Consider the following 122,167-nt stretch of genomic DNA (forward strand, 5'->3'; position numbering starts at 1 on the left):
TGCACCAACACGCCCTTCAATGGCATTATTAACGGCCAACGGATTTCAAACAGAACGGTAAAATTGTCTCTCAAGAAATTGGGCATTCTTCTATAAGTTTTTACCACGACCAAAACCCCAGCCATTTTATTTTATTTTTATTTTATTTATTTGGGAAAACAAACAGTCTTACATTGTATAGTAGGTATTGTAAGTATATATATAAAATTATGTTAGTTAAACATAAGACCCACAGCGTTATCCACAGATAGGTAAACAGTATAAAATATATGCGTGCGTTGTGTAGACGCCGACACGACAACTGTTACGCAGTACTGTATAGGTACATGTAAAGTGCTAAACTCGACACGTGCCGACGACTACACACTACTTACTACTAACATGCAACGTGTCGTACAGTATTTTTTTAAACATAGGCTTGGAATAACTAAATATATCAATATCAGAAAACATACTATTAAAGTTATTGACCAGTCTGCGTAAAGGGACGCGCTCGCCAGCGTTCGTGCGGCAAGTGCCGGGCACGAACAGCTGGCGGACGCGCACCTCACGTCGATGTACTGTTCTAGGTACTAGATAGGCAATTTGGCTAGTTAAGTCAATACAGTCAAAGAAATTGTGACTTAAACCGTACAGAATCATGGCTCCAAAGACTGTTCGCCTAGATTTTAGTGTGGGCAAGTTGTATCTCGATAGTAATTGATCATATGAGAGATATGCGCGGAAGCATCTGTAGTGCACGGCTCGAAGAAACTTTCGTTGAACCCTCTCAATGCTATCTGTATATTTATTATAGAAAGGATCCCAGACAGTGACGGCATACTCCAGTTGAGGGCGTATTAGACCTTTATATAAGTAGAGGTATGTGGAGGTACTTTTAAAATCCGTACACGCCCTTAGCACGAAGCCGCACATCTGTACAGCCTTATTTATTATTTTTCCTATGTGGAGATCAAGGTGAAGTTTTGTGTCAAGAGTAACTCCAAGGTCCCGCAGGGTATCAACTTTCTTAAGAGGAGTATTGCATAAAGCGTACTTAAATAATGGTTTTTCGTTTTTTTTGTGAAAGTTATTGTGTTACATTTGGATATATTTAAGTGCAGCTTATTATCAATACAGTAATTACTAAAGCGATCTAAATCAGCTTGGAATAGATGACAGTCATTAACATTTTGAATTGGTCTGTAAGCTTTAAGGTCATCGGCATATAAGAGGAATTTTGAATTTTGAAAACATTGATTAATATCATTAATAAACAGTATAAATAAGAGCGGACCCAGTATTGATCCCTGCGGGACGCCTGAAGTCACTGGTAGTAAGTCAGACTGATAACCGTTGATCACGACTCGTTGACTCCTTTTGTCAATATAGGACGCGAACCAGCGCAACAAATTACCACGGATACCATTGTAGGCGATTTTTTTGAGAAGTAGCTCGTGGTCTACCTTGTCGAAGGCTTTACGGAAGTCTGTGTAGACTGCATCCACTGCGGTTCCTTTGTCCATATTTTTAAATAAATCACCAGTGAAAATCATGAGGTTTGTGACTGTCGACCTTCGTTTTACGAAACCGTGTTGTTCTTGGAGTATGGAATTATGAAGGTGTGGGTAAATTTCGTTATGGACCAACCTTTCGAAAACCTTCGACAAGATAGACAGTAGAGAGATAGGTCGGTATTTGAAACCGATACCACAACTATCCTGAATCCACTAGCAACGCTATACCATCATTGGCGGACACATTAGTCCAGCAGCGGAAAAAGCAGAAAGTACAGCGATATTTTGCTTCAGTGACACCTTTTCAACGAGGCAAAGGTTCCCTGTCCCCCTTGTAGAAATGACTACTCCTGTCTTTGGCCAAATACTTACCTACGAAAGCACGTTTCAACAGCATCATAAATATTTTAGTTGAATCCTCAACAAAGTCATTGAAATCCCGTTCGTCAAGGCATCCATCTTTGTATCCTGAAAAACTAAACCCCAATATCTGATTCGGTCATACAAGGGCTAGCCTCAATGACGCTTTCAGCTGCACTGAAAGTCTTTGGGTGGGGTTTCAGCAATAATGAAAACCATCTGTCTCTGGTCCTACATCCCTGAAAGGACCGGCGAGAAAGGGCCTACTTTTCCGGCGGGGAATTTATGTTTTCCCAGGCCGACAATACAATGATTCGCCACGATTCCTCCTCATCAGTTGATACCGAATATGGAAAAGAACCGCTTTAGCGCTTGGATTCGCTACTTTATATTTAAGAAAATCTTGTTTCTGGCACCATGAATGCTTCATGGGCCTGTCCCACTGATCCTGGCTTATTCCGGACAAACAAAATCGCCCTTTCTATGACTTATCTGAAGGTACTATATTGGGGCTTCTTAATCTCCTCCCTGAAAGCTGTAAATTTAAAATGCGTGTTCACTATGTACATGTGTGTTTATTCTTTTGTTTTAAGTATTTAATAAAAATGCATAAACATGTGTTTTTAATAAATAAGTAAATGGTTGATTATTAGGACAAAATATCATTTAAATTATACATTAAGCTGATGAATTAATTTAATGAACTTTTCAGTTAAGAAACCTTGAGCAAAAGTGATGTGTCACACATTAAAAGAGACCAGAGGATCGGTACTATTACATGAAGTAATCAAATAAATAAATAATAATAAGATTTAATGATGATTCAATTTTTAAACCATTTTAAATTGGTGGTCAGTTACTGGCATTGAGTGTGGTCAGTTACTAGGTTTTAGTGGTCAGTTACTGGGAAAATCACTACTTTTTTTTTGAAAAAATATATAAAAAAGTGAGTAGCTTCTACATGTTTGCTATTTACTCACGAATATAGCTCTGTTATTCTAGTTTTTAAATCAAAAATCGGATTTAATATGCGATAAGAATTGAGCCCGCTACAGACAAATTACTGGAACAACTCCCTTAAGGTGGTCAGTTACTGGGTGTTTTGCCTACTGCAGCTACATTTTTATAGTGGATACAAGAGATGTATTGCCTTCGAAGGGATTATAGAAGAGGGTATGGTCTTTAGCCATATCATTTCTTATCTTTTATTAATATCTAATAAATAATTATTGAAAAATTATTACTCAGAACATATTTTCCAAAAAGAAATAAAAAATGTGTAAAATAAATAGTATAGGAATTTAAAAGACAGTAGCACAATCAAATTTCTATTGGTTTATTAGAATATTTAGTTCTTGTACTGTATAAATAATGGCTTCAGAAAGGTCGTATAAAGCTTATTTACAATATGTATTAAGTTAATGTACCTACTTGAAAGTAGTTTGTGCTACATTATTATAGTTCTAAAAAATTATAATGTCTTATGAAAAAAACCCATAGGTACATTTACTAATATGATACCACTAAAACATTTATTTCCAACAATCAAATATAGTTATTTATGTATGTATAATTAATACTTCATACCAGATAGGTTCATTATGAAAACAAAAAAATATATACCTACTTACATGTCATAACGTGGCTATAAAAGTTTTTTTTAAATTATGGATATTGAATAAGGTTTTAAGGAACATTCAAACTAGACTTTTTCATGATTTAGGTAATTGGAAAGTGTAATTTCACTAGTAATATATTATTGAGATAAAAAAATTAAGGTAGGTACAGCTCAAAAAAGAGTATACTACATTGTTTTTTTTTCAAAAACCTAACTACAGTACTTCACTTTTGTCTTTCATTTTGTTTTGATATAACGTAGCGTAATTATTTGTTTTACATGTATTTATTCTATCAATTATGTTTAATTCAGAGTTGACTAGATATTTATACTGCAACGATTATCACAAATATTCCTACAGTAATTTACATAATTAATTCAAACAGTTTAGTCAAAAGAAATTCCACAAAAGTTTCTACGAACATACACATAATTTTTCATGATTATACTTAACATGGTTTTTTAAACAAAATAATTAACAATACAAATTAGGCCAGAAATTACAGACACTAACGAATAATTGACTAGGTCTTATTAAGTTATCCAACACTGAAAACCTTCGGCAGGGCTCATGGCTCAAAGATTTACAGCATGTTGGGAAATTGTTTATACTAATTACAATTTATATTGTATACGAGTAGTACTAATACGTAAGTATGCCTTTGGCCTACTTATCGTAGGTTAGATCCTAAATATGTATTACATTATGTTCTTAAATAGCGTCCTTACAGGAGATCTTTCTAATTATTATTTTTTCGCTAGAAATTCAAAGAGACTTCCGACACATTTATCTTAATACACCTTAACATTATATACATGATCTAACATTTTTATTGTCAGTTCTGAACTTTATAAATAGGTATCTAAAAGATCAGTTTACACATTTAAAAATATACAATCTGCCAACTATACATACACTAACAACTATTTACATCAACAATTATTGTTACAAGATGTAATTATTTGAGAAGGGCTCACCACTATACACCATCAATCTAAAGGTACTTGAATAGTCCTTTCTATACCCCTACACATCAAAAGCTTAAATACTTCATAGTACGCTAACTTGTATTGTCTTATCATTAACAACATCTCAATTCAGATTAAGTAAAGGTTTATTTGTGCAGTTTTACGCTCTCTTAAACCCTACGTATCTCACCGACCCCTACGTAATGTGGAAATCCCCCCGTAACAACCTCGTGAAGGTTTTCTTGAACTGCTGGTTGGCTAACGCGTAGCAAAACGGGTTAATAGGGCTATTTGCATAACACAAAAAGTATGAAAACATGTACAGATGTTTGTTGATGCACGGAGGGTCTGTACAGAACCCCTCCACTAATGCTAAAATATGATATGGAGTCCAGCACACGACGAATGCTCCTAAAATAAAAGATATGGTTCGGAACGCCTTTCTCGCTCTATTTTCAGACTTTGACTTTTGCCGCCCGATGCTGGGAAACAATCCATCACGTTTCGAACGCTTTACTTTCAACTTTTTTCCTATATTTTTCACAAACTCTTTCTTTGAATCACCACGACCTGACCCAGTTACGGCCGTGCTGGAAACGTCGCTGTTCTCAATTGCTGGACTTATGGCAGGATTGAGTTTTAATTGCGACGTTTTGGTTTCAATAGGCTTTGATCCTTGTGACTCATTGTTATTGGAAGACGAGGTTACTAATGTGATGACTGGTTTCGGACGCTCCCCGATAGTGAGGCTCACCTCTGTGTTCACCTTCACAGTGGCCGGTGGAGAAAATGTGTTCTTTGGAATAACTACTTGCGCTTCGGCTGTTGCTCGTATGAGGGCAGCTTGTAACAGTGAATTAGTAGCAGCTGCATTTCCTGAATTAGAAGCCGGAGGAGATCCCAGCTCATCAGTAGCTGTTGGAAAGGTGATCGATGAAGGGGGACTCTCTATCGTAGGTGACGGAACAATAACGGAGCTTTCATCCATAAATCTTAGATCAGCACCATCCAAGCCCACAAGGACATCATAAGTTGTGCCATCCCCTCGCATTAAACGTAATTTTCTTGCCCGTGTTGATTCCGATTGAGAAGGAGGACTTTCAGACACTGGTGGACTAGCTCGGAACTCCGATGGTGGGGGAATAATGCGTTGAGCTATCGTTGTTTGGACTTGCTCGGAGGGTGTCGCTATGCCTGACGACGTTGGAGACGTAACGCAAGTTTGAGACATCGGTACAGTTGATTGAGACAATTGGCTCTCGGGGTTATCAGTGTCTAGAAGACTCTTTTCAGATATTTGTGAGAGAGAGAGCTTCGGTTTATCAGGTTCGGGATTGGGGGTCGTAGCAGCAGATTTCATATCTGATGGCTTCATCAACATACCACCATTCATACGCATATTGTTCAGTAACTGCAAGGCACCGGTTTGCATAACTAAGTTTGCTACAGACGGACGTTTTTTAGTATTGGGCTGATTTGTACTTTCTTCATCAGAGTCAAAAGCCGGGCTGCTAGACCGTTCCGCCTCAATTTGATCTTCTTTCTTATCTCCATCTGATTCTATCGTAGTTGAAGTCCCGGTAACGGTGGCACTACTTTTATGGGCAGACGATTTCTGACTGGAGTTCGAATCGGTCGATCCTCCAAGATTTAATAGTGGAGCGGCTAAAGATCCTTTAGATGTAGAGTCTTTACGGATACTTTCAGATACTTTCATTTGGTCCTCACTAGTGATAGTGGCTTTAGATAGCCCCGAGACGCCGGCGGCGCGGCCCGCCATGCCCGACATCACGCCGGCGCTCAAAGCGACCATAGACTGCATTTTTCTTTGTTTCGCCTCACTTTTCTTTTGCATATCATAAGCAGTTTTAAATATTCCCGCATACAGAACTATCAACACGAACAATGTCGTCCAGTAATATCCGATAATTAAAGCTGTATTAAAAATGGGATCTTTCAAAAATTGCACAGCACACTCACCCTCTTGTAAATCTCTGTATCCGACGAAGTGTTCCCATCCAAATATGGTTGTGAAAAACAGTAGAGCCGGCACTATCCATGTGACGGTGACCATCCAGATAACTCTATTCTTGGTTCTCCAAGCTCTGTATCGTGCTGCTATTTTGACGCTACAAAACCGGTCAACAGTGATCAGCAGAACCGTGTATTGGGACACTAGGCACACCGTGTAGTCGACTGATAGCCACAGGTCACACAAAAGAGGCCCTAAATGCCAATAGCCTTTCAAAACGTAGTCCGTGTAAAATGGCATCGATAGAGTACCTGTGGACAATGGAAGAGGGTTTTTATGCGCGCTCGTTTTCACAATTACATCTACATGGCTGCATTGTTTTGTTTTGCTGCTCAGTGGAGGGGTACTCGGGCAAACCATTTTAATCGAAGCGGGTGTTTACATTCAGCGCAAACAGCACACTGTAATGGATTAGCAAGTATATTCGACTATGTACTGTGTTGAATGCAAACATTGCTTAGTTCAAAATTGCAATGGCTTACCTTTAAAGCAAGAAATCATCTGATTTGGTTTGATGATTTAACTAATTACTATTCCAAATTTCAACTACTATTCGTTTAATATTATGAAATTTATTCTATGGGCTTATTGTGATACCAGGTTCGCTCAGCCAGAGTTAGAAATTTTAAACGGTTAAATATTTCTTCACCTTTGCAGAAATGCATTAAGGGTCAGCAAGGGGTAATCGAGGGTTGGCATTGTCATAGAATTATGTAGTAAACGATGCTCTACAACCTTGAAAAAAATCACACAGGTAGCCGAAGAGTCTAGCTAGGTGCTGAATGATTCGAATTCAAGTAAATGCGTATGGATAACTGTAAATAAAATTCAGAATATCACGAAAGACCAGAAAATCACACTCCCGTATTGTAACAACTGTGTCGTAATTATCGAGAATTTTCATATGATTTTTATCATATTATAAAGTTAAAGGCTTGGACTAGGCGCTAAATACCTTGTTTTTTAATAAACACACACTTATTTTGTGTAAATTAATCCCAAACTTGAGTAATTTTTTTCCCTCAAATCTTCATACAAATATCTATGGCGGCTTTCTGTGTTATAAAATCATAAACACAAGTGTCGTTTGACTCAGTTGGCCGCTGGCCTCCAAAGAAGGGTCACGTCGGTTTAGGCAGCACTGACAGCTCGCGATCTTATCGTGTACAGATACAAAATCACTGCACATTGGTTGTCATTGCACTTTTTTAACTTTTATGACACCAACATAATTTGATTTGAAATTGAGGAAGCATAATTCTTACACTATATTCAATACATTAAATTAAATTAGATAGTGTGCAATATTCTCGTGACATTACAGTCTCGTAAAGGTCTGATGAGGAGCAGGAATATAGCGAATGGATCTAAGTGATGACAATACGCACGAACATTAGGTTAGGGATCAAAAATATAGTCTCTTGGTGCTGGTTGAGGTATGGTCTCGTGAGGATCTGATGAGGGCAGTAACACGGTGGTGGCTCAATTTTATTTCAAAGATGTTAATAGCTAAAAGCATCGAGTTTGGGCTATTAACCCTTAATTCACTTCCTGAGTCCCTGGGACTCACATCAAAATTTCAAAATTCAATAATTGTAACGTTTGAGCGGCTAGTTTCCCCCCCGTCTCAGTACCTTCCTGAAGGGTCATGGGCTCTGCGGTAGCGAAAGGACGTGCGCTGGCGATGCGTATTTAGTGAGTTATTGCGTCGAGTGAGTCCCAAGTGAATTATGCTATATTTATTTTATTAAATTCAATTATCGAATGTTGCTTATTTGTCGTTATTATTGATATAAATCATATTTTTTTATATGCTTATAAGATATATTTTTATGGATTGGCAAAATGAATCGAAAACAAGTTAATATTAATGAATCTAAGGGCACGCCCGCACAGAACTTTTGCTCTACGAGTTTTGGAAATTAACAAAAAAAAACCTTTTTCATAGAAACTTTGTTGGACATGTGACTTTTTACCATGGAAAACGAATATTTTTTTTCGCGAATTTGCAAATCTCGTAGAACAAAAGTTGTTCAGAATGACCCCTTGAGTCATCCCCTTTTGGCTTAGTATAGCCCTTTTGCGACACTATGTATTTACTTTGCTTTGTCGTCGGGGTTCAGTTGGCTGGAGGATGCCCGAAACTTATTATAGAATCTACACTTTAATACTTGTAGTTACCTTTCTACAAGTAAATACCACATTTGTTTGAGAAAGCTAATCGGATTCCGAGTATAGAGTAAAGTGGCACCCTTATTAATTTCTACTCTTTCCTGGTGCCTACCAGTGTAAGTAAGAATTATACTTACTTACCCTAAAATCACCCAAAATGTACTTGAACATAATTGTCAATAAAGTTGGCGAGTAAAAGTTTATCGACCCACTGTGCAAACTTACATGTGTGCGTGTCACTGCGTGTGCTGTGTGAAGAGCATTGAAAACCCAAAATTGGCGCGGCACGTCACCCTGTACGGGCCCTTTGAAAAATACAGTCACCATAAGAGATACGCATGCCTTCACATACTGACTGTATAGTAGCCTGCATAGAAATATAACTCCTTTTAGAGTGACATTGCTAGGTCGCGTTTCTTTGCAGCCGTACATAATACCTTACCAATAAGCAGGTCGGTGGCGGCGAGCGAGGCGATGAAGTAGTTGCTGGGCTGGTGGATGGTGCGGTCCACGAGGAAGGCGAGCAGCACCAGCACGTTGCCGCTCACCGTCAGCAGGATCACCAGCGCCAGCAGCGTCGCCACGATCACTGCCAGCCAGAGCGGGAACGGCACGGGAGCCCAATGTATACCATCGCTCTTCATCATCATCATAAGCCTATAGCAGTCCACTGCTATAAAGCACGCCACTGGATGTGATCTATAGCTTTCCGCATCCAATCATAACCAGGCACCTTTGGCAAGTAGACCAGCGTAGACCAGCGTAGTCCAAGCTTAGGATTGAGGATATGCACAAAGGTTCCAATCGAGAGAGCCAGACAATAGAGCAGATGGAACTTTGTCATTGCACGTTCGTATATCTCACGCTATCTAGCGCTCTTCCTCATCATCATTAGCCTATAGCAGTCCACTGCTATAAAGCACGCCGCTGGATGCGATCTATAGCTTTCCGCATTCAATCATAACCAGCTACCTTTTGCAAGTCGTCACCCCATCTAGCCGGAGGGCGTCCCACACATCGCTCTTACGGCGACAGAAAATATCGTGAGGAAACCTGCAGTATCTAGATTTAGCATATCTAGATATGTTAACGGAGCAGCGTGGTCCAAGCTAAGGAAGGCATTTTAAACCTTGAGGATATGCGCAAAAGTTCCAGAGAGAGCCAGGTGCAGGTAATTTTACCCCCACAGAGAATAGAATAGCATCGTCTCTTTTGCTACCCTTACATATCTTACCAATAAGCAGGTCGGTGGCAGCAAGAGAGGCGATGAAGTAGTTGCTGGGCTGGCGGATGGTGCGGTCCACGAGGAAGGCGAGCAGCACCAGCACGTTGCCGCTCACCGTCAGCAGGATCACCAGCGCCAGCAGCGTCGCCACGATCACTGCCAGCCAGAGCGGGAACGGCACGGGATCCCAATGTATACCATCGCTCTTCCTCATCATCATCAGCCTATAGCAGGCCACTGGATGCGATCTATAGCTATCCGCATCCAATCATAACCAACCTTTCGCAAGTCGTCACCCCATCTACCCGGAGGGCGTCCCACACATTGCTCTTACGGTGAAGGAAAACTAGATACGTGAACTCACCAACCCGCAGTGGATCAGTAGCGAAAATTGGTCCAAGCTTACGAAAGCAGTTGAGACCTTGGGGATATGCTATATACTGTGTAAAGATTCCAGTCAAAAGAGCCAGATGCAGGTACTTAATTACTTACCCCCACAGAGAAACGTATAGAATAGAGCAGGTGGAACCTTATCATTGCTCGTGAGCGTATCTCACCTATAAGCAGGTCGGTGGCAGCGAGCGAGGCGATGAAGTAGTTGCTGGGCTGGCGGATGGTGCGGTCCACGAGGAAGGCGAGCAGCACCAGCACGTTGCCGCACACCGTCAGCAGGATCACCAGCGCCAGCAGCGTCGCCACGATCACTGCTAGCCAGAGCGGGAACGGCACGGGATCCCAATGTATGCCATGGCTCTTCATCATCATCAGCCTATAGCAGTCCACTGCTATAAAGCACGCCACTGAATGCGATCTATAGCTTTCCGCATCCAATCATAACCAACCTTTCGCAAGTCGTGACCCCATCTAGCCGGAGGGCGTCCCACACCAGCGTAGTTCAAGCTAAGAAACGTAGTTTTGACCTTGCACAAAGGTTCCAATCGAAATCCAGGTGCAGATGCTTTTACCCACACAGAGAATTGACCTTGGGGATATGCACAAAGGTTCCAGAGAGAGCCAGAGAATAGAGCAGATGGAACTTTGTCATAACACGTTCGTGTATCTCACCTATAAGCAGGTCGGTGGCGGCGAGCGAGGCGATGAAGTAGTTGCTGGGCTGGCGGATGGTGCGGTCCACGAGGAAGGCGAGCAGCACCAGCACGTTGCCGCTCACCGTCAGCAGGATCACCAGCGCCAGCAGCGTCGCCACGATCACTGCTAGCCAGAGCGGGAACGGGGGCAGCACGGGATCCTGGTACAAGGTAATGGTGTTTATGTTTAACCATTTTATCAGGCGCGCTGGTCGTTGAAACCAAAACCACATAAATAAGTACTTACATAAATTTAAATATACATACAATATTGAGGTTTATATCTCATCGATAGTATCTGTTTTCCATCAATAAGAAAGAAAGAAAGAAAGAAAGAAAGAAATAGTTTATTCGCCTTCAAGAATACACAACATGGAAAATCAAATAACAATACAAATTAGGTAGGTACACAGCTTATACATTAAATAAATAAACAATATTTTATGGTTGCCAATCTCCATGTCGTGCACAGTGATAGCGAAATGGTTCAGACTCAGCATGTGCTACATATATAAGTGTGTATATATATATATATAGCGCTGATAATTCTGCCAGAACCAGTTCTTAAAGGGTACCTATGTGGCGTATACATATGTTATAAGTAGGTCTATTCTAAGTGCATGCTCCATAATTAGCATATAACATTTTATTAATTTTAACGGATCTTTAAATACGTTGTAAAAAATATATAGGAAGAAAGAATAAATGTGTCTGTTAAACTGTGAAATAAATGGTATATAGTATATAACAGTGCATAAACAAATGCTTACTCATATGTACATAACTATGCTTGTGAGTACTCTGTTATTTATGTATAGTTGTAAGGCCAGCTGAAAGACAGGAAATATGTAATGTATAATGAAATGTGTGTGTGTGTGTGTGTGTGTGTGTGTGAGTGTGTGTGTGTGTTTGTGTGTATGTGTGTGTGCGTGTGTGTGTGTGTGTGTGTGATATATATAACTGCTTATTACTGATTTTGTTTTTGCCTATTTAGTAAAAACATTTTATACCGACTCCTAAATGATGAGACGGATTTGAGATCACGGATTGGTGGCGGAAGATTATTGTAAATCTTGCTAGCTAAGTATTTAAAACTACGTCGGTATGAAGCTGACTTATGAGCGGGGGTAAGCATCAGATAATTGGAACCTCTAGTATTGAAAGAATGGTGATTGCGTGACCAATCGATTTTTTTGTACAAGTAATCCGGAGTCTGATACTTTACAATACCAAATAGCATTGTAGCAAGATGCAACCTCTGCCTAGCAGCTATCTTAAGTAAATTTGATTTATTCAGGAACGGTGTTACATGTGCACGTGGACGAATACAGAAACAGAAGCGGGCGCAGGCGTTCTGAACTCGTTGCAACAATTTTAAAGTTTTCTTAAGTAGGCAGGGACCATAAACCGTGTCAGCATAGTTCAGCTTAGAGAGGACCAGTGACTCACAAAGCTGTATACGCAGTTCCTCATTTATGTATGGTCTTATTCTGTACAAAACCCTAAGTCTAAAAAAGCAGTTTCTTACCACATCCAAAACGTGTTTCTCAAAAGTCAGACCGCTGTCAAAAACCAGACCAAGATTACGCGCCTCAGTAACCTGTTCAATAGACCCTCCATCCATTACTATTGTGGGATTATTAGCTTTTGTTGCTAAAACTTGTTGCCTAGAACCTGAAGTGTGTATGTAACCTACGTATCTTAGTGTGTGTATTACTCATAGCCTAAGCTCTATGTCTATCCTTATTTGGACACTTAATAAACGTCACTCGTTGAATTCGGTTGTTTCACTGATATCCTAAAGGGCCCCACTTCATGGCGACCTTGCCGAAAGTAAAATATAAAAATAAAGTCAAAAGTGAACTATAGTGAATTTTACGTAAACTCTTCGAACTTTAACCATGGGGAAGACAATGTCCAAGGAGGAAATTATCATCGCACAAAATGCAGCTGGCGGAGGAAATAGTGCGTCAATCGAACAAATTAAACTACACCTAAGTGCCATGACCATCATATTCACGGTCATCATGTGCGTGTTGCTGCTTGCTGGATGCTACTTTCTGCTGAAAATGTACAAAAAATGCCACGTCCAATGGATCCAGAGAGAGATGAACGCTCATGCTATGCAGCATTGGGCCCCCCCGCGCCGTCGTGACGAGAAAATAGAAGTGTAAAAGTGTTAGTGAAATGCGTTTATAAAAAGTGCTAATTAAAAAATACACTAGACTTTATTACGCGATAATTAAAATCGGCTATAATCAGTGCTCGAACTCATCCGAACATAATACGCCGCGACGTATAAGGAAAGTTTACGAATTCCCGAGCTCGCCCGACGCTCGACATGTCTTGTATGGACGAGGACAATTCTAGTAAATTGTGTCTTAACTGCTAATTATGTTATGTTTATGCCTTAATATTTAATTCATTTAATATGTTACAAAGGTTATGGAAGATTTAAAGGTATACTATGAGAAATTAGTGGATATACGAAAATATTTAATTAAAAAAGGTCAAAGTAGGTACAAAGGTAATGTGATTGAAAATAAATTAGGAGAATCGAGACAAATAATATTAGAGTGTGAATCTATTTTAAAGAGGCTTGAAAAACAATTAAAATCTAATGATTTTATTCTAGTTACTAGAACCTATGATAAAATTAATTCTTTATTTCAGGAAATATTAAACTTATGTAATTTTACAGATAAAACTACCAAAATGGATTTTGACATTAAAACGGCGTGTAGTTTGTTGCCAGTTATGGATGGTTCAGAGAGTACCACAAAGCGGTTAGTAGACGGAGTCGAGATGTATGCTGACATGTTGGACGACAGTGGTAAGCTCTTACTTATTACTTTTGTGTTAAAAAGTAGACTATCCGAAAATGCCAAGTTGCGATTAAATTCAAATTATTCTTCGTGAAAGAACTGATAAAGGATTTAAAACATCGTCTTTTTAGACAAAAATCATTCACTGCTATTCAGACTCAGTTGCTAAGAACTAAACAAGGTTCTAAGTCTATTGAAGAGTATGGCTCGGAGTTGGAGAAACTTTTCACGGACTTGACTATTACACAAGCCGAAGGTGACACTACAAAATACGCTTTTCTTAAACCATTGAATGAGAAGCAGGCCATTAAACAGTTTTTGGATGGACTACGAAATCCCAGGCTCAGTACAATAATAACTGCGAGGAACTACGCGAACTTAGCTGATGCTATCAAGCTGCAAAAGAGGAGGAAATGACTTCGTCATCTTCAATAAATACAGGTGAGGTTATGCAGTTTGCGAGGTCTACAGGCTACTACAATCATGGACGCGGTCGAGGCGAAAGTGTTAGTAGAGGTCAAGGTCAAGGTCGTGGCCGTGGTTTTCGGACGTTCTACAACAATAATAGGTACAATAATTCTCACCGACCTGATTTTAACAGTAACAGTTATGGGTCATTTAATAAACCGAAATTCAATGAACGATTTCAAAGAGGGAATAATTATCGTGGACGTTTTCAACGTCCTCAAAATATTTATCACGTGAATGGAAATGAAGAAGAACCCAGTCAATCAACTGAAGAAAATCAATCGACAAATAATTTTTTTCGTGCCTAATTATGTACTTACTTGTTTTGGTAATGGTAAATTTGTACAATTTTCGCTAAATTCAAATAATTATTTTTGGCTTTTAGATACCGGTGCATCTTTATCTGTTATAAAATTTGAAGCTTTACCAATTTCTATTCCAATTCATTTTGAAGAAGTGGTAGTAAACGGTGTTGGCGGACAAATTATTTCAAAAGGATACGTTAATTTGAGATTGAATTATGAATCAAACAAAAGTTTTATTCACAAATTTTATGTTTTCGAGAACTTACCTATCAAAGCGGATGGCATATTGGGATTAGATTTCCTTACAAAATTTGAATGTAATATTGATTTGGACAATAATAACTTGATTTTAAAACATGAATTCGAACCACCGAGCGAAATTAAAATATTTGATGAACCATTCTATCAGAACAATACTTTAAAAATCCCACCCCGTAGTGAATCAATACATTTCATTAAATTAAAAACAAAACTGAAAGATGATAGTGTTATAATAGCAGATGAACTAAAAGAAGATGTTTTCTTAGCTAGTTCAATAATAAGCCCAGGAAAATATACCATTCCAGTTAAAATACTAAATGTAAGTGACAATGAAATATCTTTACCTGCGTTTGAACCAAACATTTACTCATTATCAGATTATGAAATATGCCAATTTACTAAAACTAAATCAAAGGTAAACAGAGCTGAACAATTAAAAAATCTTTTAAAACTTGAACATTTAAATAATGAAGAACGTAATTCGATAGTATCAATCTGTAATAAATACTCTGACATTTTCTATGTACCAGGAGATACATTAACAACTACCAATGTATGTGAACAGAAAATTACTTTAAAACCCAATTCTATTCCAGTATATACTAAACCTTACAGACTACCTCAAACCTTAAAACCAGAAATTAAAAAACAGATACAAGATATGATTAAAAACGATATAATTGAAGAAGCACAGAGCGAGTGGTCTAGTCCTATTTTGCTGGTACCCAAGAAAAGTAATAACAATGATAAAAAGTGGCGTTTGGTAATTGATTTCAGAAAGCTCAATGAAAAAATTGTTGATGATAAATACCCACTACCCAATATCACAGAAATTCTAGATTCATTGACAGGGGCAGTATATTTCACTCATCTTGATCTTTATCAAGGTTATTATCAAGTAAATTTGAATAAAGACAGTAGACCACTAACAGCTTTTACTACAGACACCGGACAGTATCAATTAAAGCGTATGCCACAAGGATTAAAGACAAGTCCAAATTTTTTCAGTAAAGTTATATCTATTTCTATGTCAGGATTGAATTTTGAGAAATGTTTCGTCTACCTAGATGATCTTATAGTATTTGGGAGGAATCTAGACTCTCATAATAAAAACCTAATAGATGTGTTCGAACGATTAAGAAAAGTTAATTTTAAATTAAGTCCCGAAAAATGACAATTTATGAAAAAAGAAATTCTATACCTAGGCCATGTGGTAACTAAAGATGGTGTACTGCCAGACCCCGAAAAAGTTGCTATTTTACAAAAATACCCAAGACCCCAAAATACCGATGAAGTTAGAAGATTCACAGCTTTTTGCAATTATTATAGGAAATTTATTAAATCTTTTTCAGAAATAACCGTTCCATTAAATCAATTGTGTAGAAAAAATGTACCATTCATTTGGACGAACGAGTGTGAATCAGCATTTCAGTATTTAAAAAAGTGTTTGACTACTCCACCAATATTGCAGTACCCAAATTTTGATGCCGACAATGAATTCATAATTCAAACCGATGCATCTGGCATTGCTGTAGGCGCAGTTTTGTGCAATAATGATTTAAAACCTGTAGCTTACGCAAGTAGACCATTAAACAAAGCCGAACGCCAATACCCAACTGTTGAAAAAGAGTTAGTTGCCATCGTTTGGGCTATTAAATATTTTAAACCATATATTTTTGGAAGAGAATTTACTATTTTGACTGACCACAAGCCCTTGGTATACTTGTTTGGCATGAAAGACCCGTCTACTCGTTTGATGAAATTTCGACTTTTGTTAGAGGAGTTTAATTTTAAAGTTGTATACATTAAAGGTAATGAAAATGTAGTAGCAGACGCTTTGTCAAGAATAGTTGTGACATCTGATGAATTAAAAAGAATGAATGAACAATTTGTGAATGTGATGACGAGAGGACAGAAAAAGAGACTAGAACAACAGTTGATAGAAAGTAAAAAGTCAGGAGAAAATTCAGGAGATATAGATTTGCCTACTGACAAGTGGCCTGATCAACCACGAGTCGTAGACATACTAAAGAAACCGTATGATTCAGTAGAGATGATTTTTATGAAAGAAGAAGAATTACAAAAGTTAAGAAATAAAAATGAAATAAGAGAAGAGTATGAATGTTTTTCAATAATTGAGAAAAAGGGAGCTCTTTGTATCAATCTTAATTTCAAGGCATGTTTCTCACGAGCTGAGTTTGTGCAAAAATTAAGTTGGTATTGTGAACAAGTCGACATTAAAGAAATATGCATAGTAAAAACTAAAGATAATGTAGAATTTGTTAAAGATTTATGTAATGAAATAAAATTAAGAGAAAAGTGGTCCGGACCACGAATTTGCATTATTAGAGGTGTTACGAGTATAACACAAGAAAATGAGAGGAACTTTATTCTTAATGATTACCATTTACTCCCAACAAGTGGACATGCAGGAGTGAGGAGAATGGTTAATAACATAAAACGACGATACTATTGGCCAAACATTGATAAAGACGTTCAGGAATATGTAAAGAAATGTTCGAAATGCCAGTTAATGAAACATTCTCGACATACAAAACAACCAATGGAAGTGACTAGCACAGCCAGTTCGGCTTTTGAAAAGATATTTTTAGATTTAGTGGGCCCGTTAGATAAGGATATAGATGATAACTGTTATATTTTAAGTATTCAGTGCGAATTAAGTAAATTTGTACTTGCTTATCCACTTAAAAATAAGGAAACGGTAACGGTTGCTAGGACCTTCGTAAACAATTTCATTTTAATCTTTGGTATTCAGAAAATCATAGCCACCGACAGAGGAACAGAGTTTGTGTCATCTACAATGAATGAGGTAAGTAACCTACTTGGTATTCAAAAACTTACATCCACTTCATACCATCACCAGTCAATTGGAGCACTCGAAAACGCACACAAACATCTAGGCTCATTTTTGAGAATTCAGTGTGAGAAGCACCATGACTCTTGGAGCTATTGGCTACCTTATTGGTGTTTTGGTTTTAACAACACCGTTCATACTGCAACAAAATATACGCCATACGAACTTGTTTTCGGAAAACCTAGTAATATTCCTAGTAGAGTTATAGATGATAATAATACTGTATCACCTTTATATAACCATGATGATTATGCATTAAACCTTAAGTACTGTCTTCAAACAGCATGTAAAGACGCTCGAAATAATTTAGTTTTAAGTAAAGAAAAACAAAAACAATATTATGATAAGACAACAAATCCAATAGAATATGAAAAAGACTCATTAATTTTGGTTAAAAATGAAACAGGTAGAAAACTACATCCATTGTATGAAGGTCCATATATTGTAATAGAAGATTTGGGTTGTAATGTAAAGATTCAAAAGAACAATAAATATGAAATAGTACACAAAAATAGAACAAAAATGTTTAACTCATAATTAATTTTAAGAATAATCATTATGTAATCATTATGTCTTGGGGGGCTTGTCGCTCACGTCCGTAGGTACAAACCCTAGTTACCCGACACGTGCCCCCTGGGTGGTGCTAACGAGTGACAACGCCGAATGTCGGGCGGCGGTAAATCGACCCGACCTCCTCTCCTAGCAGAGGCGGCGATCTCCCGCCGTAAAAAAGGAGAATCACCAACACGCCTGCCAAGCGCGGTGATTATGGCAAAAACACCTCCTAATGATGGAAAAACCAAAGCCCCGGCCCCCAGTCCCCGGCAGCCCCGCTATCCCGGACTCCGGTAGCGGTCACGGTAACGGCGGGGCAGGGGGTGCGAAGAATCTCCGGCAGAGAGTCGGCTACCAGCCCAACCGACCCTTGCACCTGGCAACATATAACGCACGGACACTGAGGGAAGACGTGAAGATAGAGGAGCTGGAAGAGGAAATCAGCAAGTTAAAATGGGACATTATAGGGTTATCCGAAGTCCGACGAGAGGGAGAGGATACGGAAATTCTCCAGTCCGGAAACTTGCTGTACCACCGGGAGGGCGACCAACTGTCCCAAGGGGGTGTCGGGTTCATCGTCAACAAGTCCTTCGTCAACAACATCGTTGAAATCGGAAGTGTGTCGACACGGGTTGCGTACCTCATCCTGAGAATATCTAAACGATACTCAATGAAGGTCATACAGGTTTACGCACCCACATCTAAGCACACCGATGATGAGGTCGAACTTGCGTATGAAGACGTATCGTCTGCCCTGCGTAAGTTCACTACTCATTTCACGGTGGTGATGGGAGACTTTAACGCGAAACTCGGAAAACAAGAAGGCGGCGAGACGAAAGTGGGGTCACATGGATTTGGAGTCAGGAACCATCGTGGGCAAATGCTGGCTGACTTCTTGGAGAAGGAGGGCCTCTATATGATGAACTCCTTCTACAAGAAGAAGCCACAAAGGAAGTGGACGTGGATTAGCCCCGATGGGAAGACTAAAAACGAGATCGACTTCATATTGACGGATAAGAAGCACATATTCAATGATGTCTCAGTGATCAGTAGGGTTAAGACCGGCAGCGATCACCGACTCGTAAGAGGCACTTTGAATATAAACTGCAAAATAGAACGCTCCCGTCTAATGAAGTCCACGCTCCGTCCTACTCCTGCTCAAATTCAAGATCCCGAAAGCTTTCAGTCTGAGCTTTGCGACCGCCTGATATGTTTAGAGAATTGCGTTACAGTTGACGATTTAAATAATAGGTTTGTGGAAACTGTCCAAGAGGTAGGATCGAAATATTTTTCGTCCCGAACCAACCGAGGACCTCAAAAACTCTCAGATGGGACTCTGAGTCTCATAAGAGAACGGAGAGAAATGAGGTTGCAGTCTTCAGTTGATATGGTCGAATACAGACGTCTAAACAGACAGATCGCCAAAGCAAGACGTTGCGATATGAGACGCTACAATTGCAAGCGCATTCAAGACGCAATTGAGCAAAACAAGGGCTCCAAAGTCTTTGCTAGAAATCGATCTGTTCGACAGACTCTGTTGACCCAACTGAAGACCGACAGTGGCAACACCGTTTCATCGGTGCCCGAAATTCTGGGAGAAATTGAGAGATTCTACGGACAGTTATACACCACAACACAAAACCCTATTACCAGCGGTGCTCACGACAGCCGAGCGCCACTCACCCGACACTATACCGAAGATATTCCGGACGTCAGTCTAGACGAGATTAGTATAGCTCTCAAACAGCTAAAAAACAACAAAGCTCCGGGAGATGATGGAATAACGACAGAACTTCTGAAAGCCGGCGGTAGACCGATTTTAATAGCACTTCGGAGGCTGTTTAATTCCGTCATACTCGAAGGCACAGGCCCGGAGGCATGGAGCAGAAGTGTAGTGACTTTGTTCTTCAAGAAAGGCAACAAAGCCCTATTGAAGAATTATAGACCCATTGCACTTCTGAGCCATGTGTACAAGCTGTTTTCGAGAGTTATTACGAATCGTCTCGAGCAAAGACTCGACGACTTCCAGCCACCCGAACAAGCCGGGTTCCGAAAAGGCTATAGTACCATAGATCATATACCAAATAAACGATTTGATTTGAATATACACACGCTTCGGCAGGTTATACAGAAGACCGAGGAGTATAATCTACCTTTATGTCTAGCGTTTGTGGACTATGAGAAAGCCTTTGATTCTATTGAGCTCTGGGCGATGCTTCAATCCCTTCAGCGGTGCCATATAGACTATCGCTATATCGAGGTGTTGAGATGTATGTACAATGCTGCCACAATGTCAGTTCGATTACACGAACATAGCACAAAACCGATCCAGTTGCAAAGGGGCGTGAGACAGGGAGATGTTATTTCTCCGAAACTGTTCACCTGTGCGCTGGAAGATGTTTTTAAGCTTGTAGAGTGGAAAAGACTGGGCATTAACGTCAATGGCGAATATATCTCTCATCTACGATTTGCTGATGACATAGTTATTATGGCGGAAACGCTGGAGGAGTTGGGCGAAATGCTCACAGACCTCAATGATGCCTCTAAACAAGTTGGGCTGAAAATGAACATGGACAAGACAAAGGTCATGTCGAACGAACATGTTTCATCATCGCCCGTAACTGTAGGAGGTGTCACCATCGAAGTTGTCGATCAGTATCCCTACCTAGGACAAGTGATCCGATTAGGTAAATCCAACTTCGATAAAGAGGTAGCTCGTAGAATCCAACTCGGATGGGCAGCGTTCGGGAAATTACGACACATCTTCGCCGAAAACATACCTCAGTGTCTGAAAACAAAAGTTTTCAATCAGTGCGTGTTGCCAGTGATCACTTACGGAGCCGAGACGTGGTGCTTCACCAAAGGGCTTATCCACAAGCTCAGAGTTGCTCAGCGTGCTATGGAAAGGGCTATGTTAGGCGTGTCCCTGCGAGATAGGATTCGCAATGAAGAAATCCGCAGGAGAACTAAAGTTACCGACATAGCCAAAAGGATTAGCACGCTGAAGTGGCAATGGGCTGGCCACGTAGCCCGCAGAGCCGACGACCGCTGGAGTAGAAAGGTTCTGGAGTGGAGACCCCGTGTCGGCAAACGGCGTGTCGGTCGCCCCCCAACCCGTTGGTCTGATGTTCTGCGGAAGGTAGCGGGAAGCCGCTGGATGCAGATGGCGGGTGACCGTTTGGGGTGGCGATCGTTAGGAGAGGCCTATGTCCAACAGTGGACTACAGAAGGCTGAGAGAGAGAATCATTATGTAATCATTTAGGGAAAAAAAAAACAAAAAAAAGTAATCATGTAACCTATAATATACTTTTTTTTTCTTTCACCCCCGGAGGTGAAGTGTGTATGTAACCTACGTATCTTAGTGTGTGTATTACTCATAGCCTAAGCTCTATGTCTATCCTTATTTGGACACTTAATAAACGTCACTCGTTGAATTCGGTTGTTTCACTGATATCCTAAAGGGCCCCACTTCAAGTTCAAGTTCAATTACCATAAATTTAGATTTAGTAGGATTAAGTTTCAGTGAATTTCTCTTAGACCACACTGCAGTACGCTCTAAGTCCTGGTTAATAAAACAACATGTTTTTGCAACGTCAGAGGGGCTACCCGCCAGGTAAATCTGAAGGTCGTCAGCATACAGATGGTAATTACAGTGCTGTATTTCAGTAGTGATATCACTGATGTATATAACGAATAGAAGTGGCCCCAAGATGGATCCTTGTGGCACACCTCTGGTCACTGGATACTTTGCTGACAAGCTTGTAGTACCATCACTTCTCCTCAGCTTGACTATTTGTGTACGTTGGTCCAGATAGCTATAAAACCATTTTACTACTTTAGAGTCACAACCATAATATGATAGTTTAGCAAGAAGCAGCGAGACATTAACGGTGTCAAAGGCACGAGAAAAATCCAATAGAGTTAGAAGTCGTAAGATCAAACTGTTTGATTTTATAATTTTTATATTGAGGTTTTAATAACTTAATAAAGACACACATTGATACGAGTAGTACGGTGGTTCTGATGCGACTGGTCTGATTTGGCACTGTCGGAGGGCAAGATCTTCTTCAGGACGCTGCCGCTGAGCCAGCGAAGTTAGCGAGCGACTTTTAGTGTTGAATATCAGGGTTTTTTAACGAACCAAAATGATAATCGGTTCTGCCGTTTACGCTACGACAGACTCTCGGACAGATACTTAGACACGTAGACACGTTAAACTTATAAAACCCCTATTTTTACGTCGGGGGTAAAAAAGGAATATCGTTGTTGTCCTGGTTTACTTTTGAATGGCTATAGGGCGCATGTGCGAACGCACTAAACGATGCGGTGTGACAAAACGCGCCAACATTTGCGAATTCACACGCTCGTATAATTGAATAACAAGCTAAACAAACCTCCATGCTAACATATGCAGTATGCACACAGTGATAGCATATTGCAGCACATAACTGTTTACCGTGAATGGTATTAAGGTCCGTAATCCCCGAGGATGTAGCTAGGTATCAGTATTAGTATCTTGATTCATTGAATAGGAAGAGATTAAATTTATCATAAGTAAGGATAGGTACATGAGTCTTTAGGCTAGCCACTCCGATCATTTATAAATTATCGAAACCTAGGCCCCCAATGGTCCCCATTCATAGAATTTAGCGAGTATAATCATATTTTGTAAAGATATAAAACTATACTTATAACGTAACAGATCCAATTATTTAAGTTTCACACTAAAGTTTTATATCGAGCGATCATTGTCAAAGTTAAAGCGCAATTTTCTTTTCCTTTTACGATTTCTTTTAACCTGAGGCGATATTACACAATAAAGCGAGAGAATCCCCGACTTATAATGTAAGGTTTCGGCATTTCAGCCCCAATAGCGGGCTTTCAACTTTTATCTTTCAAATCAGGATTTTATTGAGTTTATGATCTTATGATCGTATGTTGTAAAAATGTCAGGTAGGCATGTTGTGTTGGCCGTTTCGAGTAAAAACGTAATTGCCGAATGCCATCCTGTGCGGACATCAAAATAACGGATTGCGTATAAAACCGATAAAATGACGCACACAACGCACTAATGAAATAAAAGCTCTCAAAATAAATCCGTGGCAAAGTGTTACATTTAAAACAAAAAATATGTGAAAGAGTGATGATATTATACTCGTTTAATCAATATCGATAATTAAGTCTAACAATAATTCGGAGCAAGTTTGTAATAGGTAGCTACTGTTCGTTTGGTTTCCAAGAATCTTTTGGAGTTGTATTTGGCGCTAAGTAAACTAAATTTTAATTTCCTTTCAGATATCTGAGTGGAAGACTAAATAATAATAGTTACACATTCAGATTCAGATATTAAACACTTCAGTTTTTAATATAGGTTACTACCAAGAGGGTTAAGGGTTAAGTATACCAAGGAACCAGAAAGACTTATGGTAACTTCGAAACCATTTCAATTCTCTCTTTAGGTACTTAGTAATTATATCCATTTAAAACTTTACCTCCGTACCTACGGCCTTCAAAGCTATTGAAGAAACGAACCTATCACACTACCAATCACTTTCTTGGCCCAAAGGTTAACTGGTAGAGAATGCTACTAATTATTACATTAGGTATAAGTTTGCCTTTGTAATTATTTATTTTTAATTAAAAATAACAATAATAAACAAACAAAAGCTCACCATTTCTCCGTCGACCGTGAACATGTTCTCCAGTGTGGTGTTGATGTAGTAGACCTCCGTGTAGTTGGTGCCGTTGGGTGCCGTGTAGCCGCACTCCTGGTAGCCGCCTGAAGGGGTCAGGCACGTGCGCTGCTTCATCTTTTGTAACTTCCTGTAAAGATTTTGGATGTGAAAGAGAAGGTGATGAAATCCTTCATATAACTAAGGCTAGAAGGGCCTGGGAAATCAAGCCCGAATCCATACCAAATCCAAAACCAGCTTCCTAACAAAACTATGAAATGGGTGTTAAACTATAAATACATGTTTATATACTACCTGAGTTTTCAATGAATAAGGGGGTTTCGCTACACGCATACTATGGTTCAATTGCAATATTTATGAGAATATTTTTATGCATAATATTTCTACGTTCGATATTAAATTTAAAAGGATATAAACAGTATACTTTTCGAACAAAAAACTTACCATTGAGTAATAAAACTGGTGCCGATGGTGTAAATAGGAGTGGTTCTGTTCAAATCATCCCCGATGGTAGACGCAGTCGAGTTAACTTCCATAGTGGTATATCGAAGGCGATGAATTATTGTCTCTGTTGGGCTTGACCTGCCATGTGATCGAAGAAAGATCACGTCAACATAACGTGAGGGCCGGAGGAGATGTTAATTTGAGCTGTGGACAAAAAAAAATTGTAAGAAAATCTGTACAAAATAGATCTGTACCATCGAAGAAATCTATGTTGACCCGGTTTAAAAATTGTATCCCGTGTGAAACTTATTTTGCCTGCCATTCTAAGCTTTATGGTAAACCATTGTGCGATTCGTCGATAGTACATTATTATAATTTATTGCTAAGAAGGTTTTGCTATTTATTTCTTGTTAACAATTCGGGTATGAACACTTCTTTAATAAGTTTTGCTCAGGCGGGATTAGACCTCAGGGCTGTAGCCACGAAAACAAGCTTTTATTATACGCCTATTAACGGCTATAATATAATTGTTCCAGTCCCATTCCGGGAAAAGTTTAGAGTTCTATTTGCGGCTGTGGTTCTGTTATTTAATATTCACCTTGTAGCCCGAATTCTACAGGAAAATAAACAACGAAAAATTGTACTCCTAATGATATGGCTCTCTGTTTTTGACACAAAGAACAAAATGATTAACTGTGAAAGGAATTGCTAACAAAATGGTGAATTTCACTAAAAGCCGAGAAATTTCCTAACGAAAAGCAGCCTTTTTGAAGGAAACTTGATAAGTTGCTTTGATAAAATTTACAAAAAATATGTAGCATTGACCTTGGGTAAATACCGACATGACAGGGTAAAAGTTTCCATTAGGTTATTGTTAGGTTTTAAAAAGACAGAGGCAAATTTCATAAAACTATTGATTAACTAGGAAGTATTAAATTGATTCATATTTCAAAAAAAAAACTTGTTATTTGTTTCTGGATCTACTATTATGGTCATTATGATTATCGTACCCCAAAAAAATATGGTTCACCTCATTTGTGACTATGAATCTATTCTATTCTATCTTTGTCTAGTGTCTTGTTAAGAGTCCCTTGAATATCACGTCTCAAAGGCTCAAGTCCTCCATCAAAATGCTTTGAGCCGCTGCTATTCAGCCCACAAACTGTCACCTCGAATGAATGGATGTCTATTCACCGTTAGAGAACTAAAATGGAGAGGCCATAGACACTGTAAACATTCATTAAAGTTGCTGAAATGACAATTTGTGGAGACGCGCAGCATTGTATAGTGCCACAAACTTATCTGTTCCGGTGAGAGCGAACTGAATTGGTCCATATAATCTATGTCAATATGAAATTCATTAGTACAGTAAGTAATGAGGTATGGACCAATTTAGTTCGCTCTCACCGGAACAGATAAGTTTGTGGCACTATACGCCGAACTAACCTAGCTTTTACTGTTGACGTAAACTATAGGTTTATAAATAAGACGTTGATGAATTTCAGTTTGACCGAACGATTCCAATTTAAACTATTGATAACATGGACCAACACAATGTTTTTGTAATTATATGACATAATATTATGAATTAAAAGTCCTTAAAATCTGCCTATATTTTTTAAATTAAAGGAAAAAAGTATCGGTGACATCGGACAGACAGGGTCATTAGCGTACTTACATGAAAAGCTCATGAAAAGCAACATCATTATAATAAAAGTGATGTTTTTACAAAATATTTTATGACCGCTACTAACCGATCGTTGGGTTTTCCAACACGTTATCAGCAACATAGATGTCTATCTGACAAGAATAGAATAGAAATAGAATAGAATATTGCTTTATTGAACACCACATAAATCAGACATACAAAAAACATACTTATACATAGACTAGAACTAATGTATAATAGGCGGCCTTATCGCTGAGAGCGATCTCTTACAGGCAACCTTATATTATTATATAGCGGAAACAAAGTGACAAATTAGAGAGCGGTGTACCAACAATAACAAAATAATGTTATAACTAACTATATACCTACTTATAATAGCCTAATATAAACTTATAATGATTTAATACATACCATAAACAATACATACCATACATATACATATATATGTACATAAATAACTAGATATATAATTAAATACCATAATTATACTATACAAATTATAAAAGACATATAGACACGGACTACAATGACAGATAATAATTTTTTGACTAGTATTTTAAAGGTATGCGGCGGCGATTTAGCGCTACGTACAGTTAGTGGCAGGGAGTTCCACAGCTCAATTGCCCGAACCGTAAAGGCAAGTCGCTGTAAAAAATTGAAGGACAGTTTTTTCACTCTCAAGCTGAACTGAACTCTTTTTAGAGTTAGGTAAGTACGTCATACTATGAAGCATTAACACATTAATGCTCCAGATAGAGTAGAAGAGAAGCATAAGCTTCAATCATAGAACAACGCGAAAACGGGATGGCTTCAAAAATATACAAAAAAGCTACTCAAAGTCAAATATGTTCCCGTCAAAGAAATATAAACGAAATATTCATCGAAATCATCATCTTATAGCACTGGCATAAATAAAGGGATAAAAAATACAATCTTCTCCACTTTATGAATACCGGCTTATCCAAAATAGCGGAAAACTTATCTAAATGGGCAAAGGAGAAATTGTATGAATAAGATACGAGTATATATACGGGTATCTAGCTACAAAAAAGTATTTAACACGGACTTGTCAACAGTGCAGCAATTTTATTTGATTGTTAAATATACGTGCTGCAAAAATAAGTACTCACTTTAAAATTCAATAGCTGTATGAATACCTACATAACATCCGCTTATAAAAAACTATTAAACAATTTCATTCATATTAGGTATTATGTTAAAACAAAAAAATAATAGTTGGTGTGTCTGAGGTAAAAGAGGCATTGTAACAATTAGGGGTTAAATAAGTAGACAATTCTAAACTACTTTGACAAATAAACTTTTGAAAAATACCGATGTTTTTTTTAACATTTCTGTACTAATTTGCTGAAAACGTCAAATTCATAGAATTGACTCTAGACTTAAACTAAACTAGGTACTCCGTGTTAAATTTGTTGATTTTTTTCAATAATTATGCATGTGATACCTTTAAATGCGTGTAAAAGAATAGGTGCTGCAAGGCGCTATCTGCCGGAAGTGGCCGGCGGAGACCGGAAGTACCGACGCCGCCATTTTGCCGCAGCTGCCTCACTCCCGCGTCACTGCTGGATCATCTGTGAATAAACATTTAAGTTTAGAATATTCATGACATTTACCAAATCAAATTGAAACCTACTTAGTGCCAATTTCTCCATGGTCGGTCGCATCTAACCGACAGGGATTGATTTATAAATTAAACGTCATCTCCATATAAAATTCATGACAGATGTATCAAAAGTTAACCACTATTCCCTGGTTATGCTCTAACCGAGAATGGAGAAATTGGCACTTATTCTGATAATTAGATACCGATATTATGTAAGTATTTCATTTTGATTGCTTTATTATTATAATTGATGAAACTCAGTCACCGGAACTTACCATAAAATCGTGAAAAAGGAGAACATGTCTCAAAAAAGTATACCTACTGCGAGCAATGAAAAACTTCACACAATATTTTATGTTTTAAGTTGGTAATATTCTGATGCGCTGTTAAATATTATACTTCAATACGGCAGACGGCGTCATCAAGCTAGCGTTTTCAGCATAGGAGTAATTTGGTGCTATTTCACTGGATGTTTTAATTGCTCGCGAGTGTACAGACCTATCCTAACTAATATTATAAATGCGAAAGTAACTGTGTAACTACTGAACGGATTTGAATGAAATTTGGTATACATATGGTCTAGACCCTGAGAAAGAACATAGTCTACTTTTTATCTCGGAATTCCCACGGGAAAACTTTTAAAGGTGAAGCGAAGCTCGCGGGAACAGCTAGTGTAGTTATAATTGTAAATGACGGAGCGTCATTGACGTAGCGCTAACGCAACGCACAACGCTCGACGCTCGTGTGGAATCACTCTAAGGTGGACATCCGGGTGATTAACATTAACACTAACCGAAGCGAGGGTTTCCATTTCCTTGAACTTTAGTTCTCAGGCATGGAGCATGGAGGACGGAGATCCACAACAGGCTTCGCTTCAGTGCACATTGTGAATCACAGTCACTGAATGTCTTTAGTGACAAACATAGAACAACGCGGACTCGGGTGTACCCTCGTGACAAAGCTTGTTGTGGGTTTATTGTAAGATGTATTCGGAATAATACTGCCCATTGGGTATTTTGGTGTTCCGGTGTGCGTGACTTATACAGACGTGTTACGCTTTTGTAATTAATTTCTGATTTATTAGGCACATTAAAGTAATATAAAATAATGATTTCAAATGGAAGGACGTTTGCGTTTAAATTTAAGAATGTTAGGTAAGTAGGTACTTGGCTCTCTGAGTCTCAATTTTGCCATAATTTGCTACAACAAATTTATACTATTCATGGTTTTGATAGGCGCTAAGTAAATGGCAAATAAGAAGCAGATTTTTTTTACATAAATAAATAAATAAAAATAAATAGCTAGATAATAAGCATAGATCGTTATAGATTAAAAAGGAAGGATGCCTGCAAATTAGATTTGGTAGTGTGAGACGCTGCGGTTGCGCTGACATCAATTATGCTTATCTTTAACACCATTAACAGCGCTGGATGTCATACATAAGTTCTGTTTAACCTGACGGTCTCAGTTGTGAAACCATCAGATATTACTTGTAAATTAGTGGTCTCAGAATATGTAGGTACCTATGATATTATCAGTCATTATTAGATAAATGTAAGATAAAGATCAAAATTATTTATTACGTAATGAATAAAATTAACATAGGAATTAAACGGTGGTAAATACATTATCAAAACTGATATGATATTCTATTCTATATTTTATACTTCTCCATAGTGAAACGTAACGTGACCAACAAAGTTTCTATGGAGAAAGTTATTTAGTATTCACGAATTTTCAAAACGTTCTTCTTCACGCCTTTTCAACTTACTTAACCGCTTTTGTTACATTTGTAATCCCAATAAAACAATTCTTTCATTCTTCACACTTGACATCATGGTGGAAAAAGTCGTTTTACTTACCTTGGTTAAATCACGCAAACCTATCGATTGCGAGTAGTCATCTGTGGCGACCTGTCGAGATTTTATATTACTTTGCACTTAGTACTCATGAGTAACTCACTTAGAATTAACGTTTTTCTTCCTTTAGGTTTCAGTTGTATGAATTTCATTGCATCACAATATGCAATCTTGAAACTGTAGCAGTCAGACTGTTGTTTTTTTGCACAAGTTACATTTATATTTGAAAATATCGCTGCCTTCGATTATTCTTCAGTAAATAAATCCAGTAGTTACAAGACAAGGTATAAATCTAGACATGACGGCCATTTGTTGGAGAACTTTACTCACTGGAATAAAATTTATCGCTTGGCTCAAAAGGGTAGCTCAGGAAAAAACAGTAAGGGTCACGGTGATGTATCAACATTCCGTCATCCTTTAGTGAGATAGCGCACGCAACCTCTGCTCAGAAGATGCGACGGAACTATTACCGAGTCACTTTACGACAACGACCATGATGATGTCGACACTGATCTGAAGACAGAAACTTTAATTTTAGTGCTGTCAAACCCTTAAAAACTATTTGTGATTCGGTGTTGCGGTTTGCTATGGCTCACGAAATGAACTTTTGAAATCACCGATATTTTTGACTGGGTGTTGCAAAAGTGTTTACTTATATTAGATAAACTTTACATGTATAATTCAGGTGACTTTTTAATTACTTAATTGGAATATTATTTAGAAATCCCAATGGTAAATACTTCTTGTGAAAGTAGTACAAAACAAGTTGTTCAGAAGGAGCCCCTGAGGCTAACCCCCATTAGGCTTATGTAAGACTGTTGCAAAACGTTGTATGCCCTAATACATACTTAGTGTCAATTCTCAAAGCAACATTACTTAAGGCTAGATTCCTCGTCTCGAGTTTCACACGCAAAGTAAACAAAGTAACCTTTATTCACTCTATCGTCTAACTTACCCTTTTCTATCTGTTTGAAAATAGCGTGAGTAATTCAACGCAGTGAGAGCTCCGATACACCCGCCACTGCTAGTCTCAAAATAAACCTTGAAGGTCATTCAGTACCTTTAGCTTTTACATGCTTATCTAGATAGGACCTTGTGTCAGTAAATGTATACTAGGTTTCCATACTATGTTTATGCGGGGAAGTGTGCCGGCTGGGATGATAGGGGCTTAGCGTTTATGATCCGTGTAAGCTGTTTTTGCTCGAGGGGTTTCGTAACAAGATTTTATAGCTTTAACCCTCTTTAGGCATGATAGAGTGATCCGATGATTTATGCAGGATTGATGCAAGGATTTGAGCTTCATTCCGATCAGATTGTCGCGGTGTTTTTTAAGAAATTTATAAAAAATACTAGCTGTTCCCGCGCGCTTCGCTTCGCCTTAAAAAGTTTTCCCGTGGGAATTCCGGGATAAAAAGTAGCCTATGTTCTGTCCCAGGGTCTAGTCCGTATGTATACCAAATTTCATTCAAATCCGTTCAGTAGTTTTGGCGTGAAAGAGTAACAGACAGACAGACAGACAGACAGACAGACAGACAGACAGACACAGTTACTTTCGCATTTATAATATTAGTTAGGATGATAAAACCCTTCTTACTAACAAATTAAAGCATACAATTAATACCTAGTTAGTAACTTTTTATTGTATATTTATTTCAGAAATAGCATTATGCTGGTCTAGTTTATTCGTGCAATTAAAAAGTAAAGGCTAGATCATTTTTTTTTTCAAATACACATTATGTGATACTGATACCTGATAAATGGGCCACCCTCTGTGTGCGCAATTATCCGAAAGCAGCCGGATCGGAAACAGGACGTTAAATATTGGACCACTTTCTGAATCTGAATTCGAATCAGGAAGCCAGACAAATAAGCAATGCAAATACACGCAAACACGGCCGCACTAGGGGCGAATTTTATAAGTGACTAGCTGTTCCCGCGAGCTTTGCTTCGCTTTATAAAGTTTTCCCGTGGGAATTCCGGGATAAAAAGTAGCCTATGTTATTTCTCAGGGTCTAGACCATATGTATACCAAAAGAGGATGGGCAAAAATATATGGGAGCTGGGACCACCCTCCAATAGCAATAAGACTAACATCGTTGGATAGGTCTTGTCAATAGGAATAACTTTTGCTTTGACAGCTTTGTTGTCACAGTTGTCCGTTCAGAGATATTCGACTTATAAGTTCCGATAGTCGTCAGTTCATCGTACTGCTATTGGAGGCTGGACCACCCTCCAATAGAATTAAGACTAACATCGTTGGATAGGTCTTGTCAATAGGAATAACTTTTGCTATGACAGCTTTGTTGTCACAGTTGTCCGTTCAGAGATATTTGACTTATAAGTTCCAATACTCGTCAGTTCATCTTACTGCTAATGGAGGCTGGACCACCCTCCAATAGCAATAAGACTAATGTCGTTGGATAGGTCTTGTCAATAGGAATAACTTTTGCTTTGACAGCTTTGTTGTCACAGTTGTCCGTTCAGAGATATTTGACTTATAAGTTCCGATAGTCGTCAGTTCATCTTACTGCTATTGGAGGATGGTCCACCCTCCAATAGCAGTAAGACTAACGTCGTTGGATAGGTCTTGTTAATAGGAATAACTTTTGCTTTGACAGCTTTGTTGTCACAGTTGTCCGTTCAGAGATTTATGACATATAAGTTCCGATAGGATAAAATGTAGTTTTAAAATTAATGGTGGAGGAGTGTTGTGTTTGTGGTCATCGTATATGGTGACCTCTTTGTTAAGTGACAGTTCACCTGTCACGCTTATTAAGAAAATGGCAGCTAACAAGCAATTGTATTATTAATTACCGCCAACCCGCAATGTATTTTTGCAGTAAGATGAACTGACGACTATCGGAACTTATAAGTCAAATATCTCTGAACGGACAACTGTGACAACAAAGCTGTCAAAGCAAAAGTTAATCCTAGTGACAAGACATATCCAACGACATTAGTCTTACTGCTATTGGAGGGTGGTCCAGCCTCCAATAGCAGTAAGATGAACTGACGAGTATCGGAACTTATAAGTCAAATATCTCTGAACGGACAACTGTGACAACAAAGCTGTCATAGCAAAAGTTATTCCTATTGACAAGACCTATCCAACGATGTTAGTCTTAATGCTATTGGAGGGTGGTCCCAATCTGCCCATTGTCATTTAATTTAAATCTGTTCAGTGGTTTTGGCGTGAAAGAGTAACAGACAGACAGACAGACACAGTTACTTTCGCATTTATAATATTATATAGTTAGGATTAGGATAGTTAGTATTAGGATGAACCAGATGACAGGTTATAATATCGTTTGATTCCCATCTATTTATAACTTATCTGCGAATGGAAGTAGCTGTTATCAATTGAATAACCTTGTTCAACTGTGAGTTAGTCAATACTACAGTACAATACATTTTTAAAAGTACAGGCTTACAATACAAAAATGAAAATGGTCAATTTGTTATGATTGGTTATCTTTAACATAAGTCTTGCTTACATTAAGCTGGCCTTTGCTCGATCATTCATAAAATTCCAGCCTGTAGATGCTCGCATTTTTGCCTAGCAGTCGGAAATTGCATATGTGTACGCTGAACGTGGTACATATATTCTACCAATACAGGCGCAGTAGCCCGAAGCTATGCCAGGCTTTCAGAGTGGAAAGGCTGGTATGCATCAGAGATATAAAAAGAAGCTAGCTTTGTTACATATTTCTTCATCTTACACACCGAATGTTGCATGGAGTAGAGTGGCTAAAGCGCCAAAGGTCATGAATGGTCGTCTCAGATTGTTGTCAGACCTTATAGGTGTAGAGTATTAAAAAGGATGTAAGCCAAAAGGGGGTGACTCAGGGGGTCATTCTAAACAAATTTTATTTAAGAATTCTCTTAAGAATTTGCGTAGAGATTTATAGTTAGGAAAACACATACTAGGTTTGTATTTACAACCCCACTACTAGGTTTGCGTTTATAAAACAAACATACGCAGATACGTGAAACGGATTAGGATTTGGACAGGTTCGTTTTTCAATATTTTTCTATGTAAAAACAATACAAAGACAGCTAGCTGCAATACGTACACTCAGAAGTGAAAAAATTAAAATAAGAGACCAGTGCACGCACACACTATTTACCTGCGTATTGTTTATCTAAGACCTGCGTAATTTAATTATACCCTGAACATAGAACTCAATCATAATCACAACCCTGTCTGTACCTCAACCATGAGTTAAGCAGTCGTTACATCCATATAAAGCTAATATAAAGTTTATTTTGGGCAAGCGCCAATGGGTAATTACATATTCAGGCTTAGATTAACATTATACAAACACGATGGAGAATCAGTGCAAAAGAAAAGTATCGACAAATAACACCCCACTTATATATACTGACTTATTGTATTTCGGTGGGAAGATTTGTGACTTTATTCATAGCGTTACGATGGTTGTCATCAGATTGAACTTACAACGGTTTGACAGCAAACAAATTGCCGTCAGTTTTTTGCTTTGTTTTTGTATCTGACACACCATCTACGTATATTGTTAATCTAAGGGATCAGGCTACTGCTTTCCTACTGCTACTGTAGCGGTATTGTGGGGCAGAAATCGATGCCGTGTCGGCGGCAAACAGGCACGGGCATTGTAGCCGCTCAGCCTATCTTGTTTCTATATAGCTCGCATTGTGCCGGCTTCAAGTCATTCACTGAATGAGTTGTCAGACGCAGCACAACTAAATAGGGGGAACAGGTGGGGGTGTTTTATAGGAATATGAGAGAAAATTTATAATAATTTGTGATTTGAGTTGATCTAACTTAAATCTGGTATATGTAAGTGATGATCTCGTTGAAAGGATACATCACATAATTTCCAATTTTCAGTATGGAATGTCGATGTCGGGTACATTTACCGCCGTGTAACGATAAAATTCACCTTATATTATACTTTTACTATCGGTATTTTCAAAAATATTGTTTTTTTTGTTATCGGTTTATCGTGGTATTACTTAACAGTAAGTATATCTATAGCTACTTATGTATCGGGTTGGTAGAGTCTAGAGATAAATTATTATATCGCTGTTTAAATTTACGCTTGTGGAGGGTGGAGGGAGTCTGATTTCAGCAAAGCAAACATAATAATAATATTATTATTATTAGTATAAGCATGTAAGTACATTATTATCTCTATGTACGTACCATAAAATTACTGTTGGTTGTTCCATAATTAGTTGGGATATAAGTAGTGCATATTATAGTCTGCATTACTACTATTACCTACACAGTTGGTTTAATTATGTTTTTGTTATTATGCTAATTATTTAACTCAGTTTAATTATGTTTTTTTAATAACATATTTGTAAAAAAAAAAATGATACTGTTAATCATCAAATCAATGATTTTTTTATACTGTGTTTACAAAAAATACAGCACCCCTTCTCGTCCGCACATCGACTAATGAAATCAGAATATCTAGGTAGGTTATTTACATTTGTAGTAAGTACCGAGGTACTCCACCGTTCTGTTATTCAGGTCCAACAGTTACCAAACTTAGTTTACTCAAAGGAATTCGTACGACATCTAAATAAAATATTCCGTATGTGGTTTGTTTCAGGAAGGCTCTCACTGAAAGGACGAACTGTAACTGAATTTACACCCCGAGTTGAGAACACTTGAAGAAACAACCTAATTCAATATAAAGTTAAAGTTAGAATAAGTTTAAAAAAAAAAAAGTTTTTTCTTGTTGTTGCTGGATGAGGAATGCCTAGACGGAGTATTGTATCCCTCGACTTAGTTTAGGTTACTTATTAGGTTGAACTAAAAATGGTTTGACAGTAAACAAAATGCAAACGGTTTTTTGTTTTGATTTTGTATGTGATCACACCATCTTGTTCGTATATTGTTAAATCAATGCTTATACAGGGTGTTGCAAAAAGGGTATACCAAGCCGAAACCTACAACACCTTGTAACACCCTGTATACTTCCGGCATACCCTCGACACCGGGCAGTCAGCCACTGAAAACTAATCGGACAAACCATATTCCACTAGCGTGTTAACCACCGACGAAGAAGAAGATGCCAAAGAGACTCTTGTTATTATGAAATTCATCTATAGTGCCACAAACTTATCTGTTCCGGTGAGAGCTCACGAAAATGACTAATATTTCTAAAATCTATAAGATAAACTTAAAGCCTGTAGTGGTAATAATAGATCAATTTAGTTTGCTCTCACCACTCACACTGTACGTAATAGAAACTTAGAAACCAGCTGAATCAATAAGTCTTATGTCTAAGTCATATTTCATTAAATTGTAGAATAATTTTCCAATATCAACTGAATCCTCCTAATTCCGAAGTCAGAATATTGAATAATTGATTCGAAGTTCATTAGAATATGAGAAAATTATTGCTGACAATATTATTTGGTTCTGCGTGATCATGAATTCACCTTTGAATTGATGTTGATGTTATTAGATTTTATCTGTGCTGCCACAAAAAACTGTAAACACTGTTTAACGAGTGTTTAAAATGAAATTTGACAGATTTTGTAGGCGTTTGACAGCGCTAAACACCTGTTAAAAACTGTCTAAGTTTTTGTGGTAAGGCCCTATGAATTTAGAGTTTTTTTGCTAAATCAGAAAAGCCTGTATCATTTTAATTATTTTCTCTATTACAGAGGTTTTATTAAAACAATAAAATAAAAATACATTTAAAAATCTAGTTTTGTTAGCGAAAATGTAAAATGTATTAATTACTAGCTTTTCCCGCGAGCTTAGCTTCGCCTTAAAAAGTTTTCCCGTAGGAATTCCGGGATAAAAAGTAGCTTATGTTCTTTGTCAGGGTCTAGACCATATGTATACCAAATTTCATTCAAATCCGTTCAGTAGTTTTGGCGTGAAAGAGTAACAGACAGACAGACAGACACAGTTACTTTCGCATTTATAATATTAGTTAGGATTAGGATTAGTTAGGATTATGATAGATGGTAATGATAATGGTACGGAAAACTTCTTGTGCGAGTCCAACTCATTAAACCTCATAACGTTCCATATTTTCATGAAGTACAAGTTAATTATCTACAATCCTACATAATATGTTGCATGTATGTAATAGTAATTTTGGGGTTGCCCATCTGAGACTGTCCTCAAAATGATGGCTTAATAAGATCGCCCCTCTCGGTTATTCTCAGCAGCTGTGTATCAGTTATATTAAATAATAATAAAGAAATGAAACAAATATTTTGAACGCTCGGAGCGTACACGTTAGGAAAACACATAGAGTCATCTAGAAATACACTGCCGGGCAATGAAATAGTTCCACCCACAAAATGCCGACAAACACCTTAATATCTCCTAAGATATATCCACAAAATGGAATGGCCAGCAATGGGCCCCGATTTGAATCCCATTGAGCGTGCTTGGGACGAGCTTGACAGACCTGATAGAGACGAGATCCACCTCCAATTACACTTCGTGGCTTGAAAGACGCGCTCATCAAACAATGGGAGAATATTCCTCAGCATATGCTAAAGAATCTGGTATTCAGCATGCCCAATCGCGTCGAAGCTTTATGGAGGAAACATCAAGTACTGAGTTATCAAAATACCACGTTTACACCTAATAAACGCATAATTAGAGATTTTGTTTTACTTGCCTAATGCCCCCTTTTTTAAATTTATATTTTTATTACAGTATTTAAGTTTTTTCATGGCAATATTCTGATTCGCAATTAAATATTCTCCAATATTGCAGAAGGCGTAATTAAGCTAGCATTTTCCGTTTAGGAGTAATTTAGTGTTATATCAGTGGAACTATTTCATTGCCAGACAGTGTACATAATAGTTTAGTTATGGTAGGGATATTGTGAGTAGCTAATAGTAAGGAACAATTATTATCTTAAGGACAGTGTTGCACCACCTATTGATAAAAATCATTACGTCATTGAATGCATTATTATTATTAAATTTTTTATTGCACATAATAAATTTGTACATAGGTGAACTTAATCCTAATGGCATTCTCTTCCAGTTAACCTTGGGTGTTGTGGAGAAAGTGATAGGTAGTGCGATAGACTAAGAGGACAAAGATAATTTGTTAAAATACCTATAAACACTAGAATATACTTACTAATAAAGTAATAATATGCATGTATGTATGGCTTCACGTAAATATTGATACCTAAATTATGAATGTACCTACCTATACTTAATATTAAACCTAACTCACGCCAATTACCTGTCTGTCAGACACACACACACAATATTGAATTCAATAACTCCTAACATTCATTAATACATTTTATGCAGCGCACAGAATAATTTGTGAACTTTATATCCGATTCCACTTAATATCGAATAATTAATTAGTATCGCTCCATGCTGAATTGCAAATACGGTTTCATCGATTGTCAATTAATCATTTAAATATGAGACGGCGCTGATTGTGGACGCATAACATGAATAAGAGATGTTGTCATCCATCTAGAAATATAAAAGATCGTATAGGTACCTTTAATAAAAAAGCGATGACTATGATGTCAAATTAAGATAAGAGCTCAGTGGTAGAAGTGTTGTTCTATTTGTAGCATTGACAAAAGAATAAAGAGAGGACCTGGCATAAAAATCGGTACTTAAAAATATATCATCGTCTCTTTTTAACTTATTGGTGTTATCCTACGTAAAAAAAGGACAACAGTAGTTTTGTCTTTGCCTAAAATTACAACATTGCGACCGGTCGCCATGTTGATTGACATCCAAACACAAGGTACTTCAGCTGTCAAACAATTTGTTTGTTTACGGGTACACTACATAAATCCGAATTACTTTTTTACGAATATGAAAATAACGATTTTTAAAATGACGAATTTCATAGTTCCGAATAATTCACAATCCCGAATTTCAAGTTTCCGAATAACGAAAATTACGAATAGTCAATAAACGAAATTTCAAACAACATATTTATTAAAATCACGAAAGTCAATTTTCCGAATATTATTATTTCGATGTTTTAAAAGTACGACCTTTTATTATAATGAATTGTTAAAATTACGAATCCCGAAGTTTTAATATTCCGAAAATACAAATTCCCGAATGTATCTTAGTTAACAAGAAATAGTTATTAAGAACAGTGTGTTTATTAACACCATAATCCGTATACAATTTAACAATATTTTTTAAGCTATATTATGTGAAACGCTCCGCTCCGCTTCGCTGCGCTCCGCTTTGTTTTTCGATATCTATGTGCACCTAACACGCTCCTCCTCGCTTTGCTCGTCGTCGCACCTATCTTTAGATTTAGGTCCTAAGGTTTTTAAGGTTAAACACCATAAAATTCCGAGCAATTGTTTTGCTCTATATTTGAAACGCTCCGCTCCGCTTCGCTGCGCTCCGCTTTGTTTTTCGATATCTATGTGCACCTAACACGCTCCTCCTCGCTTTGCTCGTCGTCGCACCTATCTTTAGGTTTTGGGTCTAAGGTTTTTAAGACGTTTACGGTTTTTTTGTCAAAATCACGAATTATCACATTTTCGATCGGGATTTGAATTTTTCGTGATTATAATAAATCGGTATTTTATTTTTCGTATGCTTGAGTAATCGTATTTTTTAACGTTCGTGTATTTGACAATCGTAATAACAAATCTTCGTGATTATAATATTCGAAATTGTAATTTACGTGATTTTTAGAATTCGGCATTTTAAAAAATCGGTATTGCAATATTTCGTTAATTACATATTCGGTGTTTTCAAATTCGGAAAAAGGTTTTTCGGAATATTTGGGTGTTCCCGTTTGTTTACATTTTTCAAGAAAAAAGCCGCCATTTTAATTGACACCAAAGTTTAGGTAGGCGCATTTTTTTCGTGGATATGCCATGTCCTCTCTTTATTCCTTTGTCAATGATTTGTAGAGTCATTTCTTTTACACTGACACTCCATCTAGTTTGTAATACAATATCGTTGTGTGCAGTGTTCCGTACAATACAAAGTTATTTCCATTTTATCCCTGCGCTCCCGATACACATAGGTTACACCAATAAATTATTGGGCCTCTGTATTATCGCCACAACCGATCCATTTCCGTTCCCTTTCGAATGAGATACGTGGCTGTGACCCGAATCTACAAAGCAATGGCTGGAGGTAAACCCAATAGAGATACAGATTGTCTTATCGGAAGTACGCTCAGAGTGAAGTTGGGACTTGAAGATTGAATTTACTTGCAGAAAATTCAATAGTTATTGCTGTAGTAGGAGACTATTTGTAGTATAACATATACTTATTATATCTACTACGCCCTGGTTATTTAATGTACCTGAAATTGAATGAATAATATATATTATATTATTTTCTTTTAGTAGTATTATAAACGGGCATGGTACTATATTAATGTACTTAAAGTACATAACACCAAATTATATTATTAATCTAATCTAATCTACAGAAACAGATTGATGATCAATCTTAAGGATTTTGATACGGATAAAGGAAAATTAAAACAGGTCATTAGTAAGTTACACATTTAACGAATTTATGATACCTAAGTAATAGTAAACCAGTTGTGGATTGTTTGGAAGAAAAGTTGTATAAGCCCCGCCCCTTCCGGATTACAAAACATTTGTTTTTGCATCATTCAGTATAATGATCTAATTGATGATTGTCTGTGATTCTAATGCCTATTTGCACGAAGGGACTAATGTCGACCTTTACTCTATTTCTGTCCGTATATTTTAATAGTCAGTATAGGGTCTACGGTCTACCTATATAGCCTATATAGGAAACGATAGAAGACAATAAGGAAAAATCGCCGCGAGTAATAAACACAACTCTGGAAACAGGGTTTAAAAAAATTGTGATGTTTGGATAATTTTTTGGCATATTTGTATAGTTTCTGAAAGAGCATACTTTCAAGGTAATAAAATAAATTTGGACGAATAACAAACATTTTTTGTTTTATTGATCTAGTCTCGATACTTTTTACACAGAGTAGTAAGTATGCATATTGTATACTGGGCGATTGGAATGTGTTACTGAGCGTTTTTGTTTTCATTTTAAAAATGGTGCGGTAGATAATCAAAAATATTGATGGATGTATAATTTTGAAATAACCAAGTTCATTGAAAATCATATTTGGCCTTTATTTGAATCACGTTCATATTCCCTATTACGCCCATCGGTTCCCCGACAGATATAAGCAGGGCTGAAAAGCCTGGAAATAACTCGTTCGTAAACCATATTCACCGCAGCTTTGATTTCTGTCACAACTCCATTTGAAATTGGTAAACACATGCAATATACATTACGTACAACATACAGTCAGCCAAAGATATATGTGCCACGCAAACAGTTTGATCCTGAGACTCATAGGCGGATGATATCTTCTTCTTGGCGTCCTATGACCCCCCACTGGAGTAAAGGGCAGACACAACGGTTCTCCATCTCTGTCTGTTTACGGCAGCGAGCTTCACCTCGGACCACATCATCTCCTCGTCCTGCATCTCCGCGTCGATTGAACGGCGCCAGGTTTGTTTAGGGCGGCCTCGCTTTCGCTTGCCTTGCGGATTCCAGTCAAGAGCCTGTCTTGGAATGTGATTTTGGTCTCTACGCAGGGTAAGGCCGATCCAACTCCATTTGCGCTAAGCTGTTTAGGCGGATGATATATGAATCGAATATTCTATTCTATTCTATTCTATTCTGTGTGGGGGTATAAGTACCTGCACCTGGCTCTCTCGAGTGAAACCTTTGTGCATATCCCCAAGGTCTAATTTAAAATTGCCTTCCTAAGCCTGGGCCATTTCCCACCACGCTGGTCCACTGCGGGTTGGTGGGTTCACATATTTAGATGTGCTAAATCTAGATATGCAGGATTCCTCACGATGTTTTCCTTCACCATAAGAGCGATGGTATTCATTGTACTTAAGTTAAAAAAACTCATTTGTAGATGTCATCGCCGGGATTCGAACCCGTATCTCTTGCGTGAGAAGCGGGTGCTTGCCCAACTGAGCTACCACCGCTCGAATCGAATATTATTTCGATACACTTAAACAATCTCCATAGGTAAAAAATTGTCCATCTCACATATCACCCGTCAGTCGATCATTAAATTAAAGTGGGCTGGGCCAAAGTAGTTATTTTGCTGATATATAAGTCAATGTTTTGCTGACTGTACATGGGTAGTATATTAAGCATAGGTTCGTGCGTAGATTGCTGTGACTGAAATAGGATTAGCCGCCGTATAATGGATTCAGGGGCAGAAACATAATCACACTTGAACCACTATGTGCTCGTATAACGAACTCGAGATGAGTGTCTGCATGGAGAGTGCGACTCTTTACCCCGATCGAGTAGTGAGGAGTTTACGCGAATTGATATTGCAATGATCGTGCCTAGGTACTAGTTATTATATTAAAACTTGTAATTGGCTCTCTGTTGTCTATTATTTATGCGTGTTTTTGTCAAAATAGCCGTAAGTTTTCCATTTGAAATAAAATAAAATAAATAACGAATTATTCTGTGATTGCGCGGGAGAGTTACGACCTAGCGGTATACATTATATGCACTAGCTCCGAGACATACAAATTTGAGTCGATTTTCACTGCTCGATCGGTTAAGAAAAACCTACACTTGGCCCTCTGGCTATGCGCGAGCATTCGTCGGATGTTCCAACTGGAGTTAGGCAGATATAATTATGTATGTCCTGAAAAGTGGTTTACGTGTTATTAACAGCGTGAAATGAGCAATACTTAACTTTTAAAGAAGATTAACAAATTATATTTTTTTCATTTAACTCCAACAATTGTATACCAAATTAGGCTCCAGTCTAATAATCACCAGTGAATATTTAGCACAGCTTGATAAAAAGCGTTAACTTGCGAAAGTCTTCCAGTAAAGGCATATTTGCTTCGGATGATAAAAGTAGCAGTGAAAAGGAAATTCCGAATAACACCTAACACATTATCCCCATCGTGAGCGTACTGTGTTTTGTATTTCTTACAAGTAAATAATGTACTGGGTAAGTCGGCTCTGTAATACACACATAATACAATAGGAAATTAAGCAACAATACAAAAGATATTGGAAAGTGTACCGTAGGTATATATTTTTCTTTGTTCGTATATTTTTCTCATTAGAGTAAGTGATTACTAGGTCTACTATCTACGACTCGTGCGTGGAATGTTTGTATGTGTGTGTTTGTGTATCTGTGTGTTTGTGTATGTGTTTGTGTACTTTGTGAAGCATCTCTTTTATTTCTATATTGAAATTCCTTCACGGGTCGCCGGTATGTGAATAAAAAATCATATGATTTTATGCCCAGTAAAGTGAGGAATTATTTGACCATCTTGTGAATTCCTAACGTTCGCAAATTTTGAGAACCATTTCAAGTAAGTAATTTAAAAACACACACTTTTCACTTCACCTTTTGCCAGTAACAGTTACCGTAGCAGCCACACTACACTGTATATTGGTCTTTAGACTAATAGAACTATGTAAATCCATAGCGAAACATTATTTTATCATTTCAAAACTCTACCTCGGAATGATCTGAGCAAAACTCGAAATTTTTCAGGCAAAATACTCAAAGCGCAACCGCAAAGGTAGAGCTATAGCGAGCCGGGAAAACTTACCGTAAGCCTAAATATGACGAAGTGCTTCACTTAAATGCTAAGCTAAACAGAGACCGTTATAAAACCGCAGGCTCTAGGCGTGTACGCAGTTGCGGCGTCTACGGCAAACTTTGTATTCTCCAAGTTGGATGTTAGGATGGCGTGGTGGGATTAAAATGGACGGGTTAGCTAGTTTTTTTTGGCCTTAAACAAATGAGAAAGAGAAAGTTACAATCATAGAAATACTTTTAAAAAACATAGGTACATACAGACAAATTGAGAACCTTCTCCTTTTTTTGGAAGTCGGTTAAAATCCAATGACGCATTTTTATGTTTATACTTAATGTCTTTTCTTACTATATACTTGCGCCCATCTTATTCCAAGTATACGATATTCATTAATATTGTCATGCTTAACTCGGTACTAAACGGACTTAAGTGCGATAAGGACCGTTAGTTCAATCAAACAAAGTTCCAGTGCTTAGTTCCAACCGAGGTTCAAGCTAATATTGACTTTATCATAACTTCGGGCATCGCCTCATCTGTTTCGTCGTAGTTAAAGCTGGATTGATAATAATACTCGGCAAGCTATCAATGTTTCAACGACTGACACGCAATTTTCTATTACGCTTATTCGCCAATATTAACGTCAAGTATAATTATTTTGTCCGTTTCGGAGGCTGGATGGGGTACGCCGTTCATTTGATTATAAGTAATATGTAATTTAAATTATCATTTTCACTAAACTACAGACGATTTGGCAACATGCAACACTTTAACAACGCAAAAGGGGCCAAATTTTAAATCTTCAATAATTAATTGTCCTGCGACGTTGTTGTTACGTATCATTCAAATTGACTGTTGATGAACCGTTCAGAATCTTTCAATAATTTATGTTGTGTCTGAGATTATAAAACTGACTTTAGACTGTGAAAACGCCACGTAACGTAAATTATACCCCCTGGTAGTTTTACATACAATATTTGATTTATTTGTATGTATACCTACATCATTATAAGTTGTAATTAGCCTATTGTAATGTGCTTTAAGAATTTTTTGTGCAATAAATATTATATAATAATTATTAAACGGTTGTTTCTTATTAATAGCCTTGAAGAAAAGTTAGTGTCCTGGCCAAACTTTTTGTTTGTACAAGCGAACTCAACAGGCTTTCAAACTTTAAACTTTTGTTCTACAATCTGCTTAAAAAGTTTTGACATTGTTTAAAAACGTATAATTATTACTATTGAAATTTTAAAGAATAGAATAGAAGTGAGAGTGAGAATAGAGTGGAACTAATATTATCATTTGAAGAGATTACAATAATTTTATTAAACAAGGAAACAGTAAGTTTGCTGTGGTCGCAAATTTATGAAGCCATAATCCAAGTATTATAAGTATATAATAAATTATATATGTTTATCATGTCTTAAAAATGTATATGGGTATGGGAACAGTGGGGTTAAACATGGCCTATTATTAATGGCTTAAAGTGTCCGTATGTATTAAAAAAAATCTAATTAGGATTAATTAAACGCTGTTTAGGTGTGAAAAAATACACATGATTTGTTACTGTTAAAAAAAACTAATTAGAGTACTTTCTCTATATATTGGTCGTTGTGGTCTTACGAAATCTAACGATAGTAGGTATACCCTTTTCGCGACACGCTGAATACGTATGTACCTGTCCACTTTATACATGTATACTTACCTTAATGACATTCAGAGCGATCATTATCACAGTTCAGTTTTGTTATTATAAACACGCAATGTATGATTTTATGAATTTCTAAAACTGCATATAAAATTCATGATTATAAATTAAATGTATTAAGTACAACTTTAAAAAATAATATATCAATTTGCGGTTCTTCATGGGGTACGCTTTTTTTAAGAGAGCAGAAACGATGATGGTGATTATTAAATAAATAAACAGATCTTCTATCTCATTAACTAGGTACCTACTTATCTGGTATTTAACTAGGTAGTTGAAACAACGAACTCACCTCATAACAGCAAAACGGCAAAGTTCCAATGCGAAAAAACATAGTTTAAACTTAAATCTTCCAAAAAAAAGGCTGGCCACTAACAAAAGTTACTTTTTCATCCGCTCCATAACTCCGAATTCGAGCGTTCGAAATACAAATTTACGTGCGAATGTAGGTTAGAGAGTGCGGAGCGCCGAGCGGGGCGGGCGGAAACGACGAGGCGGGCGCGATTACTGGCACTGGGCGGCGTAGCCGTGCTACGAGCTACGGTGCTACGAGCTGCTACGAACTGCTACGCCGCTACAGCCTACGATCTTCGTGCTACGCGCAACAGGCCTAAAATGTGCCGTTTTATTGCCGTTTTATTGTTGGCAAATATTTTGTTTGTTTTCTATTAGATTTATGGCAACTTTTCATGATGAATTTGATCCACAATCCAGACGACTCTTTTATAATTGTTTATCAAGATTTATTAACTGCAATTGGGCATTCATATTTTATGAGGCCGTTATTACACTCACGTTCAATGAATCAGATGAAACTTTTTCATTGCTCGTAAGTGTATATATTCCATATCTGTATGCCTTCCACAATTTCTTCGTAGTTTCAACGTGACAAAGTGATGACTAAAATTGTAATTTCTTATACGTAATAATTATAACACCGGATTTTTTCGCTGTACTGTAACAAAATATATTATTTACATCACGACCGTTTATATTGTTTTTAATATCATTGGAATGAATAAATAGAACCTTCAAGAATATTTTCCTAAATAGCTTGGTAACATAATACCCCTTTGTAAAACTTTCTCCACAGAAGTAGGTAAGAGGTAATTAAATCGTCGTGCACCGATGGACGCGGGTGGGATATTTTTACACAGGTAGGAAATGTTGTGTTGGAGCACTAGTACCTATAGGCTTTATGTCAGATTTTTACCTACTTGGAATGAAATCAACTATTGCTAGGAAATTAAGATGCACGATAAACGTCGTCAATGAAATCCTTAAAATAAGACTTGAGTGCATACAAAAGTTAAGTTGTCTCTTTTAGTTTAGGTTGTTAATTAGTTTTAGAGTTTAGTATTTTAATTTAATGTTTGTTTAAATAAAATATACCGAATAAAGTTAAGTACTTCACAATGATTTCAAAAGGAAGGATGCGCCCATCAGAACATTTAATACCAACGTACATCGTACAGGTCGAATAATCGTTTAACAGTACAGCGAGCCAACAATCTGTATTTAGCTATAAAAATACAATGCATCTATACAATACTATTCAAGCTTATCAAATATCGGTATAATACATAACAATTATAATTTTAATACCTTTTTAAGCTGCTGGAAACATTACAACAAATTGCGTTTTGGCTCCAAATATGTAACCACTAAAACGCTACAAAAACTGCCTGCATCCTCCCCGTGGATGTGTTTACATCTTAATGTCTTCAAGGTTCAATTCAGCCCGGCACTTGTTGGCGATCCCGTTGATATTAGTTTGTATCGCGCTGTCGGCTGCACGCGACTAGAATACTTACTTTGATACAAACTTTGATTGGAAGCCTCAGCCGCTCGATGTCCAACATTGATGGCCCTTTTAAAAGTAAAGCCTCACAAATGAGGTCGATCTACGACTTCGCCTTGTTGCTTGCGGTAAATATAAATATCTATTTTTTTCAGTTTAATTTATATTTACGTACTACCAACGTGTTTTAAAATAAACCTATCACTATCACTTAGAATCAATGTCATTTAATTCATATCACACATACTTACTACAAGCGAGTCACCCGCTTTTCGTTGTACGTTTTCACTGATGTGATAGAAGGTCTCAACTCGTATCGCCGTTTTTGGAATAGGTATATACAATGTATGACCACATCTAGAGACCTAGATGTGCAGGTTTCCTCACAATGTTTTCCTTCACCGTAAGAGCACGTAGAATAAATTTTATGTAAATTTCTTAATGTTTTTTTTTTATTTAATTTAATCCATTATTGCACTAATGTTAGTGTACAAAGAGTGGACTTAATGCTATAAGCATTTTCTACCAATCACCCACAGGAGGTGCAAGGGACGGTAATTTATTGGTACATGCTATATAGGATTTCATAAATATACTTAGAATATAGGTCGCATTAGCATTGGTCCTTCACATATCCGACCCTAGGGGACATCGTCGGAGCCACATCTGGCCCGGGGCTAGAAAAACTGCAACTTGTTCAATATCACTTTGTTAACACCACAATCCGCTTTTTATACCCATAGGCATAAAAAGTACGATTGCAGCTGAAAATAAAGAATCCTGTATAAACAACATTTTCTGAATAAATTATATGACATATGGTTGCGAGGATTAGTGGCTATGGCTATGGTTGGTAGCACGACTCTAGGACAGGTATTTTTTGTGCTAGGTGACCGTCTATCCAAAGTAGCTCAAATATTTATAAAGAAAATAAAATGAATTGGTCAGCACACCATTTACACTTAATTGACGTTTCTGATATAGGTACTTACTCGTAACAAATATGTAAATAAAACAATTATGCAATGTTATGTTAGTGTTCCTCTAAAGAATAAAGTTCCAATTATAAAGAAAGTTTTTAGACTAACATTGCTAAAATGAAATAGAATCAACATTTACTTATTTTTTCAGACGCTGGCCTGTGACATCGTTGCAAAATGAGACAAACGACAGTAAAAGTGTAAGTGTATATTATACTGTTTTCTTTATAGAAATTATAATGACTGCTGGTACCTACCTAATTTTGGGTAGACATAGTTTTTTTTCTAGACTATTCAAACTCTAGAATCAAGGGATACCTAAAGGCCAATTATAGATGGAACAGCTGATGAAACTCGCCACATTGATACTATATTAAGATATTTTTGAAAAGTCATTATGTATCACCGAATAAATTCTTATCGTAAGATTAATTGTTTGATGCATTACAATAGATAACGATAACAGCAATATGATTAGGAGTATTCGAATACGTATTATATTCACCTTAGGATTAAACAATCATTAAATTAGGATCAAAAGCAAAATTATCAAATGATAAAATGGATTTAGATTAAAAATTTCATTTTAATGTAGTTAAGATTTTAATTTTATTCAGTTGTGTGAGTGGTGTTTTGTGGAGTGACGGTGCTGTTTTAGGATAATAAATAGAGGATAAATAATAATAGGTAAATAAATAATTATATTATAACTATACGGTAAATAAAAGGTGAACATTCGAAGTATCAAAAAATAGTACACTAATTTAAAGTTTGTTACATTAAAAACAAAACAACCATAACATGGTTATTTCATTAACATAAAGCATCTTTGTCATCATTATCATAGTTACTATATTCTGTAACTATATCATACTACTAAAAAGCAAGACACAAACAAAACAGGTGTCAAATACCTGATCGAAACATGTTTTTGGTAATAAAGTATTTTTTATATCGTCAATATCTTCATCTTCGCACACGAATTCACAACACTCAATATCTCCGTCTTTGATATGATAAGGGCCACGTGATGTGGAATTCTTTAGATAAATGAGAACGAATGTACTATGGATATGTGAAGATAGTATAGATAACTCTTATGATAGTAGGTATGTACCTACGACTGCTATATGCTACAATAAGTTTAAAGAGCAAGTTTTTTGGCATCGACACAAAATAATTTATTTTGTTTGTTTTTTTGTAACTTTTATCTTAGTATTCTTAGTATGCTTTCGTATGATATTAAATAAATTTCATCAGGGAAAGTTTACTCACTGTTTCCAATGATGGAAACCGTTTTTATTCATGCCAACTTTTCAAATTATTACTTTTTAATTGTTCCATTCGTCATAGTTATATAAAAAAAACAATAACGTTCTTATTCCAATACAATTTATACATTTTAATCATTGTTATTCCAGAGATGCGTTTACTTATCTGCCTGACTCTGTTGGGCTTAGTCTGCGGGAACCCCGTGCAACTGACAGACAACAGCATCGCCCTACAAAACACGTATGACAACTACGTTCTGCCAGGGGAGTCATTCCCGACCTTCTACGATGTCCAACTTTTCTTTGACCCTGAATACGAAGCGTCCTTTAATGGCACAGTAGCAATAAGAGTCGTGCCGAGAATTGCTACACAAGAGATTGTCCTGCACGCTATGGAAATGGAGATACTGTCTATCCGTGCTTACTCAGACTTGCCAAGTGATGAGAATAAAAATTTGTTCTCAAGCTACACTTTGGCTACTGATGACACGCATCTTCTGAAGATTCAGTTCACTAGAGTTCTTGATGCACTGCAGCCAATCACAGTTGAGATCTCGTACTCGGCTCAGTACGCGCCCAACATGTTCGGAGTCTACGTGTCCAGATATGTGGAGAATGGAGCTACTGTGTAAGTTTAAATACAATTTAAATATAAAATGAAATCATATATAGGAATATATAATATATATAATAATATATATATACTATACTATTTCATACGAAATTAGTTGGCAGCGAATAATTCCGCCAATATGCGTTACGTAATTTTTTGGGTAACTCCTAATATCAATGACTCAGTAACTCATTACACACTCTTGATCAATCATAATAAAATAATTGTTTGATCAGACATTAACACCGCACTTCATTAGAGGCCATTCACTGAAAATTTCACTTAAACGTACTTACACGACACTGTCAATCGACTTTAAAGACGTGTGTGGTTGAAAGTACCACCATGCGCCATGTTAAAATTGCAGGTCTGTAGCGTGGGATGAAATAAAACAATGTATTCCCGAATAAATTGTAAATTGAATCGCATCTTGCTAAGAACTAACTGACTCTAGTATCAATACAAGAGTACATAGGTTGTAGGTATACATACATACATACATGATCCTCATCCTTGTCCTAATCCTAACTAATATTATAAATGCGAAAGTAACTGTGTCTGTCTGTCTGTCTGTCTGTTACTCTTTCACGTCAAAACTATTGAACGGATTTGAATGAAATTTGGTATACACATGGTCTAGACCGTGAGAAAGAACATAGGCTACTTTTTATCCCGGAATTCCCGCGGGAAAACTTTCTAAGGCGAAGTGAAGCTCGCGGGAACAGCTAGTAGACTTCATAATTAAAGTTACTTACTTACTACACCCCAGGTCGCTGGTGACATCCCAGCTGCAGCCCACGTTCGCTCGCCGCGCGTTCCCGTGCTACGACGAGCCGGTCCTGAAGGCAGTCTTCCGCACCACCATCTACGCGCCGCCGGCGTACAACGTGGTCGAGACCAACATGCCTTTGAGGACCGATAGTTTGAAGTAGGTAGCTAGCTCGGCCTTTAGGGTGCCGCTACACGGATTCTTTATCGTTGTAGATGGCCTGGTTAAATGCCAAAACTGTCTGGACTACTTTTCCAAATTGCTGTGCATTTAAAATTAAATCATATTAAAGCATAAGTATTTCAACATAATATAGAACGTAGAGTGATAACTGATAACACAATATAAAATTTAAAAAAGTACAAGCAAACCGTCGCCGCTGAATTTAAACGCTACGTTGGACTTTTCGGGGTCTGTTTCTTAACAGAAAAATAAAGCTACCGTTGGAAGAAGCTCATGTCTAGCAGTGAACGATAAAGATCGTTCTGGATGGACCTCAAAATATAGGGCTTTCCTTGTAAAAATATCGGGGAAACATTAATTAGCAGGATGATTATGATGATGGGAATAATCTCATATTAAATGAGAGCAACGTGTGTTATGCATATCTTATCTCTCACTTTTAAACGATAGTTCCTTTACATTGATTTTACGAGAATGTAATGCCTCGTGCAGCCCTGCCTGGCATTCTTGTGTACTAGACACTAGTACTATTGTGCATGATTGCCTGAGCGTAAGAGTGTCCGAGACACAATTCAGTTTTATTGTGTCCGATTTCCGTGGATGCCGGATTTTATCAATGAACAGTTGAACATGCATCTTGCAACATTTTTAATGCCAATCATGCCTCTTATAAAAAGAAAACTAGCAAGAGGAGAAAAGAGTTATATCTGTCTATGTACCGCCTTGTATAGAGACAAAACCAAATGGAATACATTTTCGCAGTAACTTGAGAACATGTTCGAAGCCTTCAGTTTCTAAAGATTACTACACGCTGGAACCATGCACCATAATTACCATCATTTGTCTTTATTTCCTCTCCAGGTCCGACCGGCCAGGCTTCGCCAAGCACGAGTTCCAGGACACCCTGGTGATGTCCAGCTACCTGCTGGCCTACCTGGTCTCCAAGTTCGACTACATCTCCAATGAAAACAACCCCACCTACGACAAATCCATGAAAGTGTTCTCGAGACCAGGGACCCAGAACACGGCAGAGTTTGCTTTAGACTTCGGACAGAAGAACATGGTAGAACTGGAGAAGTATACTGAGTTTCCTTACGCCTTCCCGAAGATCGACAAAGTGGCGGTGCCAGACTTCGCCGCTGGTGCCATGGAGAACTGGGGACTGGTTATTTACAGGTAACCTTAACTGATAGATCTGTCATTAACTTACTGTTAAACTACGAGGCGATTCTATAATAAGGATATCAACGACGAATTTCAATATTTTCAATCTGAAACCATTTTTGACTTTGATATACTTACATAGACGAAATTCACAAATTAGCCTTCGGTTCTTCCTTACAGAATCGCGTAAGTGTGATACTTAGTAAACAACACACAAACCTTATAAACAAAAACGCGCATTCACAAAGCGATATTTATCTAGAACAGAGTGTATCGGGTTACAGCCTTCACTTGCAAGATAGTGCCTGAAAGCCTTTGTGCCTCGTCACAAAACAATATTTTAAACTACATATCTACTTAGTTCCTTTTACAAGAGGGCCGACTATTCAGTGTAATGCTATATGAATTTTCATCAGTGGTCAGCACAAATAAGTACTTACAAATAAAAGTTTATTTGTGATATTCGGAATTAAAAATTATACTTAACTGATAAATAAAAGTTATAAACCATGATAATTATAGGTACAACATACGTATTATATACCTTTCAAATAACTTTAAACATCTATTTTAGTGTACCCACTTTAAAACTATATATTGTTACCGGAAAGAAGGGATATGAGAGATCTAAAAGTTTCTAGAAAAACTATGCTACTGTTAAACTCACTCTTCAAGTAAGCTATTACTAAGCTTTCAATTTAATCTCTTACGATGTACAAGTCAGAATTGAATTTGTTGCCCTGAGATAAATATATACTTTTAAATATCCCTTCTAAAATACCCGTTCTAAGCCACACCAGTCTGTTGTTCTCTCTTATCAGGCTTACTATTAACTCCCTGTAATTTATATTATTTAACACGGTTGTCTTCCAAAACTCTCACAAGGAATACCTTTATAGTTTGAATGCAGTTGACACGACTGCAATAGGACTGAAAAACCAAACGCTAACCAAAAGTACACGACTGCACGCCGACTGCAACTGAATTGCAGTCGTGTCAACAACTGCATTCAAACTGCACCTGAACTGCCATTTGCACTAGGATTGCAGTTGAAATGCGGTCCGTCTGTCTAGACCCTAACTAGTATGGTCGTTTATAGATATTAACAATCCATAAGCAGCGTCGCTCGCTTGTCAAATCTGACGCAACTTTTATGCCTCTGACAGATGTTTAACAAGCGAGGGACGATGTTTATGGATTTTTAACTGCTATTGTGTCGGTGGTTGGTACGGTAGCAGATGTTGAATACAAATATCGACGCTGGAAAGGAGACAATTACCAAACGCAATTTTTGGCAGTATGAGTTATAATTATACATACATGTTTAACACTCGTCTATACATTCTCCCTCAGAGAAATAGCGCTGCTAGTGCAAGAAGGCGTGACGACAACCTCCACCCTGCAGGGCATCGGCCGGATCATCTCGCACGAGAACACGCACCAGTGGTTCGGCAACGAGGTGGGGCCCGACTCCTGGACCTACACCTGGCTGAACGAGGGCTTCGCTAACTTCTTCGAGAGCTTCGCTACTGACCTTGTGAGTATTGAAATTAATGGGATGATTAGGTGAATATAGCATGAAAAAATTAAAAAAACTGAGAGCTATGGAGCGGGCTATGTTAGGAATTTCGCTTAGATACCGTATTCCCAACGTGGTGAACCGCCAAAAGACTAAAGTGTTCGACGTCGGTATGGCCGAACTGAAATTGTACTCCAATTTCAGTTCAGGCAGGAAACTGGGCTAGTCGAGAGGCCGATAGGTGGACAAAGGCGGTCACAGCATGGTGGTCTAACGACTGACGAAGAGCTGTTGGCAGACCACCTGTTTTATGATCCGTTCGTAATGTGGTGCTGTACATGAACATGCATATTTATGCTCACGTGTGAATGAGTAGTGAGTACCGTGCTCTAGAATCATTCAGCATACATCTTCACTATCTTTTCCTTAACCATAAGAGCACTTTCTATAATAATCCTAAACGGTAAAATATTGGTTTTGCGGGAATTGAGTAAAACTGCAATGTGTAATAAATAAATACCTAATAATAACAATCATTCCAGGTGCTCCCAGAATGGCGGATGATGGACCAGTTCGTCATCAACATGCAGAACGTGTTCCAGTCGGACGCTGTGCTCTCCGTCAACCCGATGACGTTTGAAGTGCGCACCCCGTCGCAGATCCTCGGCACCTTCAACTCTGTCGCTTATCAGAAGTGTAAGTGGGCTTGCAGTTTATATCTAGGCTTTAGGGTGTCAATAGAATTTGCCAAATGCAACCTAATTACTTCGCAAATGTTACTTCGTTTTGACTTCGCGATAGGGCCCCAGAGCAGTGACACGTTGTCGTCAGTAGCAAATTGGCTGCTTTATTATTGTAATTAATAATCTTGGAGCTTTGTATGTCTTTAGCTGCGTACAGACCGGGCCAACGAACGCCCAACGAACGCCAACGGTTATCCCAACGATGGATATTTATCATACAAAAACAGGGCAGTAACGAAGGTCAACGAAACCCGTTCGTTGGCGTTCGTTGGGCCGGTCTGTACGCAGCTTTTGCTAAACACGGCTTTCCACTTCTTGTATTGGGGGACCTACTTTTTAGGTTAACTGTCAATGCTCGTGATAAAAACTGAAAAGCATTAACCAAGAATGTATTTATCGGATGTGTATTTCGTTATCAATAACTAATGCCAGCTTCTCAGCGAGATAATAAATGAAAAATTTGTTTCGTTTCCGATATTTGCAAATTCCGCCTCTATTATAATTCATCCATAACCTCATAAACTAAAATAAACTGACAATAAATATCCTGAGAAAATGGCAAATTTTAATATGGTAAGTAGTTAATTGATGTTTCATTCATTTTAACCTTGTTTCAACATTGTTCTAAACACAAATGTATCTGTCAATCCTGCCTCTTAAATTAAGATTTTTATGTTTTTTTTTTTCAGCTGGGTCAGTTATTCGCATGATGCAGCACTTCTTAACGCCAGAAATCTTCCGAAAGAGTCTTGCTTTATACATTTCCAGAATGTAAGTATTATTTTTTTATAAACCACGGTCATTACAATATTATTACGAGTATCAATACTTTAAAACATTTATATTTTATTTATATGATAATGTTTATAAATCTCTTTTTGCTTCCATGCATCAGGATAACAGTAAGTAAACTCTCAAACCATATAATTATTTCAAAGCATGCATAAGCAACCATTCAATTACCAATCACAACGCCAGGTCTCGCAAAGCCGCCAAGCCAACTGACCTGTTCGAAGCGATCCAAGAAGTAGTGGACGCGTCAGACCACAGCATCCGCTGGCGTCTGTCCATCATCATGAACCGGTGGACCCAGCAGGGGGGATTCCCCGTAGTCACCGTCAGGCGGTCAGCGCCCTCCGCACAGTCATTTGTTATCACTCAGGTATGGTATTCAGGATATTTATCTAGGGGTTGTTTTTAGATTTCACCTTAGAGACCTGGAGAACCTTACGATTACAATAAATTCTTTGTTAGCATTCAGCATTGCGATTCCAAAGCTAATTGTCAAAACTCGATTCTGAATCCGGAGTGAGTTTTCAAATTGGCATTCTATAATTTTCGTAGACACATCGAATGCACACTAGCGAATCCTTACAAGGTTGGAAGTGATTAGAACTAAAGCAATGTCGAGATTTTGACAAATAATGTATGATTGTTATTATAATAATTCACCAATAATCATTACTGTTCGAACGTGAAGTGAAAGGTGAAGGTAGAATGAAGATTGAAGTGAGATGCGAAGTGAAGTCTGATTTTACAGAATCGCAATGCAGTCCTATGTTGCCAAAATTAAAACGCTGTTAATACCATTTTATCTTTAACTTTCCAATTATTATGAGGGTAATAGTAGACTATAAAGACTCCTTCCACACCATTATTTCACGATTACTGCTTTTGTTTCTGAACTACAAACTAAACCTTTCCCTCTCTCCACCAGCGGCGCTTCCTCACAGACAGCACCCAAGAGTCCAACACGGTGTGGAACGTGCCTCTCAACTGGGTGCTCAGCACTGACGTGAACTTCAACGACACGCGCCCCATGGCCTGGTTGCCGCCCCAGCTCGCGGCCGAGGCGGTCCAGGTCCCTGGGCTCCAGAACGCCGAGTGGTTCATTGTCAATAAGCAACAGACTGGTATGGAGTTCTTTTGTTTTTACATCTTCACTAGACGCTCGTTTAAGTGTGAATTGGTCAAAACGTTATTATTAGATAAAATTATTCATGATATTGTTAAGAGCACAATTTGTTTAACATATAGAGTTAGACTACGGCCAAATAATGAAACTAACTTCCATTTTTTATACTTTTACTGACAATTATTGACAGCCATGATAGGCTGTCAATAATTGTCATCATTGGCCACAGCATCTGTTAAAGATGATTATAGTGCCACAAACTTATCTGTTCCGGTGAGAGCGAACTAAATTGGTCCATATAATCTATGTCAATATGAAATTCATTAGTACAGTAAGTAATGAGGTATGGACCAATTTAGTTCGCTCTCACCGGAACAGATAAGTTTGTGGCACTATATTGTGGTTTATGGGTTGCCAGCCAACAGTATCCAATTTCACACTTTAACGTCAATGTTCCTTGACAAGCCTTAAATTTATCCAAATACTTTATCCCTCAGGTTACTACCGTGTAAACTACGACCCTGAAAACTGGAGGGCTCTGGCTAAGGTCCTGAATGACACGCATGAGATCATCCACCTACTGAACCGGGCTCAGCTCATCGACGACTCATTCAACCTGGCCAGAAACGGACGTCTTGTAAGTACATACAAACAAACACACTAGGGTACCTGTAAAAAGTACAGGCCGTGGGCCTCCTCAAAGCTCCATTCTCCGAGGACTTAGGTACAGTGGCATGGACATAAACCTAACACTTCGTAGAGTATAATATTGCTACTGAGACGGTTCACTTCAGGTTTCTTAGCAGTTCACTGTACTTACAGATTTCTCCAAAATCATCAATATATGGTTAAGTTGTACAATAGCTAAGGTCGACGCTAAAGGCCGATTCTGGAGGGATATATGTTTGTTAAAGGAATATTATGGCATTAAAAAAACACCATTATTCATTTTAGATAAAAGGAACATATAATAATAAAGACGATAATCATTAACATAAAGTGAAACATTATAAATAAATTATTTATATATACCTACCTTATGTATACCTATAAATGAGTAACGAAATACAAAAATACAGTTTTGAATAATCTATTCCATCACTCTAGTATTCTCTAGGCACAAGTTTCCTCTTGCCTTGAATGGGGAATGAGTCTCAAGCATTACAGTTTATGCATACAGATTAACTTTCTTTTTGCTAGCAAAATATAAAAAGGCCTTTTATCTAAAAACGTTGTTCTTAAATAACAAAAACATTTATTACGAAACCATGCTAAGGACCTATTTTAACTACCTACACCACAAATAGAAAACTTATTAAAATCTTAAAAGGTTTAGGTAACTTTCATTTGATATTATGAACAAATGTACCTACGGTAAATAATTTTAAATCTAATCAGTCCTACGATCTATCAGAAATATTGAGGCAGTATCTTTTAGACCTTTTTGATACGATAAGACAATGCAAAGTTATAACTTGGTACGTTTTTATTCTGTAGCATCGACCTAAGATAGTGAGAACCCAATTTTCTGCTCAATCGATCAAGTCTACTGAGATGGGGTATTGATAGCTACTGGATAAGTTCCCTGGGGTGTGCATATTTATTTTAATACGTAGGTACCTACTGAAACTTCTTAGGCTCAAACAATAGCATTTGCAAGTAAATTAATGGTCCTGCGTCAAATGCTATAAAACACCATTTATTTTTTGCAGCATTTACCAGTTTCCTGTGAGTAAAATATCTTTAACAACCAGTAAAGTATTGTACACATATTCTATTCTATTCTCTGTGGGGGTGTAAGTACCTGCACCTGGCTCTCTCGAGTGGAACCTTTGTGCATATCCCTAAGGTCTAAACTGCCTTCCTAAGCTTGGACCATTTCCCACCACGCTGGTCCACTGCGGGTTGGTGGGTTCACATATCTAGATGTGCTAAATCTAGATATGCAGGTTTCCTCACGATGTTTTCCTTAACCGTAAGAGCGATGGTATACATTGTACTTAAGTTAAAAGAACTCATTGCTACATGTCAGTGCCGGGATTCGAACCCGCATCTCTTTGCGTGAGAAGCGGGCGCTTACCCGACTGAGCTACCACCGCTCCTATTGTACACATAGTTGCATTACACATATACACATATTTTCACGTAGTACATAGTTTCACATAGGCACTTTACCTATTTATGCATGCATAGTATATTCCTAGCCATCAGGTAACCGTACGTAACTAATATCTACAGCCATAGAAATTATTATTGTCTGAACCATATTTTTTACAATACATAATTAGCCAGTAATCTAGATTCTACAATGTGTTGCAAAAGTTCATTCTGAAAATCTGCTCCGTATAGTAAATAATTGTGTGACCTAAAAAAAAACTAAAATCCCTGAGTAACGCCCTTTTGGGTTACCATACGACTTTTGCAACACCAATACTCTTTTTCCAATGCACTTTACTTGTTCTGTTTGTCTCCAGGACTACAGCTTGGCCTTCGACCTGTCCCAGTACCTGGTACAGGAGCGCGACTACATCCCGTGGGCCGCCGCCAACGCCGCCTTCAACTATCTCAACTCCGTGCTGAGCGGCTCTTCTGTACATCCCCTGTTCCAGGTAAATGATGCTGTAAATTATAATGGGATGAAAGGAGACTCTTTCATTGACGTTTGCAACAGCTGTATATACATTATATAGGTCCTCATGGTACGCCCTATGCTTTCTCGGCAGTCAGTATCTGACTGGCATAGAACAACGCAGACTCGCTAACGGAAAATCAACTTCAATACATTTCAAACTCTAGAGCAAATGCAATTCAGTTTTTTTTTCAGTTTATGAAGAAAGTGAAGATGACTGCGGAAAATGGCGTCATAAGATAATGTAATGAGGTCCAAAAGTGAAAGTTATTGATACTCAGTGAATAGTTCCATCGTCTGTCTATATATAACGACGACGTTCGACGACCGAATGGCGTAGTGGTTAGTGACCTGACTACTGAGCCGATGGTCCCGGGTTCGATTCCCGGCTGGGGCAGATATTTGTTTAAAGACAGATATTTGTACTCGGGTCTTGGGTGTTGATATTTATATTTAGTATCTATCTATCTATGTATTTGTGTAGATATATCAGCGGTCCGACACCCATAACACAGGTTCTGCCTAGCTTGGGGTCGGATGGCCGTGTGTGAGATGTCCCCACATATTTATTTATTTATTTATAACTAATGCTCGAGTTACCAGAAATCTTTATCACTTTGAATTATTATTGACGGAAGAATCTCTATTCTGTAGGAATACCTTCTCTTCCTCACCGCGCCGCTTTACCAGAGGCTTGGCTTCAACGCCGCCACCGGCGAAGAGCATGTCACTCCCTTCCATCGCAACATCATCCTGAACATCAACTGTCTCCACGGCAATGAGGACTGCGTCAGTACCGCCGAAAATCTGCTGCAGAACTTCAGAGACAACCCAAGTAAGATTTGCTTAACTACGGCGAAGCATAAAGCTGAGGCCAAACCTGCGCGACCAAAGTGACTGCGAAGCGGGAGCGTCTATCGCGCGACGATTGGCCTCAGCTTAAAGGAGGGTTTTGATGTTTTGATAACCTTATCTAATGACAGTTATTCGGGATCGTAGGTATATTGGAATATATTATATTATGTAGGTATACGTATATTTATGTAAGTATACGTATTACGCATCGTAATCTTTTTTATGAGGATGTGACTCAAATAATCGTATCATTTTTGTCTTAATCTTTGCCTAACATATTATCTTTTCTTGTGTTTCATCTACAATATCTACATCCTTATAAACAAGATGAATCATTTGATTTTACATTAGTAAGAATTATTTAAAGTAAGATAATTTTGAACACAATTTAGAGCAGGTAATGATGTACAATGATGATCTTTAATTTACACTTGATGGCAATAAATTATTTGATTTGATTTGGTATATTATGTACACTAAGATCGGTTTATAATTTTGTTCCAGCTCAAACTCTGAACCCGGATATCCAGACCACGGTGTTCTGTTCTGGTCTGCGCGGCGGAGACGTGGATAACTTCAACTTCCTGTGGGCGCGGTACACCGCCACACAGGACTCCAGTGAACAGTCCATTTTGCTGAACGCTCTGGGATGCACGTCTAATGCCGATAGGAGGGACTTGTAAGTAGAACATTATTTATTTATTTATTTGTTTTATTGCACAATATACAGAAGTAATAAGAACTATTTGTAAGTTAATTAGTCGTTGGGTTTATCGTAGTGACCACGTGATGCGCTGCTTTGTAGGTAAGAATATGCAAACTGTATCCTTTGCGTAGAACATCCAATCAGTGTTGACGTAATACGAGTGATGTTGTTTGTTATATTCAGCTGCCTAGATATCTGCATCGCTGTACAAAATGATAATATGCGTTATACATTCGCGAACAATGAAAAAGTTCCAGCGTCAATGGCAGGTGAAAGATTTTCATTGCTCGCGGGTGTAATAAAAGTCTAAAAGTATGAATAATCCCTTTTCTGAGTGATGATTTAACCTTTTAGTACCATCCTAAATTTTATGGTTTAAACACCAACGTATTTCTTTTTCAGCTTATTCAGCCAAGTTATTGCATCAGATTCCCAAGTGAGAGAACAGGACAGACATTCAGTTCTCGTGTCTGCCATCAACTCAGGCCCCGACAACATGAACGCAGCTTTGGACTTCGTCTTAGAGAACTTCGCTAATATACAACCAAAGTAAGTGTAACCAGAGAAAAGTAAAAAGCTGCTTCAATAAAAAGCTAAAAAGTTACCAACAGCTAACATCTCACATGTATTTTATAAAACATTTCAGAACTTAACAATCACTCCTTTATGAGTCTTAACGCTCATCCAGATGACCCTATTTTGAATCAGTTCATTATAAATGATTATTATATGAATAAAATTTTGTGTTTTTCAGCGTACAAGGCTTAACCGGCACTACGAACATCCTCAATGCCTTTGCAAGAACACTCACTACTCAGGAGCATGCCAACAAGGTAAAATTATTTAATATTTATTCTATAATATATAATATAACAAAACTCAGCACCGAAACTCATCATGGTTGAATACATAATTACCTTTTTTATTCGAGTGCTTTATTTCTTTACCAATGAATGTTCCTTTGTTTAGATCGATGAATTCTCAAACAAATACGCCAACGTGTTCACGGCGGGAGAGATGGCTTCAGTGGCGGCCATCAAAGAGAACATCGCCGCTTCCATCACGTGGAACTCTCAAAACGCTGCTACGGTCGAGGCCTGGCTGCGAAAGAACTTCGGTACTGATGGAGCAAGCACTGTCAGTGCCTCCATTACCATTATCATTTCCGCTATGGTCGCTATTTACAATATTCTCTAAGTCATAGATATCATTTTTATTCTAAGAATACTTAAGATGAAAACTATTTATTTGAACATCTGGTGCCTGATGAGCTACTCTTTGTTATAATTTGTTTTAAAAACAGATATAAGCTCAAATTATATCAATATTTTGAATCAAAGAACTAGAATTAAGCATAAAAATGGTTAAGTAAAATAAGATCTTACTTAAAAATATAATATATTTTTAATACTTTCTTTGTATTTTATTTGATAGTGATAGAATTTATTTAAGCAGATACATAATAATAATAATAATATTAAATAAACTAATAATAGAAAACTTATATTTAACTAGATGTTCTTCTTCTTTCGGTGCCATATCCTAGCGGATGTCGGCGATCATCATGCAAAATAATTTTCTATTTTGTGCCATTCTTTTGAGTAACTAGATGTAAATATTTACAAATGTTGGTGGCGCTCTTCTGTTGCACCCCACCTAAAGGTACCCATAATGCTGGCTGCGTTGATAGTTATAAAATTTGCCTACAAATATATATTTTTAAAATCTTCATTTACCTACTTATTATAGTCTTATGGGCCATACCCAATAATACACATACCACAGCTAAGTCTAAGAGAAGATAACTCACACAGGTCTTAGGTGTGTTTCTTGATTATGTCACTCAACGTTATCTACACCACTCTATTACAACAATAACTATCATTTTCTTCAAGGATTATATAGACTCAAAATTTAAAATTCATTAATTGGATCGTATATGGCTCAAGGGCTCAAGGAATCTCCCTGGCTACAGAACCTGGTAATGCAATTAGCATTATAAGAACTGTCTATTTGAATATATTTGATTGATAAGTATGTAATCGTTAATTTGAAATATAGGATACAATATACAGCAATACTACAAAAAAGGTCTCAAAATCTAATCGTTTATTTAAAATGCAGGAAAGATAGTACTTTCATAAGGGCAAGGTGTGATTTTTTTATGATGTATTGACTCATAATGCATTTACAATGTTTTTTTGTTGTAACCGAATATTGCAAATATTCAATAGTCATAGAGAAAAATGCAAGGAAGATGATAAAATTCAAACTTTATAAGATAGCGATAAGAAATTATTGGGAAATTACGAAGATGTGAGAAGACAAATAAAGTGAAAATCCTTATCTCGTCTTTATCAATATTTGACACTATCAGCATCTTCAAAACTGGCAGATATTGATACCTTCAAAGAGACGATCTACATTTTCAGTCTTTTCTAAGTTTGACGTGAAGTAGTGAGTGGTGTCCGCATGACTCGTGCCAAGTAGAAATAGTCACCACCAGCTATTTAACATCTTGAAAAATGGCTCGGAAAAAACTTAAATGGAAGTTTCCATTCTTACTGTACCTATTACTACTAAGTGTGTTTGTCAAATCATTACCAGTGAACCGAAAAGTGCAAGAAATACCCGTGGTAACAACTACAGACTCTTTTATTCATGAAAATTCACATTATCCAAAAGTAGGTGATCTGACTAACGATAATCATTTTGTTGAAAAAGAGACTGTTCAATTGATAGAGGCCGAAATAAAGAAATCTGAAGTGGTTTCAAATAAAAATGTAACTCAAAATATTCAAAAGAACACAACAAAAGCCGTTTCTTCTCTTCAGCGTATAAATTTAAGGCCAGGTTTGACTGTTAAAAGCTATGACATATTGCTTACTATAAACGGTGACAGCTTTGATGGTTTAGCATTAATCCAAGTGGATGTATTAGATGGTACAAGAGACATTCCTATTATATTCCACGTTGAAGATTTAACAGTGAGCCAAGTGGAGTACGGAGCTTTCAACCCCACAGGAGTTGGTTTTTTTGTTGACGATGGGAAACTGGAAATAATTACCGATTCGAATAGAGCTTCATACACATTTCGCATAACTTACAGCGGAAAGTTACAGGAAAATGGTTTCGGACTCTACCGTGGGCGGTACAATGGCGAGTAAGTATATTTTCATAATAATTTTGAATCGCATCTATCTGCTGTTGGGGGACTAATTTTCAAACAAGAGTTGCCAAATTGTCATTTACTTTGAGACCTTGATGTGTACACGTCACTTATTGACTTGTGATCTACAAGTAGTAAACGCATTAGTTCTATGTTTAATATACATAATATTATTATACGCGTATGTGTGATATTATAAATTAAAAAATACAGTGTGTATTTTAAGAACGAAACACCTTACATGCTTCTTCGATCTGCCTGAATAGTCATCACATAGTCTATGTTTAGGTTTTTACACCAGCGGGGGTTTCGCGCATAGCGATAAAGTATGTATAGCGCTACTAAGGGCCGGCTCTCACTGCCGGCACGGCATGGCATGGCACGGAAGTTTGTGCAGTGGCATCCCGCGGCGCGCTGCGTCATCCCGCGGCATTCCGTGGCATGCCGTGGCAAAGCCATCTGACATCCATCAGATTTGCATAAGTTTCAAACTTATTTCAACTAACTAGCAATCATAATTCCTCGATCCCAAAGTGGCGCTTAAGCCTCGCGGGATGCAATGGCGCGCCGCGGCATGCTGCAGCATCCTGCGACACGTCGCGGCATCGTGGCATCGAAATAAAGGAACTTGAATTCTATACTGGTTGAAATAAGATTCAAAATAACTTGATTAGTAATAAAAACCTCTGCCCTGCCATGCCATGCCGTGCCGGCAGTGGGCGCCGGCCCTAATACTCCCATTTATTTCATCTTCGAGAATGAACTGAAAGTGAGTGCTACTTATACTTATACTCTGCCGCTATCGCCTGTCATCGGTAAAGGGCCCGGGTTTTAAAGAAACGGGTGGTACAAAAAAGCATAACCAATATTTAATTTTAAAAAAACTAAATTATGCCAACAGTTGCTAATATAATTAAGTAGGTATACTTGACCTTGTAGAAATACTTAATCGTTTCCGCACCATACAAATTATTAGAAACAAGTTCGATAGCGATGCTGATCCGAGCGCAGCGGATTGGAGCGGAGCGTTATGCCGTTTAGTGAAAATTGAGGCTAATTCAGATAATATTTTCAAAATTGAAGCTACTTTGATATGGATAATGGATATACAATTATACATGTACATGTACTCGAGTGCACCTTTATGTTATTTTAATAAAATCTTTCATCGCTCTTACAATACCTACCTACTTATTTCCTCCAAAATTAATCAATAGCTTAAATTTTGTAAGTCCTAAAATCCTGAACGAGTTTTTTTTATAAAATTGTATCTATTCATAGGTGCTACTGAATTATATGTAGGCATATATCTTACTAAAAATGATTGATTTCAGCGTATATTATGCAATGAATCTGCACCCAAGTAATGCAAGAAGGGTATTCCCATGTATAGACGAGCCCGACGTGGAGGTTCCTACAATACAATTTACCATCGACAATTTACCAACGACGAATGTCAAGGGAAGCTCACAGGTCGAAATCGTAGAGTAAGTTTCTTTAAAACTTTTTTAATAAGTAACCTACCTTTAATAAGTACACTCGCGAGCAATGAAAAAGTTCCAGTGAAATAGCACTAAGCAATATTGAGGTACATTTACCAGTCCATCATAATATTATAAAATAAAAAGGAAAAATTCTATGTTTAAAAAAAAATAGGGACGTTTGGTCGGTATTTTGTCGGTAGATCCTTTTCATTGCTCACGAGTGTATAATAATACTTAGTATTGTACAATTTTCATAGACATGACGCCCACTTTCCTACCAACATTATAGAAAAAGCAAACTAGAGTTCGTTTATTGTCTTTTTGTAAAAAAATGACCTTAATGAGGAAATAACCTTAAACATTTTGATAAAAAAAACATAAATATTGTATAAACCTAATAATTTACTTTTCTTTTAGTCGGAAAGCAACCTTCAATACGGTGTTAGGAGCACACCACCGTCTAGGAATGGTAGCACACAACTTCCAAAATGTTAACAATCCAATCCCAAACAATATTCTTCAACTATACTCTCGAGTTACTGGTCAAGATGCTGAGGCTTCCCAAATTTTGTCATTTGTTTTCCCACAAATGGAAGAGTGGACAGGAAAACCGTTTGCATCCATCCAAGACGGTCAGAACGAAGCGGCAGCCGTCATCGCCATGCCAGACGTAGTCAACACCTGGCACGTTTTGTCGACGATATGTATTTGGTTAGTAGACTATTGCATTAAACCTACCTGCTTAAATTTTACTTGTACCTATCTATCATTTGATATTTTTTACTATTTTAGGGAGCCATACATAATGATGCCACTACGACATGGCGTAACACAACGAAGTAAAGCGTTAATTGAAATTTCCAAAGGTGTTGCTAATCAATGGTTTGGTTATGTCATATACCCTAATAATTGGCAATTCGCGTGGGTCAACATCGGGCTCTCAACAAGAACGGCTTATGAAATGGCCAGACTAGTAAGTAAATCTTGAAATTTTAATATAAAATGTAAGAATCCACACCTACCTTTTTAATAATTCAAATAATAGATACTTTCAAGGTAAATATGTAGAGCTTCGACCATTCAAATAGTCGAAGGTAGGTATATAGGAGCTTCACTTAAATCATTCCAACCTTAGAAACTACAAGTTAAGTCATAATTTTACTTTTTATTTTTATGTACTAATACCACCTCACCGCTAGGCGCCCCATTACATAATCTCATTTTTTCATGGCGTGACTTATCCCGTATCCGCCATTAAAAATATCAAAATTAAACTCATTTTAGTTCCAAGGAGAACCGGCTCCAGATACGGACACGACAAACATCGATGTTAATACCCTGTTCGTTACTGAAATCATCCAAGAGGGATTATACCGTGACGCGTACACCAGCGCTCTCCCTCTTGAAAAAGGAGAGAATATATTTGATGAAGCCGACATAAGAGATGCAGTTTATGGTATAGCTCAATATAAAGCCCCAGCAATACTGCATATGCTGAGTAACGCAATGGGCAATCCTAAAGAGGAGGGTGTTAGTAGCTACATTCAAGCAGCATCAAGGATACTATTGAACCAAAGGTAAGATATACTTATTAGGTACTGGGTACTTATTAAAAAAAAATATATAGGTAGAACAAGATGAAGAAAGTGATAATTTACATGCTCACAATACACAAAAACATAACTAAGTACCTACCTATACTTATTTAATGTTCAAACTGAATTTCTTTATCTTAGTGACAATACCTTCTCGAAAATATTTTTTTAGATTTCTACTTAGTAACAAGAATGCTTTCTAATTTATCCCTATTACTAACCTATACCTACACCTACCTTTTTCATATATTTGTAAAAAAGGTGGAATCTGATACAACCTAAATTAAATTGCATTTTACCAACTAACTTTCATTATCTTGCTTCCTAAAGTGGTTCCCTGTCACCAGATCCCTTCAATCCTACACTTCTTCCAACCTCTACGACGCTCTGTCCGAGGTGCCCGGGGACAACGTGCTGGTCAACGACGTGGGGGACTTCCTCGAGCCGTGGACCCGAAGCGCACACTACCCCGTCATCAGCGTCACCATGTGGAGTAGCTCCGTGTCTTTGAACCAGGTTAGCATGTGATTTTTTACCCGAACGCCAAAGGAGGAGGGTAATGTTTTCTGCTTTCTGTATAAGTGGCCCAGTGGGGTTACCACCACCTAACATTAGCCATTAACCATCCTTAAGCAGCGTCGCTCGCCTTTCAAACATCCGTCAGATTCATGGAAGTAATAAGTACTTACGTACAACAGTACCTACTTATTACTTCCATGGTCAGATCATACAGGTTGTTTATTGCGATTGTATGTTTGCTAGTATTTATGTAACCGTGGCCAGTTTGTTTAGAAATTAAGAAAATCAATGTACCTATAATTATTATTTCTGTTATAAAGTTTATGAGGAACCGAATTATAAAATGTCACTCCAGAAGGGCTAGCACACGGCGCATTTAAGACATGCCAAAAGTTTTGCATCGCGCTCACTCACATCACGCAGCCTCAAGAGCTCGCTCTTGAGGCTGCGCGACAGAGGGAACGCTTTTTGTGCACCCCTGAATTTCAGTGTAATTTCCTTCAATACATTGAAATTTATATCTACACATTCAAACATTTAATTACAGGAAACATTCGGGTTTGGTTCGGTACCTACGATGACATACCCGATTCCGATATCATACACGACCAGTATAACGCCCAACTTCAACAACATCCAACCACAGTTTGATATTGAAAACACACGAACAATCAGCGTCACACTTGATGAAGATGACTGGATAATACTTAATATCCAAGGACAAGGTAACCAATAAATTTTATTAGAAACACAAATAGTAAATCTAGAATACTCCAGATAATCATATAATTATGTAGATATAGATCACAATATCACTGTACATACAATAAAATGTATTGTGCTTTCAGGTTATTACAGAGTAAACTATAACAATGATTTAATGGATCGAATTCTGGAAGCCTTACAAGATCCCGAAAGAAGAGAGGTCATACATCCACTCAACAGGGCCACTGTAAGTTTCATTTTTTTATTACTTGTAAACATTTAAAACTCTTTTTATATATAACTAGCTGTGCCCGCGAGCTACGCTTCGCCTTAAAAATCCCGTGAGAATTCCGGGATAAAAAGTAGCAAATGTTCTTTCTCAGGGTCTAGACCATATGTATACCAAATTTCATTCAAATCCGTTCAGTAGTTTTGGCGTGAAAGAGTAACAGACAGACAGACACAGTTACTTTCGCATTTATAATATTAGTTAGGATATATTTTCTTCTTTGTCGTATGATCATATTGCAGATTTAAATTCAGTGTCAGCTTTTTATCATCATCATCACGATAAGTTGAAATCTTTTGAGTAAGTACCTTCTATACCTCACGGCTATCACGACATAGCATCACAATAAATGAATATTATCGTTTTAGCTTGTAGATGATACGCTGAATCTAGCGCGATCAGGCAGAGTGGTTTATGACACAGCTCTGCAACTAGTGCTGTCGATGGAACATGAGACCAGCTATGCTCCGTGGAGAGCTTACGTCAGAAATATGAAATTCCTTTGGTGGAGACTTGAGGCACACGTAATGTTTGATGATGATCGTCCTGATGATATTTACCAGGTAAGTTGAATTCGAATTGTCTACTCACATAATTTTTCTATGAAATCTGTTTGCCTAGTTCATTGTAATAAAAACATGATTAAATCCCTTTGTACAGAGAATGCTGAGAAGAACCCTGGTAGCGTTTGAAAGAGAGATAGGCTTTAGTCCAGAGCCTCTGATTATCGAAGATGCGATGACGTCAATGACTCGAGGCCTGGTCATGGATCACGCGTGCAAAGCTGGCTACCAGCCGTGCATCGCCGCTGCGGTCGACTGGTTCTACGATCCCAGTGCTCCTGAACCAGAAGTGTAAGCTGTATAATAGTATGCTTAATAAGGGGTTGTTTCACAATTTCTGGATTATGGCTACCTGTGGGTAAAAGACATGTTGTCTTTCTCTGTAATTATATTTTAGACAGTGACAGCATGTCTTTTATCATTGTAAAACAGCCCTTTTTTGTTTATCCTGAAAGTAGGGCAAACAATAACGATTTTGATGTTTTTTAAGTCGTTCGTGTACTTTGAAATAATATGACATTTATGTTCTATCTATTTTTATTTTTTTTAGGAACCCTAACATCCCGTTCGATATTCGGCCAGCAGTTTACTGTACCATGATGAGGGAAGGTGACGATCAAGCCAGGAATACTCTCACTAGGGCCTTATTGGCAGAAAATATTCATTACGAACGCCTGGTCATCATCAAGTCCCTCGCCTGTACACGCGACGAAGGTTTTTTGTTGAAGTAAGACACATGGGTTTTTAGTGCTCATTTCTTTATTTATTTAAATATTGTGTACCGTCTTCTTATTCTGTCCCACTACTCCCTCGAGAAGCCAGGCGCTTCCATCCTTCTCTGTCGATCTGGCATCGGTTTGAGCTACGACCACGATGGCAATATAGTGACGTTAATCTACTTCGGTAACGGATCCGTGCACCGTAGACTGCTGAAGTGACGTAATTTTACGTCACATTAACATTAATTAGAGACGGTTCCTGCGCATTAGCAATTTACGCGGCTTACAAATCTCTATATTTTTGTTAATACGTATATTATTACACTTACTAAATCCGGTTTACAGTGTCCTGCGCTCGAACATCATCGATGGCTACGAGCTGGGAGTGGAAGAGCGAGTGGAGTTCTTCAAGGCCGTGATAGAGTCCAGCATCATGAACGCGGAACTAGCACTCCGGTTCATCAGGGACAACACCATCTTAATAAGAAACACGTGAGTTTTGAACTGCAATAAAGATTACCTAAATGATTATTGAAATCGCAGCAGGAAAACGATTTCAATTATAATAGTCATACTCAGAACTGAAAGACTGAAGTTAGTAATGAGCTTGCAACTTACCATGGGCACTTGAGTACTTATTGAAAGTTTATAAACGTGAGAGGTTCAAATATCTAAACTTATTAATAAGTAAGAAAGATGGGTAAATAGCTTTCAAATTAAATTAAAGGCAAATTAACAGTGTGTAATTCTTATTGCAGATACGGTGGAACCGTCAAGCTCATGGAAATTATTTACCACCTCGCAGAGCACGCGTTCGATGAAGGCTTCACTGATAATGTAAGTATAATTTAGAAAATCACCATTGTTACAGTTGTATCATAGTGGCGCTACAGTAGCAAAAGCATCTTAGGATAAGATATCGATATATTTTTTTTATTATACACGCGTTTTTACGCAAGCTTCGTGTCGACTTATAGACGAACCTATAATCAAAAGTTTATCCGTGGGAATCCTGGTATAAAAAACACATGTTTAAAGAATAATAACATAATACTATCAACGATACCAAATTTTTCTTCTAGTTACGTAACTGGATCAACGACAGAAACGTAGACCTCGGAGAGGTGGAAGGCTTCGCCGCGAGAGCCCTGAAACTTGCCGAAGACAACACGGCGTGGGCCAACGCCAACCTGGACATCGTCTACGAGTGGATTGACGAGAACGATGCCCACACCATCGTCGTCTCGGCGACTTTGTTGATTGTTTCACTTATGGTCACAATCTTCAATTACTAGCAGAGGGTTTAGTTTGGAAACGTAGCTTGTTAAGTTTTGTATTATTTTAAATATTTTTTCATATAATCTAAAGTAGGTAGTAATTAAGCATTAGTTAACTTTATGGTACTTAGAATTAACCATTCACTAATAGAACTTGAATCGGTGATGATTTTCTGTCCTTTGTTAGACAGAAAACTATTTTTTTTAAACTTGAATTCGGAGTTTGTTTAAAAATATGTTGTGTAAGTAGGTATAGTTGTCAGTTTAGAAAAGGATGGTAATTTTGGAGACTTCTTATTATCGTAAAAGATAATATTGACTGTTTCGGAAAGAAGTTATTTGGTCACGTTACATTACATGAAATGTAATGACAATGTTGGATTAATAAATTTATATACTTATACTATATTATAATTACAAAGGTATTTTAATATTTTATGCCAATATAGATAAAGGCATGAATGTTTTAGACATAGTTTAGTAAACATCGAATTTGTATACGTAATTCTTAGAAAGTTATGTACTAGTATAAACTATTTTAATCATAGTTATAGTGAGGGTATAATTACCTAGCACTAGTTTTAGTATATTCACATAATAATTATCTTATAATGTTAATTAAGTAGAAAAAAGTAAATATTTTACTCAACAAAATTGCACGATGAAAATGTATAAATATAAATTTAATGATGTAGGTAAGTAGGTACTTTTTAATCATTGTAAGTAATATTTAAGTTTTAACATTTAATAGTAAGCATAATATAGTATATTACTCCTATGTTAATCGTATTTGATAAGTTTTTTTACTTTACATTTTCACTCATAGGCTTTAAATTAAAACATTTATAAGGGGTAGGTATTGTGGTATATTTAGTTTTAAATAAATGTCGTATATATGAAGCAAACGCGTCCTCTTGCTTTATATATACCTACATTTGACATAAGTACATGAATATAGTAATTATTAATTATTTTAAATACTTATTTAAATTAACTTACGTTACCTTATATGAGGTGATTGTGTTATATCTTGTATCACTTTAGAATTAATAGAAATAGCTATCGAAGAGAGCTTGTGTAAAATAAAATCAATAAATATTAATTGTTATATGTACCTACATATTACAATTCTAATTAAATATTATCGTAAGCAATGTGTCTTCGAATTTAATCAATATTACCTAATGAAACAATAAGTAATATAGGTACCTATACTACCTATACAAAGTTTATGACTAGAACATGTGAACTTATGCGTTTGTAAGGCATTAGTATGACATTATTTATTTTATTACCAATTGATAAAGGCTATTAAAGCAAATGCTGACATTATGGCAGCATCACTCCATCTGTGTATGCTATTGGAAGATGATGCTTTTTCTCTGGGCACGGGTTTTATTGCCTGTAAAAGTAAAAAATAAATATTATGTAGCTCGAACCATAAATAAGATGGGTAAACCCTCCCCCTTCTAGCGAAGTAGGTAGACCTACTTTTCACCAGTGTAATGTTATGTTAGAACCAATGAAATAGACAGCGAGCCTCTTACAATATTGCAGGAATAAGATACCTACCAAATATGACTTTGAAAAAACGTATGTATCGTTCTGAAGCCGACCTCGTCAAATAATTTAGCAATCCTAACTAATCGTAATTCTAACTACTAATATTATAAATGCGAAAGTTTGTCTGTCTGTCTGTCTGTTACTCTTTCACGCCAAAACTACTGAACAGATTTGAATGAAATATAAGGCTCTTGTTTTTCATTATTGGATATCACTTTGGTATTGTGTACGTACCGTTACAGGAGTGAAAGTGGTGACTGTAGACGACTCGATGAGTGGCATCAGACGCAACCTCTCTACAGGCAACCTGTAGAAGAATCGGACCTCTTCTTTCCTGATAAAAATAAGAAAATAACATTGAAACCCGTAGATTTATGAAAACTTAAAATTAAAAATTAAAATACTAAGTAGTGTCTAGATAGGTAGATGTATATGATGGAAAAATAAGTCGGGCATTGGAGCAAAACTTAAATCTTCAAGTTAGCTCATTTTACTTAAAGGAGACATTTTTAAAAAGTAAGCTTATTTTTCCAACCTATATAAAATTCCTTACAAACTCACTTTCAGCTGAGGCAAAAAATCATTAAAACATTTTTACAATAAAAACCTCCGGTAGGAAATGGGAATAATTTAGTCCCGCACGGAAGTACTCTTGAACAGTTCGTAAGACAAAAGCGAGTAATGTCGAGGACACTCACGCCAGTCGCTCGGCTGTATTGAAGTCCTCTCGTTCAAAGCTATTCACAGTTTTAATAGAGTCATATCCGTCGCTGCGGTTGAGGAGAGTGAAGTAACAGATTTGTCGCAGGTCCGGGTCGTATCTGGTGACAGAAGGAAGCTTACAGTGTTTGGAAATTATACTAATAATAGGTATATCTACTTTTAATTAGGTAGTTTGATGCTTCGTTATTTATGTGAAAGGATTACTAAGGGCCAGTTTTTTGATCCATAGTTAACTCAACCATTGGTCAAAAATGGCGACCATTAGTTAAAAATCACTCAAATTTGTATGCAGCTGTCATGCTTGACAAGTGACTTGACTAATGGTTAAAGTTGACCACGGATCAAAAAACTGGCCATAAGGGCCAGTTTTTTGATCCTTAGTTAACTCAACCATTGGTCAAAAATGGCTACCATTAGTTAAAAACCAACAAAAATTGTATGCAGCTGTCATGTTTGACAAGTGACTTGACTAATGGTTAAAGTTGACCACGGATCTAGTTAACTCAACCATTGGTCAAAAATGGCTACCATTGGTTAAAAACCAACGAAATTCGTATGCAGATGTCATGCTTGACACGTGATTTGACTAATGGTTAAAGTTGACTACGGATCAAAAAACTGGGCCTAAGACGATAATACGTACACCCAATACGCTCTTTCAGCTTGTGCTATTTCAACTCAATATGTAGAGGTTGTTGGTGAAATTATAAACCCATACATAGACTTCAGCATACAGCATTAGCAATTTTTGACGCTTTTATCTTTTTATTTTATTATATAGCCTATAGCCTATTTTTCTGTGTAATGCACAAGTGAATACTCAAGTTTATCAGCACCCTTGCACTAATACTAACTTATACATATTTTTCTAAAACTCAACTTAATATTACACAACTTACAAAGACCGAGTAACTTGGTGCAGAGCGGGCTCCAAGTCTCTCAGACAGGGCGCATGGCCGATAGAGCAAGCGAAGGTGATGATGCGAGTCCTGAACATTCTAATGCGGTCGTCCCTGTCTATGTCGTTGTAGACTCGACGGTACACGTTGGATATAACCTCGCGCAGTAGCATCTGTAATTATTGGAATTGTTTAAGCAACTAAGCTTCCACCTTTCGGTAACGCAACGGACGCATCGCATTCAGTGTTCTTTGTACTTATATAAATTCACATAATAAGTGCGTCCACTTCATTGACTTTGCTGACGTCGTTTCTCTATACATTTATGAAAATTCGTACGATACGTTCGATACCCATAGGTGGACGGTTACAAATTCATACATAGATAAACTTATCAGGTTATTAGCAAATTAATAGACTGCTGGTGTTGGTGTTGGTACAAATTCAGGCCTAAGTGATCCTAAAATATGTGTGAAAACTTTTAATTGGCTATGTATTATTAATCGAAATTTCTTATGTATAATATTTAGCTGTAAGTTTTCCTATGAATAAATAAATAAATAAATAAATAAATTCGAAGTGCACTTCCGGTAAACGATATTCGACAGGCCTAATTGGCCGGCCGACACTTGATCGTCATTGGACTACAAAACTACAAATTCACTTTCGCTGAGTACGGTTACTATAGTCACAGACAGGGTGGTATAACATGCCCAAAGCTCTTTAATCTCTATATGGATGAACTTATCGGCGAACTCAGCAGTATGCATGCAGGATGTTATGTTGACGGCAAAAGCTGCAACAATTTCAGTTATGCAGACGACATGGTGCTGCTGAGTCCGTCGACAGGTGGGTTAGTGAAGCTACTTGGAGCCTGTGAACAGTACGTGGAAAAACATGGTCTCAAGTACAATGTAACAAAAAGTGAGATAATGATTTTTAAAACTGAAAATAAGTTACCTCAGGAGATACCGTCTTTTTTATTATGTAAAAATGAACTGAATCGCGTAACTAGATTTAAGTACCTTGGGCACATTGTGACAGATGACCTTAAGGATGATGAGGACATTGAGCGGGAGCGTAGGGCGTTGGCAGTCCGTGCCAATATGCTGGCCCGCAGGTTTGCACGCTGTACAAGAGAGGTAAAGGTCACCCTATTTAGGGCATATTGCCAATCTTTTTACACGTGTAGCCTGTGGGTCAACTACACGCAAAGGGCTATCAATTCCCTGCGTCCAGTACAATAACGCCTTTAGGATGTTGCTGGGGCTGCCGCGACACTGTAGTGCGTCGGGCATGTTCGCGGAGGCGCGCGTGGACGGCTTCCATGCCATTGTGAGAAAAAGGACGGCCTCATTGCTGAGCAGAGTGCGCGGCAGCACCAACAACATCCTAGCAGTCATCGCGGGGCGGCTCGATGGCCCAATACTGAAGCACTGGGTAAGTGTCATTATTGGTACACTTACAGTATGTGGGAAGTCGAGTCGTCCCATAGCTACGTTACCCTGACATGCTATATTGTTTTATTCGGATCAATTGTATTTAATATTCTATTTTTTATCAATTTAATTTATATTTTACACAATTTATCCTTATTATTTATTAATGTGACATTGTTTATTTATTTATTTTTATTTTGTTTTAAATATGGTTAAATAGGATTGAACCGATATAAATTAATATACCTACTGTATGAATTATACTAATTGTGATTTATTGTGATGTAATTTTAATTTAATTTATTTACTTATTGATTTATTGTGATCTAATTTTAATTTTATTTTTAATTTGATTGACATTGCATGTACATTGATCTTGTTATCTGAAAATAAATGTATTATTATTATTATTATTATTATAGTGAATTGCTGTCTGAACTAGGATGAATAAAGTAATAGTCATCAGTCATCACGATATTATGAAATACAATCATTCGATCATAAAAGAGTTGAGTAAAATATTTAGTTATTAGGTAACTATGTACTGATTTTAATTACTCCAATAATATTATCGTTATTCTACCCTATACAGGGTCTATAACTGTATATCCTATTTTACTGTACCTTCCATTCATTGTACAGCTGTTTTGTTATTTTCCGAACAGCTCCATCTATCTTTAGCATTTGGAACCCGCTGAGCGCTGCGTCCCACACCACGTAACTGTCTTCATGCTCAAGACTACTGACGATCTCCATGGCAAGCTCATAAGTTATGTCTCCTGACATATAGAGGGCGAAAGCGTCGTTTAATATCTGCGAAAAATAATAGTTTCTGATCTTGATCCAAATTATTAATTTCGTTTTCAAAGTAAAGAAAATATTCACTAATACCTGCGTGAAATTCTCTCTCAATATTTCCCCATACTCCTCAAATAATTTTACTCTACATTTTTGGTATGTAGGCGAACAGTCTGGTGTAATAAATTTAGTACACTTACTTGAGCCCTATTTAAAGCGTTAATTCTATATCTCTCTGGACTATTCAGGGTGTTCACTATCATTTTCCACGTAACATTATCGTAGTTAACTCTGTAGTATCCTGAAAAAACGTAACTTTGCAATTAGGTATGAAACCAAGCACATTATTTAATCCCGATCACCTTATCTCAGAAAGATAAGTACTAAAAACTAATTAATTTGCAATGTCAATTTTGTTTGCACCATAATATCATTGCTCTTGAATGCACTTAGTAAAATAAGTCTGACTAAGATCCCACGTTGGGAGCGCATCGTACCAAAATAGTTTACTGCCTCATACGTTACGGTAAACGTTACCAAGGACTTGGCAGGAGCCATATTACAGAGTTTTACAACATGTGCAACAATAATTTTCCCGTCAAATTACCGTGACATTCAGAGTATTTGTTCAATAGAAAGAGCAATATTACAACACCCTATATGACTAATTTACATAGAGCTAAATAAATATAAGATAGATTCTTATTACTCTGATGTATTGAATGAGATACTATATCTAATAGTTCTAGTCCGTTTCAGACTAATTTCTTCTAATTGATATTCTAACATTAAATAATATATCTTCTTAAGTAGTACTGTAACATCTTACCTGAAGCATTTCTGTTTAGAATGATCCAGCCATCGTTTAAATTTTCTTTGAACGTGTAGCCACTGTCCGCGATAGTGAACTTTGGTTGAAAGCAGTTGAAACAGTTTTCCGTATACTGGGTGAAGTACGATATGGGTATGAGGTATTTATGATGCCCCCTCGTTACATTGCTGAATGTGAATTGTTTCTGAAAATGGGAAATAATGTTTTAGTGACCAAGACTCTCAGCGGGGACTAGGAAAGAGAATTGCCTCAGCTCAACTTGCTGGCCACCGACAGAGAAGGTCTATCCTGGTGTCAGCCCCAGACTCCTCGAAGTAGTAACGGGAGTGAAGAGAAGAGAAAGAAGACTCTCAAAGCCTCTAAAATATAATAAGTACATCTATCACTGACCATAGCAGATGAGTAGGGTTTATCATCAGCGCGAAGGATTAGTCCGTCAGCGTATGGGACTAGGCAGCTATAAAGTAAATAGATACGCCATACGTTACTTGGAGATGGTCGTATCGTACACCCTCCAACCTATACATACCTGTTCTAAATAAACAATATCTTGCGTGTCTTGGTTCCTGTACACAGTAGCCTTCACGACGGGATATCCCGGCTGTCGCAACCAGGAGCTGAGCACATCAGACACCGTATAACCCTTGAAGAACTCGCACTCTACCGTCTCAGATTGAAGAAAACTTGTGAAATCTTCTACAGAGACAAATTTGCCTCTTCTGAAAACACAAGTGGATAATTATTGTCGCATCGAAGTAAACAGAAGACTAAAATATTGTGAAACTATAATCATAATCTGATTTTAAATTCAAATTGTCAGTAATAAATCTTCTTCAAACCATATTAGTAGTTTATGTGTAGATTGTGTAGTGGGTGAACTGACACTAAACTTTATCGCAAGTTTTATATAAATTAACATTTTAATAACAAAAAAAAACAACCATACAAGCACCCACGCCTTGTACTCTCTTGCGGGGTAGGCAGAGGTGCATTGCTGCACCCACTTTTCTCCAGAGTGTTATGTTAGTCCCAATGTAATAGGGGGCGGGCCTATTGCCATTTTACGGGCACATCCAAGACCCGAGAACAAATATCTGTGTTTAAACAAATATCTGCCCCAGCCGAGAATCGAACCCGGGACCATCGGCTCACTAGTCAGGGTCACTAACTCGGTCGTCAACATTTTTAATAGTTACCTCGTATTCAAATAGTTCACTAAAGCTCTGTGAAACTTATCTGATCCCAACCAATTCTCGACCATCCATATTAAAGCTGCAGTTTTGTATGACACCAGTGGGTGATATCTGGAAGGAATGTTTATAGCGAGCGTCCTGTTGAAGGACTCCAGGTTTGGAGTTTCTGGTCTCCAGTCCAGCATCATGGCTTTGTTCCGAGTTTGCAATCCGTACACACTCATGTCCCAGAATGATCTCCCTGACTGCGAAAAGTATTATTCAATAGCTATTCAACCAAAATCTATGAAACAGCTTTCACGATTTCAAAGAGATTTTTTTCGGAAAAATCACTTATGAATTTCTAGCTTGTATACGGGCTGCTCCAGAAGTGGTTAACTAAGCCGAAAGGAGTGAACCTGTAAATCTACGACTTTTGGAAATTGACGAAAAAATATATAGTTTCCCATAGTAGTATAAAAGTCATGTGATCAATACTGATCAGCAAAGATTATAAGGAGGAGCAAATATTATTCTACTGTAGTATGAATTTAGTTAGTCAGAAGTAAGTCGTTTGATGTCTTTAGGTATGGGTTTGACTGCAATTCTCACCTGAGATAGAAAGTAATATCCAAAATAACTAGCCATGCCTTCTTTGAACCACTCTTGTTTCCAACGTGTTCGCTCTACTTCACCAGGATTTCCAAGCCATATTCGACTTAACTGCTGTGTCAATAGATACGACATTTGTTCTTTTTGCATAATGCTTGTGTATTGAGGAATGTTCGACAGTTTATGTTCCCTAGAAAAATACAAAGCAAAGTGAATTTCAATGAATATTGTAATAGACCTGCCTCAAGGTTTCATTATTCATCTGTTCTATTTAAGTTTCGACGCTTATTAAAACATTGGCATACCCACTCCATGTGGAAAATATCATAACAATTCTAACGCGATCATGATAATTTAGATATTTGTATTGTTGCTAGAACCATTAAAAAGTTTAATACATACCCGACAGTTAAAAGATTCCAGCTTCCTGCTTCATAGGTTTCAATTGTCTTGGGCATAGCAACAATATTTATTGGACCATTAACCAAAGGTCTATTGCCTGATGAATACTCTTGAATCACATCCAATACGGATTGACCAAATTTGAGAATGAACATGTGTTTTGCGAGATGAGTACTAGGGGCCCAAAGAGTTAAGGTGTCATTTGTGAGCCTAGATGATACAGACTTGCTAGCGAAGTCTGAATGGTGGAAACCAACTTGATGCACTGCCACTTGAGGTGATGGAATGTACTGAATGGCAGTTTGATAGTCCTTTTGGCTGAAAAAAATATCATAGAATAATAACTTGGTTCACACGGCAACATCTTTCTCATGATAACATAGCTTATATACCATCTAACAATTTCTCCATTCACATATTCCCTAATTGACACGATTCCCACTGATGATCAGCCAACAGTCTAACACTAAAGATCTTTAACATAATAGATTTAAGAGTTATAATCGATGAGATTCACACAGAGTGTGCAGATAAAAGCGCAAACAAACCATAAAAGGTATAAACAGCATTACACACCATATGCTAGGGAAAGCGGATAGATATATATAGTCTAGACCTAAAAGTGAAGGGAAAGTCATGTTAATTGAGCAGTACAGATTATCTCGTGAGTGTTTTTTGTCCCGCTAAGAGAACATAATTATAGAAGCGATCGATTACTAATTTGATGAGATGGGCTTGCAGAGAAAACCAGTACTTATGGACATATCTAAAGGTAAATACCAATATTGATGGTGATGATAGAAGAATATAAAATACTAAGTAATACATAAACAGTTACACAAATCATAAATAATTTCACAAATTAAATAAATAGCAAAATCAGCAGCCTTATTACTAAAAGTAATACCATACTGAAAACCACATAAGTAGGAAAAATAAACAGATGCAAAAGGAAATACTGACAAAATAGAGTCTGACTGACAAAATTTTAAGTACCTGTGCCGCTGTAGTTCCTCGGCTACAGTGAGGCTGGTGTCACAAAGCTGGTCATCAGCCGTGTTGGGAAGAAGCACCTTGAATCTGAAGACAGCTTCGAACTGAGGATTCTGGAAGCAGGGGAAGAAGTACTTGGCTCTGTCGGGCGAGAGACGGGTGGCGATCATTGATCTGAAAAACAAAAGAAATTATAAGATTACCTATCAGCGAACACTGGTGTTATTTTAAAGATTCATAGAACAACATAGTTGTTCAAAATTACGAGTTGGTTTACCTCCTTTTGACAAACAATAACTACCACTTCTTCAATAACAAGTACAAGTCTAATTCAAAAGTGTAGTTCCTATTTTGCAGGCCAGTGTATTTCACTGACCTAGATATAGGTAAGTACCAAAATCTTCTTGTTATATACCAAACAAACAAAATTAGCTGCATTGTCGTCCAAATCTTGCATGCATGCACGCAGGTCGAATGTTACATCGTGGTCTCTTACCACACCTATGGAGATCTTATACGATTTCAATGGGACAAATACAGAGCTATATTTGGAGTTAGCGATAAAAAGTGGAGCCGTCGAGACATGGCCGGGTACTTCCTAATTGAGTATGCAATAGTAGGTACGTATTTCCTGTAGCACTCATAGTAAAAACAGTTTGTACGTTTACGAGTCGATGAGACCATTGATAATTGTCCTCATTTGGAAACTTCTCAGAGAGTTTAAACTTATTTAAAAATAAATTATATAGGTAATATAAGTTTATCCACAATCATGTTTCCAAATAAAATATCGAAATTCACTTTTGATTAGGTACATTCAGAAAAAAACACCTGTCAAACAAAAAAACTCTAAATTCTACATATTATATTAACTTGTATCGCAGCTACGCGCCTAAACTTTATCCGGGTTTAACAAAATAGCAATTTGGCAGTGCAAAAAGTCTTTTATCATTAATGAATTATTAATTTTTGTGTGTAATGGCGCATGTGCCCATTTGTCAAGTCAATCAAAGATACAATTCTGATCAAATAGGAGTACCCCGGCTCACTGATCCATGTTCAACAATAGGCTAGTGAAGGCCAGAACTATACGCTACGTATAAAGTGACCCCATTTGGGTTTAGCTAGAGGAGCGGAACATCTACAGGGTGGCCATTTAAACGGAGAGTGGAGGGAGATTTTGAAAAATAAAACAATTGTGAATGGTGTTCGTTAAAACATTTTTTTTATACGTAACAAAACGGTCAATTGAAAGAAAACTTAAATGCTAAGTTCTTTTTGACTTCAAGGTTCGGTCTGGTCAAGTCTGGTGTCGCGATTTCATTAACGAGCAATAAAATATTTTATTGAAAATTTTATAATTTATGTTTAAAATTGTGATAGGTAGCTATTGCTTATAATTAATAGTTGAACCCTACAGGGTTGTAGGGTTGTAGTTGCAGCCCTAAAGGGTTTAAAAAAAACTTGAAAATTGATCTTGTGAAGATGGACATTTTCCTTTGCATAATATACAAAAATATCACATAACAGAACTTCGTAGGTGGTCCGTCTAGGATCATAGATGTTGCGTAGGTCTCGGGGTCATCTACAAAGCCATATTAGTAATTTTATTGTCTAATGTCTATGTAATTTTTCATATATTAGCAGTGTCCGGTCATAAATTTCCCTTTTAGGGATTTGCTAATTAAAGTCTTAAGTCGTGATCATGAAGGTACTTACACGCAGTTTGTTGAGTATTCAAACTTATCAAGCATCAAAGTAAATACAATACAATACACTTACATTGAACCAATCAAAAAAAATACAAAAACAAAAACAGAACCAATAGGCTTTATTGCTTATAGCAATCTCTACCAGATAACCTTTGGATGGAATCCTATATTAAAAAATCGTCAGGCGCCAACTTAAGAATTTATCTTACTTTAATAACGTTAAGTAAAAGGCGGCAAGGGCTAACATCAGTAAGTAGTATGATTACACTATAGTATGACCTATATACCTTGACTCCACTAACCACATAATCACATAATTGAATCGATATCATTGAATTACAAATCGAAGAAACAGGGCAGTTAAATGGCTATTAAACAATCTGCTAATAAGCACATGCCCTCCCACATAATATTTACTTCTTTATTATATAGAAGGTCACTTTAGCAGAACAACGAAGTTTCCGGGCGCTGCACGGCACTGCTAAGTCCTGCACTAACCATGCCATGATTAATTGCATGATAGCCCTATTTTGTTTGTTTTTTGTTTTGGTAGAGTAACCTGTGTGCATGGACACCTTTTATGTTGTTATGTGCGTGTTTGTGTATGTGTCAGTTTGTGACCGAGTGACCACAGATCATTGATCAAGGCCTTGTATTGTAAGTTTGTAACTGATCACTATAATCCATATTCCATACTATGAATGCGTAAGTATGTTTGTTTCCATCAAATCAAATCACTATGGTAAGTACTTATAGTTATAATACGTGTAAAGTTACTGAAATTTCCACGAGCTATTTCCAAAGCTTTTTTAAGGTATTTTTCTTTTCACATTTATGAAGTAGAGAGTACCTAACAACCACTGGAATACGTAAAGTGTATAATATTGAGCTTTTACTGGCTTGAGCTTTTAAGGCGCGTTTTTCCAACATTATGAAGTTTTCAATATCGATAAACTTTAAAATGTAGATATAATTATTTATCATAGGCAGTCAAACACAATGTGTTTAAATCGTCACATTAGTACAATTAATGAACTTACTTTTGACGCCCAGCTTCCTCATATTTCACAAAAAATATTCCATCGTCAACTTCATCGCTCTTTAAAAACTTCCTGAAGAACATCTTTATGTAATACTGGGTATTCCTCTCACTGTATGGTTCCAGTTCTTCTCTCAAGTACAAATACAGCTTGCCCATTCTCCGGTCATATTCGTATGGACGGACACTGCTTATTATATTAACTTCGTTCTTAAACACTTTCACAGATTCTCTATGAATTTCCAAGTCCTTCGCGTCTAACTCGATCATTTGCACTTGACGAGCGTTAGCAATAACCGTTATCGTTATATCACAGTCTAAGTACGATATCCCATCTCTCAAAATATGCGGAATCAACTTTAACTCATACTGCACTGGGTACACCGTGTAATTGAGGCATTCTTCCTCATTAATATAATAAGCACTGGCTGAATTTAAAAGAAACAGAAAAGTAAAAAGTTGCGGAATCATTTTTGAATTTCGAATCTCGGCCGCAACCGACGACCGTCCGCGTCGCGAACAAACACAATTTTCGCGTTCGACTCAATTCCCGAGCAGAGGTGGAAAAGCTTGGCGCCATTTTAACCCACCACTCTACGTTGGACTGTGTCGGTCGTTTGTTTACTTTCTTATCTCTGCAATGTTATGGGCTTAAGCAAGAACCTATGAAGGGCCAGGTAGGTTGGTTGACATCACGGCTCGTCAACTTCGAACGGATATAATGGGGCGTCCGGAATTTCGAGTGGACAGTATTTTGCTGACTCATTTGGATTTATTACGCAAACAAACAATAGTTTAAGTTTCGTTATATTTGACTTAAAGTTTACCTACAGATTGTGTAAAGATGTAAAGTGTCTAGTCGTGCCTAAGCATTAACTTTTTTTGTCAAAGAGAACTTTCTCACCTACCTTTGGCATTTATTTTTCTATGTGCTTAACCTACACAGTCTTGGTAAAATACTTACTTGTAGGTTACTGCAGACTGGTGTTATTAGGTGAAATGTAGACACAAGAGAATTTTTCTGAACAACCTTTTTTACAGAACATTTATCAATTTCATCATAATGTTTAGTACCTACATTGATGCAACAATACACTTTGAACATTCAGTACTTACCTACCTTATGTATATAAAATATCAATGTCCTCCTAGCCGAATTTCGACTACGGCGGCCAATCTCAATTGAGATCAGCCAACTACGCAGGAGTAGATTATAGTGCCCAAGTGTGTGCGCAGTACACAGGAGCACTCTCTGTTCCATCACTCTCATAACCCAATGGGACGGATTGACCGACACGACTGGAGAGAGCTAGGCGCAGGACCGACTGCTTTACATGCCCATCCGACAGCATGGATCGTTTCACTGTTTCGGACAACAGGTGATCAGCCTTCTATGTCCTAACTAAACTTAGAACCACAATTTAGAAACACAAATTGATGGTCCCACCCGGGAATCGAACCCGGGACCTCAGGGTCATGAAGCGAAGCTTCTACCACTAGACCACAGAGGCAGTATAAAATATCAAAATCAAGTCCCAAATACCTGTTCTGGAGTTACCTTTTTCACGATATGGCACCATTATACGTAAAGATAAATACCACTATACTTATTTTCGTTAAATATAGCGATGTGATTGGTGAGGCGTCTATTAAACGAGTATATCTACGTCGATAAAGACGCTATGCCGCGGGAGCTGGTCACACAGATAGGAATAAATCACGCTAAGCTCAGCATAATTACCATCTTGATATAGAAGAATTGAGACCACAGTGCACGCGGCTGCGTAGGTTTTAAAAACTCATTGTTCGCTACAAAATGCTAAGTGTATCCGCCCACTTCATGTTATAATAGAAATAATACGCATTACCGTTATCTGGGCTATTTACTTTATTTATGTACGATTGTACGTAACGTTAGGTCACTAATGATTTAATTAGTAAAATCGGCACTCATTTTTTAGTAATACTCTTTAATTAGTAAAACCCCATAAACGATGACGGCATCATCGTTTATGGGGTTGGTAAGAAGAGGTGCATTGGACTGCCTAGTTGCCAAGTTTCCGGCAAAATTGGAGCTATCATTGTACCATAAATTTTATCCATAATATCCTCTCCGTAGAGTAAGTAGATAGCTGCTATAAAAAAAATAACAAAAAAAATTATAAAGGAGCATTAAGTATACTAGGTGTGTTTTGTAAATTGGTACATTAGGTATTATCTATAGACTAGAAAGTCAAAGACTCAAGGCCAATGTTGCAATTTTAGATTTTTCTCATTTGGCATAATTCCAATAGCAAGTGATCATAGAGATACATTCATGTAATTGTAGGTGAATAATATGCCTACAAATTGATTATGATTTGGGTTATACAATCAAATAAATAAATTACGTATGATCCTGATGGAATATTTATGGCATTGATAACCCGTGAAATATTCAAAATGAAACGAAATGAAGTTAATGTATTCAAAATTTACCTACTTAACAAATAAAAATTTGCATAAAGTATCTAAAATGGACGCTAGATACGCCACCATAGTCGTAATAATTAATTAACAGTTCGCATCATTGAGGTCACCTTGCCATACAGACTAATAGCAGAAATTAACCCTTGAGTGGTGTTGTCAAACATGGAGGATGATAATAGATGTTTGTGGAACGCTGAGCGTTGTTTGACATGACCTGGGTCATTTGGGCCAAGGCAATTAGTTGGGTAAGGCCGGTACTTGATAATTACACGATGACGCCCTGATTTTCAGCAGTGATTATGATAATTTTATTACACCTGTGTTATCCTCATAATGTGTATTTTTATCATTTATAAATTAGGTATGTCTGTTGTAAACAACCTTACTGTGACCCTTTTTCTTGTCGTTAAATTTTTCTGCAAGTTACAATATAATATTGTAATGTTTAATTCAATTACTTCATTATTATTATTCCTTATGGGTGTAGGTACCCAATCAGGCCCAAAAAAGGAATAAAAACCTCATAATGTACCTACCTCTATATATTATTGTATAGGTAGAGAAATGACAACGGATGTTAAGGTTTTAGTTTAGGATTTTTTAAAAATAGATTTAATGATCTATTAAATTTAGTGGCTACAGTCTGTGCCACCACTGAAGTCCGATAGCAGCGGCGCTATACCCAACGAACACACGTACCTACAGTCCAATTATAAAGTTCTGAAAACGGAAGTGGATTATAACTAATTATTATAGACCGTATTTAATCGATCTATTAGGTATATTTATACTATTGTACTGTAGTATTATTTTTTATTTAGCTACACCCGAGTCCGCGTTGCTCTATGGGCTGCACTCATAGAACAAAAGAAGAACTAAGGGTGGATTCGTCCAAACTTCCTTTACACGAGAATAACTATACCGGAATAAAATTTATACGCGAGTAAATATCTGGGATAAGTACATTTGCATTCTACCAAGTTATACCATGATTAATTGAATGAACGAGGAACGAAACTGTAATGCAACTAAAATAAAAATACCTGCGTTTCAAAGCATGCAATAGAAATGACATGCCAACTTAGTTTGAATGGATTATTATAGGATAAAATTGTTTATGTTTTAATATTTTATTCACTGTTGTTATTCTGAGAATTTGCCTTTTAACGTACTTTTGTTTATGTTTTGACAGATGTGTTTATATGTCATTATGACGGTTTTCTAATCAGCTGATGTGCTGCCGCCATTACAAAATTACTCTCGGATAAGCTCGTTACACGGTCAATTTTGGCGGTATAACATTTTACTCTTGGGATAAGCTACTTATCTTGGTTTCAGGTTTGGTAGAATGCAAAATCTGCTTACTCGCGAGTAACTGGTAGTTTACTCGCGAGTAAAAAGTTACTCGTCGTTGGTCGAATCCGCCCTAAATGTGAAATAGTATGGAGAGGTTAGTTTTAGTTCCCGATTTTGCCGTAAGACTTCAGTGGTGGCTCGGACTCTACATTTCTAGACGCGTTGTCTGTGGGTGAGGTATGTCAATAGTGTAAAGTAAATAAACGTTTTGTGATGCGGATGTGGATGAAATGTTTTACGAGTTGTTATAAAATAATGTCCTTTCGAGTAAGTTATTGCGGTACGTCTAAACCTGTTATAACTTTCAAAGCTTACATACCAGACATCCAATTTTTATTGTGCCTGTATGTAACGCTGAGATTTTTTGTTACTGTAATGCTGTGTAGTATGATGATCAATAACAAAACATAGGTACATGCATGCATACCGGTCAAAATCATAACCCTCCTTTCGCTTCGCCGTAGTCGGGTAAAATAAATAATTAGGTCACTTTGACTGAACTCATGGTATTTTTCAAATAAAATATTTTCTTTCATATTTGGTGCTCTTTATCTGTAAGTCATTTTTTAAGAAAAGTAGGGCCACTTGCTGAAACATATTAAATCTAGATTTAGTGTCAAATCTCGATTTAAGAAACGTCAGTCTAAGGGCCACTTGCAGAAACATATTAAATCTAGAATTAGTGTCAAATCTCGATTTAAGAAACGTCAGTCCATATAAAATTTGACATTAAATCGAGATTTAACACTAAATCTAGAATTAATATGTTTCTGCAAGTGGCCCTTAGAGAGATTTAACACTAAATCTAGATTTAATATGTTGGTGCAAGTGGCCCGTAGTCTCTTTAGCTTTACAAGAAGCAAAGTTTCCAAGAGTTTAAATTCTACTTACGCATTTTATGATTCTATCGTAGGATAATTTTTTGGCAAGCTAGAGAACCCCACCTGGAGCCCTTTCCTGTCGTGTGTTGACTCCATTTGGGTGGCGCCGTCCCGTCTGTAATTAGGTGAATTGGTTCTCGTATCACACCATAATATATGCTCCACCATGTTGTTGTAAGTGATTGAGGTAGAGTGAGAGAGATGCATGAGTTTGTTGACTATTTTAACTCTTTCACAAATATTTTGACTGTTTTAACTTGTAAAAATACTGAATAGGTACTCTAATTCTATATATGCGGGTTTATACTATGTATAATTTTGTGTACGTACATAGCACTTTGTACATAAACGCCAAATAAATATGTTCGGAAATTAAATACCTACCTTATGTTGTTATAGTTTTGATAAAAATATGTAGCTGTATATTTATTTATCTAACACTAATAACAATGAATGCATACATACTCATAAAGTCAAGCTAATCCAAATAAACACAACAAAGGAAAAATCAAACAACACACACCTGCATTCGTATGTCATAAACCTCAGTAAATACATAAGACCTAGGTAAGCACCTAGGTTGCGAAGAAATGATTACAGGATCATTGCAGTAAAACTTTCTTTATTTTAAATAGTACTTATCTAATACTAAAAATACACATAGGTTTGATAATACGAGTAATTGATGATATTAAATTAAATTAACATTCGCGTGTATCAGTCAATTCTTACACTTTAAGAATTTCTATTCTAAAACAGTAGTGGAGTGGGATCTCTCATTTGCTCGTATACATACTTATTACTTTATTAATTACTAATGCTTAACCGTTATTTTAAATAATATTTGTATAATATAACATAATGGTTGCAATAAATTCAATCAATAAAACTCGGGTATAACCAAGTAGAAGAACTGTCTAAGAGTAGAACATAAGGAAACAGGACAGGATCACCAGCAACGAAGGTGTCAATTTAGCTGATGCATTCTTCAGTAGCTTCATGATGTCGCTCCGGTGGTCCTTGGCCCAGACGGTGGCTCCCTTGGCCGAGGTCAGGGAGGTGCGGCCCGACTGCACCACATCAGCACTGCACAGTGTGCATCCACTCAACCAGGAGTCGAACTGGAAATGAAGGATTTTTTACGATAACAGAGTCAACTCTACATACTGGTGGAAGTGACTTATCTGGATGAAAATTTGTGCTCAAGCAAGTCACCTCGATCTATAAACAGTTAGATAAATATTGAACAGCTGATCATACGGTACAGATAAAGTAGAAAAGAAAAATGTTTTTCAGGTTCATACTCACTTCGTTAAATTGAGCGTCAGTGTGTAGGGCGCTCGCGACGGCATTCACCACAGTTGACATGGACGGGTATCTGCAAGAATCGAAATAAGTATTCAAAACTTCTGGTTAATTAATACTCAATCTATACTCTGGTTAATTAAAACGTATGCACCTTATTTCTGCTTTAAAACTGTGTAAGGATTCCAGGCATTTTTGTATTAATAATAATAAAACTACCGTATTTGTGTAGAGTTCAGTTTGTAAATACTTACACATTGCTCAACAGAGTATAGTTGCTCTTTAAATATGATAAAACTAATGCAGCGTTGTCATGATCCGAGAGGATGCTGCTCAGAGGATTGTTCACATCCTGCGACCGAATGGGAGAGTCTGTCTTGGTGATCGATGCCATGTATCTGTAAACATAAAATGTTAATTACTATACTTTTTGGTGTAACTCTTACATCAATATCTGCTAACTCTTCGGTGCCAATGTATCTGGTGCCCAAATTGTTCATACCAGAAAATGAAGCATACCATACAGAATAATGTGTTTCTTTTTTCAAAAACTGACACTTCCTACAAAGTTCCAAAATACTTCATCGGTGGTCAAAAATCAATTATAAATTATTGTGGGATCCAAGTTTTACTTACTCTTTCAACTTGCTTTCGACCTTCGTACAACCGAGAGTGCCTTGAATGATCAGTGCTTCGTTGGCAACGTTTGTGCTCAACATTTTGCTCCATAAAAAGTCAAAATCAGCGGCGTTGCCGTATCTCAAACCATTGCAGTATGACACTCGCCGAAGACTTGGTGAGATTCTGGTAAATTATAAGAAATCCAGTATGTAATTTAATATTAATCCACTTCAATAACAAAAGAGCTTTTTTTTAAAATGACTTTTACCTCGTTCCACTTGTTTTGAGACTCTGAAATTTAGTCACAGCAGCGTCAATACACCCCTGGTGTCCGAGCTTGCAAGCAAACTCTAAGACCTGCATTCTATTTCTGATCGTCAAATAATCATCCTGGCTCTTTTCAACATATCCCAACGTGTTAATTATATTGTCCATAATATCGAGTATGTATTTCTGTAAGAAATATTAACATTAATTAATTTCATAATATGATAATGTATACGTAGAAAGGTAAATGGATGAGAAAGTATTTTTTCTTACATCAATATCTGCTAAGTCTTCAGTGCCAATGTATCTGTTCCGCAAACTGTTCATACCCGAAATGGCAGCAACCCATACGGAATAGTGTGTTTCTTTTTTCAAAAATGCTAACACGTCGTACAAAGTTCCAAAAGATACTTCATCGGCAGTCAAAAACGCAAATAAATCGTTGACAACCTATAACAATTTCATCATTATGAATGGTTGGTACCTATAGAGCTTCCACTATGTTATTGCATTTTTGACGTTTCCTTATTTCAGGTAACTAAAGTTGGATTTCGAAAGTCAAAAAACCAATAATATAATGGACAGAGTACCTATAGTTGTTATATTAAAAAGCAAGAACAATAAGGTCAGAAAAGCATTATTACCTTGGCTCTGTTCAAGTAGTGAATGTTGGTTCTGTCATCCGAATTCAAAGCTTCGCCAATATGGCTCCATATGTGTGCATCGTAGTTAACTCGGTAAAATCCTTAAAAATATTACAATATACAATATAATGTAGGTTAAACTGCATGCCGATCATACATACATTTTTAGTACTTCATAAAAAACTGTATCTGTACTGAAGTTATTGACCTATTAGATAGTTTTTTGTATAATATATAGGTAGTTTAAGTTGTAACATAGTGTATTATTTATTATTAGGCTTAAGTTATTATATGCAGTAATTGTACATTTTTAGTAAATAATTATATAATAAAAATTAGCATTAATACAACCTATTAGATATTTATAATAATAAAATAAAGAACTTTAGGTAATTAAGGTCCCTACCTGTTTCCTGGATGTTGAACATGATCCAGCCATGATCTTTGACGGCCGGTTCGTTAAAGACGTGAACTCCATCGGTCATTATAAAAGCTGGTTTGGTGTTAGCAAAATTGGAAGCACTTTTCGTTGTATAGGTTATCGGAATTGGGTAAAGCTCATTAGTCTTGATGGAGGAGTTTGTGTAGAATCGACTCTGAAATAATAATTGTGTTAATAAAATCACCTAGGTACTAGTTTATATTCTTTGATAGTTTACACTACAGCTGTCTATAGCAAAAATATGTTTGAAGATAAAAAATAAATAAACAAGATTTTACGGATCAATTTAAAACACCTGAATAACAAAAAGATTTTTATTTACTTATTGCATTTAAAACTCGGCATGTCATAATTACCTGCCTCAAAGTGATGTTACCAGTGTCACTGTCGACTGACACAACGACCACTGGGTGTCCTGCCTGCGACACCCAGGACCCCATGACGCCAGAAACCGTAGCCCCGGGGTAGTTGGCCAGAGAACCCGCGCTGTTAGCTGCCTGCTGCAAGGCTGCGTACATAAGGTTCGGATAGCCCACACTGAATTCACTAAAATTTCAAACAAACTAAGATTATTATCAGTCCAATTATGATGAATTGGAATTACTCATCAATTCAATGATTATAAAACCAGAGCATGCCCATTTTGTTAAATAAAAATGTTCAAAATTGATATATTACTTACTTAGTCACTAAATATGAGTTTAGGCCATTAGCAAAAGCCGTGTTACCAAGGAGATGGTGCATCATCCTGATAACAGAACCAGCTTTCTGGTACGAAATAGTACCAAAATGGTTACTAATTTCAGATGGAGAGTTGACATTTTCGTTAGAAATAGGAACAGCTGATGGGGTTTCATCTGCTGAGTATGCAGAGTATACTGAGCCTGTTACCAAAATGTCGCCCGATCCAAGTGTAGAGTCGATCTGAAAAATTAATAATCAATTTCATGTTATCCATTGGACGAGCTCTGACGGTGTATTACTCGGTGTAGACGATACGGCTCGCGACCTATCACGTGAGTACAGAATGTACAGCAAAAAGCGGGTCACTCATTTGCGAGTCACCTTTAACTACTCATTTGGGGATTACAGTCGTGAAAATAATCTCATTACAATGTTTAATGTATTTAAATTCATGTAAGTACCTGGGCCACAATATAATCCTGGAAATAATTAGCGAAGCCCTCATTCAGCCAGGTATCACTCCACCAATGGCAAGTAACCAAGTCTCCGAACCACATATGAGTGGTTTCATGCGCAATAATTTGAGCAACTCCATATTTGTAATTTGGTGATGATTCTTCGGGCACGTATAAAAGGGATCCTTCTCTGCAAGTGAAAATGTTACAATATCTTTATTGCCCATTTCATATTTTTAACGCCCGACGTAAAAAGAAGGCTGTTATACATATATCCATATCTATATATTTACAATAAGTAATAATAACGCTTGTTACCTGTACTTAACCAAACCCCAATTTTCCATAGCACCAGCTCTAAAATCGGGAAGCGCAATATGGTCCAATTTTAAGTAATTATCTTTTGAAAAATAGTCAATATTGAAATATGTGCTGAGAGCTTGTTCCACTTTTTTAGCCATTTCGAACGCGTATTCACTTTGATTGTAAGCTTCAGGTCTAGTGTAAACTCCAATAATTTTTGTTCCTTCCGTCGTTCTGTGATCTGTGAATTCTGATACCAAGAATGCTACTAGGTAAGTAGACATTATTGGGGTGGGATAAAATACATTCCTGTTGTATCCATTGGGCCTGAAATAGGAAAGTTTTAGTTGTAGTATGTGGTAACACATGAAGGTATCATTCTGTTTTTATTACTTATGAGTTATGTTTATGTATGGCTTAAGTACTTACTGAAGGGTGCTAGATTTCAGTTTCATATTGGCCATTGATGGACTGTAGTTTTCTGGACTGTCAATAGTGAGAACAAAGACGGCCTTGTATTCTGGCTCGTCAAAGCAGGGGAATACTTTTCTGGCGTGAGTAGGTTCCATTTGAGTAGCGCCAAGCCATCTGAGAGGAAAATATTATGCTTATAGAAAATATTCTTAATCATTATGGTGATGTGGTTTTATTATTCGTATAAGTACTTCTGACAATAGAAACAGATAACTTATAAGTACCTACTTAGTGAGTATCGATTGATACGCTTTATCTATAGTTATATTCATACATCTACAAAATGACAGTACTTACCTATTTAAAATTTTGAGTGACTTATCATTATCATTTATGATAACCTTTTCTTATGAAATATTGAAGTGGGATTAAGTATGTCGGTACATGATATTAAACAGATGTATATTGAAAATCTTGTTTGTTTTGCTTTGAATTTGGTACTAAAGTGAATGAATATAATAAATATTATATATATTTGACTTACTTTTTGACTCCATTTTCGTAGTAATAACTTCTGTAGAAGCCATTGAGATCATCTCTTATAGGGCCACTGTACGATATATCAATAGTATAAGTGACATTAGGCTCAAGCGTCGTTTCCAAATTAATATCAACAAAAGAGTATTGCTGTATAACTTGGATAGGGTTGTCGGGATTGAGTCCAATGACTGAAGTTTCACTTGTTATAAGGATGCTACTTGCATCGAAAACCAAGTCTTCAGAGTGTAGTCTTATTTTATTGATGTTTGTTTCAGCTGTTACTACTTTGATATAAACTTGTCCGTCAAAAGTGAATGCTAGATCGTTATTTGTGTCGAAATGCGGTGTTATTGTAATATCATATTGAGACGGTTTCACTAGGGAATTGAGTCTGTAATTAGTATCGGCATTTATTGTTGTCAGAAGAAGACATGTTGCAGTTAACACTGCAATTATTCGACACATATCTGTAAACAAAATATAATTATTACTGTAAATATAAAATCGAGATGTTACTATATTTCATAATAATTAAAAAAATCACATACCTACCTACTGTCCCAGCTGATATGTTCAAGTGTCTTTGCTATAGCGAGCCACCACACAAACTGGAAAACTAGGAATACAATACAGTGTAGTCTAACTACAAGTTGCAAAATAAGATAAGCCCATCTTAAGTGTCCTTATCATTATGTCTAGATCCAGATAAACAATATTTTATGTCAAGTGCGATTCATAGATAGAAACCCTTAAACCTGCACGTATCGTGAAAAGCATTAAGAACATTTAAAAAACATGATACTTAATTTTTTTTATACAGGCAGAGAAATTTTTACTAATACTTTAAATTATTCACACCAATGCTAAAAGAATTCTACTGAATGATAAAATGAATGGATGTAAGAAGGTAGACGGGTTATACTTATAACTATTACTTACGATGAAAAGTTGTGATAAACTAAGTACTTACCTTTTATTTCTAGACTATATAAGTATTGCAAGAAATTAGTGTTTTAACAAAGGACAACAAACACCTATAAAAATGGAGAAGGTAGGTCAAAATCAAAAACCCAGGATTCCGTACTATTTTTTTATTATTATTTTAGTAGATGTTTTTAAATTGATTTTTACTATAATATTATAAAAGTATTTACTTCATCAATAGCGCAAATAAGCTGGCAATCAGCAGCAAAGCAGTAGGAAGGACCATAGCGGCAGACCCTCGGGCGGCTTTCAATATGGAGTCGGCGTTCTGGGTGCCCCACGCCATGTTGGCCCGAGCTGATGCCACCGCGCTCACGCCGACAGAATACTCGGGAATCGAATCTTTGTTCTCCTCTAGCCATGATTCCATCTGAAAAATGTATGGAGTGTTTTAATACGGGTCTGCCAAGTGTAGTGATGCTGTAGTGATCCTTTGTCAATTCTCTTGCACTCAACTAATTTTGGTGAAAAAAAACAGACACCAAGCATCACTTAGTGCCAATTTCTCTATTATCGGTTATCAAACCGACAGGGATTGATTTATATATTAAACGTCATCTCCATATAAAATTCATGACAGATGTGTCAAAAGTTAACCACTACTCCCTAGTTATGCTCTAACCGAGAATGGAGAAATTGGCACTTAGTAACGAAATGTAAAGTACAAACTAGCATAAAAATAAGCATTAAGAAGAAAAAAAAGTTATGTGTAAGAAATTATAAGTCTGCGTTATTGAATAATATGTATATTCACCAATCTACTGACCTACTCTGAAAGAACCCTAGTTATTAAGTACCTATAGATACTTAGTATAGTCTTGAATGATAATCTACATGACTACATCATTGAAGTATTAGCAATTAACTATGATAGATAAAACGAAGTGTCAACTGGGTATTTAACTCATTATTTAATTCGCTTTCAAGTGTTTTGTTTTTGTACAAACTTGCTAAAAACTATGCGGTGATTTCCCATGACCTTTGCAGTGATTATTAACAAATATGGTTTGTACTTGAAGAGTACTGCTTATAGATTCAATGTCCTATGTCATCATTCCTGGATCAATATCAATGAATTATCGAACATAAGTAGATTCACTTCACAATCTTTAAATTATTCCATAGTCAACTGGCATCAGCTATACTATACCTACTAATTCAATAAGAGAGCTGATAGAATCTGTCATCTGAAAGTATCAATGAAGTATGATATTCCAGCTGAATCCCAGTTCAAGCTATTCTATACTTACATCCTGTAGTCCCTCTTCATCAGTGTAAGCGGCCAAGTTCGCCAACACGGTGTTGAAGCGAACTGAACCAACGACACTAGAAAAATAATAAAAGAATAAGTAGGTACCTATTTTTATAATTTACTCATAAAATACTTTCTTGGTTATCTGTGGTTAAGTGGGTTGGTAGTAATTTAATGTGTATAATACCATAAGCTTAAATATAATGTACTATTGTTTGTTAATCTTAAAATAATAAAATAAAAATAAAATATAATTACAATGTTCTTCATTTTACGTTTATCAAAGAATAGCCCAGTACCCACTGCGAGTTTCAGTATAATCTATTTAACTATCGATGACTTTCACAAGTGATTTCGATGGATTATTTGTACTTTTTTATTTGTCAAGCGTATGAAAACTACTATACAGTGCCACAAACTTATCTGTTCCGGTGAGAGCGAACTAAATTGATCCATATCTCATTATTTACTAATGAATTATATATTAATATAGATTAGATGGGTTAATTAAAACCACAAGAGCGAATTACCACTACTGGCAAACTTAAAATCTTATAGAATGAAGAAATATTTCACATTTACGTGAGCTGTCACCGGAACAGATAAGTTTGTGGCACTATACCTTGTTTCACGGGGAAAGACATCTGACAGGACCCTTATTACATTCGAATAAGGGAAGTTTTTGTTTGTATCAGCTGACTTTCCTCGTGAAAAAAAGTATATATCTAACAGTTATTAAAACTCGGAGTTATAGAATTTGCGTTTCTTTGAATCGTGAATTGAATAACCCCAATAACTTAGTGTCACGTAATCTGTGTACTTATAATTATCATTTGGACTAAATTGATTAGTGACGAATCTTTTGGTATGTATGAAAAGTACATGTAGTTTTGAATAATATAAATACAGGGGTTTCCCCTATCAATGTCTTCCATCACTACTAGCACTAATGTGTATTATATTATACCTACATAATACGTAAATTCCTAATAACTTCTAATATCTTATAAGGTACCTACTATTCATCATATTATTTATTATTATTTATTACCATACAAAAATGTATGTACTTACCGTTACACGTTAAGTAATAAAGGCTTCGTTTACCTATTCATGTTAATTCGATATACTATGCAGTATAAAATAGCCTATGATTTGAGCACTGAAGGATCAAATCTATGTACTTACGCTTCCCGAATCTGGTTGTGATTGGTCTTTATGAACTGTAGAGCCTTCTGTGCGTTCCCGCGGTCTCCCATGTACAAGTAGGTGAAAGCGTTCACGCGATCTTGAGCCTTGACTGCGTCAGTCAGTACCATTTCCAAGTACCTGTGAGTGAAGTTTAATATAGATTGGTAAAAAGTAGCTAAAAGTCTGTTGTAAATTCTGGGTAAATGTTTGAAAATAATTAGGTAAAAATGATGTTGGTAGGTATGTAGAGTGGGGGATTAAAAATAAATTGGATAGAAAAACGCTAAGCGCAATAACAAGTAAAAAGCAAAGTATTTACAGACAAGAATAGATCGTAACGACAAGTTGCAGTTGTATTGATAGCAGCAAGAACCTAAATGGAACCTACAGCCTACCTTAGATCTATACAAGGATGCAACACATGTTTCTACCACACTGCTATATCATAAATATTATTCTATTCTATTCTGAGAGTGGAACTTTTGTACATATCCCCTCGGAACCTTTTTGCATAAATTTCTTCTCTTTTCTTTCTTTCTCATATTAAAAACCATCTTACTCTTTAACAGCCTGATCGTCCGAGGTGCACCCGAGTCCTCTCAGCTTCACCACCTCGTCAGCTTGGTTGTTGCTGGCCAGGTATTGGATTTGGAGCACCTTCCACTGCGCCAGGCTCCCCTGTCGCAGTCCACTGCAGTACACGTGGCGACGGATGTTGGGGTCCACCCTGGGGATAATGGTTAGTTTATTTTATTGGTTGATTCGATGAGTCGGTTGGTATGTTGGTTGGGTTGGTTGATACTCAATAAAGTTTATTCCGCTGGTTGTAAAAGTATACTTAGTAAACAGAAACGGGAGACTTAGGAAGTAATTCTAAAAAAAACTTCCGTATAGTACAAAGTCACGTGACGAATGCTCGTTTGATACTTGATGAACTTTATACAGAATGTTGAAAAAGTAAGATACTTAACTAAGTATCCGTTTTGCAACAACCTGTACATACAGTATTTATAAGTACCTATTCTAGATAAAATTCTAACTAGAGATGCATACTTCCATCACGAAGTCAAACACGTTCCGTATTACAAACATCTTAATTTCATGGAAATACATTGTTTTATTTGCATGCAAAAAAAATCACCTGTATACCTAATATTTTTTCGTAAATCAACTACATAATGAGGTCAATATTTCCCTTTTACATATTTAACATAACAGAGATTCCTAATTTCCTGAAAGGTTAGGCCGACAAATTGACGATCACGCAAACTAAACGCTAGTCGTAAATAAAATTACACCTAACAAATTGCGGTAAATTTTCTAAATAATGTTTCAATTAACATAATTGTAAAAAAATCATCATTTTACCAACAGTTGCTAAAAAACGGCTACCATAAATTGAACTTTATGCCAGAGCCTTAGTTAAATATTATAACTTTTCTACCACTTATTTATTTATTTAATACTTAGGTATGGGTTAAACTCACTTTCCACCATTGACCATCTCAGTGTACTTCTGAGTAGCGTGTCGGACGCAGCCCTTGTGGCCGATGTTGCAAGCGAACGACATGATGTAGAACCGGTTCAGGGTCCTGGTGAGGGGTTCGTTGGAGTCCACGGCTTCGTAGCCCAAGTCAGTGACGACGGCGTCCAGGTATTTGTACAGGATTTCCTGAAGAAGGCGAATTCTTATACATGAGATACTTCTGTTTTTAATCAACAAAGATGAAAACAGATTCGCCAATAAATAATATGGCAGATATTTTGTTTAAAATAGTTACAAGTTACAATACAAATCAAAAGCGTATCAACACGCTACGTCACTGAATATCTCAACAAAGTGTTAATTTATGTATAGTAGAATTAAATTAACATCCATGTCGCTGATGTCGCTAAGATATATTAAGAAAAAAAGAGTCTAGGTTGAGACTGGATTAGCACGCAAAATATCTTCCCGAATCAGATACTTATTGCTATATCAAAATAACAAACTCATAAACTTACATCAAATTCAGCTAAAACATCAGGCAAGTGAAGGAATCTGTTTCTGAGCCAGTTGAATCCACTGATGGCGGGGTACCACGAGTAGTAGCTGACGTCCTTCTTGAGAAAGTCGAGGATTTGGAACCCGAGCGCGTGAGTCATTCTTCCGGAACGCATCAGGGCGAATACGTCATCCACTATCTGTAAAAAAGTAGTTCAAAATATGAAAATAATAGCAATAATAGCAGCTTTAACTACGTCTTCCAAAAATACATATTTGAATTTAACGGTGACAAAAGTTAGAGAGGCGTATTAAACCCTACAGTGGGCGATAGAAAGATAATGAAAGATAAATAATAGTGCGGATTTTGAAGGTTGCTCGGACTTCCTTATTCCACCGCAAATTTATACGTACTTGGGCTCTATTGAGGTAGTGGATAGCGTTGACATCTTTTTGTAGAGCTTCAGCAATGAGCTCCCAGTTATGTGTATCATAATTTACGCGGTAGTACCCTGAAATAAAATAATTATGTATTTGTAACCATCTAGGAAAAACAAACATATTTAACAAAGGAACTCCAAAAAAAAATCTGGCTTTAAGATTCAATTTTATTTTACATAAATCCTATCTCTATCTTCATACTCACCATTCTGTTTCACATTAAATATAGTCCATTCATGAGCAGGTGTCTTCGTGATGTTGTAACTTTTGCCAGTCATGACGTGGGTGGCCCTGGTGCTGCTCCAGTCGGGGCTGCTGGCCGAGGTATACGTCAGGGGCAGCGGCCACACTTGATTGGACGAACCAGTTGTCGTGAAGAAACGTTCCTGCAGATTTAATAACAGAATACGTCAAGATGATATTAGAACTCTTGGAAAAAATACATGCTCACTAATGCTCACAAATAGAATCAGTATAGGGCGAAATATTATTAGTGAATAAATTCGATGTTTCTGTTCATTTTAAAACGTCAGGTCTCACTGTAACTGAAACAGTCTTTCAGTAGGAGTATCAAAATTCATACTGGATTACTGACCAATAAACTATATTCATTCGGTTGGCCACAATTTCATAGATATGTAGGTAGTTTCATCGGTTTTTGGCCATGAGCTTTAAATTCTAACTTAGCGATTCAATCTGTAGAATAGTGTTTTGTTTATTTATTTACCTGTTCTATGTAAATATTCCCCGTATTCATATTGATGTCGACGTTGATGACGGGGTACCCTGGTTCGTAGACCCAGTCGGAGAGGAAGTCAGTTATGTTTACATTCGTGAACTGACTGAGAGCGCCATCTTCTTGCACGGCCCTTGCGAAACCACGGAACACATCATCCGGATTCGCGTACTCGTATTTCCTTTAGTAAACATGAAAATTTCATGAATGAGTCAATAATTTTTAAGTAGGCAGTATTTCCTTTAACAAACATAAAAAAAATCATGAATGAGTTATTAATAATTAAGTAGTGATAAAAGTAATTAATTAAGTTTTGGTTATCTACTTGTCTGTTGTTATCATGATGGAGAACTGGCAACTTTAGTTTGTTTCAAGCTAGAGAAACTACCTAGAATGATACGTTCGAACTCATTTTACTTAAGACCAGCTTAGGATTTATGTATTTTTAAACCAATATTGAATCACTCAATATTTAACCCTTCAAACAAACAACATCATCAAAAACTTACATTTCATCCAGATAATAATTGAGCGATTTCTTGAAGGTGTTTTCTCCCAAGAAATGTTTGAGCATGTTCAATAGCGCTGCTCCCTTCGAATAGCTGATGCCACTGAAGTGTCCTGAGACCTGGGTGGGGGTGTTGACGGTGTGCTGGAGGGCCCTGGTGGAAGCCGACGAGTCGGTGGCGAGGGCACTCTGGGTGTACATGATGTTGAACTGGTCTGCCAAGTCCATTGATTTGTCGACCTGAAAAAGAAATTATCACATTTCAGTGGCTACTGATGAGTTGTTGACTAATGTATTCTTGTTTTCAACACTTGAAAGATTCGACTATTTCAGTAAGGTTAGTTGATATAGGAAAAGATCATAATAACAAGTGTGAATGCAATCAAACGATTCCGTAGCAAGATGCTAACTGTTGTGGTTGGTTTTTCTTTTGTAATATAAGTACTACGTATAAAACCTTTTAAACTCGCTTCCAAGCCACCTTTCTGTAGTAGCATAACATAACATACCGCATCCATAGCGAAGTACTCGAAGTAGCTGGCGTAGCCCTCGTTAATCCACACGTTGTCCCACCAGCGCGCCGTCACCAGGTTGCCGAACCACTTGTGTCCGAGCTCGTGGGCCGTGATGGTGCCGATGCTCATCTTGTCCACGGCATTCGTCTCCCCCTCTTCGTAGAGGAGGCGGAGCTCTCTGGAAAATATAGGGACTTTCTGTTAGTGGCTGAACGTTGTTTTTGTTTTAGGAGTCGCTTGTTTATGTTTGTTGTGTCTGGAAGATTTTTTAAGCAATAAGAATACCTCTACTCCTGGATTGTGTACAAATTATGAATATATATAGGAACTTACATAAAACGTGTATAAAAACAGTGTTAACTGCTTTTATCTTTTTTAAAATACGATTTGCTAATATCAAAATGAATGAAGTATGTAAATATAAGTTACCTGTACGTTACCAATCCCCAGTTCTCCGTAGCACCAGACGCCCAAAACGGTGAAGCAATTTGGTCATTCTTCATGTTCTCAGCCATTTCATAGTATGGCTTACCCAAATATTCCTCCAGCCATTTCGTCAGTGGAGGGCCAACCTCCAAAGCATATTGACCTTGGTTCGCAGCATCAGGACGAGCTAAGATACGGTAGGGTCTTTTAGCATCTCCGTTATCAGCTATAATTGTGAATTCATCACTTATGTGAATTGTAACTAAGTATGCTGACATTCGAGGTGTAGTGTAAAAAACTTCTTTAACTAAGCCGTTGATCCTGTGGATATAAAACCAATGACATGAGTATATTTTATTATCTTTAGCTTTTCACTTTTTATAGTCTACAGTAAAAGAAGTAAGCAAATTTACTCACGGTTCACTTCGAGACTCGGCGTACATATTGGAATGAGTGTCGGCAAAGTTTGCTGGTCGGTTAACGATAATTTTGAAGGTGGATTTGAAACCAGGTTCGTCAAAGCTTGGGAATAACTGCCTGGAATGAGTGGGCTGCAAATGTGTTGCAGCGTACCAGCTGAAATTGTAAAAAGTTGGTGATATAAATCCAAAATAATTACTAAGTACCTACATGTAAAAGTCATAATGATCATCATCATCAGCCAATAATCATCCACTGCTGGACTTAGGTATCTCGCAAGGAGCGCCACAACACTCGGTCCTCGGCCCTCCTCATCCAGCCACTACCGGCTACCCGCCTAAGGTCGTCGTTCCAGCGGGCGTCCTGCTTGGGGTTTCTCTGATGGATCGTATCAGAAATGAGGTTATCCGTCAGAGGACTAAGGTTACCGAAATAGCAGTCAAAATTATGTAAGCTGAAGTGGCAATGGGCTGGTCATATGCCGAAGAACCGTTGGGCTAGATGAGTTCTCGAGTGAAGACCACGAACAGGCAAACGCATGTAAAAGTAAAAATTAATTATTTAAAAAAACATTAAAACTTACTGAGTTTTTCCATCTTTTCCCACGTAACTACCTCTAAACATACCCCTCGAAAGAGGTGTCTCATTCATATGTCCTACATATTCAATTCTTATGGTGTATTTTCCATTTTTAGTCAAAGTAACACCACTACGCAGATTTATTTTCAGGAACTGATATTCTGTCAGTCTTTCAAAGGGTGATGATGGGTTTAAATCTATCAACCTCCCATTTTCCTCAGTTACTGTAATAGCACCTATTTCTCTTACATTCTCCTGAAGAATGAGACTGTTAATGCCATCCTCTTTAGCCTGAAATTAATTACCATTTAAATAAATAATGGAACGGTGGCCTTAGGGTGACTGCGATGAAAAATACAACATTACAACTTTCGAGCACTTTTACATGGTGAGTCAAAGCGGCGAGCGCGTCGTAAAATTTTGTTACAATAAAAAGAGTCATCTAGGAGACTCCAGGTATGCTTATTGCTAAATATAATTAATTTCAATATAATGATGTCCTCCTAGTCGAATTTTGACCACGGCGGCCAATATCATTTGAGATCAGCCATGTACGCAGGAGTAGATTATAATGGTCCCACCCGGGAATCGAACCCTGGACTTCTGGGTTGTGAAGCGAAGCTTCTACCACTAGACCACAGAGGTAGTTCAATGTAAAGTAATGTCGACATGGCCACACATCTATGAGGCTACGCTACGATAAATTTGTAAACAAACGAAAGTATACTTACAATAACGTTAATGGTTACAATTCCATCAAAAGAGAAAGCTGGTCTATCAGCAGTGGCGTCGAAGTGCGGTGTTATTTCAATTTCACAGTGAACTGGGTCGAGGCTTTCAGGCAGCCTGTACTTTACGTCATCGTCATTGCGAGTATCAACAATATCCGAGAGAAAATCAGCGTCTATTGGAAAGTCTGCCCAAGCCAGGGCAAGAAGAGCTGGTAAAATTGCCAACTTCAGAAGAAGAGCCATGCTTCTACAAGAAAATATTATTTTGATATTACTAAGCACCACCAAAAATATCGTAGAATTATAATTTATTACTGAAATTAATGAAATTAAGTAAAAAAAATATAGTCAATGTTTGACCATATTATTATTACGCACTTTGCTTAGCTTTAAATGTAAAATTTTAATAACACTACCTTTGTGGCTCTATCCTTTTTAATAAATGACTAAATTATTTTAACAACAGCCAGAAGTTCTTAAATTTATCTTTTTTATCTAAAATATAATTACGTATTTTAGATTATGTATATCGGCGCATTACAATTTATCAGATCGATAAGATACATCTATCATAGTTCTGTAAATAATAATAAATACAATTTGTTTCATTCATTTACAACTGCAAAGATAAGCGATTTAACAGATCTTTCCCGACTAAGTCAAAATTTTTATTTTTATTTTTTATAAGAAAGTATCTAGTTGCTGCCCGCAATTTTAACTGCTCCTTAAAGGATTTTCCGTAAATACTTCCCTCCCTTTCCCTCCACTCAGAGCGGTGGTAGCTCAGTCGGGAGCGGTGGTAGCTCAGTCGGGTAAGCGCCCGCTTCTCACGCCAGAGATGCGGGTTCGAATCCCAGCGCTGACATGTACCAATGAGTTCTTTTAACTTAAGTGCAATGTATACCATCGCTCTTACGGTGAAGGAAAACATCGTAAGGAAACCTGCATATCTAGATCTAGCACATCTAGATATGTGAACCCACCAACCCGCAATGGACCAGCGTGGTGGGAAATGGTCCAAGCTTAGGAAGGCAGTTTAGATCTTGGGGATATTCACAACGGTTCCATTCGAGAGAGCCAGGTGCAGGTACTTACACCCCCACAGAGAATAGAATAAAATAGAATAGAATTCCCTCCACTCTTCTCTATATTTCTCCAATACAATCCTTACCTTCGCTCTGATCCGTTAGAAATGTTTATGGGATAAAAAAGCGTTTTTTAGGGTTTTCCAAAATCTCTCATTACATTACAAAATACTACTTTTACTGGGTTCCTTAACCTCCACTTAATACTATAAAATAAATAAGGCTAATATTAGGGTAGGGAAGGTCAATATTAGCTAACGTAGCCAACTCCAGTATACCCTAAGGCTAGGTGGGAAATGCAGTTATGCATGCTATGAAAGATGCTAGATGAAATATTATAATAGGAAACCGACTATAGCTGGGTGGTTCAGATTGCTAGGAGTTATTATCAAAGTGCTTCATAACCAGTAGCCTAGTTGCCTAGTTAGATAATAGGTAAAATTTAAAATAATTCAACAATTTAAATTGAATATAAGTAGGTATGTATCGATAAAATATTATTTAATCCAACTATCTAATAACTGTTACTATCACATTTTTTAAAAATTTATATCCTATTTAGGGTACGTTTTTTAGTTATCTGGGGGCACGGCAGTGCCCCCCCCCCCACCAAGTCGAGCAAAAAAGCGGCACGGCCGTACCATCCTTTTCTCGAAGCAATTCAGGCCATTTTCGACCCTCTGTAACTTCGTTGTGGATAAAACTAGAAGACTGAATTTTCACTAACCATGCAGGCATTGTAAAGACACGGTATATTTCAAATTTCATTCAATTTGAACCAGTAGTTTAAGAATTATAATGGGTCAAAGTTTCTTAATTTTGTCACTGACTGACTCACTCACTCACTCACCGATCATAAAAATTCTAAGGCACTTCTAGCAGACCTAGAAGCTTCAAATTTGGAATATAAGTAGTGTTTGGTGTATGAACCAAGGGAAAACTAAAATATTTGGGGGCAACCAATACCAACTCGTGTAAAATTTTTCAATTTTGGTTCAGTTTTCTAGATAGGTACATAACTGCTTAAATAATTTCATAATCACATATCTGGGGGCACGGCAGTGCCCCCACCAAGTAAATATAGACGCACGGTAGTGCCCCTGCCAAATCGAGCAAAAAATTCCCGTCATGCAAATTAAATCCGCAAAGGATGGATTACCTACCTATGGACAAAGCACATCAGGCTACCACCGGTGCTACCACTTATAGTCAAATTTTCTTAATGTACAATGAACTTTGTGTATTGGAAACTAAGGTTGAAATTTAATTAGGGAAATTTGATGCAGTACGAAGTATCAAAATTACGTTTATTCATTACGTACATTACGTAGCCAAAAATAAAGATTCTTGATTCCTTCCTACCAAACTAAGTTAACGCACCTACGTACCTAGAAGGTACCGAAAATAAATAAAGTAGAACTGTCTACAAAATACAAAAAGAAATGAGATCCAATCAAAAACAATACTTGTCAAAAAAAAACCAAGTCTCGTAACTCAGTTGTTCTACGGTTAAAAGTTGTGAGATCCATGTAATACCAAGTCTTATCCACGCACGCATCTCAATCTTAAAAATCTTTAATGTTTTATATATATTGACTTGGTCATCGCACTAAATAATTTAATTAACACGTGTTTCCATGCGATGGCTGAGTCAATATATTTTTTGATGGGATATATTATTCGTGTAATCTCAAATGGCAATCAATGAAACAACAGTACCTAGATTATTCAAATCTTTGTGTTTTATTGATCGACGGCAATGTCAACGTAACTCTAAACTATCAAAGTAATCATTGCTAATAAGATCATCAAAGTAGCTGAAGCAAAAATTTGTGCTGCTCCATCCTTCGTGGCGGCAATGATTGCTTCAGCGTTGGCCACCCCCCAAGCTATGTTGTTCCGAGCTGATCTGATGGCGTTGATACCAGTATTGTACTGGGCACTGCCACTCTGAGTCGTACGTAGCCAATTTTCATACTGGAATTTGAAGTTAAGCGTATTAAATAAATAAATTAATTAATTTTTTTATTTTTAGATTTGTTGTTGTTATTTTCGACCATTATAACAGTTTACATACTTTTTAAAAATGTATGTTTTAATTATTTTGCTATATACATTACATTATGTTATGTACGAGTAACTATGGAAGGGTTTTATTTATTCATCAAATATCGATGCTACATTAGCATGGCACTGACAAACAATATCCTTCAGTCATCTGTTGTGGCCTTCTGAGTATTTTTGTCTAAGGTAAGGTATATTATAAATTTTAATAATAATAAATAAATTAATTATTTATTATTTATGTATATTGTACAGTTAATTAAATTAAATTATAGTACTTAAGTATTTATAAATAAATCGGTTATACTTACATCATTCAGACCCTCTTCATCCAAATAAGATGCAACATTCGAAATCACGGAGTTCACGGGATTGTTCGGAGCATCTTCTTGGAAACTGGGAATAGAATCAAATTTCATCATTTTTATTGCGATTCCAACGAAACACAGGTTTAATAAAATATAATTATAGGTACTTACACTTCCCTTATCGTATCGATATTGTTTTTGATAAATTCTAGAACTGTGCTTGCACTTTCCAGATTTCCGGATAGAACGTAGTTGAAAGCAGTCGACTTGTCTTGAGTTCTAATATCTTCAGTTAGAGTTAGCTGTAAGTATCTAAAAACGAGTTTTAGTCATTTAATACAGAATAAACCATGTTATGGTGTAGGATACATTCTTGTGTTGCATAGGACTTAGATTAATCGGTTGAGTCACATGACAAATAAATAAAATTTAATGTTTTTACAAATATAATATGTACCTGCTTATAAGCGTCGGGTTTCTTGTGGCAGCCAAACCTCTGAGCATTTCTAGCTTTTCATTAGCGAAGTTTGACTCAAGGAATCTAGTTAAAAGAAATTCAAAGTCAGCAATATCTCCTTCCCGGATGCCCACAGAATACACATGACGGCTGATGCGGGGATCCAATCTGAAATATGATATTTTTAAATACTTAAACGGCTTTTTTATATTATTTTCAATCATTGAATAATGGACTGATCTGTCATTATTATTATTATATAATGTTAACATAAATGTAGGTACTTTCACTTACTTCTTTGAACCATCCTTAAAGTTATTAAATCTTTCCTTTGATTCATTTATGCATTGTTCGTGTCCTAAGTTACAAGCAAACTGGAGCATCTCTTGTCGGTGTAGAGAGGTAGTAGAAGATTCATCGGGCTTAACATCATATCCAAGATTTTTAATAGCGTGCTCCATGGTTTCAAGAACAAATGACTAGAAAGAATAAAAAAACGATTTCAATATTATAATTATTTAAATATTACTTGATACCTCAAGTATGCTAGTAACACTTACCGTAAAGATATCGAATTCTGGAGTAAACCTCAATCGATTTCTATAAAAACTGAACATAGTAATGGCGGGATTCCAAACATGGTAGTTGGTCTCAGTGCTTAAAAACCTTAAGACTTTGAAGCCATACTCGATAGCAATTCTTTCAGATCTCATAAAGGCATACATATCATCGACGATCTAAAAACAAAACAGTATTTTACAAATATCACTTCACCCGTAAAATAAACAAATACAATATACTAATGCACATAATACACACTTGAGCGCGGTTTAAGTGATGGATAGGTTGCGATTCGTCTTTTAAGGCTTCAGCTATAAGTTCCCAATTCTTTCTTTCATAGTTAACTCTGTAGTGTCCTGTGAACCAAAAAATGCAATAATGTAAATGGAATTTGCAGTAGCTACACAGAGTGATTTGTAAATATTCTATTTTTTCATTATAATGTCCCACCCTGCAAATCTTAATGAGTTGGTATATCAATCGAATGAAAATACTTACCGTGCTGTAAATGATTGAAAATTACCCATTCTTCACCAGGCTGCTTTAAAACAACGCCAGTTTTGGCTGACATCATGTAAATTGGCTTCAGCTCCGTAAAAGATTGGTTGTTCTTGGATGAAAATGTTATCGGTATGGGGTATACTACATCTGGGTTGACTGGGGTTGCCGACGCGCTGAGCAAAAATCGTTCCTGTCAACAAACATAATAAAGTTAATGAAACTTTTGAGAAACTAACTAATTAAAACTATCACTACTTAATGAGATAACTAAGAAGTTACCTGTTTGAGTTGCATTTCTCCCGTAACATAGTCAATTTCAACTTCTAGAATAGGATAACCAGGTTCATTGACCCAGGTATCGTAGAACTTGAGAAAGTCAAAGCCCTCATAACCATTCAGTGTTCCATCTTCTTCTATAGCTTCTTTGAAAGCGTAGTATAAATCTGTATGATAAGCTGGTTCGTAGGCACTGAAATAAAATAAATATAAGTTACAGTGTGAATTAGACGAATTTACTAAATAAGTCCTAATAATCACATTCGCGAAGCCGTGGATTGTTTTTTTTTTTAATTTTCAATATTCCACGTAAAAGAAAGCCTCGTGAGGAAACCTGTACTTCTTCTTCGCGGATAAAAGTCGTGAGCATATTTTAGACACATATGCAGATATAGTTACTCTTATTATTTTCTTTTTGATAGAATTTACGCAATACTGTAAAATTCTCTGTACAAACTCACTGCCCCAATAAGAAATAACGGCAAGCTTTCTGAAACGTTTCAGGCGTTATCATATCCGACAGCATTCTCAAGAAAGCAGCTCCTTTAGAATAGCTGATAGTTCCGAAGTTGCCGGTGACCTGTGCGGGAGTGTTCACCTCAGTTCTGAGGGCTGTGGTGCTGACTGCCGAGTCTACTGACAGAGACGTCTGCAGATAGCGAGAGTTGAAATGCTCATCATGTTCGTACTCTGGGAACACCTGGAAACAAAAAAAAAGGTTATGAAGATATAAAATAGACATGGAATGTCGATAAACTTACTGTACCTATAATATGTATAATGAGGTAAAAAAAAGTATAAGTAATTTAAAATTGATTATTGCCTTTAGTAAATAGTGTTTTCTTTTCTTATTATGTATACATTTATATATTTATTTACTTTAAATAGGTTATATTGAATTTAATACTATGTAAATAAATCCAGTAATCAGGCCAGATTTTACCTATCTTGACTTAAACTTAAAAAATCATACTTTGTTGATTCTTCAACTTACAATAGAGTTAGGCAAATAGCCAAAGTAGCTGGCGAATCCCTCATTGATCCAGGTCTCACTCCACCAGGCGCAAGTGACGAGGTTGCCGAACCACTTGTGAGCCAGCTCGTGGGAGATGAGGGTAGCGGCGTAGTGCTCCACCGACATGATGGTGTGGTCTGAGTCCATTATCATGTATAGCTCCCTGCAATACAGGCAAAGCATTATAAACCTGTGTCTGATATTTAAGACTGTATTGTGTATGTAACTTGAGCGAAACAATTTGAAGATATAAAAACGAATTCCCTAATTCAATTCATAGAAAAGTTATATGACGTTTTAGATATTAAACTGTTTTGTCCCTCTGTGTCAAAGAACAATTTGTTGTGAGTTAGAGAGAGAGAAAACAGTTTAATAGGTAAAACGACCTATAACTTTTCTATGAATAAGGGCATAAGTATTTTTTCCATCCAAACTTAGAATAAAATACTTCTAAATAATAGATAATATCTCAAAATGCAATGATATTATAATTTCTAATACCTACCTGTAGCTAACCATTCCCCAGTTTTCTGTTCCAGCAGAAGCCCAATCAGGTGAAGAAATGTGATCGTTATTCAAATTTGGGTTGAGAGTATTATAAGGCATTCCGAAGTATTCGTCAAAAAATCTGGCTACGCCAACAGCAAACTTCAAAGCCTTAGCACCAAGTCCTAAAACAATAGATGGATAAACAAAAGATAATATCTACCATCGATTGAATAGATATCGATATCGATCTACATCTTTATCATAGTTTTGCTATTACATCGCCTCGTTAATTGTTTTAATAGGTAGCTTATCATTTTACTTAGTGAAAAAGTAGATAAAGTTTTTCTTTATATCAATACCAGCTATAAACGCAAGCTTCGCTTTTCTTCACTTTCAAAGATTCCCGTGAAAATTACAGTTCGATACATTTAAGTACTTAAAAAAAATTGAGACAGCTAATTATTTTGAACATAGAGTAACTGTTACAGTTTAGTGCATAATTATTGTAATATCCGTTAATTACCTATTTCAAAGTCTTCCTACCTGCAGTATTGGATCTTCCTATTAACCTGATTGGAGGATCAAAAGACGTATCTTCAGCAATGACTTGAAATGACTCGCTGACCAAAAAGGTTAATAGATATGAAGACATCTTAGGAGTAGTCTTAAATGTATCCCTGACCCAGTTATTTGAAAGTCTGCAATAAAAAATATCAAGTATTTAAAACTGGGTCAATAATTCAACAAATAAAACATATAGTCAAAAAGTTACTGAAGTAGGTTTTTTACTTACGTTTCGGTACTTTCTAGTCCAGTATTTGTGAAAACTGCATTAAAATTGGAGGGTCTTGTCAGATGTAATTTAAACTCTGCTTTGAACATCGGTTCATCCCAGCATGGGAAAGCTTGACGAGCATTATAAGGCTGGAAATGAGTTGTAGCGTACGTCCTGAAAATTGATATTATTATACCTCGTATATAGTTTACAACTTTTATTTCACTTTTTGGTAGGTAGGTACCATTAACTTTTCACTCACCTTTTTATTCCATCATTATCCTTATAATGTCCTTTCCAAATACCTCTTTTAAGTGGTCCATCATTCATAGTGCTTGAGTATTCTATTCTCAACAAGTATTTGTCACCTTTTTTTAAACTTTCTAGCATATTAATTCTAAGAAAGTGATAAAGTGGCTCTATAACAAAAGGACTATTGGGATTCAATGGCATTGGTTTTCCTGCACTGGTTAGAACAGTTATTGCCTTGATGCGGTCTACATTGGCGTGTAATACAATTTGTTTAATATTTTCATCGACTGCCTGTAAATTTGTAATAGAAATAATATGCAACCAATTTTATTGTAGGCACAATTTACTACGTACAATTTGAATTATAATATTTACAAACCTGAACAATAATATTGACTATCCCATTATAACTGTAGGCTGGTCTATCATCGGTAGCAACGAAGTTAAGATCTAAATCAATGTCATATTCTATAGGAACAACATCTACTGGAAGTCGATATTCTGAATCTCTACTCAGTTCATCACGTAAATCAGTTTCGGACAGCACATTTTCATTTCTATCCGTCCCTGCTGGGTGATCAGTGAATGCTACGTCAAAGAGCAAAATGCTTAAAACAACAGTTGTCACCCGGAACATGCCTGTAATATTTTAAATTTATTTTATACACTTACAAGACACTTTATGATATGGTTTAAAATATTTCAATTTTGGCAGAGATTGTGTGTATTTTGTAATTGTAAACAAATGTAAAATAAAATCAACGTACTTACCTGATCAGCAGGTTTGCCCTGTACAAGTAAAAAACCTACCTAATAAAATGGATTTAAGTTATCAAATTATTTAGTTACCTATCTTATCTCTATAGTTATCGATATTAGTGCCGATTAAGACTGTATGGTAATTGCCCTTATTATTTAGTAGTATGATACTGATAAAGAGATTATTACGTAAACAGTAAATAGGTACTTAGGTACTAAGGCAGTTTAATTTTTTCATAATGTTACATGGAATTTTACATCAAACTATCCTTCAAATAAGAATTATGCAATTAATGAAACATTACATTTACAAACAGAACATCATTTATTTACAATCAAATCTTAAATACAACAAAACATAGTTCAGTAAAACAAATGTAGGATTACAGCAGCTAATACCATAGTAACAGGAGCAAACAATGACGATGAAGCGTTTCGTGTGACCAGAGCTGTGTGGAGGTCAACAGCGTTGCGACTCGCCCAGTTCAAGTTGTTGACAGCAGAGTTGACGACACTGCGGCTGCTCGCAAACTCTTCAGGAGTGAGACTGAGCTGGTTCTCGTAGGCCCAGGTTTGGAACTGAGGACAACATCATCTAGGTAAATCTCAGAAAAAAAAATATTCTACTTTTTAACTAAGTATAAAGTTTACATAAACAAATGAACAAATGTTGGGAAGTCGTTTTTAATTGTTTCAACATAGAAAAAAACCGGCCAAGTGCGAGTCGGGCTCGCGCACAAAGGGTTCCGTAGCAGCAATTACAGTTAAATCAACCTATCTCAAAAACTATAAGAGATACTTTGATCAAACCAAAAATCGTTGAAAGAGTTAATTAGCATGCATCACCTCTATTTTTTTTAGAATTTTATACCCCGTAGTTATAAAAATAGAGGGGGGGGGGACATACTTTTTACGACTTTGAGAGCTGATATCTCAAAAACCGTTCACTTTAAGAAAAATGTTTTTTAAAAAACTTTATATCATTTTAAAAGACCTTTCCATTGATACCCCACACGGGTATGTACATCGAAAAAAAAAATTTCATCCCTCAGTTACATATATGGGGGGCCCCACCCCCAATTCTTTTTTTTACTATTTAGTGTCATATTTTTGTAGCGGTTCATACAACACATATTCCCATCAAATTTCATCACTGTAGTACTTATAGTTTCCGAGTAAATCGGCTGTGACAGACGGACAGACGGACAGACGGACAGACGGACAGACGGACAGACGGACAGACGGACATGACGAAACTATAAGGGTTCCGTTTTTGCCATTTTGGCTACGGAACCCTAAAAAAGATGTCAGATACACGTTTTTCATAAATATGCCTATGTCACAAAGGTAATAAATGAGCGCATATTATTTAAGTATCCATATCAATTTTCATCAATTATAATCAAGAAAAGATCGCCCATTTCAAAATAAGGCAGTAAAAACTGAAGAACCGATATTTCTTAACACATAAAAAAATATTGGTAAAGAGGATAAATACAGATAGATAAATAAAAAACTTACTTTAATAATATCTGAGAAATCAGTCAAATATGCAGCAATTGAATTAAGTCCCATAACCAGACGAGCAGTACCGCCGTAGCTGAAACGAAAAAAACAAAGAAAATTTTACGGCTTCTCCGAGTTTGGGAATTAAAAAAATATATACTTACAGTAAGTAATTTATACACTCTAGAAAATTGATGTACACCAAAATGGTGAATAATTAACTAATCGTAAGGACTTACTGAACACGAATGTCTTCATATCTGGTAAAGACGAAGCTCAGTACAGTCTGCAAATTCTCTGGATTTCCTGCCAAAGCGTTAGAAAAAGCTGTGGGCTTGTCGTGCAGACGGATTGTTCCACTGTAAAGACTTTGCTCCAGATAACTGAAAAAAAAACACATAATCATTATAACAATAGCTTAATAAAGTACCTATACAATTAAATATGCACAAATACTAATTTGATAATTATTATTATGATCTCCTCTTAGGTTATAAATATTGAGTTTCAGTGTGATACAATTATGAACTATCTAAGTATGTACATACTGGTGCACTGCAGTCTGATCTCTAGTGCATGGCAGGGCTCCGAGCATCAATACCATATCGACGGCATTTTCTGAAGTGTTGTAACGTTGCCACAGGAAGTCGTAGTCAGCCCTGTTTCCTTCACGTAAACCGACACAATAGACATGGGCTCGGAGATTTGGTGGTACCCTGTGGAAAAAATATTGGATAAAAAAATCAAATAAGGGTTTTATATAACTTCTACCCCAACAAAATAAGTCGAAGTCAACTTAAAATAAATTTATTGATGATGGGCACAAACAAATATAGGGAAGCTGGGACCATCACCAATAGAAATGAGTGATACGTCGTTGAAACGGTATTTTTTTGCAGAATATGAATAACGGAAGCGCTAGTCCTGATTTACTGTCCAATTAGAATAATCGTACCTTGAAAGTTTTTATATTGTATTTCTGTAATTTTAATGTTTTTGTTATTGTTTCACATTCATTTTTATTTTTTATAACAAATTGATCATCATTCATTATAATATTATATTTGTTTATTATCTCAGTCAATAAAACCAGTTGAAAGTAATTTCTCCCATTTTAATAAAACGTGTTTACGTGTATTACGCCCTAACTGTCATGGAGAGAGAGAGTGCAATGCCATAGAAAATTACTTCCTTCCGACAAATATATTTCAAAATGGACAACTTATACGGATTTTTCGTCATAATATTTTTTTTCTCACTTGAAAAGAGTTATCCAACGTTGTATAACTCATCTTTATTGGACATAGGTCCCAAAACGCCCATTGTCATTTACGTACAAGTTATCAGTGTTCTGTCTGAAGGCATTCCATTTGGTGACAGCGTCAGTGACGCAACCCTCATGACCCATGTTGCAGGCGTAGCTAAGGATCTGGATACGGTTCAGTATGGTTGATACTGAATCGTTTTCGCCCTCATCATATCCCAAAGTCTCGATGACGCTGTTCATTTGTTCAAGTAGATAACCCTGTAAAAAGTACAAATACACGACTTAGACTTTACAAAATAATGTTGCTTGCTTTTTTGATTCCACAAATTTTGTTCGTATAGGAAAATTCTCACAAAACAATGGCCCATGAAACTAAACAGATCCGAAATAACAAAAATATCAATCTCTTACATTAAATTCCTGATACAAGTTGTCGATATGCTGGGTCCTCCGCCGGAGCCAGTCCAGCTGGCCCATGGCAGCGTTCCACACATAGTAGTCAGTTTCGTCCTTGAGGAATGAGAGAACGTCGAAGGCGCGCGCAATGCTGATGTCTCCAGAGCGGATAAAGAATAACACATCGTTCACGATCTGAAAGATATGAGACGTGTTAAAGAAAGCTGTAGAAGTGGGAAAAGAATACAGTCAAACATACAAAAAAATTGAGTTCATCTTTTATATCGTTGATAGATTGACGAGTTCTTGAGTAGAGAGTGGAGACACACACCGAGGGATATGATACTGTAAACAATGAATAAATTATAGCAACTCTACGAACCTGAGCTCTGCTAAGTTTATGAATGGTCTCCCTACTTGTACGGAGACCCTCAGCTATTAGTTCCCAGCTGAAGTCATCGTAATTTACACGATAGAGACCTGAAAATAGATAACCAAAAATAATTACATACGTAACTTTAGTTTAATAACAACATCAAGATTTAATTCCTGACAATGGCCGTAAAATTGGTTATATAAATACTCTATGGTAGTTATTAGGTACATAATAAAAGTACCTGAACGGGCAGTGTTGAACAAGACCCATTCGTTTCCAGCCGGTTTCTGGAGAGTCATGTTGTAACCACTCAAGATGACTGAAGGGCGTAAGTTCTCGAAGTCGATGTTATTGGCCCGAGTATACGTTAGAGGAATCTTCCACAACGTTGACGGTCTGACACCACTCAGTTGGTAACGTTGCTGAAAGAGAATAACGTACAAAACAATAAGTAAAGAAATATCAGTTCTATACATAGTATTTCTCAAATTTTCTTACTACATACGGATAAAAAGCGATTTAAAAAAAAAAACTCAAACCATGCTAATATAAACAACTGTACTCCTATCACTCTAATAACTTTAACACATATATATTTTTTTAAATTACCTGTGAAACTGAGATAGCACCAGTTGCGTAGTCGACATCAACCTTCACCACGGGGGCTCCAGGGTTCTGCACCCATGAGTCGAAGACATCTCCAATGTCTACTCCAGGCAACTGGCTTAGAGTATTATCTTCGCGTACCGCCCTTCTGAATGCCGTGTACATTTTCTCAGGTGTACCAAGTTTATACGCACTAAAATGTTTTTAAATACATAGATGTAGTTATTATTGATTTTTATTGTTTATATTTTCTCCCTCAAATCGAATAAATTTATAAACGCAAAACAAAACAATGCTTATTCTGTTTTCTTTAATCATACAACAAGCTTGTGCTGTGAGAGTTGTCGGGTAAGTAGTTAACCCGACTGTCAGATGTTTTCAAGCTGCCAGAAGGCCTCTGGCCTGCTTCACGACTGCTGCCGAAGCAGCAACCGGGACCTACGGCTCAACGTTTCGTCCGAAGCACGGAAGCGTCCAGAAAACAAAGATCTGCCTAGCTTGGGGTCGGATGGCCGTGTCAGAGATGTCCCCAAATTGTTATTATTATTAAATATCTTACTTGTCTTTAAGATAGTATCTCAAAGCCTTGCGGAAAGTCGCTGGCGTGACTAAATGCTCCATCATTCTAAGCACTGAAGCCGCTTTAGCGTAACTGCTGACACCAAAATGTGCGCTAACAGAAGGGTTGTCGACTGCTCCAGTCCAGTTCATGGGGTTGGCTCCAGCATTGGCGTCGTTGGCCAGGGCACTGTGGACAGCGGTGGTGACGAACTGGTCGTCCAGCTCAAGAGTTCCGTCGGCCTGTAAAAAATCTGTTTATGGAAATTCTGGCTTCTTCAGAATTTTAGTTGTTCATGTGACCTTTTAGTATGAGTACTTACATTATATTTTTTTCGAATTTATAAAACTTATAGATTGAACAAAAAAAACAGCATGTGCCACCCGCTACTCTAATCATAGTACAATCTCCGCTCTAACACTTACACCATGAGCTCCGAAGTACTGATAGAAGGCGGCAAAAGCCTCGTTCAGCCACAGGTTGCTCCACCAGAAGCAGGTGACCAGATTCCCGAACCACTTGTGCGCGAGCTCGTGCGCCACGATGGTGGCTGTGCGCAGCTTTCCCGGGAGGCTTGTGTGCTTCTCGTCGAACAGCAGGTTCGATTCCCTGTTGGGATACGTTGAAGAGAAAGTCTGGTTTGGGATTTCAAGCGGTGAATCGATTGGATTGGTCAATATGATACTCATAATTCTGGATTGTTTTTATAAACCAGTCAATGTCCATCATCAGGTCCTGGGATCCCTAATCATCTTCATCAATTTCACAAAAATATTTGAATACATTGTTATTCTGCTAATATGATATTTATTTATAGTAAATAATGTGTCTATATGTATAATCATAGTCGCAACAAATCAAATGCTATTAATATCTCGGCAAAATATAGGTACTTAATTTTAGGAAACAATTAATTAATAATACCTGTAGTTGACCATTCCCCAATTTTCCATAGCACCGGCGGGGAAGTCTGGCAGAGCCATGTGGTCATTCTTCATCTTCTCTCCTTGACCCATGTCGTAGTAGTTGATGTCGAATTCTTGGTTCATCCAGTTTGTGATCTTCTGACCGATGTCTAAAGCATACTTGTGCTGGTCTACTGGGCCTACGCAGATAATTATGGAGTTGAATAATGATTGTCTCCCACTGGATTTTTTTAAATTTTAATCTTGATCTATGAACTTTTTTTAAATCTCAATATACATATTATACTTTCTTTAGGTTTAATCTCTTCCAGACAACTTGACGTTCCTGGATACACAATTGAAGACAATGAGGCATTGAACAATATAAACTCTAAAACTAATGTTTTTTTTCTAATAAATACCTCTATATAATATGCTTTTTATGCAGTCGAGCAAATATAGAGTAAAAGTTTTAAGTTTTTTACCTGGGCGGGAAATAATGCCAAAAGGTTCTGTAGGTGAATTTGCTTGAGTTTCCACAAACCTGCTCACTAGGAATGTGACCAGGTAGGAAGAGACTTCGGGTGTTGTGTCGAAAGTCTCCCTAACGCGGCCTTCAGATACCCTGCACGCAAATAAACATTATTTAAAACTATAGTAAGTTAATACAATAAAGTAATATTACACTCGATAATATCATTTGTAAGGGTGAATTCGTCCAAACATCACGTTACACGAGAATAACTATACCGGAATTAAAATTATACGCGAGTAAATATCTAGGATAAGTACATTTGCATTCTACCAAGTTATACCATGATTAAATTGAATGAACGAGGAACGAAACTGTAATGCAACTAAAATAAAAATAGCTGCGTTTCAAAGCATGCAATAGAAATGACATGCCAACTTAGTTTGAATGGATTATAAAAGTATGAAATTGTTTATGTTTTAATATTTTATTCGCTGTTGTTATTCTGAGACTTTGCCTTTTAACGTACTTTTGTTTATGTTTTGACAGATGTGTTTATATGTCATTATGACGGTTTTCTAATCAGCTGATGTGCTGCCGCCATTACAAAATTACTCTCGGATAAGCTCGTTACACGGTAAATTTTGGCGGTATAACATTTTATTCTTGGGATAAGCTAGATATCTTGGTTTCAGGTTTGGTAGAATGCAAAATCTGCTTACTCGCGAGTAACTGGTACTTTACTCGTGAGTAAAAAGTTACTCGACGTTGGTCGAATCCGCCCTAAGGAGAAGAACGGAGGCAAGAAACTCCTGAGCCATCTTTTCAAAAAAAGACTTAATACTAGTTAGTATACAATACTTATAAGCTTAATAATAATTATTATAATAATATGAGCAGAGCTAACTATTTATCACTGACTCATCTACCATTGACGTTCCATATGGACACTGGAACTTTTTCATTGCTCGTGAGTGTATTTAACAGAAGCAATTAAAGGTCGCTTGCACAAACCTTTTAAATCGAGATTAACTCAGTATAATGGACTATCTGTCAAAGTATGATAACATTATTGGTTTACGATCGAAGGGATGAAGTATTTAACTTGGATGTATTTAAAGCTTGTGTGTCTAACTTCTCAGATATTCCAGAATAGTTAATAATACTCTATAAAAACGTACGTCATTGTATTCCTGATATTCATGTTGGAATAGGAGCGACTGAAGTCACTGGGCCGAGTGATGGAGATGGTGAAGCGAGCCTTGAACTGAGGCTCGTCAAAACACGGGAAAGCTTTCCGGGCGTGATACGGCTGGAAATGCGACACTGCGTAGTACCTGAAGCATATAAATAAAGGATAAAGGAGAAAGAAGGCAAATCAATTGAAATTCTATAATATCTGTAAAACATTTTTATTTATTTATTTATAAACACTTTATTGTACATTATAAAGTTACAATTAAAAAAAGGTGAAGAACATTAAAAGAAAACTAACAATGTACGAGTACAAAGGCGGGCTTATTGCCAAAAAGCAATTTCTTCCAGCCAACCCTTGTTAGGTTGGGAGAAGAGGACATTAACGCTTTCAATCAACTAATAGCACAATAAAATATTAACAAAAAATATTATTATATTTATAATTATATAATTAAATTATAATTATATTTTTCATTTTCTACTTACAACATGGTGTTGTTCACGAAGTAGTGACCTCTGTAAAAGCCTCTGTCGAGAGCGTTTTCATTGATTTTACCCTTGTAGTTGATGACTAGCGTACAATTTCCAGCAGGGATGGGTTGGGCTAAATTGATTTTCAGGATTTCATAGTAATCATCAGTTTCGAAAGGATTTGGGGTTTGAAGAGGCTGAACTTTGTTGCCATCCGATAGTACCGTCACAGAGGATATCTCCACAACTTTCTGATGAAGGACAATTTGTTTTAGGTTTTCTGCCTCTATCTGAAAATAATAATACATACATTTAAAAACTTTAAATACTTTCGGTGTTATTCATAAAAAGTTATGGGAGACCTATAGGCCTCTATACAATGTGTTGTTTTTCGAACCCTACAAACTTTAAGCGTGTATTCTACGAGTGATTTCATGGAGAAAACACCCCCATATATGTGGGGTCAAATCTTAAAGTTTAAGATTCCTAATTTTCATAAAAAATCATATCTCGAGATTTAAAAGCCTTGCGGACATGAAATAAAATGCTTTTATCCGCAAAAAGTCATCTCTATCCAATAAAAATATGTACAACTGCTAAAAAGTTACATAAAATAAGTTACAAGCACCTAACCTAGGTTTTTTACCTACAAAAAAAAAACAGCAAGCCTATCTTTAAAAGACAAATATTTGTACTCGGGTCTTGGGTGTTGATATTTATATTAAGTATCTATCTATCTATGTATTTGTGTAGATATATCACCTGTCCGACACCCATAACACAGGTTCTGCCTAGCTTGGGGTCGGATGGCCGTGTGTGAGATGTCCCCACATATTTATTATTATTATTATTTATTTATTATCAGTATTTCTTAATCTTACTTAAACCTACCTACAAAATATGCATAACTATTGTACAATAGTATATATATGATTTTATACATGTCCCTACATATTATAATAAATATAATAATTATATATAAATACTATACAAATACTACTTACATAAATATTATTAAAACCTACACAAATATATCAGACAACTGTGAAAACATAATATTTAATTATTTCTGCCAACCCACGGTTTTAAAATAGTGTTCTTTCAAATTTTTCTTAAAGGTTGCTAACGATGGTGACTGTCGCACGCTCTCTGGAAGTGAATTCCATAGACAGACGGCCTTCATAGCGAAGGAATCGCTGCATGAGGCCGCGTTATTTTGAGGTACACTTAACAACTTAACAATACATTAACAACTAGCACACATAATGTGTACTTCTTACTTTTTCTGTGTTCATGTTTTTGTCTGTGTATGTTTTGTGTATACAATAAAGTGACTATAAATAAATAAATGTTTACTTATCGCACTCTCAGTATAAAAGGGTCTTATCTCTAAATTTCACGATACTGAGTTACAGTCATAGAAAGACCAAAAAAGGTATGCTCTATGCGATGACCACGAAAACAGAGGCATTTTTATGATACAATGAGAAATCCGATACTTCCTCTTCTATTATATGGGGACCTACCGCACTCCCCGCTTCGTGTAAGAGTGACGTAACCAGTGATATTCCAACGGTGATATGGAGAGGTCGTCGCAGGTTTAGTTTTATACAGGTTTAAAACTGATTGTGCCTCTTTAGTTCTGTACTTCTATTGTATTGTATTTCACCCTTTAGAAGAAAATAAGCTCATATCGTAAAACATCCTTCAATCATTAAATTATTTTAGTGTTAAATAGTCCTTTTGAGACTTATAGCAATATTATTATTTTTTAAATCAGAATTAAAAAGGCCTAAGTATAAAATAGTCCTTTTAAAAGTATTTAGTTCAGAACAATAAAGGCTTAAGTAATACTAGTTTTTTTTAAAAAAATCATAAAATAATATTTATAGTACAAGAGCTTTACGTCTATTATATTAACAAAAAAAAGACATCCCAGGCTTCATAAATAAAATATAGGGGGTGCGTTATGTTATAGCAATAGTGACTGTGCTATTTCTTATCTATTCTTCTATAATTTAATATTATTCATGCAGTTATTTAAATCTACACTTACCTCTATTTCAATCTGAGTCAAACCATTAAATCGGCTTTCATCCAAGTAAACATCAAGATCCACACTCTGTGTTTTCGTTTTAATGTTGTTCTTTAGTCTGTACTTGGGGTCATCCAAATTCGTCTCAAACTGCTCGACGTCCGATGATAAAATTTCCAGGGGGTCAAAAGCACTCACTCCCAGAATGAGAGACAACATTAACACAGGAACCAAGATTTTAAGACCTAAACAGTAAAAAGATGGAAAATATATAATTACCGGGCATAAGGTTTATCTTGGATCTTCTAAAACGCTTTTAAGTTATTTGCCGCCACCGGTACTTCGGTCTCACTAAATAGTAATAGACATTAATTAAATGTATTGAAAACAGCGGCATTTGAATTTAAGTTACTAATTGTTTTCTTATTAGCAAACCTGCATATTTTATACGTGGTCTTATTGTAAAGCTCTACATAATTCTCCTATTGATTCAATAATATTATAGTCATTGATTATTATGTTTATAATAAGACATGTAAATATATATCGTTATTTTGTAAAACAAAAACAGTAATGTTATCTTACCCATGTTGGCTGCTACACCAGTGCCCGTCCAACTGAATCCAGCCTAAATCCGATAGTTCGATTAAAACTCTTTTATCATAGCTACTATTCGGTGTTAGCCCTATAATAATCTATATCAGATTAGATAATTATATCTTCGTTATTAATCGTTTAATCACTGACAGAATGAATACAGGCTCGTAATTAAATTCTTCTGTCCCCTAAAAAGCTGTATTTTATACTGAGTACATGTGGACAACCTACCATTTACTACCATTGTTAGGGTTCATTGCGGGTTTGTTAGATATCGTTGCAGAACCAAAAAGAAAATAATTTAAAAAAAATTACATACAAACGAATTGAGAACCGCTTGTTTTTTATCGAAATTGTTAAAAAAATACTAAATTTCATTTTTTACGTAGTGCTGTACAGTTATTTCTTTAAAGACACAGATCCTCATAAATTAAGTAGAACATGTAGGTATAATTACAAATAAATAACGTTACCGATAAAGTTAAATCTCAATTGTGTTTGCAAAAAGATTCAAAACATTTTTGGGCGCTCACGTGTATAAAAAATTAAATAAAACATTACAAATTTATAATCAGAACCAACTAGACTGCAAAAGAACTGTTACC

The 122,167-nt window shown here is 36.7% G+C and overlaps 7 protein-coding genes across 7 annotated transcripts; 2 read left to right on the forward strand and 5 right to left on the reverse strand.

Annotated features, from left to right (window-relative positions):
* Window positions 1-4,131: 4,131 nt before the first annotated feature.
* LOC105386581 (muscarinic acetylcholine receptor gar-2) lies at window positions 4,132-45,337 on the reverse strand. The gene is made up of 6 exons (XM_048623049.1): window positions 45,126-45,337; window positions 27,522-27,648; window positions 24,388-24,591; window positions 23,923-24,073; window positions 10,938-11,121; window positions 4,132-6,726 (listed from the first exon to the last, which is right to left on the reverse strand). The coding sequence occupies exons 3-6, from the start codon at window positions 24,477-24,479 to the stop codon at window positions 4,640-4,642; spliced, it is 2,514 nt and encodes an 837-aa protein (XP_048479006.1). The 5' UTR covers window positions 24,480-24,591; window positions 27,522-27,648; window positions 45,126-45,337; the 3' UTR covers window positions 4,132-4,639.
* Window positions 45,338-48,144: 2,807 nt separating this feature from the next.
* Window positions 48,145-61,394, forward strand: LOC105386580 (aminopeptidase N). The gene is made up of 16 exons (XM_048622872.1): window positions 48,145-48,301; window positions 49,036-49,513; window positions 50,268-50,426; window positions 51,312-51,626; window positions 52,968-53,151; window positions 53,676-53,829; window positions 54,566-54,647; window positions 54,855-55,038; window positions 55,594-55,789; window positions 56,289-56,428; window positions 58,266-58,400; window positions 59,075-59,255; window positions 59,780-59,954; window positions 60,384-60,530; window positions 60,736-60,814; window positions 60,951-61,394. Exons 2-16 carry the CDS (start codon window positions 49,038-49,040, stop codon window positions 61,176-61,178), a joined length of 2,835 nt encoding a protein of 944 aa, XP_048478829.1. The 5' UTR covers window positions 48,145-48,301; window positions 49,036-49,037; the 3' UTR covers window positions 61,179-61,394.
* Window positions 61,395-62,398: 1,004 nt separating this feature from the next.
* On the forward strand, window positions 62,399-71,455 carry LOC105386579 (aminopeptidase N). The gene is made up of 14 exons (XM_011557174.3): window positions 62,399-63,144; window positions 64,485-64,637; window positions 65,052-65,345; window positions 65,427-65,607; window positions 65,919-66,211; window positions 66,577-66,745; window positions 67,296-67,473; window positions 67,597-67,700; window positions 68,111-68,305; window positions 68,403-68,596; window positions 68,856-69,032; window positions 69,370-69,516; window positions 69,783-69,861; window positions 70,107-71,455. Exons 1-14 carry the CDS (start codon window positions 62,507-62,509, stop codon window positions 70,317-70,319), a joined length of 3,015 nt encoding a protein of 1,004 aa, XP_011555476.3. The 5' UTR covers window positions 62,399-62,506; the 3' UTR covers window positions 70,320-71,455.
* Window positions 71,456-71,565: 110 nt separating this feature from the next.
* Window positions 71,566-83,030, reverse strand: LOC105386578 (membrane alanyl aminopeptidase). Its single transcript, XM_011557172.3, has 13 exons — window positions 82,487-83,030; window positions 79,738-79,908; window positions 78,742-79,059; window positions 78,340-78,529; window positions 77,752-77,993; window positions 77,085-77,274; window positions 76,553-76,739; window positions 75,924-76,024; window positions 75,550-75,738; window positions 73,487-73,659; window positions 72,563-72,685; window positions 72,099-72,198; window positions 71,566-71,703 (listed from the first exon to the last, which is right to left on the reverse strand). Exons 1-13 carry the CDS (start codon window positions 82,954-82,956, stop codon window positions 71,593-71,595), a joined length of 2,565 nt encoding a protein of 854 aa, XP_011555474.3. The 5' UTR covers window positions 82,957-83,030; the 3' UTR covers window positions 71,566-71,592.
* A 4,766-nt stretch (window positions 83,031-87,796) lies between these two features.
* On the reverse strand, window positions 87,797-103,071 carry LOC105386610. Its single transcript, XM_048623103.1, has 29 exons — window positions 102,634-103,071; window positions 101,907-102,193; window positions 101,321-101,479; window positions 100,907-101,224; window positions 100,472-100,655; window positions 99,964-100,202; window positions 99,446-99,635; window positions 98,924-99,104; window positions 98,692-98,789; window positions 98,298-98,477; window positions 97,781-97,965; window positions 96,853-97,020; window positions 96,291-96,431; window positions 95,101-95,176; window positions 94,019-94,220; window positions 92,871-93,333; window positions 92,342-92,500; window positions 91,928-92,239; window positions 91,616-91,799; window positions 91,153-91,394; window positions 90,827-91,016; window positions 90,435-90,624; window positions 90,029-90,129; window positions 89,658-89,834; window positions 89,386-89,570; window positions 89,133-89,300; window positions 88,751-88,894; window positions 88,500-88,569; window positions 87,797-88,312 (listed from the first exon to the last, which is right to left on the reverse strand). Exons 1-29 carry the CDS (start codon window positions 102,874-102,876, stop codon window positions 88,109-88,111), a joined length of 5,640 nt encoding a protein of 1,879 aa, XP_048479060.1. The 5' UTR covers window positions 102,877-103,071; the 3' UTR covers window positions 87,797-88,108.
* A 2,367-nt stretch (window positions 103,072-105,438) lies between these two features.
* LOC105393175 (membrane alanyl aminopeptidase) lies at window positions 105,439-111,327 on the reverse strand. The gene is made up of 17 exons (XM_038110988.2): window positions 111,188-111,327; window positions 110,796-111,055; window positions 110,427-110,707; window positions 110,183-110,338; window positions 109,933-110,087; window positions 109,406-109,571; window positions 108,880-109,063; window positions 108,347-108,585; window positions 107,889-108,078; window positions 107,607-107,799; window positions 107,367-107,464; window positions 107,108-107,284; window positions 106,842-107,026; window positions 106,548-106,715; window positions 106,262-106,402; window positions 106,094-106,178; window positions 105,439-105,695 (listed from the first exon to the last, which is right to left on the reverse strand). Exons 2-17 carry the CDS (start codon window positions 111,051-111,053, stop codon window positions 105,492-105,494), a joined length of 2,880 nt encoding a protein of 959 aa, XP_037966916.2. The 5' UTR covers window positions 111,054-111,055; window positions 111,188-111,327; the 3' UTR covers window positions 105,439-105,491.
* A 154-nt stretch (window positions 111,328-111,481) lies between these two features.
* Window positions 111,482-121,694, reverse strand: LOC105386349 (membrane alanyl aminopeptidase). Its single transcript, XM_048622871.1, has 17 exons — window positions 121,551-121,694; window positions 120,987-121,210; window positions 118,946-119,220; window positions 118,444-118,599; window positions 117,276-117,415; window positions 116,810-116,990; window positions 116,311-116,494; window positions 115,886-116,127; window positions 115,330-115,519; window positions 114,962-115,142; window positions 114,727-114,824; window positions 114,360-114,539; window positions 114,019-114,206; window positions 113,230-113,397; window positions 112,921-113,064; window positions 112,697-112,775; window positions 111,482-111,754 (listed from the first exon to the last, which is right to left on the reverse strand). The coding sequence occupies exons 1-17, from the start codon at window positions 121,552-121,554 to the stop codon at window positions 111,539-111,541; spliced, it is 2,850 nt and encodes a 949-aa protein (XP_048478828.1). The 5' UTR covers window positions 121,555-121,694; the 3' UTR covers window positions 111,482-111,538.
* Window positions 121,695-122,167: the final 473 nt, after the last annotated feature.

The sequence above is a fragment of the Plutella xylostella genome, chromosome 9 (genome assembly GCF_932276165.1).
Source record: "Plutella xylostella chromosome 9, ilPluXylo3.1, whole genome shotgun sequence".
NCBI lineage: Eukaryota > Metazoa > Arthropoda > Insecta > Lepidoptera > Plutellidae > Plutella > Plutella xylostella.

Excerpts from the sequence above, each read along its gene's own strand:
- LOC105386581 (XM_048623049.1), bottom strand. The coding sequence starts at position 24,479 with ATGGAAGTTAACTCGACTGCGTCTACCATCGGGGATGATTTGAACAGA. Across the intron at positions 24,074-24,387 it reads ACCAGTTTTATTACTCAATG|GAAGTTACAAAAGATGAAGC; the intron begins GTAAGTTTTTTG and ends AAATCTTTACAG. Across the intron at positions 6,727-10,937 it reads CGCCACCGACCTGCTTATAG|GTACTCTATCGATGCCATTT; the intron begins GTGAGATACACG and ends CATTGTCCACAG.
- LOC105386580 (XM_048622872.1), top strand. The coding sequence starts at position 49,038 with ATGCGTTTACTTATCTGCCTGACTCTGTTGGGCTTAGTCTGCGGGAAC. Across the intron at positions 54,648-54,854 it reads GCTTTATACATTTCCAGAAT|GTCTCGCAAAGCCGCCAAGC; the intron begins GTAAGTATTATT and ends TCACAACGCCAG. Across the intron at positions 59,256-59,779 it reads GAACTTCAGAGACAACCCAA|CTCAAACTCTGAACCCGGAT; the intron begins GTAAGATTTGCT and ends ATTTTGTTCCAG.
- LOC105386579 (XM_011557174.3), top strand. The coding sequence starts at position 62,507 with ATGGCTCGGAAAAAACTTAAATGGAAGTTTCCATTCTTACTGTACCTA. Across the intron at positions 64,638-65,051 it reads TCACAGGTCGAAATCGTAGA|TCGGAAAGCAACCTTCAATA; the intron begins GTAAGTTTCTTT and ends CTTTTCTTTTAG. Across the intron at positions 65,346-65,426 it reads TTGTCGACGATATGTATTTG|GGAGCCATACATAATGATGC; the intron begins GTTAGTAGACTA and ends TTACTATTTTAG.
- LOC105386578 (XM_011557172.3), bottom strand. The coding sequence starts at position 82,956 with ATGATTCCGCAACTTTTTACTTTTCTGTTTCTTTTAAATTCAGCCAGT. Across the intron at positions 77,275-77,751 it reads GTGAACTATTTGAATACGAG|AAGAGGCAAATTTGTCTCTG; the intron begins GTAACTATTAAA and ends TTGTGTTTTCAG. Across the intron at positions 76,025-76,552 it reads TCTAAACAGAAATGCTTCAG|GATACTACAGAGTTAACTAC; the intron begins GTAAGATGTTAC and ends ACGTTTTTTCAG.
- LOC105386610 (XM_048623103.1), bottom strand. The coding sequence starts at position 102,876 with ATGGCTCTTCTTCTGAAGTTGGCAATTTTACCAGCTCTTCTTGCCCTG. Across the intron at positions 95,177-96,290 it reads CACAACCAGATTCGGGAAGC|TGTCGTTGGTTCAGTTCGCT; the intron begins GTAAGTACATAG and ends TTATTTTTCTAG. Across the intron at positions 94,221-95,100 it reads ATGAAGAGGGACTACAGGAT|ATGGAATCATGGCTAGAGGA; the intron begins GTAAGTATAGAA and ends TACATTTTTCAG.
- LOC105393175 (XM_038110988.2), bottom strand. The coding sequence starts at position 111,053 with ATGTTCCGGGTGACAACTGTTGTTTTAAGCATTTTGCTCTTTGACGTA. Across the intron at positions 110,339-110,426 it reads GATAATGATGGAATAAAAAG|GACGTACGCTACAACTCATT; the intron begins GTGAGTGAAAAG and ends ATCAATTTTCAG. Across the intron at positions 106,179-106,261 it reads ATCGATACGATAAGGGAAGT|TTTCCAAGAAGATGCTCCGA; the intron begins GTAAGTACCTAT and ends TTCTATTCCCAG.
- LOC105386349 (XM_048622871.1), bottom strand. Across the intron at positions 114,825-114,961 it reads GTTCAACACTGCCCGTTCAG|GTCTCTATCGTGTAAATTAC; the intron begins GTACTTTTATTA and ends ATCTATTTTCAG. Across the intron at positions 112,776-112,920 it reads TATGAAGACATTCGTGTTCA|CTACGGCGGTACTGCTCGTC; the intron begins GTAAGTCCTTAC and ends TTTTCGTTTCAG.